General features: G+C 42.9%; 3 protein-coding genes and 1 long non-coding RNA gene across 15 annotated transcripts in view; 2 read left to right on the top strand and 2 right to left on the bottom strand.

The window, feature by feature from the left end:
- Positions 1-7,051, top strand: part of TSFM (Ts translation elongation factor, mitochondrial) — a 101,174-nt gene extending 94,123 nt beyond the window's left edge. For all 9 annotated transcript variants that reach the window (XM_085880102.1, XM_085880099.1, XM_085880098.1 and 6 more), the window contains 2 exons: positions 5,576-5,928; positions 6,060-7,051. In XM_085880102.1, coding sequence (XP_085736228.1) covers positions 5,576-5,928; positions 6,060-6,188 — 482 coding nt within the window. In that variant the 3' untranslated portion in view covers positions 6,189-7,051. The remainder of the gene's footprint in view (positions 1-5,575; positions 5,929-6,059) is intronic.
- Positions 7,052-25,516: 18,465 nt separating this feature from the next.
- LOC147029171 (uncharacterized) lies at positions 25,517-47,991 on the bottom strand. Of its 2 annotated transcripts, none has more exons than XM_085876409.1 (4): positions 47,837-47,991; positions 39,054-39,486; positions 30,714-30,848; positions 25,517-25,630 (listed from the first exon to the last, which is right to left on the bottom strand). In XM_085876409.1, exons 2-4 carry the CDS (start codon positions 39,472-39,474, stop codon positions 25,608-25,610), a joined length of 579 nt encoding a protein of 192 aa, XP_085732535.1. In that variant the 5' UTR covers positions 39,475-39,486; positions 47,837-47,991; the 3' UTR covers positions 25,517-25,607. The 2 variants fall into 2 exon arrangements, with proteins under 2 accessions (XP_085732535.1, XP_085732534.1); XM_085876408.1 differs by lacking the exon at positions 25,517-25,630 and adding an exon at positions 29,526-30,581.
- LOC147029170 (uncharacterized) lies at positions 47,898-78,996 on the top strand. Of its 2 annotated transcripts, XR_015056832.1 has the most exons (3): positions 47,898-48,089; positions 76,874-76,999; positions 78,705-78,996. It is a non-coding gene; the product is annotated as an uncharacterized LOC147029170 (long non-coding RNA). The 2 variants fall into 2 exon arrangements; XR_015056831.1 differs by having other exon boundaries at positions 76,874-78,996.
- Positions 69,804-85,922, bottom strand: LOC147029169 (uncharacterized). 2 transcript variants are annotated; one of them, XM_085876411.1, is made up of 3 exons: positions 85,067-85,922; positions 74,309-74,352; positions 69,804-70,502 (listed from the first exon to the last, which is right to left on the bottom strand). In XM_085876411.1, the coding sequence occupies exons 1-3, from the start codon at positions 85,467-85,469 to the stop codon at positions 70,248-70,250; spliced, it is 702 nt and encodes a 233-aa protein (XP_085732537.1). In that variant the 5' UTR covers positions 85,470-85,922; the 3' UTR covers positions 69,804-70,247. The 2 variants fall into 2 exon arrangements, 1 of the variants encoding a protein (XP_085732537.1); XR_015056829.1 differs by lacking the exons at positions 74,309-74,352; positions 85,067-85,922 and adding an exon at positions 71,907-72,106.
- Between the last annotated feature and the right edge of the window lie 46,204 nt (positions 85,923-132,126).

Genomic DNA, 132,126 nt, shown 5'->3' with positions numbered 1-132,126 from the left:
GGACCTTTATGTCGCTGGCTGGCTCCAACAACCAACAGCCCTGCACTGTACTCGAACCTCTCCCGGACTCCAAACTCCGCTGCGCTCCGACGAGAAACAGCCCTGCACCTGACTCGAACCTTTCCCGGACTCTGAACCAACTGGAACTGGCGCTCTCCACCCCGACTCCACTCGACTCCGAACCCAGACAGACTGCCGGCTTGGCGATCCATCGCGCCCTTTTATGGGGTACGGCGGTGCGTTTGGTCTTCCACCTCTGACCCTTCACCCCCCGCTGGCTCCGCCCCTTTTGTCATTTTGATCCGATCTTGCCGTCCTGACGCGAACAAAGCGGACGTGGTAGAGATCACCGGCCCTCGCCCCAACGAGGGAGTCCCTGCTTCTGTCGGCGGAGATGTTGCTCGTCCGTGGAATGCCGTTGCTGGCGAAAAGATGGCGGCGTCTATGGAGGTGAAGGTGAGGAGATGATGATGTTTGTTATGGCGAAGGTGGTAAGACGTTGGTGGTTGTGGCGGAGGTGGTGAGGAGATGATGTCGTTTGTTATGGCGAAGGTGGTGAGATGTTGGCGGTTGTGGCGGTGGTGGTGAGGTGATGATTGTTTGTTTGCCAAAATCGTCTTCTCCTTCTTTCGACTTCTCCCGTTAGGGGTCGCCACAGCAGATCATACGCATGATGCGCATCGTGATTTGGCACATGTTTTACGCCGGATGCCCTTCCTGACGCAACCCTGGTCACCTCTTACGACACAGGGATTTGGTACACCTATTTTAACCGGGGTATACACCGGCCCAGTACACTGGTACTCACTTCACCAACCTCGGAAGGATGACAGGCTGACTCAACCCCCTGGTGTATTAATTCAGTGGCCCAACGGGGCTTGAACTCAGGACCTTTTGGATCCCAAGCCGCTGCCCAAACCACTGCGCCAGCACCAGGATATTGTTTGTTTGCCAAAATATAGATAGCAAAAGAATAATCCTACCTCAAAGATCACAGCCCGGCTCACGAATAAATCCCGTTCGACATCGGTGGGGAAATATATCTGGACACAGACTTATCGACATAACTGATATTCGGGGAACCTGAATGGTGATCTGTGAATTTTCACAACCGTAACAATATATATGTATGTATACATACATATATATATATATATATATATATATATATATATGTATATATATATATATATATATATATATATATATATATATATATATATATATATACATATAAACATGTATACATCCATATATATATATATATATATATATATATATATATATATATATATGGTATCTTATGATGTGGTTTCCCTTTTCATCAACATCCCAGTCGATCTCGCGGTGAGCATCACACTCGACCTGTTGAAACATTCAAACGATTGGGAAATGGCTTGTCAAAACAGCAAACCAACACCTGATGATGTTGCTAGCTTGCTGGAGGTGTGTCTGAACAGCACAACCTTCATCTATGATGGTGCACACTACCGACAAATATTTGGCACAGCTGTGGGTTCACCAGTCTCTGCTGTTGTTGCTTATTTGGTGATGGAGGAACTCAAATGAAGGATATTTGAGTCTCATGAGAATTGGCTCCCACAGTATTGGAACAGATATGTCTGACACCTTCATTGTGCATGCAAACATTGTAGACCACCTTCTGGGACAACTTGACTGGCTATTCCCCAACATTAATTTTTCAATCAGAATTGAAAAAGAAAGCAAATTGGAATTTTTGGATGTGGGGGTTCACCGTAAGCTTGACGGCTCCCCAAAGACCGGTTTACAGGAAACCAACCCACACCAGCCGATTCCTGGATTTTAACTCCTGCAACCCAATCTCCCACAAACGCAGTGGAGCACGGACCTTCGCAGCTCGGGCATGGACGCTGTCATCTTCCAAAGCCAAGGCAATTGAAGAAATCAGATTAGTTAGAGGAGTCCTGCTCAAAAATGGGTACAACAAGGGGATACTCCCCACATTGGAAGAACCAAAAAGGACACAACGGAAGGAGCCAGACACATTTGAGCACTGTGTACTGCCATTCTACCCGGGCTATTGGCATAGCCTACAAGCCTCCACGCCACCATCCGTAATGTCATCTCAAAACTAAAAGACCCAACACCAACTGCTGATAAATCTGGAGTAGTTTACCTTTCATTATGCAAAGACTGTGATCAGGTCGACATTGGTGAAACTGGAAGGAATTTGAAACGACGACTAGATGAACATCATGGAGCAATTAGGCTTGGAAAAAATTACCCAGCCATCCATAGCACGTCATTGCCTGTAATCTGGCCATAAATTTGACTTTGATGGGACCCGTGTCCTTGACCCGACATCTAACAAACAACACAGGTTGATTTTGGCAAACAAATGACACAACAAACAAGCGTGGCACATGAAGAGCTGGGAGGGTGGTCTAACTGGAGAGACGGTGGACATACCCACACCATATACACCTCTGATGCAAATGACAAAAACTGGATGGTGCAAACGGCTTGATAAGGTGAGCAACAAACAACACTCCATCCCTAACACCACATCCACATGTACACAACACCCAATGAGAACCCCAACACTCGCGCAACCAACACCTCATCATGCCCGTCCCGGACACGAAACCAGCCGTGTTCATGCCCCGGAAACACAAACACAAAAACAACAAGCGCACACACGTGCTACCCCACACACAGACAACACCAGATCACGTGCAAGTAAAAACAAAAAGAGAGCAGAGCACCTCTTCAATGATGTGATTTGCCGTTTGCGTTAGCTTTTGCAAAATTAAAAATAAATATCACAAGCACTCCTCCAGTTCACCTCGAGCACCCTCACGTGACCGGAAATGAGCGGTCGTATCGAAATAATAACCCGACACGTGACGAGGCCCGGGATCTATTGTGCCTGATTAAGCCGGCTGCGAAGCCAGTGAAACGTTGCCTGAGACCGGGTCTGCTCTCGCTTTTTTTTGCTCAAATTAGCGGAGTCGATCGAGTTTATTTTATTTTTTAACTTTTGGTTGGAAGTGTTGCCTTCTTCTTTAAAATGTGTTATCGCAACCGCCCATATATTGTCGACATATATATATATATATATATATATATATATATATATATATATATATATATATATATATATATATATATATAATCATGTTACCATTGAAATAAACATATAAATACGGTGGAAATTAAACAAAAACACAAGTGTTTTACCTTTTATATTTATAACAAAGCAGTGATGGGTGAGGGTAATAACATTACGTACTCGTACTGTACTCTGCCATAAATGGAGAACACAAGATTAAGCTGGCATGGGATGATGATGATGATGATGATGATGATGATGATGATGATGATGATAATAGGGCAAAGGAGAGTGGGAAAGGCGGTTCAGCGAACGGAAAAGCTCCATTAGCTTTCCAACTAAGGCGCTTGCAGCATTGCCACAATGGAGAAGGGTGACACGATCCTTAACCACTTTACCTTTCACGACGATCTCCCCTGTTTGGAGAGTCAGGTACGGTATAGCATCAGTCTTCCAAAAAAATCCCGTCTCATTGGTGTTAAAAACCTGCTCCATCATAAATCCCTTCGCCTTGATTTGTTTCATGAGCTGTGGTTGAGAACGGGGGGTCGAGTCCGGGGTGTTGGAAATTAAGGGTTTTGGAGTGGCAGTTCGAGTACGGTTGTTGGAAAATGAACGTTTGGGAATGAGGCTCGAGTATGGATCTCAGAAAATAATGGTTTGGGAATGAGGCTTGAATACGGAATTGGAAAATGAAAGTTTGGGAATGAGAAAGAATATAATGGGGAAGGTTCAACCGACAATCATTCACCCCGTAATGGCGGCCCAGAAAGGCTGCATTTTCAACTCGAGCCAACCGATATAACGACTCGATTATTTTCGCCCAACGTCATAACCTTGTCTGCTTTTTTGGCGCAACTAATCTTGTCCATCGCTTTATGTTTAGGCTCATTAAAATCAGTGCATGAGAAAACCAGGCTCGTGTTGGGAGTTAATCGTTCATGCACCTGGCGCAAATGATGACTCGTCTCGGTTCAAAAACCGCGATTGGTCGAAATGAAATCGGAGCACAATCGGTTGCCCACGATTGGTTGGAACACGATACTCGAGGGTTTACTGTATGGCACAAAATCTCAAACAGTTGGGGACGGATTGTGACCGAACTTGGTGGATGAGTTGGTAAGGTGACGAGAACAAGCAGATTCGATTTTGGTTCAGGTTCAGATGCAGATCCGGCCTGTCGGCGAGATATAAAACTTGAACTATTCAGCCTGGATGAGATATGCACTCAGCTGCGTGCCGTTCCCGTTTATTATGCGATGGGGAAGATAAATCAATGGAGGGACACAGTTATTGTGCTGGAGGATGATTTAAAGGGAAAGAAGACACTCAGTTCTCTCATGCAGAACTGAAGACTATTTTTTTTTCTTCCAAATGCACGTGCTGGTCTGTCACGAAAAGGAGAAGTGTATCTGAGCGTCTGACGTGGATCCTGCTGTGTATAATAATAAAAAGGTACAATTGGAAAGCGAATTCTGTAATCACTCCTGTATAAGCCAAACTTTTTTTTTTCCCAGAAGTATCTGATTAATATTTTGGGATGCGTATTTATCCACGAGAACTCGATTGAAAGCTCCATTTCTCCAGATTTCTCACTCCGACGCAAGACGGACCTTCGTCAATGGGGGCTGCCATCTTCAAAATGCAGTGCATTGTGGGATATCTTGTTCAACATTGAACGTGTATTTTTTTTTTAATTCTGAATAACAATTATTTTGATCTGTGATAATACATTTGTTTGCTTTTAAAACCTTTCAATCAAAACTTTTGAAACTATGCACTGCTCTATGAGCGCAATGTGCTTGGGGATTAATATGCATTGCAACACGACTTTTGAGATATGCGTTATATGTGTGGAATGCTTCTGCATTCCCCCCATGTGCGTGTCTAAAACTGCTTTTCCCTGAAACCCTTTTTAATGTTCTTCCCTTTGTAATCTGTCTTTTATGTTCTTTTAAGTGGTTTAACGGGCCTCATGGCTGCGAGATGGGGGCCGAAGCTCTAAATTGGGGGCCAGATGCACGCAGCACTTTTGCAGTGCAGCCTGAATGCGGAATCCTGTGGTTTCTCCAAAGGAGAATTTGCCTGTCTCGAGCCTCCAGCTGTACCCACTATAGCAGGCCACACCCTCTTCACCCTGCCTCCCCCCTCCTCCTCCTCCTCCTCCCTTGTTCCTTGTCGTGTGTACCAAGATTAAGCAAAAAACACGACATTATAGGCTTGTCTCTAAAATTGCCTCTGCTTTGGTGGCCTTGTTCATGTTTAAATTGTTGCAGTCACTACCTGTTTGATTATTTTTTTATAAATATGACCCAACTGTTTAAGCAAGACAACATGGTGCCATTGTTTGTGCATCATAAAAATCTACAGCATCTGGTAATGAGGTTAACAACTAGTTATCTCGTTATGACTTGTGATGTTTTGTGTTTTTTTTTCTTTACTTGACAGACCGCGTGTAAACTCTTGCTTGTGTTTGTGCAGGCAAGCTGGGGGAGCGAATGGCCGTACGTCGTGCGTGTTTGCTCTCCGTGCCCTCGTGCTGCTACGTGGGAAGTTACGTGCATGGGACCCCGTCGGCAGCTTCTGCCACCCCCACAGACGATTCGCTGTTCGGTAAGTACGCTGCAATGGTGGTATTGCAGCCTTCTGCCGCACCAGGCAGGAATCCAGTTATTCAGGCCGACGTAGGTCGCAAGCTTGCGCAGCACGTGGTCGGTATGGCTCCACTATCGGTCGGAGAGATGGAGGAAGAAGCGGAACTAGAAAGGGTGGAAACGTCACCAAATTTGGACGATTGTGACAAGAGTACAACTCCATTGGAGATTGTCGAAGAGGTGGGCACATGATACAAGTTGCCATTCTTTATTTATTATCCCCATTTTGTGTACTTTGTTTATCGTTGACCTATCAGTGTTTGAGGATCCTATCGGTTTATTTTTTATTTTTTATTTTTTTATTTCCGTAGGAAACAAGAATGTTGCAGCAGCCATTCTTGCTGGACCCAACCGTGCGAGTGGATCAGCTTTTGCGTGCCTCGCACCTCTCGCTGCTCGACTTTGTGCGTTTTGAATGTGGGGAAAAATTGGATGCATGAACGATGGAGATGTGTTTTCAGCAAGCGATCCATATCGTGTGTTCTAAATGTTAAATAATCTGTTGAATCAAAGGAGTGAGCAGTGTAAAAAGGGTGTTTCGAGCAAAAAAACAAACAAAATAACTAATGAAACTTTTGTTTTGAATTGCATTCAAATTTGTCGTCATTCATTGTGCAGTTTCCAGTTGCTGAAGGTTCTCATGATGTATCGGTGTCTGAAATTGGCCTTAAAGGGCACTGACATCCTTTATTTTTATTTTATTTTTTTTTCTGGTGGAATCCATATTTTACAATGTCATTTTTTTTCGACAAGGACGGGGGACCCATGGAGTGGTCGGACACCGTAACCAAACCTGACAGTGCATTTAGACTCGTCAGGATGCATTAGCTAACCTGTTATAGGTGTGCAATCTGGAATGTACGGCACGTTCCAATTGGGCACAGAACTTCACACCCCTCTTCCCGAATTGAAAAATAAGATTAACTGTGAATATCATTCAAAAGTTCCTCCGGGGTAATGTCAAGCGCCATAACACTTAGGTTGTGGGTGCTTAACACCTTTGCCGTCGAGTGCTAGGCAGTCATGTGAACGGTGTAAATTGATATAGCTTCACATGAGGCATATCGGCATATTTTCAATGCACATGTAATTCTGACGGGATAATTTTGTGCCTCCATAACTATAGTGAATTATCCTCACCACTCCCCTCTCCCCCCAACCCCCAAACCAACCAAATAAACGGCGTGTTTCCCAAAACAAGCAAAACTTGACGACTCCGAAGATGCCCACTGCTCATGTGTGAATGACTTTAAATGTGAAATTTTTTTGGCTTCCATTAAAATATTTTCTTGTGTTGAAAAAAGATTTGGTGAGTTATTTGTTTATTTATTATTAACCCCCCCACCCCCTCCCCTTTTCCTTGGCACCTGATGGAGTACTGCTCTCCCCTCTGGGCTGGTGCTCCTGCCTCCCACCTTTCTCGGCTTCACGCTGTCAAAACCAGGGCATTTCGGATCATCGGCATCTCCCGCAATGAAGCTGAGTCTTTGGGCCTCTCACTCAATCACCGCAGGTTGGTCGGTGGTCTGTCTGTCTTCTACCGTCTCCTCTCCAGCCTTGCCCCCCCTGCTCTCTCTCTCTGCGATTTGTCCCCACCACATTTCCACAGGGCGCTCAAGGTCTGCCAACAATCCCCTTCTGGTAAAACTACCAAAATCACTGCTCATCTTCACTCATTCATTCCTCTTTTTTCCCGCCTTTGGAATAAACTACCTCACTCGATTCTTTCGCATTCTTCCCTCCAGGCTTTCAAAACAGCTGTTCACCACCACCTCTTATCACCCCCCATCCAAATCCTCGATCTTTTCTACCCCCGATAATCCACCCAAGCCCACTTCCTTCAATTCCCCTGCTTTCCTTCCTGAAAGTCCCTGCAATGTCCATCTTCTCTTCCCCACGTTCCCCATCCCATCCCTCTCCCTTTTACAGATCTCCTAATGTGTCTGTTCCCCACTGTTTTGTCCCTTCCACTCCTGCCCTCTTGTCTCATGCCCCCTTGATGTGTGTTGTGTGTTAGCTCTCATACGAGCCTCGACAAGGTATACAAAAAATACACACCTGCAGGGTGACCCGTATCTTGCCAAAAGGTGACCATGTGTGACTTCTTTAAGGTCACACTGAGGTGAACAGAGCTGCGATCCACCAGGAGCGACTCCTTGAGGAATTTCTGCCTACGAGAGATTCCGATGAGAATCGTTCTACAGAGTAACCATGAAAAATATGCGTTTGCCTCATAACGTCACCAAATGACGTCATAATGTGATCATAATGTGATCGTCGTCATAATCCCCTCCTCCTTGCCCCTCTCCCATGTTGTTGTGCTCCTCCACCACCAACACCACCACCACCACCACCACCACCAACCACAAAATGAACAAGAACGCAAGTGAGCACAATATACGTCTGAAAAAGTCTCTGTGACGCACGTGCGCATCAAACGCGTCAATTTCTGAAGAACAAGAAGGTATATACAGAATTGTGCTACTACATGGAAAACAGCATCCTGGTTGCCATTGGCAACCACTTTAGATGACGAACGTATGTCGCGACACCGTCTCCACAGTCTGTACCTATGTACCAAATATGAAACGTGAAAGTTTAAAACTTTGCGAGTTAGAGTACGGACAGACGGACGGACGGACGACCGGTATTACATAATACGCCCCGATATATATATATATATATATATATATATATATATATATATATATATATATATATATATATATATATATATATATATATAGGGGTGGGAACGAATAAAAGTAATCAAGCTTATACCACTTTGGAAGGATTTTCTTTTCTCTTCCCCCCCACACAGAATCCAACCAAAGCGGTTTTCTGTGACGTCAAACTTACCACTCAGCACGCATTGCACGTTGTGGTGCAATATGGGCAAAATGGCCGAGCCCCAGCCCCACGGTGCCACCGGGCCTGCAGAGTACAACTTTGTTGGAAGTGTGTGATGGGCTTGGGGCTACGAGGCGAAGAGGCAGAACAAGCGAAAATCCCTCGCATGGCAAGCATGGCAAGTCAATGTGGTGGGGTGTTGCTGTGCACTCGTTTGGGTGCCTTGTGCATGTCTGGGAATTTGTTCGGTGACTTCATTTCAACTTCAGATTTGCATTCAAGTGCTTTATGATTATGGAACAATCCTTTCCTTCTTCAAGAAGAAAGAACATGTGAGTGAAAATGGAGAGAATGTGATTTGCTGAGTGGCTTCGTAAACTCAACAGTGCCCAATACCATCGAACCACCACAGATCTCTGTGTGCAACAGCATGCTTGGCAGAACCTGGTGGAAAACAATTTAACAGCACACATGATCCACCACTCCCAAAATTCAGAATCACTGCTCACCTCCACTCATTCAGTCCTCTTCCCCCCTCCCCCCACCCCCTGTGGAACCGTCTTCCACATTCTCTTCAATCTCTTTCCCCTCTCGGTCTGTTCACCACCATCTCAAATCATCACCAACCCAAGACCATGATCGTTTTTAACCTTGTTAGCCCCCTGTCACCCTGATCCCACTCCCTTCCAAATTTCCAGTTTTTTTTCTTTCCTGAGGTTTCCTTCTGTATCAATATTGTTCACCCCATGTGTCCTTTTCTGTCCATTGTTTGTTTGTTTTTTCCCCACGAATAAGCACTGACAACAACAATCAGTGCCCACTTGTAGCATGAAATCCAAGTGCAAATGAAAAAAAAAATTAATAACCAGCAATATAAGTACATTAGGGTTTAAGATATTTGTGTGCTCGGATAGGAGAAAGTCATTGTCCTGGATGCTGTTGGGAGATTTGACACTTGACAGTGGCATATGTTCGGCTGGTCGACACCGGTATTATCGAAGGCATATAAGAACTATCATACTGACCAAGTGACCAGTGACCACTCTCTGTCTTTGCAGGAAGACCTTGCACAGCAAAGCTTCCAAAGGAAGAACTTGTTCTGTTGGACCTTATTTGAGTCCATGATGGAGGTAGCATCGACTTCAGATGTGCTGGAGCTTCCTCTGTGTGTAGTCTGTACATTAGACCCAGACCTGCTACAGTTCTCTTGCGTCGTCGGGGATCAATATTCAGTTCCTGTGGAGGGGCCTTGATACATGCAGTATAACGTTGCACATCATCTAACTTGTTAAAATGCATGGTACTTGCAAACATCCATGTGAGAGGAGCATACTCCGTTGTGCTCCGGACATGGGCTATATACACTGGGCTCGGCTAGGTGGATCCAAATATGGAGCAATACGATGAAGGACACATTCTTTGTCTCTAACAGCAATGGAGTTCACTTGAGAGTGGAAGCCCAAGCTCCAGGAGAACCTGACTCCAAGTATGTCCAGCTCATATACTCGCTGCTGATGCTTGCCACCCATAAAGAGTACCAGAGGCTGCTCACTAGGTCGTCATCTACTGAAGGACATGACCTTCCATTTCTCGTTAGCAAATAGGACATTCCATTACGGCCCCAATTCGTAGATCTGTAAATCCTCCCTCGGAGAAATGATGGCGTTCTCTTCATTCAACAGGCAGTCGATGGTACTATCATCGGGATAGAGGCAGGTAGGGTTATGCAGGTTATCAGACATCGTTTATGTGACCTAAAAACAAGGTCCTTGAGGTTCTGATGCATTTATTGGAGTTAAATTTCATATTTGACCATTGACCATGACCTGGATATGTCTGCCCATCAAGCAGCTGGATAACCAATGCAGCAGCTGCCCTCCATCCATTCTTGACTCAGGTATGGGAGTGACAGATGAGGGTGGAAGCCAAATTGATTGTTGATGATGAGGTCACGACCAATGAGGTGTTTCCTCAGTCCAGTGTTGATAACTCTCAATAACCTTGCTAATGCCGCTTAGAAGACGGATGTGCCTGAAGTTATCCGGGACAGAGTGTGAGTTGTTCTTTTGCATTGGCTATCTTCCAGGAGGAAAGGAAGTGGCCATGTCGAAAACAGAAACGGAACAGTGTGGCAAAGACTGATGGACACTCTTTGAGAACTCATTTTCCAATATAAGTATATTAGGGTTTAAGTTTAAAAAAAAATCAGATTTTTCAACTACATTGGTGGAAAAATATTCTGTCTGTCTGTTTGTGCGTTTATCGCCTGAAGGTCACAACTTTAAACCGATCTTCACGAAACTTCACCACGTGGTGGAGTTCGTCATAAGCAAGAAACCTATTGTTTTTGAGGTGAAAAATTCAAAATACGCCGAAGGTCAACATATTTATATAATTTCTAAAATCCTTACTTTTCATCTGATTGAGAAATTTGAACAGAATTTGTATTTCAAGTGACCGAATTCAGCCACCAAATATTTTTGAGGTCAACATCGGCCAGATTCCTAAAATTGTCAATTTTCATCCAATTGATTTGAAATTGGAAGAGGATTTACATTTGAGTTCACTGAATTAAACTAGCAAATTATTTTTGAGGCCAACATAGGTCAACGATTTGACCAATGTTTTGACCGAACTTGACCAAAGGCTTTGACCAGAGAGGAGAATGTAGAAGACAGAAAGACCACCGACCTGTCTGCGGTGAGAGAGTGAGAGGCCCAAAGACTCAGCGTCATCACGTGAGATACCAATGATCCGAAATGCCTTGGTTTCCACAGCGGACAAAACCTTTGTGTGTGGTCAGGAGCTCAGGTGGGCCGAGGAAGGACTTTGCACGACGGAGGATTCCCGGTTGGCAACTGGCTTTGGAGGCGAGGTTGGAAATGTGGCTTTCCCAGGAAAGATCATGGCCGCCCCAGAAGCTTGAATGAAAGGACTTCTTCCAGAGGATTGTTGAGAAAGTAGATTGGGGGGGGGGGGGCTCTAAACGGTCCTTTCAGAGAGACATAGTGAGAGTGTGAGATTTGTCTGGATTGAAAGACATGTTCCACGTGTTGGACCAGTTCGTGATTTTATCCAGATCTGCAGAGCAAAGAAGCTGCTGCTTGCCGGTCTGAGGGATGACAGGTGGTACGGTAGAGGATGGAGTCGTCAGCAAAGAGATAAAGAGGATTTTCCAGAGAGTCGGAGAGATCTTTGATGAAAACCAGAAAAAGAACGGGGCCCAGAACGCTACCTTGAGGAACTCCAGCCTGGACAGGAAGATGGCTGAGAGAACTCTATTTCCGACCACATGTTGGCTGCGACAGGAGAGGAAGTCTGCGAGCCACGAGTGGAAATGGCCTTGGAAACCATAGGAAGAGAGTTTAGTGAGCAGGGAAGGGTGCTCGACAGTCAAAAGCACGTGATATGGCTCTCATTTTATATCTGGCATTGAGGACCTCCATCCATTGTTGGGAGAGCAGAAGAAGCATATCCAGGGTAGAGTGACCTGATCTGAATCCAGATTGATGATTGGAAATCAAGCCATTGGAGAAGAGGAAGGATTTAATGTCTGAAGCGATGATGGATTCCATAACCTTGCTGATGATTAGGAGAAGACTGATTGATCTGTAGTTGCAGGGATCTGTTTTTGCACCTTTTTTTTATGCAGAACGGTGATGTTTGCTGATTTCCGAGCAGATAGCCGATGACCTTGAGCAAATGAGAGGGCAAACAGACCCGAGAGGGTGTGAGCAAGAGCAGAGGAGCAAGTCTTTAAGACACGTGGGCTGATGCCGTCTGGACCGGTTGCAGAATCTGAGTCGAGGTATGACAGCAAGCTCTCTGCTTTGTCAGAAGAAAACGACACAGCCCCTCCACCCCCCCCCCCGCTTTGTCTGCGATATGTCCCCACCATGCTCACCTTCACTGTTTCATTTCTCTTTTTTTCGCCTTTGGAACAAACTCCGACACTCTCTTCAATCCCATTCTTCCCTCCAGGCCTTCAAAACAGCTGTTCACCACCAGCTCTTATCTTCTCCCATCCAAAACCTTGATCTTTTCTACCCCCGTTAATCCACCTCCTTCAAATTCCCTGCTTTCCTTCCTGAAAGTCCCTGTAGTATCCATCTTATATTCCCCCTGTTCCCCACCCCATCCCTCTCCTTTCCACATATCTCCTAATGTCTCTGTTCCCCACTGTTTTGTTCTTCCCACTGCCACCCCTCTTGTCTCCTGCCCCCTTTCTGTTCGTTGTGTGTTCGCTCTCCTACGAACCTCGACAATGTACACAAAAAAACCTTCGATTTCTAAAATCCTCAATTTTCATCTGATTGACTTAAAATTTGAAGATAATTTATATTTCAGGTCATTTAATTCAACCGGGTAATTATTTTTTATTGCACAATAAACCTTTTTTCATGCAAAAACGGTAGAATTTTCCTGAGAAATGGCCCAATGACTTGAACAGTATACTGAGTATCACATACCTTGGTAATTGCAATAGTTTTGAAGAATTGTTCTACAAATAATGAAAGTTGGTCCTGAGATTCAATATTAAGCTGGAAGGGCACTCGGAAGATCGCATACCTCCGCCACGTAATACCTGATCCACGAGAACATATCGGGTCCAATACATTTTTGAAATATCATGCGATCCAGTACTATCTCGTTTTTGGACCAATCTCTCAATGTTGAAGAATCACTTTCGAAATTAAATAATTCTCGTATCCAGATCCGGATAGGGAAATTCACCAAAATTAAATCAATTCGTCGTTGCTGCCCACCCAACACGTCCACCAAGTTTCATCCAAATCCGTGCACAACTTTTTGAGATATCATGCTTTATATCGTTTTTGGCCTGATCTCTCAATGGTGAAGAATCACTTTTAAAATTCTAGTAGTCAGATTTGGATCTTCATCAAAATCTACAAAAAAACAATCAAAATCTTCATCAAAACCTCAACTCCACCAGCTCCAAGTCCTCAACTCCACCAGCCCCAAGTCCTCAACTCCACCAGCCCCAAGTCCTCAACTCCACCAGCCCCAAGTCCTCAACTCCACCAGCCCCAAGTCCTCAACTCCACCAGCCCCAAGTCCTCAACTCCACCAGCCCCAAGTCCTCAACTCCACCAGCCCCAAGTCCTCAACTCCACCAGCCCCAAGTCCTCAACTCCCCTGTCTGGTTTGGCCAAGATGGATCATGGCTGATCGTTCGACCCAGGAGTTTGAGTGAGTGAACTTTGTCAAGAGAATTATTAAGAAAATGGATGGGAGGGTTTGCCAGACGTTCCATTTGAAGAGAGATTGTGAGATTGAGATTTATCAAGATTGAAATACATCTATCTTTAATTCCGTGTGTGTGTGTGTGTGTGTGTGTGTGTGTGTGTGTGTGTGTGTGTGTGTGTGACACAAAACACCGCTGTTTCTCGACAACCACTGGTCCAATCTAATTGAAACTTGCCAGGTATATTGCTGGGGACCTGAGGATGTGCCTTTTCAAGGTTTGATATTAATCGGACAAGTGCTTCCCAAGTTATGGCCATTTATTTACCAAACCAATGGCAAGACACGTTGTTGCGTGGGCGTGGCCGATGGGGAAGAGAACCTCAGCCGCGTTCCCCATTACGGGTTACAACGTACGGACTTCCGGAGAGTGACGACTTCGTGTATTCTAATAATTTTTCGATTTCTTATGCGCATTTATAGATAAACACAATGCCCCAAGTTATGATCGTTTTCATATTAGACGGTGTATAAATTTTGGTAACATCAGAGTGAGCTGGTATGTTCCGAAGCAGGAAGTAATTCTTTTTCTCTTCTCTTCTCTTTGTGTTTTTCCTTGCGATGACATTGCGAAAAGGCAAAATACGTTGGCGCTAATTGAATAATTGGCCATTAAAACTAAATTGCGAATAATCGTAACTGCGATATGCGAACTTCCGGGCCACGAACGTACGGGCACGTGAGAGCGTTGGAACGGCCTGTGTGGTTGTTGTTTCTCGTCGCGGTTTAATTTTTTATTTTATGGGCATGTACTGGTCTGTCTATAATTCCAGCAGTGTGTGTGTGTGTGTGTGTGTGTGTGTGTGTGTGTGTGTGTGTGTGTGTGTGTGTGTGTGTGTGTGTGTGTGTGTGTGTGTGTGTGTGTGTGTGTGTGTGTGTGTGTGTGACCGATGTTTCTCGACAACCACTGGTCCGATCTCATTGAAACTTGCCAGGTATATTGCTGGGGCCCTGAGGATGTGCCTTTTCAAGGTTTGATAATATGGAATAGGTAAAGCCAAGACGCGGACGTATAATTCTTCTTTCATTCGCTTCTTAATTATATATCAAATTAAACAGTCTTTTTGCAATGAAAAATAAATATTACCTCAACATTACCTTCACAACAACAACTACACCGCCTCGAACAGGATCTCATCTCAAAAAAAAATACTAGAAATGAACGTAGTTGCGAACGCAGTGAGCTTCATACTTAACGCGTGCACATGAGAGAATAGGAAACAACAACAACAACAACACAATACCCTGGCAATTTTGAATCCGTGTCGTTGGCTATGACCCTTTTGCTTCCGGTTGCTTTTAAACGCTGTGCGGTGTATCAACACGATTGGGTTTTATTTCTATCTTGTTAATATTACTTAACGCGTGAACATGAGCGAATAGGAAACAACAACAACACAATACCATGGCAATTTGGAATCTGTGTGGTTGGCTATGACCCTTTTGCTTCCGTTTTTTTTTTGCTTCTGGTTAATTTTTGTTTCCGGTTTTTGTCATGGGGAATGATGCATGCCGGGAGATAAAGGCATCGTCGGAGACATGAAAGACCCAAATAATATCAGACATGGTGTATATTTCCTCCACTGATTTTAATTAAGATATCTCCTGCATCATCAAAAAATAATTTTTAATCGTAATTTACGTTATTTGATTGTTGATCCCGAATCCAGGCCGAAGTAACCGGAAATTGCATATACAGTTGTGAACAAGTTAGAGGTAAAGTCAGAAGCGAATGTAAGAAAAATACTACGTTCGCTTCTAGTATTTATTTTTTTAGATGAGATCCTGTTCTAAGTGGTGTAGTTGTTGTTGTGAAGGTAATGTTGAGGAATTTTTTTTTTTATATGAGATCCTGTTCGAGGCGGTGTCGTTGTTGTTGTGAAGGTAATGTTGAGGGAAAATGTTGAGGTAATATTTGTTTTTTTAGATGGGATCCTGTTCTCGGCGGTGTAGTTGTTGTGAAGGTAATGTTAAGGTAATATTAATTTTTTTAGATGAGATCCTGTTCGAGGCGGTGTCGTTGTTGTTGTGAAGGTAATGTTGAGGGAAAATGTTGAGGTAATATTTGTTTTTTTAGATGGGATCCTGTTCTCGGCGGTGTAGTTGTTGTGAAGGTAATGTTAAGGTAATATTAATTTTTTTAGATGAGATCCTGTTCGAGGCGGTGTCGTTGTTGTTGTGAAGGTAATGTTGAGGGAAAATGTTGAGGTAATATTTGTTTTTTTAGATGGGATCCTGTTCTCGGCGGAGTAGTTGTTGTGAAGGTAATGTTAAGGTAATATTAATTTTTTTAGATGAGATCCTGTTCGAGGCGGTGTCGTTGTTGTTGTGAAGGTAATGTTGAGGGAAAATGTTGAGGTAATATTTGTTTTTTAGATATGCTCCTGTTCTCGGCGGTGTAGTTGTTGTGAAGGTAATGTTAAGGTAATATTAATTTTTTTAGATGAGATCCTGTTCGAGGCGGTGTCGTTGTTGTTGTGAAGGTAATGTTGAGGGAAAATGTTGAGGTAATATTTGTTTTTTTAGATGGGATCCTGTTCTCGGCGGTGTAGTTGTTGTGAAGGTAATGTTAAGGTAATATTAATTTTTTTAGATGAGATCCTGTTCGAGGCGGTGTCGTTGTTGTTGTGAAGGTAATGTTGAGGGAAAATGTTGAGGTAATATTTGTTTTTTTTAGATGGGATCCTGTTCTCGGCGGTGTAGTTGTCGTTGTGAAGGTAATGTTGAGGATTTTTTTTTTTTCAGATGAGATCCTGTTCTCGGCGGTGTAGTTGTTGTGAAGGTAATGTTAAGGTAATATTAATTTTTTCATAACAAAAACACTTTAATTTGATATATGAAAGAAGAATTCTACGTTCGTGTCTCTGCTTTGCCTATTCCATATTATTCTTCTTACATTCGCTTCTGACTTTACCTTCAACTTGTTCACAACTGTATACGCAATTTCCGGTTACTTCGGCCTGGATTCGGAATCAGCGATCAAGTAACGTAAATCACGATAAAAAAATTATTTTTTGATGATGGGGGAGATATCTTTATTAAAATCAGTGGAGGAAATATACACCATGTCTGATATTATTTGGGTATTTCATGTCTCCGACAATGCCTTTATCTCCCGGCATGCATCATTCCCCATGGCAAAAAACAGAAACAAAAATGGAAGGAAAAGGGTCATAGGCAACGACACGGATTCACAATTGGTAGGGTATTGTGTTGTTTTTGTTGTTTCCTATTCTCTCATGTGCATGCGTAAAGTAATCTTCACAAGATAGAAATAAAACCCAATCGTCTTTATACACCGCACAGCATTTAAAAACAACCGGAAGCAAAAGGTCATAGCTGACGACACGGATTCCAAATAGCTAGGGGTATTGTGTTGTTATTGTTTCCTATTCTCTCATGTGCACGCGTGAAGTATGAAGCTCACTGCGTTCGCTAATATGGAATAGGCAAAGCCGAGAAGCGAAAGTAGAATTCTTCTTACATTCGCTTCTGACTTTACCTCTAACTTGTTCACAACTGTATACTTGCAAACTATACCGTGGTACATGTAAGCGCCGCACAGCTGATGATTTTGACGCAATTTCCGGTTACTGTACTTCGGCCTGGATTCGGGATCAGCGATCAAATAATGTAAATCACGATTAAAAAATATTTTTTGATGATGATTTTTTATACATATATACAGTATTATATATCAATCAGTATTCTCACCATTCAATGAGCACCAAGTGAGCCGCCGACATAAAACGACAATGCCCCTGGGACAATCCCCCCGACCGAGCCGAGCCTCAGCTTTATCTCTTCTGTGCTCGAGCCGGGCAGCATGTGATCACACGTCACGACCTTCCATTCACCACATTCTCCCCATCTTTAAAATGTAACTAGAGGCCCAGCTAACGCACCATGATTACTTCAGCGCTATAGGAGTATACATTTCAAGCAATGCGAACTATCTAAACTACAGAAGCATACATGCCAAGCAGTGAGGATTATTTTGAGTTGTAGGAGCATGGTAATGAGCATCGATATATTATGTAACGAGCATATAGGAGCATGAGCATCGAGGATGCCGATAATCCCCTTTACAGATTGAGTCGCCGAGGGGGTATTATTCGCCGGCCTCTCCGGGAGTAGATGGCGGTTTCACTTGAGGGAGGCTTCCGATCCTCTTGGTGAGCCTCGACTCGTGCCGGAGACGACTCCCCGATCGCTCTCGGGTGGAACGCGGTAGCTCCGTCGTCACCCTTCTCGGGTGGAGTCCCTGGGGGGGGAACACCTGGGGGGGGGATGTCAGAGGGAGGTGTGCCAGATGGTGGTGTACCTGAGGGAGGAGTACCTGAGGGAGCCAAATGGCGAACCGACACAGTGGTCTCCCTGCCATCCGGGAGCCTGACATGAGCGTATTCTGGATTAGTATTGATGAGTTCGACCTCTTCCACCATGGGTTCATACTTGCTTTGTCGTACCGGGCGTTTCATGAACACTGTTCTGGGATGGGTTAGCCAGTTGGGCACCGATTGGCCGTCAACATAACGTCGCTGGTGAGTAAACATTCGTTCGTGAGGAGTTGCATTGGTGGACGTGCAGAGCAAAGAGCGTATGGAATTCAGAGCGTCGGGAAGGGTAACCTCCCACCGCTCGGGGCCCAGTCCTCTTGATTTCAACGCCAGAGTTACGGCTTTCCAAATAACCCCGTTATACCGCTCCACCTGCCCATTACCCTGTGGGTTGTAACCCGTCGTTCGACTAGTTGCGATGCCGTGCTCTAATAGGAATTGTTTTAGCCCGGCCGACATGAAACACGGCCCTCTGTCTGAATGTATGTATGAAGGTTTCCCAAACATAGCGAAGAGGTCAGACAGACATTTCACGACAGTGCCCGAGGTCATATCCGAGCACGGAAACGCGAAAGGGAACCTTGAATACTCATCAACAACAGTGAATATGTATCTGTTGTCTGTCTCGGTCGGCAGGGGCCCTTTGAAGTCAATGTTTAGTCTCTCGAAGGAAGAAGTGGCCTTGATCAGTCTGCCAGAAGCCGAACCATAGAATCTGGGTTTTAGTTCAGCACAAACAGGGCATGAAGCATTCATTTGTTTAATATCTTCAATAGAATAGGGCAGGTTCTGTCTGCGCACGAAATGTGCCATTCTGGTTACCCCTGGGTGGCACAGAGACACATGTAGGTCTTGCAAAGCCCGACTGATTGTCGCCGAGCAGTAGATCCGAGAGAAGGTGTCTGCAGCAGGGTTTTCCCTCCCGGGCCGGTAGACTATGTCGTAGCTATAGCAAGCTAGGTCTATCCGCCATCTCATAATTTTTTCATTCTTAATTTTCCCGTTATTTTTCCCATCAAACATGAATGCCACGGATCGTTGGTCTGTAACGAGCGTGAAGTGGTTTCCCAGTAAATAATGTCTCCATTTACGCAGCGCTTCGACGATGGCGTACGCCTCCTTCTCTATTGCCGAGTGTCTCTGCTCGCTTCCAGGAAGAGTTCTCGAGAAGAACGCGACCGGCCGCCCAGACTGATTAAGCGTAGCAGCTATCGCGTGATCTGAAGCATCTGTTTCCACCACGAAGGGCACCGAGCTATCGATCGATAATACCACGGAATTACTGATATCGTCTTTGAGGTTGTGGAAAGCTGTTACAACAGCGGCATCTGGTGGAAAGTTTTTGCAATGCACTAGGGGATGTATTTTCTCGGAGTATTGCGAAATCCATCTTGCGTAGTAAGCGAACATGCCGATCACCCGGCGCATTGTCTGCAGGTCCTGAGGTGGTGGAAGCTCACGGAGCGGGCGCAATCGCTCAGGATCAGGCTTAATTGTGCCGTCGGCTATCGTGTAGCCGAGAAGGTCAATTGACCTTGCCGAGAATACGCATTTCTCGTAGTTGAGAGTCAGATTATATTTTCTAGCAACGCTCAAGAATCTGTCCAGATTCCTATCATGTTCCCCCTGATCCCTACCGCACACTGTGACATTGTCCACGTAAACAAAAGTGTCTTTGAGGTTTTCATCTGAGATGATGTCGTCCATAACCCGTTGGAAGCAAGCCACTCCATTCGTGACACCGAATGGAATCCTCCTGAATTGGAAGAGGGGCCTACCTGCCTGGAATGCGGTGTAAGGTTTGTCTTCCTCTCGGATGGGAATTTGATGATAGGCGCTTCGCAAATCGATGGTGCTGAATATCTTATAATTGGCCACGCGTTCGACCATCTCGTCTATGCGCGGCAGGGGGTAGGCGTCGAGTTGGGTGAAGCGATTGACCGTTTGGGAATAATCGACAACCATTCGTTTCTTATGGTTCTGACTGCTGGTTACTAACACCTGTGCGCGCCATGGCGAATCGCTCGGTTCTATAATTCCCTCTTCCAGTAATCGCTTGGTTTCTGAAGTGATGAAATTCATGTCAGCAGTGGTATATCGCCGCGATTTGATCGCTATCGGTTTGCAGGCCGGCGACAAGTTAGCGAACAGCTGGGGGGACGTTACCTCGGCGGTGGTCAAAGCATTTAAAATCAGACGAGGTTTGCTTCCTCCAAAGGGTATTTCGACGCTCGTGTGCTGCTTGAGGACATTATGACCCAGAATTACGTCTGCGCATAAATCACGAAGCACCAGTACCCTTACATCCCGATGCGTGTACCCTTTTACGTCCAATTCAACATTGCAGTACCCTCGTACGTGGGATTGTAGTGATGTGGCGGCCATGCATACCGTATTGTCTGTCGGGTGGATCTTCCATTTCCTGCCCTTCACTAGCGAGCTGTTGACGAAACTTTCAGAGCTACCGGTATCAATCAGTGCCTCAGCCTTATGCCCGTTAATTCGTACGTTGATGATAGCCTTGGATAGATTCCCCGGGGAGGCTGCAGTTAGTTTCTTTTGCGAGTAGAGAGCGGCAGAAGTGGGTTTATTTCTCCTTAGAGTAGATTTACATACCCTGGCATAATGCCCTTTCTTGTCACAATTCATGCATGTGGCATCTCTGGCGGGGCATTTGTGGCGGAGGTGCCTTTTGTACCCACAAAAGAAGCATTTACCAACCGGAGCAGTTGCTGAGGAGTTTGACGAGGTCTGGGTATCCGGCTCCTCGGGTGTTTCTCCATCCCCTGTGGTCTGGCTGTGTCTGTGTCAGTGGGGTTCCTTGAGTTTCCACCGTAGCAGCGTTCATTAGCAGCATCGGTGTCCCAAATGACTCAGATTGCTGCTGAGCCGTATCCATCGCTCGAGCCTGATCGACTACCTTTTCAAGAGTGGGTTGCGCTTTCTCTAGTAAGCGTTGCCGTATGTGGGCTGATCTAAGTCCTTGGATAAATGCCTCCCGGGTCGCTTCATTTCGGTGTTCCTTGGCGTTTACGGCCCGGAAGCTGCAGTCTTTTCCCAGCTGTTTCAGAGCTTGCAGGAACTGATCGATTGTCTCCCCGGCTGCTTGCCTGCGTGTGTTGAGAAGATGTCGTATGTATACCTCGTTCTTGCGCTTCACGTAGAGCGCCTGCAGCACGTCGATCGCTGCTTCGTAGGTGTCGCACTCCGAGAAGAGCCTGTATACGCCGGGCGAGACATGATTCACGAGGGCGGCCAATTTGTCAGCTCCCTCTTCGATGATGGTCAGATAGTGTGAGAAGGAACGGAACCAATGCGACCATTTCATTTCTGAGTCAGTCGCGTTTGGGTCTGCGTCGAACCTCTCGGGTTTGTAGATCTTGTCCATCGTTGGTTGAGAGAGCCGAGAAAACCAAATGGAATAAATTGAAATGAGGACGAGAGAAGAACCTTCAGAGTATAGGCTTTATTCCATTTGATTGAAGCCGCTTCTACGGGCACACCAGGAAATACAGACGCAGCATGGAGTACATAAGCAGTAAGGTATACACGCGCAACTAATCACCGCAAAATAAATCAGTATTATATATCAATCAGTATTCTCACCATTCAATGAGCACCAAGTGAGCCGCCGACATAAAACGACAATGCCCCTGGGACAATCCCCGCGGCCGAGCCGAACCTCAGCTTTATCTCTTCTGTGCTCGAGCCGGGCAACATGTGATCACACGTCACGACCTTCAATTCACCACAGTATTGTTATTGTTGTTGTTGTTTACCTATTCTCTTACGTGCACGCGTTAAATATGAAGCTCATTGCGTTCGCTATTATTCGGACAAGTGCTTCCCAAGTTTTGATCATTTATTTACCAACCAATGAAAGGACAGGTTGCTGCGTCGGCCGGTGCGGAGCCGGCCGACGATGACGTCACGTCCGTGCCGGTTACGATGGGGATCGATCGGTGCCTCAGTTGCCGTGGCGGAGTGGCGGCAATGGTCAATGGCAGCGAATGTCATGGCAAGCAAAGACAGGGAGGTAAAGTTGATTTTAATTTTGATTTTAATGAACTCTGTGTGTGTCAGTATCACGCGATAGTTTGTGGAATGCATGTGAACATTCCGTATGGGCACGCACTACTTCCGGAGAGGGAGGATGAACTGTATTCTAATAATTTCTCGATTTCTTATGCGCATTTATCGATAAACACAATGCCCCAATCCAGTCGTCGTTTAGAGAGCGAAGGAACGGCCTGTGTGGTTGTTGTTTCTGGCTCGTGGTTTGAAAGTTTTTTATTTTTTTTTTTTTGCATGTACGGCCACACACGTCGGGGCACGCACGTACGGGCATGCACTAGTATTCCAAATGTTTGACCAGCTTGGGGTTTTTTTGAAGGTCCGAAGAGAGGGAAAAGGTTGCAGCCTGCCTTTCTGAAGGATGGGGGATGTCATGGAACAGGTTGGAGTCATCAGGAAATGAGAAGTTCAGCATGGATGCCACAGATTCCAGGGGCATTACCCCATTTCAACTGGTTCACCGCAGCCTGTGTTTCCACAAACGAAGGTGGATCACAGTTGATTGGAGGGTCAGCAATAGGGATTGTAATACCGCTGACATCCAACTCATCAGCCTGGTACAACCGCTTAAATTAACCGGCCCAGCGGGCCTTCACTTCGGACTCGTCTGTCAAGAGCCTACCACCCTCTGCTCGAACTACGGTACACCGAGGGATGGGCTTGGAGGAACGCAATGTGCGAATTCCCCTGTAAGCAGGACGACAATCATTTATCCACAGGTGATGCTCTTCCCCCTCACAGATTCCTTGCACATGGGCCTCTTTGTCCACCCTTAGCACACTTTCAGTTTTACGCACAGCTCCCTGAACAGCTCAGCTCTGCCATTCAGCCTGACGCTGTGACTGGTCAATGGTATCCAGTGTACCTTGATAGACAAAATTCCTCTTCCCCCTACGATAAGTTCCAAGACATCCACCGGCAACATCAAGTACGGTTGGCTTGAAGGCACTCCACATCTCTTCAGGATTCCCCAAAGCACCCAACCCCTCAAACCCCACTCAACCTGTTCGCAAACTCCTCAGCTACCCTCTCATCCTTGAGCTTGTCAACATCCAGCCTTGGCTGGGATGGTACCATTCTCCAAGATTTTAGCTGAAACTTAAGAGTTGCTGTAACAAACCTGTGGTAGTATCGAGGAACTGTGCACTCCAGTGGACCCTACAGTTCTGGATCATCCTCCAGCAATCATCAACAAGCACATGGTCAATCTCCTTTGTCACACCACCAGCGTTGGAATACCAAGTCCAGTGATTAGCCTGTGGGCACTGTAACTATGATCCAGACACCTGAAGTTCATGACTTCTTGCAAAGTCAAGGAACTTTGTGCCATCCTGGTTCACAGTTCCAGATCCATGGGGACCAACACATGTGTCATAAACATCTCTATCAGTTGCAGTCGATGCATTGAAATCCCCCAAGACTGGAAGAGTATCTCGCCTGGGGCACTGATCAACCACAGACTCGATTGCACCATAGAATGCATCCTTCACGGTGAGATCACTCGCCTCAGTCGGAGCATAAACAGAGACCAGGGAAACAACACCTAACGAGTGACGAATCCTTAGTCTCATTATAAACTCGTTGACCGGTGTTCCCTCAATCGTCACTGGAGTCAGCTTATTGAACACAGCGACAGCAACTCCTTGGGCATGGTAACCATCAGAGTGACCAGACCAATAGTTGGTGTAACTACCCTCCATTATCTCTCTACAATCCGGTCTCTGAACCTCAGAGAGTGCTGCGATTACCGATCTCCAAACGCTTGAGTTCAGATGATAACAGAGACAGGTGATCATCCTCTCATAGGGATAGGACATTCCAGGCACCCACCCAGAGGGACCACCTCAGGTTAACCCAGAAGATCACCGTCTGGTGGACGACACCTCAGCACCACCCCGAGACTTCTGATCAATCTGATCTGGGAAGGTTACCCCATGATTTTCCTCCTTGCATCAAATATTGGGGGTCCTGAAGGCTTTGCCCCAATCCTGTCACCTGTTGAGCTGCCCTGCGGAGGGCAGTTGCTCAGGAAGTGCTCCCACAGAGTGGGTTTACAGATTTTTTTTTGTGCTTTTCATATGTTTTGCTGAATGGTTTTACGCTGGCCGGAGTGCAAATGCTGCCACCCACCTCCTAATAAAAAGTAACCAAGCTGCAGGAGGACGTCCGCAGAGACAGTTGAGCACGAGATACGGATGGCTGGTGGCTCACATGGAGCTCCTTCGCTCTTTGACGACATCATCGTCTCCAACGGCGTCATCTCAAATCATCAATTTTGATTCAGACCAGGTCACTCCACCTTTGGCATGCTGCTTTTACTCTACAAACAATGGTTGGAGTACTTCAATATTAGACATGATATCAGGGCTGTCTCGCTGAGCATATCTCGAGCTTTTGATGTTTGTCTGGCATTCTGCATTGCTCTCCAAACTGTCTTTCTATTGAATCCAAGGCCAACTCCACTCTGAGATTACTGACTTCCTCCACTCTATGCCAATATGTGGCTCTCAACAAAACCCTTTTGTCTCCTTACCCTGTCAAGGCTGGAGTACCCTCAACACAGTGTACTCAGCCCCATCACATTCCCAATCTTCATCAATGATCTCACTGGCTCTCTGGAAAATTCTCATTATCTATTTGCTGATGATTCCACTCTCTGCAGTGACATCCCTCATCTTTCTGACAGACAGCAGTCTCTTCCCTCTCTTCAGACCTTGAGAAAAATCACAAACTGGTCAAACATCGATCTCTATGCAAGGTCTATCTTGAAGTAAGGTCTGAATTGTCTGAAGGACTTTCTGAATTCAAAGATTGACAAAAGCTTGACCATTGGTTCAGAGCATTGTTTTCCATAACAAATCTTTCACCCAGTCCAGTTCTCCCCAATGTAGAGGTGAAGCTCTCACGTTACTTGAACACCGTAGCCTCAACAAAAGTCATCCTAAAAGTTCTATTGATAATCCATCTCGACGTCACGAGGCCACATACGCACTCAGTCGTCTGCACCATCGCCTTTTCTCCAAATACGTATCCCATTTATCTAATTCACTGCAACTCGAGTTGCCTTTCTCACAGTTACTATTACAATCATGTAATGCAAGTCATCTTTGACACAAAACTTAACATTTCCAATTATATCTGATTTACTAATACATAACATCTCAACACAGAAAAGCAGAGCGTGCGACCTAAAGAAGAACTCTCTGATCCTCAACATAAGATAAACAACAACAAATCAGCTTTAAGGATCCCAAAAAAATAAAAATAAATCGAACAATGCAGCTTAATCCCCGTAGGACTTTCCCACAGTCTTCAAGAACAATTCCAGAGTTACTCTGCTCTCAACAAAGCATCTGCAATGACATTGTCATTACCTTTGATGTATCTCATCTCCAAGTTAAACTCTTGCAAAATTAAACTCCATTGCATTAGTCGCTAGTACTTATTCCTCATCTGGTGAAAAAAAAGTTAACGGATTGTGATCTGTGAACACAACTATCGGAAAAGTAGTTACCCCCAGGTATACCTCAAACTGTTGCAAAGCTAACAGAAGAGCAAGGGTCTCTTTTTTTCTATTGTCGAGTACTTTTTCGGAGGGTTTGCTTAACTTTTCGAGTGATAGCACACCAGATGATCAACACCTAGACTGTCCTGCATTAGCACTGCTCCTGCCCCAACACCACTAACATCCACGGACAATTTGAAAATTTTCTGGAAATTTGGTGCGGCAAGAACCGGAGAACTCAGAGTACAGCTCTGATTGTCTCAAATGTAGTCTGACACTTGTTATCCCATACAAACTTTACCCTTTTGCTGAACAGATTAGTCAAAAGAATCATTGTCAGAGAAATTTTTGCAAAATCTGCGGTGCCATCCTGCTATACCCAGAAATCTCCTGAGTTCCTTCCGACTCTTCGGTGCGGCGAAGCAATCAATAATTATTGCTTCCACCTTTGCTTTGACTGGCTGAACCTGACTCTGACACACAACGTGACCTAAAAACACCATCTGTGCTTTTGCAAACTCAGATTTAGCCAAATTCACAGTCAATTTAGCTTCTGTCAATTTCACAAAGAAAGCATGAATTCTACTCAAATGCTCTTCTCACGTCATCGAATGAATAATGACGTCATCAATGTACACGTCAAACCTCTCAAGATCTGCAATGAGATCATTGATAAAGCGTTCAAATGTGGCTGGGCCATTCTTAAGGTCAAAAGGAAGAAGTTTATATTGGTGAATAAATCTTCAGTGTCACTAGGCAGACAAGTAAAACAATCACTTTAAACTTTTCAGTCAATTGACAACCGGCGCACAACAAAAAAAAAACACCAGAAGGAAATTTAAATACAATTTATTAAAATCCACTGTTAATATGCGCTGGTATCATTCAAGCAGATTCAATTGCAATTAAATCGCAATAATCCATCACAACAAATCATCAACAATCCTCAGTAACTGTAAAATTCCGCACGGGAAATACAAGTCACGCTCAATGCTTCTTAAAACTTCATCAAAGTTACACGCATATGTTTCAATGCAGTTTCAAATATTTCAACAACTCTTTCGAAAGGCAATTTCCACTCTGTGAGAAAGAAACTTTACACACACGTTTTAATACACCCCCTTTTATCGGATTGGTGCGGTGAATCAAAGATAAAATCTTGCAGTGTCCGAACGTGCAATGTCTGTTGTTTTCTTGTTTGTGTACAAATCTCATCCGATCGTCTGTTGAGCTCTTCACATACAGTGCTGGTCCGACACACGATGTTCTGTGCACTTGATTCAACTCGATCAGACCACCTCCTCCCTCTCCTCGGTAAGTACAACCTCGGTATGCATTGGTTTTTGCAGAATATCTTGTGAATAGTGAGAAGTTTCCTTGTTTTGGTGTCTGGATTGTTGATCTCCAATTGTGGCCAGTTTATAATTGCACAGCTATATTGGAAAAGCAGCACTGCAAGTTGGTTTATATATTTGATTTTGTTTGTTGGGGAGAGGGATGACTTCAGAGTTAGTCTTATTCTGCGTAAGTATTCTTTATTGATTATTTCACGCATTGTTTTGTGTTCTACCTGGGGGCCTTCTTCTCTTCCTAAGAATTTATAGGATGCTTCATTTTCTCGTTCCTGTGTTGGTGTGCTTTCATCGGTTGAGATGTCATCTGTTCTTTTTGTTTTTCCTTTGTAAAATGTGCATTTGACACATTTGTCAAGACCAAACTCCATTCGGATGTCCTCCGAGTACAGCTTTACTAGTTTTAGTTGATCTGCAAATTTCATATCATTCAGGGCAAAGAGTTTTAGATCGTCCTTGTACAGTAGGTGTGTCACCTTTCTTGTTTCTTTAATCGATTTTCTGTTGCATATCAGATTGTATCAGTGTCCTTGTTCATTGATGAGTTTCAGGTTCATTGATGAGGTCCAGAACTAGACAAAACAGGAGGGAGGAAAGACTGTCACCTTGTAAGATACCACATCGTATCTTTACTGCCGTGATTTAAATTTTTCCTTCCAGGTAAGGTAGTACCACAGTTGTGTTCCAGAGCTTCGTTGCTTTCTCACTTAATGTGACTATTTGGAGGTCAAGTTTGTACACCTGCATGTATTTTATAATCCATGAATGTGGGACACTGTCGAAGGCTTTTTGGAATCTACCCAGGCTGTCGATAAGTTGGTTTGTCGGAGCTTGCAGTTTTCGAGGATGCTTTTATTTAATAATAAATGGTCTATTGTTCCATTACATCCTTTCTGCTCTGCTTCCAAAGCTCCTTGTTGAGTGAGGTGGTCGTGAACTGCATCGGTGATTATACCTGTTAAGAGTTTGCATGTTGTTGGTCCATATTTGTTAGATGGGTTTCTTTGGATTTGGGAATCAGAAGTGCTACCTTCTCTGAGCCATTCATGCGTTGACTGTTTCCCTTGGATAAGTTCATTAAATGCTTGAACGTAGTGAGGGTGGAGAGCATGTAATTATTGCTTTCGCCAGAAGTTCGGAATCCCATCCGGGCCTGGGCATTTGAAGTTCGGTGCTTTTGCGAGATGTTTTCTAATTTGTTCCTCGTCAATTATCAGTGGGTGCATTTCCTGGAGATGTTGCTTTTTCTTTTCCAAGTGTCGTATCCACTCTGCTTCCTTGTTGTGTTCTTTTTCGTCTTCAAATATACCCTTCCAAAATTTTTTTAGATCCTCTGTTTTTTAAGGGGAAGTCGTCACATTTTGTTTCCCTTTCCCTGGATCTCGGTAGAAATTTTTCGGGTTGCTTTCAAACTGTTGATTTTGATTTCTTCTATTGATGCCCTCATCGTGGTTTTATATTTTCTTTGCTATCTGTTGTATTTGGAGCTTATTATGGGCAGCTAATAGGTCAAGTCCATTGTTTTCTTTGTTGTATTTCTTTTACATCTGGCTGATGCTTTTCATGATCTTTGAACTTCTGTTTCCCCTCTTAAATTGTTCTATTTGTCCCGTTTCCACCATCAGTCGGTCTCACTGCTTCTCAAGTCTCTGTTTCCATGGTGGTGTTTTGTTTCTGGTCAGGTTGTCAGATCTATCTTTTTTGTCATTGTTTGCCTGTTATTTTCTCTTGGACATATGGTGCTGTTGCCAAACTCACATCGTTTTCTTAAATTAGATGATTTGGGGAGCATTTTAATCACTGCTTGATTTATTCTCCTCACTTGTATTTTAAACTGTTTATTGTTGTTTATTCGGTGGAAATGTGATCTTTGCTTGGGTGATATTTATTTGATTTCCTCTATTTTATGAGCCAGTTCACCTTTGAACCTATGCTGTTCATTGTCCATCTCCTCTTCCTTTTCTTCATTCTGTTGTTCATTATTCTCCTCCTAATTGTGATCAATTGTTTGTTCCGTTTGTATAGGTGGTATTTGATCTAAGTTAGTAACTTCAGGTAGACCTGTTTGTAGGAGTGCTGCCGCAGCATTTCCTCCTGTCATTCTCTGGTCCTGTTGTGAGGTTTTCAGTCCTGTTTCTTGATTCAATTGCATAATCCGTTGCCAAATTTCTGTTTCTGTAATTGCGACGAAATCCGAAATTCCATCCGTTTTTGTTTTCCTCTCCCGTTCTGCCCTCTGTGCAGCCTAAGTAAGTTCTGTTGGTCATTCCATTGTAGCATTGGTGGTCGGTTGTTCACCATTTATCGGTGACCAGTTATTTCTCATTGCTTCTTCAGTTTGTTCATCTCATATTATTAATTCCTCTTCTGTGAATATTTTCTGTTTGAGGATTATGTTTTTTTTTTTGTGTTGAGAGCTGCCCTATTAAAATTACCGTTATCAGGGCAAAGTCTTCGGATTATTTGTTCCCAGGTGTTTGCACTTTCTTTCATAACGCCTTTTCGTCTCTCCTGTGTGGATCCTCATATGCTTATTCAAAATGCCCTTTTGAGAGAAAGCCTTATCACATGTGGAGCATTTGTAAGGTCGCTCTCCTGTATGGATCCTCATATGTGTATTCAAAATGCATTTTCGAGAGAAACCTTTATCACACGTGGAACATTTGTAACGTCGCTCTCCTGTATGGATCCTCATATGCATATTCAAAATTCCTTTTCGAGAGAAAACTTTATCACATAAGGAACAATTGTAAGGTCGCTCTCCTGTATGGATCCTCATATGTCCTGTCAAACCATGTTTCAGAGAGAAACCTTTATCACAGACAGAGCATTTGTAAGGTCGCTCTCCTGTATGGATCCTCATATGTATCTTCAAAATGCCTTTTTGTGAGAAAGCTTTATCACATATGGGACAATTGTAAGGACGCTCTCCTGTGTGGATCCTCATATGCTTATTCAAATTTCCTGTTTGAGAGAAACTCTTATCACATGTGGAACATTTGTAAGGTCGCTCCCCTGTATGGATCCTCGAATGTTTATTCAAAATGCCTTTTTGAGAGAAACATTTATCACAGATGGAACATTTGTAAGGTTGCTCTCCTGTATGGATCCTCGTATGCTCTTTCAAACCGTGTTTTTGAGAGAAACCTTTATCACAGACAGAGCATTTATGAGGGCGTTCTCTGTGGGTCCTCATGTGTATTTTGATGTCTCTCGGTAAAGTAAAATGTACACTGCAGATATTACACTTATAACGCATTTTCCTTTTGATAACCTTTTTGGGTTTGTTTAATTTAATATTTATCTTTGTGCTGTTTTCACCAGATGTGCACTTGTATTTTGAAGATCGTGAGTCTTGTTCTTGGGATTGTTTATTCAAAATGGATATCTTCTTCACTGTGACACTGCACCTGGACATTATCTGCCCTATTGGACTTCTTGATTGTTCTACACAAACAAACAAGAAGTTATTTTTGTTTTTTTTGTCAAATTCAAAATGCAAAATATTTCATGATTTCAAAAATATTATAAACCCTGACTTCAAAAGATTGAACATTCATTTGGAAGGTTTCTGCTCACCTGTTGCAGGACAGACAGTTCTGCCATTTGTCAAATGAATATCTGAATCTTCCTTTTCAGAAGCATGTCTTGAAGTTTCTGAGACAGATGAACCGTTGTGTCGTGTGGATTCCACATTTGCAGGAAAGACATCACCTGAAAATAATGAAGGACATGAAGTTTAAAACACTGCCAAATATAAATCCTGTAAATACATAGTATACAAGAGAAGTCACTTTTGCTGTTAGAACGAGGCTCCATAATGCTGCCGTCATTATAGGAGATGAATCAAGGTGTTTTCAATGAGAAACAGAAATATATATATATATATATATATATATATATATATAAACATACATATATACAGTCATGTGCCACTTAACGACGGGGTTACGTTTTGAGAAATGCGTCGTTAAGCGACGTCGTCGTTGTGCGAACATCATTTTTTTTTTTCGTTTTCGAACATCGTACTTACACAAAACTACACACCAAGGCTATATGGTATAGCCTATTGCTCCTCGGATACAAACCTGTACAGCATGTTACTGTACTGAATATTGTCAGCAATTGTAACACTCATCCAAGAGAGACTGAAGACACGTTAGTTTTACCTTTGTGCTGTTCATGACGGCCATCGGTGTTGTTAGCAGCAGCTTACAATCTTCTCTCGCATCGATCATAGAAAGATGAATAAATTGCATTTGGATTTTAATAAATACGAAATCATTGCATCGATGTTATAATTTATAAATGAAGAAACGAGCTCCTGTCAATTGTGATATATATTTTTGGAACAGTGTGATTGCTTTAACAACATGAAAAGCTTCACCAAAAATAAATTCGTGTTTTAATTTCGACTGTAATAACGATTTATTCGTGGAATTTTTCAATTCAAAGGTAATTTACTTGCTGGAAGGTAAACGTGCAAACATTGGTTCAGTTTGAAAGCCGATTTTCTTGAATCCCGATTTAGCAGGACCCTGCTTTTTTCGCGATGATATTTTATGGACCTCAACGATCGCATTGTAACAGGGCCACACTGTCGTTTATTATCATTATGAAGTATTATGTACTGTACAGCGTACATAATTGTACGTGCTATTTTTATACGACTGGCAGCGCTACGTCGGCTACATCACTCGGCGATAGGAATTTTTCAGCTGCATTTTTTTTCTTTTTTTTTTTCAGAGCTGGCAGATCCGTCGTATATGCGATCTGTCGTTGCCCGGAACGTCTTTAAGTGGTGCATGACTGTGTATGTGTGTGTGTGTATATATGTATATATATATATATATATATATATATATATATATATATATATATATATATACATACACATATATATATATATATACATATATATATATATATATATATATATATATATATATATATATACACATATATATATATATATACACACACATATATATACACACATATATATACACATATATATATATATATATATATATATATATATATATATATATATATACACACATATATATATATATATATATATATATACATATATATATACATATATATATATATATACATATCCATCAGTGTTAAGAAGCACAAAGGTTTAAGAAGAAACAAGCATGTCTATAAACCCTCAGGCTTTTTATGGGCTCATAGAGTCAAGAGTTTTGTGGTATGGCCTGCGAGATGTTAACTTTTGAGAAGAGAGTACCGAGTTGTTCAGAAGCTTCACGAAGTCTTTCGTTGTGCAGAGGTACACCTGTTTGTCGCAGGTACATTTACAAGTATTTCCGGCTCCTTTAAAAACTTTGTGAGTCGTTTCATGGTACAATCCTTATTTGGCAGGCATGATATACATCCAGGCCAACCGATGTATTGTCACAAGGGATTTCTGCCGATGCATGACTAATAATCTAAGGCGGATTATGTCATTTCAAAAATCGTGTGTTGTCTGTGTTGATTCATACCGTCTTGTGCTGTATTTATCGAATTAGTTTTTTTGTGTTGATCATGGCCAACATTCGCGGGCTACTGTAAAATTCTGTGTCCCTTTTGTCTCCGTATTCCTCGTTTAGCTTCTTTCTTTCAAAATATTTTACTTTATCCTCAAAATTAATCCATTTCTTCTGCTCACTTAAAAATCTTGTATATTATTTCTGAGTTTGTGGTTTCGTGTCGCGCTATCTTCGACTTTGTTCTGCGCTCGAGTAACGTGATATTCGGCTTACATTATCTCAAAGACCATATGAGGTGCATGGCACAAAAAAAGTAAATAAAATGGTTCTGAAACAGTGAAATCGTATTCCACTTACTGCATTAAAGTAAAATTACTTCTGATACTCTGCATCAGTTCCTTTCTCAAACACACCCACCCCAACATGTCGCGCAGAGCGCGGGTTATGCTCGTAAAAATATAAATTCCACTCCATAGACATCTCATTACATTTCAATTTCCTTCTGCCTGTACTGTTTGTTCTCTATTCTTTTCCTCACCTTTTCTCAATCACTTCAAACTCTTCAATGAATCAAAATACTTTCAATGCTTCCCCCCACACCCACCACCACAAATGCTTCACCTGCACCTAACCAACTCAAACCTTGACCATTACCCCACCACCTCAAAGCCTTGCTCAAGCCAGTGCCCCCCCACCCCACCTGCACCACCTCTGCTGTCCCCAACTTTGTGTACCTCAAACATCCAAGGTCTCTGCTCTAACATGATAGATCTCTCAATCCAGGCCACTGCCAATGAACCAGACATCATCTATTCAACAGAATCCTTCCTCCCACTGGATGTCCCTGACTCTTTTGTGTCTTCCTGGCTATTGTTTCCTCCAGTTTGGTAGGACTGAACCAAACATCTGTGGTGGAGTTGCACTTTACATAAACCACTCAACCTCACTGATTTTGCACTGATTGCTCGGGGTATTCGACAGTACTCGATTTGGCCCTGCAACGGCAACTTGTGAAGGTCTGACTACCTCAAATTAGGCTTTGGTGTTTTACAGATTTCCATTTCCGACTCGTGAACGGTCAGGGTGAATGACTAAAAATACCATAATATATTGTTATGAAAATTTTTCACCTTTTGCCTGCACTGAATGATCAATTAATTTACACATCTCAAGAAGAAGCCGCCCCTTTCACAAACCCCAGATGCGAGTAATAATCCTGTCTGAGGCATCCTGGACATATTCACACTGTTCTCGTTTTCCATTTTCTCTCCCTCAGATTGTGTAGTATGATATCTTATCGATGTATTTTTTTGTAAGGTGAGTTAGCCCATCACAAGGCCTCAAGGCCACTCAAAGGTGGAGTCTACAAAAAATAAATTGTGGGGAAATCACTGGGAAAAGTGATACTTATTCAGGTCTCCCTTAAACTGGGAAAGGTTTATGTTGCGAGGAAACAGGATTCAGGTTGGGAATTACAGAGTTTCTCAGTGTGTGGGGAAAAAACTAGAGAAATTTCACACTGTGTTGACCCTAGAAACAGACAGTGTTGGAGTGTGCAGAGGCTGCCAAACAGATAGAGTGTGTGAAAGGATGCAAAGGTGACCCAAGTAGTGAAAGGCCCTCTGAAAATGTTCCATTATAGTACCTGCAGAAAGACAGAGTCCACAGAGCGTCAAACCAAGAGAGGTTGCAGAGACGATTGATGTTGAGACATGTTCACGAAGAGAGGTTGATGCCAGTTCATGGCCTATGAGGGCAACAGCTCCTTGTTGAATTCTGTCAAGAAGGAACAGAAGATGAGTCGAAGCATCTTTCCAGACCTGACTACAGTTTTCCATGACTGAACGTGTGGTGGTCTTGTGGAGGTGTGGAGCGACGCCTCGGGAGGGAAATATCAGACGGCTCGATACAAGCAGCAAAGTCGCGAGGATGCTCTTTTGACATTTGCAGAAATGTACTTATCCCAAACAAAGTAAGAAGTGATATCCAGACCAAGAAGACAGGTGCCATCGAGTTATTAGTCCCCCACCAGTTTCACTGGAGGGGACTAAAGGCTTTCTGCCCGTCCATCCGTCACACCTGTGGTTTTTCAGCCTTTTCTTTTCATATCCTTCATCATATTCAACTGAAACGAAGTGCATGGCTTTCTTATGATAAGTTTCATAACAAGTTTGAGTGTCAGGGCATTTCATCAATTTTTCACAAAGTTATGCCCTTTTTGGACGAAGAAAATATCATATCAGTAGGGGACATGTATTTCAAAGCAATTCTTGCTATTAGTGTAATAATGTTTGGTATTATAACTGGGTTGTGAAAAGAGGGGTATCTTGACCTGGATATGGATTTAGGTGGGGCTTCTTTTGATTGATCTTGATGAACCAGTCTTTTCCCTGGTTACTGACGTTCTCAAGGTAACCAATTTAGATTGACGCTGGCTTGAAGGTGGAGTGAAGTAGGCAGGCAGTGAGGATAAGTTCTGTATCGGGTCGAGTCATCAGCATTAATGTCGAGCCGAGACAAAATGTTCTCGAGCAAATCATTTAGGTCAAGCAGAAACAAAGATGGCCCGAACACAGACCTGGGCATCACCTGCATTAATCATATGCGCTGCAGAAGATTGACCATCATGCCACAAAAATTTGGTGATGTGTGAGAATTCTGAGATTATTGCATGCAGATGCCCAGGAATACCATGTGACTGTAGCTTGTGAATGAGACCCTGATACCAAACTATCAAGAGCCTTGGAGATGTCAAGGGCTACCAGTCTGGCCTCACCACACTGGTCTAGGGCCTGGTTAAGTGTTCAGTGATGAGGGAAAGAACATCACCAGTAGATAGGAAATGATGCAATCCATCCTGAGCATCAGTTAGGACATTGTGGTCTTACAGAAAAGTGATAACCTGCTCAGTGATGAGGCATTCAAATACTTTGCTCTTTATGGGAAGAAGGCTGATCGGCTAACATTTGGATGGATCACATTTCTCCCCAGAGCCTTTGAAGCCCCTGTCACACCTTGACGATTTAGCCAGCGTATGGCAACGTATCAAAATTGATTTAACATGCTGGCGTACGCTGAACTCTTGATGTTTTTTTTTTCAGTTTTGGGCATATATTAACGAGATGGAGGTATGCATAACGTATTAGTAATGTACACAGAACGTTTCGATAACTTATAGCTAACTTGTACCAACGAATGCTTTGCGAGTTGTCGGCGTTCACAACTTATTCCCAACGATAGTCTAACTTATGCAGAACGTGGCAGAGTATCGCCGACCATCACGTGGCGTAGCCTATTAAAAGGCTGCCGCTTGACGATTCAAATCATAACCATACTAGACATCGAAGTGTCAACATCACCGTCATTCTGAAGAAAAAAATAAACAACAAAAAAAAAAAACCATGGGGTCTGGAACACTGACGGGTTCCTCCTGTGAACCCCATTTTTATATATGAATTCCCCTAAAAGCTGCCAATACGCCAATATACGGTAGCTGTAAGTTAGAAACACGTTCAGTAAGTTCTGTGGTCGTCCGGAAGACGTCAAATACGACTACATACGTCAATATGCGTTGGAGATACGTTACACATAGGTTCAAAGCACGTTACTCATAGGTTAGAAATAAGTTTCGGGTAAGCTCGACATTACCTTGACGTGTTTCGACGTATGAGTAACTTACAAGTAACGTGTGTCGACGTGCGTCAACGATCGCATAATGTGCCTACAACTTATGGCCAGCGTATGCGGAACGTGTGAGTCATACGCTGGCATACGTCGGAAAATTTTGAGCATGCACAAAATTTGTCGACGAGCTTGGCGTACTACGACGTATGCCAGCGTGCTTCAGTGTGCTCTTAACGTACACAAAACTTACCCATAACGTATTCGACGTGTGCCAGCGTATTCGCCAAATTTTTCATACGTCGGCATACGCTGGCTAAAACGTCAAGGTGTGACAGCCCCTTAAAGGCAGGTGCAACTGCATCGACCTTCCAGAAAGATGGGAACACCGACTTTGATAGGTATCGGTTGTACAGGTTTGAGAGAATAGGGGACAATTCTGGCAAGCACATCTTCCGGACAATTGTGGGGATACGATCTGGTCCAATAGGTTTTGAAATGTCCAGCCCTTGGATGATTTTTCCAATATTCTGAGAAGTGATAACAATAATGGATAAATAATGTTCACACGGGTGGGACAAGTCATAAACAATTGATTTTTGTCATCAAGTGTGGAGTTTGCAGCAAAACTCTGCACCACTGGGGATTGCATTGGCCAGTTAAGTACGATGCAAAACCACCTCTCGGTTTTCCCTAATTTTCCTTTCGTGTAATCATTGTGGAATTGTTTTTGGATCACCAGACATGTTCAAGAAAGGCTGTGGAAAGGTACATGTTCACGAAAGGATTATTCATCTTTCGCATATGTTCAAGAAAGGCTAATGTTCACTTGTGTTGAAGAGAATGTTAAAGATTTGTATTTATATATTTACCTCCACTACCGAATGTGGACAGAAGTTAGGTTTTTAAACATGTCTGTCTGTCTGTCTGTCAGCAGAATATCTGCAAAAATTATAAACTGATTCAGATGAAACTTATTTGACAGGTTGGATGTATGACAAGGACAAATCGATTGGATTTTGGTGAAGCTAAAGATCTGGATGCAAGCATTTCCAAAGTGATTTTTCAGCATTGAGAGATGGGGCCAAAAATGATCCATAGCACAATATTTCAAAGGGTTGTGGACGAGTTGGCTCGGTGACGAGAACAAGCCGATTAGATTTTGGTTCAGGTCCGGATAAAGATCCATTCTATCAGTGGGATAGAAAATGTAAACTTTTCAACCTGGAAGAGGTATGCACTCGACCGAGTGCCGTATACCCTGAGTGGTGTGGATGATACGCTGTTGAATGATCATGTCGAAACATGCATTAACAAGCTGTGGGAAAAGGGAAAACATGAAATATGAGAGATTTAATGAAAATAATGAAGGATTACAATCACTGTGTGCATGTTTTCAGCGACACACTACTTAATGAAAAGTTGACAGGATGTTCAAATAAATGAAGAGTTGGGAAGGTGATGGCAAACCACTCAGTATCAGCCTTTCCAAGCAGCCAAGGACCTGCCTTCAGGCAGAGTACACAATCAATCAACTCGAGATCTTTGTCTATTTTATTTTCACTCACAATTGTTATCTTCTTGAATTCTCGACTCCTTTGATGGTGTGCAATTATGGCGTGGATGGCGTGACTCCATTTCTATTTTTCACTTTTCAAATTTCTCCATTCAGTCTGTCAATACCGGTGTTTTTATTCTCCTTACACAGTCTGTCTACCTCGAATTAGGCAATCAGTGTGAACCTTTACTCGGGCATTACACTTCATTTTGCTTCGGTTTTCTGTGATAAGTTTAAAGGTTAAATCAATTCTGTCTGATTGGATATGCTTATTCTGACATGTTGGAAGAACAACAAAAAAAAAGCAACAAGTAATTTCATCTTCGTTTTGCGTGCAGAGGAAGACAGCTTGATGACAAAACAAACACATTCCGCTTCATGCGCAATTGACACAGGTTCGGTGTGCCGTGCTCGATGGATACAAAATGGCTTCCAATTGAAAGTTGTCGCTACTCCTTGTGTATAGGAACTCTATTGGAAACCACCCCCGTCCCCCCAACCTCGAACACTTCGTTATGTTTGCATGAATATCATCACTACTCTCTCCACCCCCACAACACTCAGAAAATGTTTTTCCCATTGAAGAAAATGCTTCTTCCTTTTGAAAACGTATTGAAACGCTTCTCTTCACTAACTTCTCTGGCATCAGCACCCTTCATATACTTCTTCATCATGATCACTCCAACCCTAAACCAAACCTGCCCCCTTTCATCTACCCATTCATCCTGCCCCTCTCAGGTTACCAATCATCTCACCCCACCCATCCCATCCTCTCCCATCCGCATCTTCTCAGCCTTCCCTCCCCTCTCCCCTTCACTCACCCTCCAAGCCTCCCACCCTCCCAACACCTTCTCACCTGTCCCTCACTGTGTGTCCCTCAAACATATGAGGCCTGACAGATCTCTCAATCCAGGCTACAGCTTCCAGTGCAGCCATTGTATATTTTACAGAATCCTTTCGCCTATTGGACGTCCCTCACACTGTCCATGCCAATATGAGGGGTAAGCAAACTGCTTCCTACATGCGGATAACTTAAATGTTCTGATAAACATGGAACACTTTGGAATATAATGCGATTTCGAAGAAAAATCATTGACTGTCTATCAAGAATCTAAACGTCTTCGCCAACACAAAAATATTCCAAAAGAGATTCCATAAGTCACAAGAAAAAAAAAAACATGAATGGGTCAATATCGAGGTGTTTCTTGGCATGTTGGGGTGTATAAAATAGTGACGTACCATACTTGGGTGTTAATCCATCGTCCTGATACTGGAGGTTGCAGACACCACTGAAACCGATTCCCTGGAAACCAGGAACGTTTTCCAGCTGCACATTTTGGAATCCAACAAACTTTTCACAGAAACTGGAAAGTTCTCGAATAACATTCTCTAAGTTGATGAACAGACTTCCCAACAGAGAAGACCCTGCAAGCTGAACAACCTGCGGCTTCAAGAAAGATTTCACAAACTTACAGAAGTCGGCGTACATTGCAAATTTAAATTTCTCTTTGGTGAGAGAGAGGAGCTCGGCTCGCAATGAATCAGAGTCTGTACAAGCTCGAAGAACCTTCCGAGTCTCAATTCCAAGCACATTGATCACTGCTTGGGCTGTTTCTGCTCTCAGACCTTGTGTTTGGAGCCATTCCAAGAAGTTGCCCATTCCACCGATGACCTGCCAGGGACAAGGAAAGTTGTACATGTTATTTTCTTTACTATCTAGTTTATCCAATCAATGTGGGGTTTTACAGCCAGTTTGTTCAACCCATGTGGGCTGGCAGGATGGCCTTGAGGAAGGCACACTTGCCCCTGAGTACTCTGGCTTGGGTTTGAATCCCAACACGGCTATAAACTGTCCCCGTGGTGTTTTATAGATGGGGAAGGGGATCCACGTGGGTGTGTGCCGTCCCTCAGATGAACGTTCAAACGGATCATCCCCTCTCACAGCATTAGTTGGTGGACAACAAAGATCCCATGGCAGCTTTCCTGAAAAGAAGGTGAGCTATCACTGGCACTCTGAACAAATTCTAAATTTCTTCTCATTTACAGGGGGCACTTCATCAGTGGCACAGCCACACTCGCAGCAACGATGCAATCAGCAGCCACTGCAAACAAAATAAAGGAACCAAAAATGAAAGTGCCCCCCCCACCTCTCTCATAATTGTTTTGGCATACAATCAATATCCATCTGGAAAAAGTCAATGCATGAACAGTAACACCAAGGTTGCACAAAACAAGGACAAAACAAGCAGAAAAGCCATGGTTGGGAAGAACCTCTTCTTCCATTTCTTCTTCCTCATTTCCCTTTCATGGACACCGAGCAGGATTAAATACAAAACCTGTCAAAGGGCAGAGAAGCTCCTTGTGAGCCAACGGCCATCCATATCTGGTGCCAACTGTGTTTGCAGACGTCCTCCTGCAGCCAGTTACCTTCCCTGGGAGGTTGGTCGCAGGATTTGCACTGCGACCACCACAAAACACTTCACTCCTCAATACACACTGCAGTTTGTGTTGGGGTGGTGCTGAGGTGTCATCCACCAGATGAGTCTCCTCAGGTTAACCTGAGGCGGTCCCTTTTGGAGGGTGCCTGGAATGTCTGATCTCTAATAGATTGGGATGGGCCAGGCATCTGCCTGGGGGATGACCAGACGGAGGTCCCTGGAGTACCGGTAGAAACTGGACGCGATGCGCTGTGGCATGTGCTTCCAATGAATGAATTCATGAATTTCCCTTTTTACAGTGTGAGGCCTAATGCTACCAATCTGTCACTGCCACACTCAGGGCCGGCCCGAGATGAAATGACGTTCCATGCAAGAGTCGGCTTCAGAGCCCCCTCTCCGTTTGTTCAATACTTGAATTCTTTATAAGGGGGTAGCGAGTGCAGGCAGTAGTGATCGGTGGAGCGAATGAGGGAGTGGTGAGTAGTGATGGCAGGCAGTGGTGAGGGGGATATCAAGGGCAAGCAATGATGGGGGGGATAGCAAGGGCAGGCAGTGATGAGGGTGGGAGCGAGGGCAGGCAGTGGTGATGGAGTATTGAGGGCAGGCAGTGGTGAGGGTGCAGTGAGGGCTGGCAGCGGTGAGGGTGTAGTGAGGATAGGCAGTGGTGAGGGGGTAGTGAAGGCAGGTCGTGGTAAGGGGATCGCGACGACAGGTGGCGGTGAGAGGATAGCAAGGTGAGAGGATATTATTGTGCCTGGCACAATGACATTTATAAACAATTTTTGAGGATGAACAAATTGGCCATTTTGTGATCTCCCCAATGTGGTATTTTTACGATATATTCTGGCATATTGTTCATCCGTGTTAGTTATGAAAAAGCTCGAGAATAAAAGGTCTGGCTTTTAAATGCTTGTAACTTCACTCTCGTGGTTTTCAAGCGTATGGGTTTAACAGTTTCCATTTTTGAATGGGCAGCCATTTTTTTTCCCCTTGCCATCCTACATGGAGTACTCCATGATGCACACACATTATACACATACTGATATGTCATTATACATCTTGTATACACACATATTGATTTGTGATTATGCACACACAATATACGTGATTATACATATTATACACACATTATACATGATTATATATATTATAATTATTATATCCACACATATTATACATTGATTACACACATATTGTACATGATTTTAGAAATTATATACACACATCTGATACACATTATATACATACATATTGTACATGATTACACATTATATACACACATATTATACATATTGTACATGATTACACATTTTATATACACACACATTATACATGATTATACATATTATATACACACATTATACATGATTACACATATTATACACACATATTGTACATGATTATACATATTATACACACACATATTGTACATATTATACACATATTGTACATGATTACACATTATATACACACATATTATACACACACATATTGTACATATTATACACATATTGTACATGATTACACATTATATACACACATATTATACATATTGTACATGATTACACATTTTATATACACACATTATACATGATTATACATATTATATACACACATTATACATGATTACACATATTATACACACATATTGTACATGATTATACATATTATACACACACATATTGTACATATTATACACATATTGTACATGATTATACATATTATACACACATATTGTACATGATTATAGAAATTATATACACACATATGATACATATTATATACATACATATTGTACATGATTACACATATTATATACACAGATATTGTACATGATTATACAAATTATATACACACATATTATACATATTGTACATGATTACACATATTATACACAGATATTATATACACACACATTATACATGATTATATATTATATACACACATTATACATGATTATACACATATTATACACACACATATTGTACATATTATACATACATATTATCCATATTGTACATGATTATATATATATATTATATACACACATATTGTACATGATTATACATGACAAAACATAATATTGTTGCGGATCCGGGGTGGCGGGATTCTCGCCCGACTCTTGGCGCCATCCTCACCACCGCCGTCTCCGGGGTTTATAACGCCAGCCGGCTCGGCACAGGCCTCGGGTCACGGGTCTTCAATCGCGATACCAACATAATCCTTGTACCTTACCGGTTGGAGAAATAGAACCCAGGTTACAGACGGGTTGTGTCAGATGCTGAGCGTTTTCTGCCAGTCTGTAACCATTTTTGGTTTTATATGCCAATCGAACGGATCACTCCTCGACGAGACACAAATTAATCCAAAGCGGCAACTTCATACGAACCAACGAGACTTATTGGGGAATATAGGGGAACACGACACAAGCAAACCATTCACGACAATGTTTTTATTAACAATATTTAACCCATTCTTAACGAGGGAACTACGGACTACAGGTTTCGAGGGGGTCCCTACCGAGATATGCCTTATACAACACGTGCAGACAAAGACAGACAGCATGCATGCAAGACAAGACAGAGTACTTGGTGATGTTTCATGGACGAGAGGACAGTGTCAAAAGCACAAATGTTGCTCGCAACAGGCGGATGTCCACGGATTCGAGCCCAAGCTCGAACGCGCTGCGTGGCAAAAATGGAGGCGTCGTACTCTTGCCCCCTTCGCACCGCACGCGGTCTCCGTGCGCTCTGACCCCGCGTAAAGTCAACGATGGGCCTCAGCTGTGCAACAGACAAGGCCCAAATCGAGGTGCCGGGCTCCGACAAGCGGATCGGCAAACGTGTCGAGCCGTTGGTGTGAGCAGGGACCGTCGGAGGCTCCGTCGTTTCCTCTCCTGCCTTCCCGCCTCGTAGCCCGACTTCCCAACTCCGTCCTCTCAGTTTCTTTCTCTGTCGAATCACCTTTTCTTTCCTTTTCCACGCTCGGCTCTCAAAGCCGGCTGCCGTCTCTCTCACGGCAGAATCGCCTCCTCACAAGTCGATCGCCGATTCGACGTGCAGGCCGCCTCTCCCACTGCCCCAAAAAGGCAGACTCGACGTGCAGGCAGTTTCAGCGTCTCTCCCGGCAGATCCAACACTGTGCCTCCTTCGTTCGCTCGCTTAGAAAACCCGAGCACGCCTTGAAAACCCGACTTTTCCACAAACTCAACCTTTTTACGAAGCCTTCGTTTCTCTCTCGTTCGCTCCTTCGACACACGAGCACCCTCTCTCTGCGAAGCCGACAAACTCCTCCCCTTAGCTTCACTTCCTCCTTTTGGCCACACCCTCTCAGCCGACTGGGCAGGGCCTCTTCCGGGATGGGGGAGGAAGAAGAGGGAGCCCTTGGCACACCACCACAAGCTTGATCACCCATCTTGCCACCAACTTAAGCAACTGATGCATCGCCATTTCTTTGCCCTTGACATGGATAAGTCCATCAACTATGTAACTACCCGTTGCCACCACTGTGCTTCTCTGTGAAAAATCACTCCGAGTGCCATTCCTCAATCGTCCGATGATCCTCCCAATACAATCGGTGTGACTTTCACAGCAGATACCCGAAAGCGTGAGTGTGAACTGATCTTGGTCTTGCATGAGTGCATTACTTCCTACACCCCTTTCTTTCTCATTCATGATGAATGCCATGACACCCTGTGTGACGGTCTGCTGACACTCATCATTCAACTTCATCCGATGAAGGGGCCACCGGCTGTTATCCGGACTGATGAAGCCTCCGCATTCAAGTTTCTCACCAATGACAAGGTCCTACAAAAGATCACCCCATCTCCCTCGAGCTTGGTTGCGCCAAAAACCCCAACAAAAACCCTGTTGCCAAGAAAGCCATTCAGGAATTAAAATCTGAATTACTATACCAAAACCCATAAGGAGGTCCAGTTTCTCCTCGTCAGATTTCCTCGGCGACTGCCCGATTAAACTCGCACATGAGATCTTGCGGTATGTCTGCATGGGAAATGTAGACACAACGTGACCAGTTCACTAACTACCAGATTCCAATCTCGTATCAGAACCTTATTCCAAGAGCAGCATGCTCAACGCTCCAGGAACCGTACTTATGGCGAGAAGTCCAAGTCCCCATCAACAAAATGTTCTGCTACTTCGACTTCATGTTGGAGACCTAGTGTACTTACACTCGGATGGATCCAAGTCTTGAGCACGGGATCGTTACCTGGTTGTATCTGTGGACGGGAACTGGTGCGACATCTGCAAGTTTGCTGGCTCTCAACTCCGACACTCATCGTATCGTGTACGATAATCTGAATGTTGCATTGTATCCACGCGGACGGCACCTACCATCCCGCATCTGCACAGAGGTTCCTGTGATGATTCCCTCTGCAATGAAGGTGACTTGGAGGAGCCACCTATGACTCCCCCCCCCCTGATCCACCTCACATACCACCCATTCTCTCAACTCCAGCTGAACCTGTTCTGCCTCAAGTCCTCCTCCTGCAGTTCTACCCTCTATGCTTGATCATCCCTGTGATTCCCAGGTTCAACGCCATGGTGTTGACAGCATGGCAACCGTGTCACCTCCCCAGGACATCTGACGTAGGTCAGGACATCTACGTTCATGCCCCAAACACTTGAATGACTACGTTCTTGATGGATGAGTGGTTGCATGTGTGTCAACAGGGCAGAATAATCCCGAGGCACTTGAGGACAGTCTATCCAGTGGTAGCACCTTTCCTCTTCACCTGGAATCGTCAGTCAACTACCTTCAAGCACGTGTGCAAATACTGTTCTGGTTTTCAGTTTTTTGTGATGTCCCAGCAATGCGGTATTATTCAATGGCTTGATCCAATTTTGCTGGTGTTTATTCCCAATAATTTACGTTTCTTCAACATCTTAATATATTGTTACGAATCTGGAACCCATTGCACAAAACAGCTATAGTCCTTATAGATCAGTTACATCGGTAAGTATGTTTCTAGTTAGGGTCCCATCCCTTGTTTAATGGGTAATTAAGTGTACGTGCGCTGCGAAGTTGTTTTATAGTCAGGTCTTTCAATCCTTAGATTTGACAAACCAACCACCCTGCCACTGAACTCGCACTTTATGGCGCGTTCCCATTCACAGCTCCTCCACTGAACTCGCACTTTACAGCGCGTTCCCATTCACGGCTCCTCCACTGAACTAACGCTTTGCAGCACGTTCCCATTCACGGCTCCTCCACTGAACTGGTGTGTTGCCAGGCTCCCCTTCCTGTCAAGTCAGGAGCGAACAGCGCGTCAACACACCTGATCCCTGTCCAACCAAGCGTGCACAGAACGTCTGACACCGAGGCTCCGTCCCACTCAGGGAGCGGATAAAAAGACCAGGTTCCTTTTGGAGTGTGTTCGGGTTCGTGTTCATGTTCGTGCTGGCGTCGGAGCCTTGTTGTGTGTCGGAGCCTGAGGAGAATCACTTTCTTCGCCTGCCTCGCCGCCTCCTCGCTTGTTTTGCCATCTGGATCGTGCTGGCATCTGCCGCTCCGTTCCCGGTGCCTTCGTACTTGACGCCACGTGAAAGCTGTGTGGTTGAGTCCCATAACTGAGCCAGATCGTCGAAGACCGCATGAGGTGGACAGGTCTAAGCACAGGCTCTGGTCTCCAGCTCACCTTTCCTTGAGCTGGAACCCTTCAATAAAGACCCAACGGGATCCATTTCTTTGGGTGTGTGTCTGTGTGTGGGCCCGTCTCTTAAGTAGAGCTGTCAAGTGCTGCTGCTCACTGTATATTGCCTACCTGATATTTGGATAACTCTGCCCTTACGTGCTTCTCGCCCCGATTATAATGTATCTATAATTCCAGCTGTGTGTGTGTGTGTGTGTGTGTGTGTGTGTGTGTGTGTGTGTGTGTGTGTGTGTGTGACCGCTGCTTCTCGACAACCACTGGTTGGATCTGATTGAAACTTACCATGTATATTGCTGGGGACCTGAGTATGTGCCTTTTCAAGGTTTGATATTAATCGGACAAGTGCTTCCCAAGTTATGGCCATTTATTTACCAACCAATGACAAGACACGTTGCTGTGGCCGATGGGGAAGAGAACCTCAGCCACATTCCCCATTACGGGTTACAACGTACGGATTTCCGGATAGTGATGACTGACTGTATTCTAATAATTTCTCGATTTCTTAAGCGCATTTCTAGATAAACACAATGCCCCAATCCAGTCGTCGTTTACGTGAGCGAAGGAACGGCCTGTGTGGTTGTTTGAAATTTTTTTTTCTCTTTTCTTCTCTTTGTGTTTTTCCTTGCGATGACATTGCGAAAAGGCAAAATACATTGGCGCACACGAGAGCGAAGGAACGGCCTTTGTGGTTGTTTCTGGCAAGCGGTTTGAAATTTTAATTTTTTTTTCACGTACGGGCACGTGAGAGCGAAGGAATGGCTTGTGTGGTTGTTTCTGGCAAGCGGTTTGGAAGTTTTTTTTTGTTTTTTTTTGGGGGGGGGGGGGTTGCACGTACGGGCACATGAGAGCGAAGGAATGGCCTGTGTGGTTGTCGTTTTAGCTTCGCGGTTTGAAAGTATTTTTTTTGTACGTATGGCCACTCACGTACGGGTACGTACTAGTTGTAATAAATTTCCCTATTGTTGAATGTCCCAGCTCGTTCCCTGTCATCTCTTTCATTGGCTTAGCACGGTGCGTGTTGAGAAATAGCCAGGCAGTAAATTGTTCATTTGGACCGACGGGCCTCAGTAACCGTCTGCTCGGGTTACACACGGTTCGGGCATGGTAACGGCTCGTCCCGCTCGAGGTCTGTCGAGGGTCTGAATTCTCCGGTCGCTTTGCCGCGTGGATAATTAGGTATATTGAAGTTTGCAATTAACCCTACCCCACGCGGTCGAGTTATTGGCGATTCTTGGTCCTGTAAGGGATCCGTGCCTTTCGGACTTATCCGAGGGTCACGACCTAAATTCCGGTGTGTTCGGTGGAGCCGACTCTACTGCTCCCTCTAGCGGTCGTGCTCTCCACCGACACCCTGACCCACAACATCACATGTGCATGTTGACTTGGACGAAGTAACAAGAAATGTTAGTTCACAAAGTTTTTTTTTTGTCCCCAAGGTAAGAAAGTGGCCACGCCGGTATCGGTTGTTGTTTTATTTCTGAGGATGTGACGTCATTTGACGCAGTCCATGGCATGCTCTGTTGTGCTTTGGTTGCATATACTGTATATGATGTTCTTCTTCTTCTTCGCTCGTTGACTGCCCTGAGGTTTTAATGAAGCACTTGATCTGTTCACAGACACGACGTGCTTTGTGTCATCCGTTGGATTGAGAACACGAGAAAGTCGATCTTAACTAATTGGCGATCGTTGTACGAAGTTTCGTGATGATGTGATTATTAAACAATGTGGTGAATAAAACAAAACAAGTGAAAAACACCTCATTAAATCAACAACCAAACACCTCAACAAACATTGAATAAAAACTCCTTTAACTTTCCTTCATTTCCGTCATCGAGGAACAGAAAATTATTATTTTATATTTAAATTAACGTTTTTACATCTCTCTCGGTATTAAATAAGAATTCCGAAAATACCTCTCGCGATGAGTTCCGCCCAAAGCACGAGCTTCCGGGTTACCGTGATTAGCGGACGTGACGTCACCTGTACCGCTGAACTGAAAATGTGGAGGATGCTCACAGCCCGTAAAAAGTGTCGCCACCGTGAGCTCTGAGGTCACGTGGTGGGCGCCATCTTGGTTTGCGCTGCTTGGCTGAATGACGTCACGGGTCGAGTTCATTGTGAACGGCAACAAACTTCTCCAGGGGGTTGTGGAAGGACGTTTTACAGGTATTTATATTTATATGTTTGTCGGTCGCAAATTGGTTTATAACAGTTTTAACTCACTTGGATTTTTAGACTTTAGTCAGGTGAGCTGATGTGATGGAGCAGTGTCCTTGGGTGAGGACAGAAGCAATACCTTAAATGGGAAATTTGGAATGGGTGGGTTAATGTGGGTAGAAAAGATCATGGTTTATGAGTGGGAATGATCTGAGATGGTGGGGAACAGATGTCTTGGAGACTTGGAGGGAAGAATGAGGTTGAAGTTTATTAAACAGGCAGGAAAAAAATGAGTGGAGGTGAGTAGTGATCCTGGGTTTTTGGAGTTTTACCAGAAGGGGGTGGATGGGGGACAGGGTGGGGGTTGAGGTGGAGTGTGGTGGTCGATGGTGGACCATGTGCATCATTTTATTGTGATTATTTATTTATTCATTTTTCACCCATTTTGAATTGCCTTTGTTTGTTAGATGCTTTCATAATGTTCTTTGGAAATAAAACAAAAGAAAGAAATGATCACACCAGTGTGGTGGTGACCTCCGGTGGATCACACCAGTGTGTGCTGGCACCCTCCGGAGGATCACACCAGTGTGTGGTGGTGACCTCCGGAGGATCACACCAGTGTGTGGTGGTGACCAGCGGAGGATCACACCAGTGTGTGGTGGTGACCTCCGGAGGATCACACCAGTGTGTGGTGGTGACCTCCGGAGGATCACACCAGTGTGTGGTGGTGACCTCCGGAGGATCACACCAGTGTGTGGTGGTGACCTCCGGAGGATCACACCAGTGTGTGGTGGTGACCTCCGGAGGATCACACCAGTGTGTGGTGGTGACCTCCGGAGGATCACACCAGTGTGTGGTGGTGACCTCCGGAGGATCACACCAGTGTGTGGTGGTGACCTCCGGAGGATCACACCAGTGTGTGGTGGTGACCTCCGGAGGATCACACCAGTGTGTGGTGGTGACCTCCGGAGGATCACACCAGTGTGTGGTGGTGACCTCCGGTGGATCACACCAGTGTGTGCTGGCACCCTCCGGAGGATCACACCAGTGTGTGGTGGCGACCTCCGGAGGATCACACCAGTGTGTGGTGGCACCCTCCGGAGGATCACACCAGTGTGTGGTGGCGACCTCCGGAGGATCACACCAGTGTGTGGTGGTGACCTCCGGAGGATCACACCAGTGTGTGGTGGTGACCTCCGGAGGATCACACCAGTGTGTGGTGGTGACCTCCGGTGGATCACACCAGTGTGTGGTGGTGACCTCCGGAGGATCACACCAGTGTGTGGTGGTGACCTCCGGTGGATCACACCAGTGTGTGGTGGTGACCTCCGGTGGATCACACCAGTGTGTGGTGGTGACCTCCGGTGGATCACACCAGTGTGTGGTGGTGACCTCCGGTGGATCACACCAGTGTGTGGTGGTGACCTCCGGTGGATCACACCAGTGTGTGGTGGTGACCTCCGGTGGATCACACCAGTGTGTGGTGGTGACCTCCGGTGGATCACACCAGTATGTGGTGGTGACCTCCGGTGGATCACACCAGTGTGTGGTGGTGACCTCTGGAGGATCACACCAGTGTGTGGTGGCGCCCTATGGTGGATCACGCCAGTCCTTTCCTGTCCATATCTTGATCACTGCCACCACTCTTCATTGAACTGGTTTATCAACCGCTGAATAAACACGTTTCCCATGTTAATATCTCCTGTTTGTCCCTGGTTCATCGATCCAGAGTTCCCTTGACTATATCCGTGGTGTATCTATTTATCTGTGCTGTTATTGTTGAATATTTGTGGAAACACCATGAGCAAGCCAAATGTTCTATACACCTCCTCCCCCCTCCCCCCTCCCCACACTATACACAGCACACTTTGTCTCTCGTATCATCCACCGATAATCTTATTTATTACATGCTCCTGATTTATAAGCCTATTACTTTATCAAAGTAAATGTGAAAAATGCGAGCAGATACCATTATATCAAGAAAAATATAACTGTTCAATTGGCAGAGTTGTTGGGTGGTGTATAAGGGGAATACTTGTTCCTAGTATTAATATGTGCGTTACAGTGCTGTTGGAGTTGTTGACAACACAGCAAAATCAAGTATTATTATTATATAATATTTGGCAAACACAACCACGAATAAGAAACCAATGACAGCGACAAACAAGAAGGGCACTCGGAGCACATCCCTCCACCACGTATTATGCCTGATCCACGAGAACATATCGGGCCCAATACATTTTTGAAATATCAAGCTATACAGGACTATATCGTTTTTTGGCCCGATCTCTCACCGGTGAAGAATTACTTTCAAAATTAAATAAATGATGCAGATCCAGATCTGGATCTTCAACAAAATCGAACCGGTTCGTCTGTCACACACCCAACCTGCCCACCAAATTTCATCCAGATCCGTCCACAACTTAAGATATCCTGCACACAAACAAACAAATGAAATTGCTCGTTGAGCAAGGAATTGCCAGAATAACTTTGTCATATCTCCATGATCTCTGAAAAACAAAAACCTGGAAATAAATTTAGTTCTTCTAAGTCAATAGTGGTACTGTTTAATGAGTTACAGCACTTAGTTTGGTTATGATCATAACTTGGAAGTCAATCGGACTTGAAATGGCGTTTTTATCGCAATTTGAAATTTTTGACCCGACCCCCCTGACATTCGACATGCGACCGCTCAGAAGGGTGTTGGTGTGACACTCCAATGAGACGTATGGTTGGATGCAGAATTGGAAGATGCACATTTTGGATTTGGTTTGAAGTCGATACGACCATTTTAGCAGACATTATTGCGAAAATAAGAATTTCGGTTTTTCAGTGACCTTGACCTTTGAGCTAGATTCACCAAAAACGACAAGTGTCTAAGTTGGACCATGGCCGACGTCTGTACCCAGGTTGGTCATGATCGCTGAAAGTGTGGTTGCTACAGGGTAAACAAACACACCAACAGACAGACAAGCCGGTAGGTGGCGATGGGTCGCCGAGCATGGAAATTATAAGATATAGAGCAAAATGGATGTCATATAGCGGATAGAGAATCAACTTAAAATTATGCAGATCAAATCTCATCCAGTTCCATCTACTGAGAACAACTCTGTATCCTTTTGAATGAAAAGTACCGAAAATGTGGTTTGAAATCGGAAATCCCCAAAGTTTGGAGGGGTGCTGTGGGTGAACAAAGATCTAAATCGAAAATCTGGCTCGATCGTTTGTGCACAATGTACTCCAGATGATTCGTGTGAATTTTCATGACCATCCGACCATAACCCGAGGAGGAGTAGCATTTGGCGCGAAGGCACCTCCAGCTATCGCATATTATCGATTTTTGCACTAATTGACCTTTGACCCCTGACTGAAGCGAAATCGGTCAATCTGTCCTGAGGCAAAGTTGTAGTACTCATTGAGTACCATGAACCTGCAAAGTTTCATTCGTATCGATGCACTCCCCTGGTCACTCGGGGACCTTCAATTTTCTCCAATTTTCGTGCATACCCTAATTACAGGGGTTAGTGTGTGCTGTTTGATCACCACCACGTTTTTTTTTTCTTCGGTATGACTGTGATGTTGACACTTCGATTTCTAGTGCGGTTATGATTTAAATCGTTGAGCGGAAGCCTATTAATTATATTATATTATAACCGTACTAGAAATAGAAGTGTCAACATCACTGTCACACTGAAGAAGAAGAAAAAAAAAAAACAGGGAGTGTGGAACACTGACGCTAACCATTACCTCAACGTGTTTCGACCTATGAGTAATTTACAAGTAACGTGTGTCGACGTGTGTCAACGAGCGTGTAACGTGCCTACAACACATTACTCATAGGTTAGAAATAAGTTTCGGGTACGCTAAACATTACCTCGACATGTTTCAACTTACTTATGAGTAACTTAAAAGAAATGTGTGTCAACGATCGCGTAAAGTGCCTACAACTTATGGCCAGCGTTATGCGGAACGTGTGAGTCATACGCTGGCATACGTCAAAAATTTTCAAGCATAGAAAATTTGTCTAACAGCTCAGCATACGACGATGTATGCCAGCGTACTACGACTTATGCCAGCGTGCTCTATACGTTTACAAAACTTACCCATACATATTCAACGTGTTGCCAGCGTTTTAGACAAATTTTTCATACGTTGGCATATGCTAGCAAAATCGTCAAAGTGACAGGGCCTTTAGCTATGATGAACAGGCAATCGATAAAATGACTGAGGAAAGTGGAAAAAAAACAACAGCTTTGTTGTTAAAAATCATTGGGTGTGTTCCAAGTCAACCAAGTCAAAGCATGGTTGAGCAGGCCAAAATCATGGCTGCTTCAGACCACAGAGAGTGAGGTGGCTGAGGATCGCCTGAGGAAGGATATAATTAAGTGAGGCCGTTAATTATCTTCAAAGAGGGTGTTTTATGAACCCAAACACCCATTTTTCACCTTGCTCTTCCTTTGTGTTTTGTGAGTATGCATGCAAAGTCCAATGCATGTAAAAAAAAAAAAAGTCCTCAAGAAGATGAAGAATAACAACGTGAGTAAGACCTAGAGATCCTCCATGAGGATCTAAAAATGAAAGAGTGAATGAACACAGTTGTTTCTTCCTTGGTTGTTGCGTTCTTCCCTGATAAATTGACGTTGCAGGATTAGCTGCTGTGGTTGCGGTTGCAGGCATTGAGGATGACATCTTGCAGTCTGCAGACTTGTGCTTTAGCATTGGTCTGCAGCTTGTCGTTTGGATTTTTCAAGGAAGGTCTTCGCATTTGCAACTGCCTGTTGTTACAGAGGCAAATCATCGTTTTGCTGCAGCCTTGTTGTTTGCTCTTGTGATAGCCTTCAGGTACACAGAGAAAATTGGTTTTTGATCACCACGTGACCAAAATTGATCATCACATGCCAATATATATTCCCAATACCACAGACAGAGTACTTCTGCTGTTGGGACTTTTCTTTATTCTGAAACCTTTGACAAATTCAAGTTTCATAAACAGTTTTATTTTTTCAACAATTTGAAAATAAGCACGTTCTCCCAATATATCATACGAGCAAGTACCCACATAATGTAAAACGTGTGACTTCACAATACTATGCAAAGAACAGTGAAATGTATACAACACTAGCTGAAGTTAATAGTGTGCAGCTATGTGCTCCCAAAAGAATCAGCTAAAATCATCCCCCAACATGCCCCAAGTCCTCAACTCTCCCAACCCCAACCCAAAGTCCTCAACTCCCTCAGCTCCAACCCAAAGTCCTCCATTTCCCCCACCCCAAACCCAAAGTCTTCCACTCTCCCAGCCCCAATCCAAGTCTTCCACTTCTCCAGCCCCAACCTAAAGTCCTCCACTCCTCCCAACCCAAAGTCCTTGTGCTGGAAATTTACACAGAAGAGAAAACACTTTTTAGTCGAATAGATCATTTATTGTATAACATGTGGAGAAAAAGGCTCGTCTCAAGTGTACAAGCAGATCTCTAATTCCGAGCCATAATGCATGGTCTTTTATACGATTGGAAATCGGGAGGGGTCAAAGTATCAAAGCGTAGTGGTTAAATGATAGACTACAAGAAAGCTTTGTGAAACAATAGGTCCTTCAAAGCAAAGAGAGAAACAATTATGTACATCATAAAACATGTGAGTAACATGATAATGCAGTGAAGGAATGCATGCCTTGCTTCAAGGCATGCGTGCACAGAGAAACTTTCATTTACATTGGCAAATATAAGCAATCAGCACAGCAGGCCAGTGGAGCATCTGTTTTTACACATATAAGGTAAAGCTTTGCAACACAATGAGAAGTCCATAGCCTCAGCAGTTCAATGAGACTCCTGTTTTACAATCTATACAAGATATAACTTTGAAATACAATGACCAGGCCTAAAAACCTGCTCTGCTGCTCTTGCACTTCTCTGTCCTTTTCACCCTGTTATTTACCATAGGTAAATCTTCCATCTGCTTCAAAATCAGCCAAAATCACATTTTAAAAGGTGCAAAAATAGATCCCCTTAACGACAAAACCAATCAGCTTACTTTCAATCATCAGGACGGTCATGTAATCCTTCATCGCAGTTGACAAAGAATCATACCTTTTCTCCAACAGGTTAATCTCAAATCATCAATTTGGATTCAGACTGTCACTCTACCTTGGACATGATGCTTTCACTCTCCCAACAAAGGTTGGAGGCCTTCAATAATTGAAATGATATCAAGGCCATCTCTCTAGGCATATCGAGCTTTCAATATGGTCTGGCATCCCGCATTGCTCTCCAAATTGTATGTCCATAAAATGAAAGGCCAACTCCACTCTTAGATTACTGACTTCCTCCACTCTCATTGCCAACATGTGGCTTTCAACAGAACCCTTTCTTCTCCTTTATCTGTCAAAGCTGGAGTACCCCAAACACAGTGTTCTCAGCCCCATCTTAATCAATGACTTCACTGACTGGAAAATCCTCATTACCTCCACCACCAAAAGTGAAAGAGGTTATGTTTTTGCCCCTCTCTGTCTGTGTGCAGGATATCTCAAAAAGTTGTGTACGGATCCGGATGAAATTTTGTGGGCAGGTTGGCATAAATTATTTTCCAAAACGAATTCATCATTTATATGGGGTGGAGGGATTGCAACACTGCTTCTGTTTCCACAGTTTTTGATTGAATCTTATGAGTAAATTTTCAAACGGCTAATATTTTCTTGTCATTTACTTCATTTTAGTTATTTTTAGGCTCCCGTTGGTTATCTCCATTTGAGTTTCAGAAGGTGGGAGGAAGTTCTCCCAGAATTCAAAATCTCCACCTCCTTTGTGGCAAAGGATCATGATTCATCAAGGAAACTGTGAAGCATCGTTCTCATAGCCTCATTCCAAGGACTCTTTTCAAAATCTTCATTGAACCTCTGACAGCCTCCACTTGAAACTCGTTTGAAGTGATATTCCCAGAATGATTTTTAAGTCCTGATTTAGGGTTATATTTATCATTCCTGTAGTGCTGACCATCACTGGTACAATTTGAGCTTTTTTCAATTTCAAGTGTTCTTGATGTTGTTTTTCAGATCATGGTATTTGGTCATTGTCCTGATTTTTGTCGCATTTGGTCCAAAGTCATTGGGAACTGAAACCATAATGAACAATGCCAACTGTTCATTTTCGTGGTTGAGCACAATGTTCAGACGTAATGCATTGTCTGTGATGTCAACACTTGATGGGATCATCTTGTCATGCGTGAGATTTACATGTTCATTTTCAAGGATCGGACTTTGTTTCCATGATTGTTCTGGGACCGTGATGTTGAAATATGTCTTTCTGTGTGCAGCTGTTCTGACATGAGGTTTTTACATCCCGGAAGGAGGTGACTGGTACTTTATATTTCTACCCTACAAAACCTGCATTTGTCTCAATCCTGACATTTTCTTCAAGGCATTTGTGTTGTGTTCTGAGTCTTGGGTATTTGTGATGACTGGTTTTCCATCCCAATTAATTTGACCTCTTGTTAGCCATTGCAATGAGCCTTCCTTGTCAATCCCTCTCCAATCAAGCTCATTTTAAAATCTTCCTGCTCTTTTGCCAGAGGATCTGCTGAGATTTCTTTTTCTTTTCTTTGCAATCATTGGGGCTGTGTTTGTTTCTCTTTCCTTTTCCAGTGTAGTATCCATCATTTGCACCTGTTTTTGGAAGTTTGTTGTGAAATTGATTTGGGATCCCTTTTCTGGTTTGTTGTTTTCTTGCTCATGCAAATATCTCATCCAATAGTCAGTGGAGCTCTTCACATTCTCTGCTAATCATACACACATTGTTCTGTTCACTTGGTTAAGCTCCATCAGACCATCATCTCCCTCTTGTCTCGGTAAGTACAACCTCAGTATGCATTGGTCTTTGTAGGACATCTTGTGGATAGTTAGAAGTTTTGGTGTCTAAATTTTTCATCTCCACTTGTGGCCAGTTTATAATTACACAGCTATATTGGAATAGCATCACTGCATGTTGGTTTAAAGCTTTGGTTTTGTTCATTGGAGAGAGGTATGACTTCAGAATTAGTGTTATTCTGCAAGGGTAATCTTTTCTAATTATTTTATGCATTTTTTATGTTGTACCTGGGGGCTTTCATTTATTCTGAGGTATTTGTAGGATGTTTCATTTTTCTCGCTCTTGTGTTGCATCTTCTTTTTGTCTGGATTTTTGCTATGCTCTCCTGTATGGATCCTCATATGCTCTTTCAAATTTCCTCTTTGAGAGAAACCATTATCACAGACAGAGCATTTGAAAGGATGCTCTGCTGCATGGATTCTCATATGCTCTTTCAAATTGTCTTTTTGAGAGAACCCCTTCTCAAACAGAACATTTGAAACGACGCTCTCCTGTGTGGATCCTCATATGCTTTTTCAAATGGCTTGCTTGAGAGAAACGTTTATCACAGACATAGCATTTGTAAGGACACTCTTGAGTGTGGAACCTTATATGCACATTCAATTTGGTTTGATAAAGGAAACCGTTATCACAGACAGAGCTTTTATGAGGGTGCTTTCCTGTATGGATCCTCATATGAATTTTCAAATTGTGTTGAACAGAGAAACCTTTATCAAAGACAGAGCATTTATGAGAGTGTTCTCTGTGGGTCCTCATGTGAATTTTGTTGTTTCTTAATGAAGTAAAATCTACACTGTATATACATTACATTTATAACACACTTGTCTTTTGATAACTTTTCAGGCTTTGAATTTAATATTGATCTTTGTGCTGTTTTCACCAGATGTGCACTTGTATTTTGAAGGTCATGAGTCTTGTTCTTTGGATTGTTTATTCAAAATGGGCATCTTCTTCATTGTCACACTGCACCTGGACCTTATTTGCCCAATTGAATTTCTTGATTGTTTTGCACAAACAAACAGTTATATTCTGTTTGTTTTGTGAATCTCAAAATGCTAAATATTTCATGATTTTGAAAATTTTATAAACCTTGAATTCAAAATATTGAATGTTCATTTTGTAGGTTTCTGCTAACCTGTTGCAGAACAGATAGTTCTGCCATTTGTCAAATAGACATCTGAATCTTCCTTTACAGAAGCTTGTCTTGAAGTTTGAGACAGATGAACTGTTGTCATGTGGATTCCACATTAACAGGACAAACATCACCTGAAAACAATGAAGGACATGAAGTTTAAAACACTGCCAAATATAAATCCTGTAAATACATAGTATGCAAGAGAAGTCACTTTCGCTGTGAGATTGATCGAGGCTCTAAAATGCTGCCGCCATTCTGGGAGATGAGTCGAGGTGTTTATAGTGATATATATATATATATATATATATATATATATATATATATATATATATATATATATATATATATATATAATGTGTTGCAACCATTTCAGAGGAAAGTATTTCCCTATGCTCGATTTGTTATAGCCATAAATTGGTGAATACAAGCTACAACATAATTTTGCGAACTCTTATATGGACTTCCGGTTCGGGGAGTTCTCATCGGTTGAGCTCGTCACTGTCAGATGCTGCAACTCACTCATTGAAGCCAAGTTTTCCAAACCGGAATGTTAGTGTTTTGTCCATGTGGTTTTTTTTTGTATACCTTGTGGAGGCTGGTGCGACAGTGAACACAATGCACAGCAAGTGGGAGCATGACAAAACAGTGGGGAACAGACGTGAGAGTGATGTCGATAGAGATGTAGTGAGAGTGATGTCGATAGATGTAGTGAGAGTGATGTCGATAGAGATGTAGTGAGAGTGATGTCGATAGAGATGTAGTGAGAGTGATGTCGATAGAGATAGAGAGTGAGTCTGTTTTTCTGTCCTTTTATTACAAAAGTATAAAATAAATTTCACAAAATATTTGTGAAACAAAAACAAAATTACACAAGACCAGTTTCAGTCCACGAAGGGTCATTTCAATATCACACAACTCGGTCTTGAAATGAGGCACATTATTCCGACAAATTTTTTTTTTTTTTTTAAACCAAAAGACGAACGACCAATTATTAAAAAAACATTTCAAGTTGATTCATACATTTTAAATCATAAAGGAAACTCAAGTGATTCATTCACAACAGAGCAAAAAACATTTTTTTACACCATTTGTCAACAAAATCCTGCATTCAACAATACTTGCAACAGAAAAAGAAATCAAGCTGAATGCAAGAAACAACTGAAGGTTAATAAAACACAAGAACAAGCATCCGCAGATTCCACCTTCTTTTCCCATGTCTTATAAATTGACATTTTTTCCTCAGCAACCAAAAACCTGGCCAAACCAGTCTCAGATTTGAAATGAGGAAAAAGGGAAACCATAAATAAATTTCATAAAGGAAAAAGAAAGACCCATCTTTAAAATAATATCATTCAAAAACTGAAAAAGAGGCACAAGTCTTATGCAATCTACATATGCATGACAAAACGTTTCATTGTTTTCACACAATGGGCACAATTCTGAGATCTTATTGGATGACTTGTGCAATAAGATATTATAAGGAAGGATGCAATACACTAACCTCCATTGCAGCTCATCCAAACATTAAGAAATTGTAGAAGTCTATAAACCTCTCCATGCAGGAACAAGAGGGGTACAAGTTGACAAATGTTCTTTCCATTGAAACCCGAAAGGACTTTTAACTGAATCGGCAAAAATATATTGAATACAAAAGGAGTGCAGGTTCCCCTTCTCAATGGAATTTAAAGGCACAGATTTGCCATCCCAGTCCAAAAGCAAAACAGGGAAGGCATATTGATTGAGCAAATCTACAATATCAAAGACTCCTGAAACCCATTCCATAACTCATTAATGCCTTTAAGATAGCAGAAAAAGCTGACCAATTATCCAAATTGATTTCAACCCAGTCATGGTGGAGATTTCATGACCAGACTTCCATCTTTCTTTAAAAAATCCAGTATATTGTGCACAAAAAGTATATTGGACCCCACAAAATGTTGCACAAAAGCCCTAGAGGATTGAATTCCTGTCAAACATGGATTGTCGAAAACTGGTTCATTTAAGAACAGAGGCCATCAAGGAAGTGACCTCACGTTGCAGTGATAAAACTTGCCAAGCATTGATCACACTCTGCATATACAGAGGAAGTGTTAACACGTCGATCTCCAGGAGGTTGAGCAAAAAAAAGCTCACGGCCATATCCTAGACGGCCCACTTGCTTTCGCAAAGAAAGGGTCAAATTCTCGCAAGGCATGTGTTTTTCAAGCAACTTTTTCACAAAAAAGAATGTGGAAAGTCATGATCCTGCTGGTGATATCAACAAGCCCTTGACCCGCCTCATTACGAGAAAGGCTGAGCACACCTGCTCAAAGCCAGTGCTTACCACCCCAGAAAATATACCATCAGAGATGGGGAATCCCCCACCATTGAATGAAAAAGGTCATACATATTCCAGATAATGAGGGAGGTGAATTGGAAACAAGACACCATTTGGTCATCATCTCAAAAAAGTTCCCCAGGGTGAAGAACGTAGAAACCAAAAAGAATTGAAATCAGATAAGCGATCTTCCATTTATTACAAAAACATTTTTTCAAGATGGCCGCCTTGGATCCGGCCACCCCCAAAATCAATAGGGTTCTTCCTTTTCAGGTGGTACATGTGTGACCCAAATTTCAAATTGATGCGGCAAAATTTTTTTCAAGATGGCTATCCCAGTCGGCCATACCCAAAATCAATCGGGTTCTTCCTTTTCAGGTGGTACCATGTGTGACTCAAATTTCAAATCGATATGGCGAAAAAATTTTTCTCAAGATGGCTGCCCCAGTCAGCCATCTTGGATCCGGCCATGCTCAAAATCAATAGGGTTCTTCCCTTTCAGGTGCTCCATGTGTGACCCAAATTTCAAATCGATATGGCGAACAGTTCGAGTTATCGCACTTGCAGCTATAAATGTTGACGGACGGACAACCTGGGTGACAACAATATCCCCCTTCCACCACACGACGGGGGATAAAAAAAAAAAAAAACGATCAGATGCTTGTGAATATTTTTAATTAGCCACGCAGGTGGCTGCAAGACAATAAACCTCTGCCACAAGATGAAAGAGACCAAATTGTTAACAACTAAAACTCTTCCATGATATAACTTGCACAGAAGGCCCCTCCATCTCTGAAGTCTGGAGTTGACTGTCTGTTAGTCCATCCCAGTTTTTCTGAACACTGAGCATAACCAAGGTGTACACCCAAATGGTAAACACTATTATTTTTCCAGGATAAATTATTTGGTAGTGTTGGGAAGGAAAAATGCATTGCTAGTCCAAAAAGGTGGCATAACTTTGTCCAGTTTACTCTGGCTGAGCAAGCAAGGGTAAAATTGTTCATAGTTTTAAGTAGCTCACATACATCTTCTTGACATTGAATTGTAGTGTAGATATCATCTGCACAAGCAACAACTTTTATAGCAGGTTTGGCCAGAGCGACAGAATCCCACAAGTTTCTCACGCAATTTAACTAAAAGGGGTTCAATGGAAAGAACATAAAGGAGTCCGGATAAGGAACACCCTTGCCTTATTCCTTTGGTAACAATAAAGGGGAAAAAAAATCAACTCATTTATTTTGAATAAACTATAAATATTGTGATACAACAACTAAATATTTGAGACAAAAATACAACCAAAACCAAAACCCTTTAGGATAGCAAATAGATAACTATGATCTATACTATCAAAGGCATGCTCTTGATCAATAAAGATTAAGCCAGTACTTTTATGTAGAATATCACACATCAACAATGTGACGAACAGCGCCAAGATTGTCATATATTTATCGTCCAGGAACACAACAGGTTTGATCAGAATGCACCAAAGAGCGAACTCCCAATTTTAAGCAAGAGGTAAGGACCTTTGAAAAAAATATTGTAGTCGGTGGTCAGTAAGGAGACGGGACGCCAATTTACGAGTTACTGGGTGTCTCCCTTCTTTGATAAGGAAACAACAGCTCCCCAGAAACTTTGGGGAGCTCCCCAACTTGAAAACTTTCCTTGAGTCCTTCCAAAAGTTTGGGTCCGATCATGTCCCAAAAGGTTTTGTGGAATTCAGAGGGTATACCATCCAGACCAGGAGCTTTGCCGGACACCATACTGGAAAGGGCAAGACCCAACTCCTCCAGCGTGATGGAACTCTCAAAAGAGGCTCGCTGCGACTCAGACAACTTAGGTAAAGGTTCAATGAAAGCTCTTGCAACATTCAAACCAATCTTTTTCGCACAGAATAAAGAATAAAAATAATCGACCACAATTCTTTTAAACATCTTAGGTTCGCTTACTATCCCTCCTTCAGGTGATTGTACAGATAATTGTTGTTGGGCTTTAGTTTTCCTCTCTAAAGAGAAGAAAAAAAACTTTGATGGAGTGTCAAAAAGACTCAAATTTTTTATCTTAAGCTGCACTAAAGCCGTTTTAGCCCTTTCATTGACAAGGCTGTGAAGAAGCTCTTTTTTTTTAGTTATAAATTCTTTACGTAATCCTTGATTTCTGTTCAACTCAAGAGGATTCTTTGCAATTCTAAAACATCTTTTTCTTGAATCGTTATCATAGAAAGACTATCCTGAGAGTGATGAAGTTTATACTGTTGACAAAAGATTTTGATGTGGATTTTTACAATATCCCACCATTGTAGCTTGCTATGAAAAGTGTTTTTCTTTCCATAAAGAGAAGTCCAAAAGATTCTAAAAGCATTGCAAAAAACAATGTCTTCCAAAAGACTAACATTTAGAGCCCAATAGGCACTCCTACGTTGAAGATGGGGAAAAGTTAATTTTAAAGAAACTAGGTGGTTATCCGAAAAGCCAGAGGGAGAAATTGCCGTAGACAAAATGAAGTTCTGAAAATCGTTATTAACATAAAATCTATCTTAGCGAGCAAACGATGCCGTTATTGGAAGCTCGACACCACGAATATTGTTTAACTTTGGGGTGCTGCAATCTCCAACCATCAACCAAATTATACTTTGCTAAAATGGTCGCAAACCCTTTTGCACTCTCAGGGTGGGGTTCCAAGCCATTACAGTCCAGAGCTGGCTCCAAGGTACAATTAAATCACCAGCTCAGCATACGAGACCACAAAAATCAATGTGAGATAAACAATTGTCAAGAGTGGAAAAATATTCATTTCTTTTTGCAGGATTACTTGGAACACCAGCATTTAATAATGTGATTTTATAGCCTCCATAAGAAAAAGCCACAAAATCCAAATGACCTTGCATGAATTCGTGAAAAACAATTTGGTCTGATGAAAAACTTGATCGAAACCAGAAAGCAACTCCTGCTCTGCAGCAATCAAAGGAACTGAAAAACCAAGAACCCCTTATTGTGGTTTGCCACTCTGCAGAACAAGTAGGTCCACAACGCACATCCTGAAGAAGAGGTACATCAACATGCTTTTGATCAAGTTACAGTCGAATGTGTGTTTTACGTATGGGGGCGCGGCCCCCATTTATGTTTTAACAAGCAAGAGACAGAACCATTTTAGTTTTTTTAGGTGGGTACGAGTTAACAAAAGTTCTTTCCTTGCCAGAGTTACATATTTCCTCAATCTGTATACCTGGGATTCATTGACGCCATAGGCTGTCGGATTTTTAGTAATAAGGGATGCGGTAAACATAAATTTATCGAGTTCCAGAAAGAAATCGGTTGGTTTAATTTTTTTTTCCAAAAAGTGTTGTTGAGTAAATCACCTTCGCAGGAGCAGGGGCATTTAAGTCCTTGTGGTCTTGTGAATCTCCAACTGCACCATCCAACTCAGAAGAATCTGATATTGAACAAGTATCAACGGAATCACACGACTCGTGTTCAATTTCAGCTTCCTTTTTCTTTACAGATATAGCAGACATTGGAAATGGTTTCACGAAAAAGGAATCTTTTGGAAGCAGATTTCCTTCGAAGTAACTGAGGTAATGGGTGTGGCTATAGATGTGACAGGCAGTTCTATGTTACTCGGTGCAACTACAGTTTGTTCAGATTGCTCTGTGGTGTTCGGCACAACTATAGTTTGGACAGATGGCTCTGAGTTATTAGGCTCTCCTGTAGTCTGAACTGCTGGTTCCGAGGTATTAGGCACAACCATAGTTTCAACAGATAGTTCCGACGTATTTGGCGTGACTGGTTTGAACAGTTGGTTCTTGGGTGTTAGAAACAACTTCAGCATGAACGTCCTGCTTCAGTGTATGACTTCCTACTGTATGTCCAGTACAAGTTTCGTCTCCACCTGGGACATCTACTGATGGTGTGTTTTGAAGCTCCATAGTCTCCTAGTCATCACATGTGAGAGAACAGGCATAAACATCTAAAGGATTTTGGTTATTCTCATTCCTATTCAGTGAAACCTTCTTCACAGCGACTGCTTCGGCATATGAATAACTTTCGACTAAAACGACATTTTGATGCGTTCGTTTTCCTCGTATCACCCAACCACTCATTTTTTCCATTTGTTTGATTTTCAGAATTTTCCCCTGCCTCAGAAGGCACCACAGTGACCTCAAGTTTATTTGATTCTTTTTCAACGCACCTTGGGCATTCATTTTTCATGTCACCATACTGTCCACATTTGTAACACACTAAAGTCTGATATGGCAAAGATTCGGTAAGTAAACTTTTCATGTTCAATTTTTAACATCACGTCGAGCTCACGAATAATAAATAATCGATGTCGAAAGTAAAGAATATGTTTTGTAATGTGGTCGTTAAAGCGAACAGGAAGGAAAGTTATTTTTGAAACAACAATGCCATACTCTTTTTAAAGCAGCTTTCACCTGCTCGTTTTTGATGAAGGGAGGAATATTTGACAGGAGTACCTTCATCGATAGAACATCGAGGGGTGATATGAAGAGGAATATATCCGGCTCCACAGTTAGTCCTGACTCCACAAGCTGTGCCACGATTTCCTCTTTAGCAACAAAGATAACAACACGCTGATTCATTCTCGATGCAGTTATAACACAATGCATGCCGATTAATTTTCCAACACAAAACAACTTTTTCAATTGAGATTTCGGGTGGTGGCGTACACAAAAACCCATTTTTCCGACTTGAAGACTAACAGCTCAACAATCGCCATGATTTTGGCGCAATAACACTCAATGCCTCGGGGTAAAAAAAACCCCGTGAAACCGAGTACACTCTCACTCTCAAACTCCAGGAAAGAAAAACAAGAGAGAGTAGAATATACAGGGTATACCAAAAAAAATACAACTTTTAAAATGCTTCCTTTGATCCTAAAAAAGCAGTAATTTTGTCACTAATGCTTCATTTCTTGTTGCAGAGACCCTGAAGTTTATTTTGATACCAAGCAAGTGCCAGAAAAATGCCAAGACTGACCGTACAACAACGGACGAAAATTGTTGAACTTTGGCACCAGACGAAAAGTGTCATACAGGTGCAACGTCTTTACTCGAGACATTTCGGTATCCACTTGCGCCATGCACCAAGCTTTCGGACAATAAAGTGCACCATCACAAAGTTTACCGATGTGGGAACCATCTGTGACCTTCACAAGAGTCACAGTGGTTGGAAGAGGACAGGTCGTTCTGAAGAAAATGTGGAAATGGTGAGACAGGCGGTCGTTCAGAGTCTTAAAAAAAAAATAAAAAAATAAAAAAATAAAAAGAAATCGATTCAACGACTTTCTGCCGAGACAAACAGTCATAAGAGCACCGTTCAGAGGATCCTTCGCCAAGACATTCATGCCTTTCCATACAAAATTCGAACGGAAACGATGCTTACTGATCAACAGAAGCACAAACGATGAGACTTTGCAAATTGGTTCTCAGGAAAGTTGGAGGAAGATGCAGACTTCCTCAAAAAAAACTTCACACGACAGACGAATGCCATGCTCACTTATCTGGGGAGGTAAACAAGCAAAACTTTCGGAACTGGGGAACTAAAAATCCTGGTAATGCATCAACTGAACTGGTGCCTCCATCCGTTCTCAAAGTCACCATGTGGGTGGTGGTTGGTTGGTATGGGATAATTGGTCCATACTTCTTTGAAGATGACCAGGAACACACCTGCACGGTAAACCAGAGGAACTATCGCGAAATGATTCAGGAATTATATTTGCCTGAGCTACGTACTCAGGCCCGTGGGAGAAACAACCTGATCCAGATGAGAACCCAGTGGTTCCAGCTGGGTGGGGCACCGCCCCATACAGCCAGGAAACAAGGCGTTTTCTCAACCAACATTTTGAGGGGCGCTTTATCTCCCTCTACGAAGACGTTGAGTGGCCACCGTATTCCCCTGACCGAAATCCTCCAGACTTCTTCTTGTGGGGGGTATCTCAAGGACAGGATCGATGGAAACCCGAGGCCTCAGACTCTTGATCAGCTGAAGGAAAACGTCCACTGAGAAATCCAGAACATTCCTCAGGAAACATTTCCCAAAGTGATGGAGAACACGACAACGCGTTTGCAGGCAATAATCGGACAACGTGGAGCCTACGTCGAACATGTGGTCTGAAAGAAAATGACGATTCTATTATATACCAAAATTTAAATTTTGGTGGCAATTTTTACATTGGTACAATAAACTTCAACCTTTCTATCCAGCCATACATCTTTTAAAAATATATATTTTATGACCATCATCTTTGCAAATGAAAAGTTGGATATGTTTTTGGGACACCCTATATATATATATATATATATATATATATATATATATATATATATATATATATATATATATATATATATATATATATATATATATATATATATATATATATATATATATATATATATATATAGTTACGAATTCTGATCCAGCTGGCGTGTGAGCGATTGCGTAACTCCAAACGCAACCGCGTCGCCCACCGGACGGACAATTCAGTCGTGACCCCCCTGGAACTACCGCCAGGAGCCAGTCACGGATGGGGGTTTAACCTCACCACGATCGTGCTAATTGCCCACCCGCGCAGGATAGGGTTGCTTGCCAAATTTGACCTACCTAAGTACCTGCGCGAGTTGTCGACTGGGCGATCGTACCTCGCCACGGGTCGGCCTCGGACACAAACCGCTTAAGCGGTCCGTTCCGTGCTTCAGTGATAACCGAGCGATGTTATCGCAGACCTGGACGGATCAGATTCTCTTCTTTACCCTGGGTGTTCAAAACCCACGACTAATTGATTCCGCGATTCAAGATAGCACTTTCAAAAGGGAAAAAGACGGCGAACGGGATACATTTCACACAATGACATTATAGCACACACATTTTCAAAAGCAACGCAGTCATGCAATGTACAAGAAACAAAGAGAAAGCATTACCACCGAATATGAGCAATGTACAGTCACTTACACAGGTCTACTTATGGGGATACGGTGCCACAGCAGTCATACAAAAGCAAAGGAAAACCCTCCCCATAAGCAGGGAGGTCGACGGGGTTCGTAAACCTTTATGGCACAGGACCTGGAGGACCGAACGGGTCCCGTGAGACCGAAGGGTCTTACCCGCGCCCTCATGGCGCGATGGTGGGCAGGTCGCGACGTCGACTCCCCACGGCCTTGCGTAGCCGTGCCTGACCTCGGGCTCCTGGCATGGTCAGCGAGCTCTCTCCGGCATTGCTACTGGTGCTTCCACAACCCACGACCAACAATGAAGGACAGAAGGGGCCTCAGGACCAGAGATAGAGATAGAAATAGAGATAGAAATAGAGATAGAAATAGAGATAGAAATAGAGAGCCCGACCCTGGCCACCAAGAGAGAAGCACTCGACCCTGACAGAGAGCTAATGGACCAGAGAGAGAATGACGTCAACCCTGGCCACCAAGAGGGAAGAAGCGAGCTCGACCCTGGCAGAGAGAGAGAGGAAGCGAGCTCAACCCTGACAGAGAGAGAGAGGACTTGACTTCGACCACACAGAGAGAGTGAGCCCCGCGTGCGGTCCACCTTATATCGCGCAGGGCTCCGCCCTTCGCTCCTCCCCGTTTTCGGCTCCACCTCCCTTCGAGAAGGTTCCCGAAAAGGGGCTTTCCCTCAACCCGACCGCCTCACACCGTTCATTCACCAATCGGCGGCGAGCTGCCCTCCCCCTTTCCTTTACACCAAGCGCGGGGAAAAATAGGCAGGAAAAAAATCCGCACACCCAAAAGGGAACTCCTTTGGTTCCCTTTTTCGTTCGACGGTTTTCAACGCGGCTTGTTGCTTACCTGAAGGTTTGTTCAAAATAACAATAGAAAAAGAAAAACGGCTATCTCAAAGAGTCGCAGCCCGGTGAACACGAAGAATACCCTTTAAACAACGGTGGGGAACTATATGCACATAAACTTAGCGTCATAACTAATCAAAGGACCCTTTATGGTGTATTGCAAATTTCCACAGCCATAACAATATAAATAAAATAGAACAGGGAGCAATGATAGCAAGAAAAGAAATAAAAAGGAATACTGGATAAAGAGGAACACACAGGGGTAGGGTGGGATGGAAGAGATAAAGAAGGGAGGTAGGAAGGACAAAGAACATCAACAATAGAGGAAAAAAAATACAAAAACCAAGAAACAGGAAAAAGGGGTAGAAAGGAACTCACAAGAACAGGGTGAAAAGGGTAAAGGGAAAGAAGGGAGGGAAAACAACAATTGAAAAGACGAGTGGAAAAAAAAAAAAACAAACCAAAAATAAAAAACATAAGCAAAGGTGTGGAAAGAAATACACAAGGATAAGATGTAAAGGGAAAGTAAAAAAAAAAACACCAACAATGGAGGAAAAACCGATGAAAAAACAGTACACAGTCAGAGCTCTCACCAACACAAGGCCGCCATGACAAAGAAAGAGAAAGAGAAAAAGAGAGAAAGAGGTTTTTTTTGGAATCTATATATGTGCACCAGTCGGTGAAATATACTACTTAGTGGTAGTACTTTAATACTTACAACAATTCAATGTAAACAATAAATACTTAAAACTCAATAATACAATAAATAAATAAATAAAAACTACAGGGGTATTTATAAAGTATTCTCATGAACTTTGCAAATCCCATCATGACACCAAGACTTCTTAAAGTCATCAACACTCTCTTTCACTTTTAGAAAAACAAAATTCAAGTTCCAATCTTGCTGTTATTAAGGCATTAAAAAAACCACAACATTCCACATCACAATCGACTTTCCTTTCAATTTCTCCTTCCTTGATAAATAAATTACCATCTTTGCTGTGGCTACTAAGAACAAAAATAATGAGTTTACTTGTTCTTTCCACCCAAAAATAAACAATCTTAGTGAGAAGGTAATTTGCATCTTTTCTGCCATGAGGTTCAGCCATTCAAATAATGGCACAAGCCTTGTACAGTCAACATATGCATGGAACAAATCCTCTGTACAAATGCAGAAAGGGCAGCACCCGGATATGGGAGAACAATATCTTAAACACTTATTCGAAGGAATAACCCAATGTGCTCGTCACTACTGTAAATCTCCAGTCCTTTGAGCAACCAGCTTACTATAGAATGAGTTCCATATAGGCTGAGATGGGAGTCCTTCCGGCATTTGTCTTTTCCATCTGGCCACTCCATTCAATCGAGAGTCCTCGAGTAGACTGTTTATATTGGTCTTTACTGTTATGTTCCTGAAAATTTTTTTTTCCTGAGCTAATGGGGGGGTAAATCTCTGACTCGGTTGTACAATTAACCCAGGAAACCCTAGGTCATTTGTTGTCAACAACCTTTCTTGAGTCTATTTTAGTTCAAGTTGAGAACTTTTTTTTTTTCACAATTTCTCTTAGGATTTTGCCGATCGTCCTATTTGACCATATTCTTGTCATATGTACTATCTCTGGCACTGTTTTCCACCCCAACCCAGAATCATGGCAGAGGTGTAGTATTTTGATTATGCCTGCTGCAATAAAGTGTTGATAAAGGTCACGGCTTCTCGGAATTGCAGGAAACAATGGGTTGTATAATAGGGGTTCTTCCACAAACATATTTGTAGCATAAGTTTCCTGCTGGCGACGAACCGAAAGGCTCTGCCAAGCGTTCAAAAGACTCTGATAAAATGTTGAAATATGAGATATATCAACATGCTGGAGTTTGGTCAAGAAAAGTTCAAGGCTGTAACCGAGCCCACTCGCTTGTTGCAAGATGTGACAGGCCAGAAGTCGGCAAAGCAGCTGTTTCTCGTGCATCATCATCTGAGTAGAGCACAGCCGAAAGGCCGTTATGCGGCTTTTTATGTCGACAAGTCCTTGGCCACAATCAACCAACGGACGGCATATAACATTTGGCTGTAACCAGTGAAAACCAATGCAGAAGAAGAAAAAAAAAAATCAACCAGTAGCCTTTGAACAGCCTTCAGTAACACTTCCGGTGGTTGGAGGCAGATAAACTTATGCCACAGAGATGAGGCAACCAAATTATTTACAACTCGAACCTTAGCTCTGTAGGAAAGATGGGGTAGGGCTCTTCCATCGTTCTAATCTTTTTTTTTTTAACATGTTCAACAATCCCATCCCAATTTTTGAGGACAGAGAATGCAGATCCCAGGAGCACGCAGAGATATTTGACTCCCTCTTCCACCCATTTTAACTTTGAAGGCAAATGCACCGGTGGTACTATCCGTGTCCCCAGCGGATCGTTTTTAAGACTGGGAACCCATAAGGCTTTACTCTTGTTCCAATTACAGTTCAACAAAGATGCCAATCAAAAGAGATCTAAACACTTAACAAATGCAGAGATATCATTGTCATTCTTAATGACTGCAGAAGCTGATACAACTATTGAAGGAATCCCTGTGGATACAGTTACTCCCGAAAGATTTTTTCTGAATAGAATTAGAAGTGGTTCTATAACCAAGGAGAATAATACACCAGAAATGGGGCACTCTTGCCTCACCCCTCTCTGTACTTGTATAGGAGAGACGAGTTCATTATTAATTTTAAAAATACGAAATATATTGCTGTGCAGTAAGGATACATAGGCCCTAAAATTGGTACCAAGACCACATGCTTCCAACACATGATGCAAAAATACATGATCAACACTATCAAATGCCTTTTCTAAGTCAAGGAATATTATCCCAAATTCTTTTTCATGGAATCGAACTCCAGTAAATCTCTGATCAAAAAAATATTATCATAAATTGATCTGTTCGGGATACAGTAGTTTTGATCAGAGTTGGCGAGATCACCAATTACAGTCTTCGATCGACTGGCCAACATTTTTGACAATATTTTGTCATCCGTACATAATACTGAGACCGGTCACCATTTCTTTATCTGCCGTAAGTCTCCAGTCTTTGGTAGAAGAGACACCACTGCTCTTCTAAAACTTAGAGGCAGTTCTCCATTTATCAAAGATGATTCCAGGACATTCAGTAACTCAAGGCCCAAAAGGTCCCAAAACACCAAGAAAAACTCTGCTGGTAAGCCGTCAATTCCAGGTGCTTTCCCAGAGTTCAATCCAGCAAGGGCCTGCGTTAGCTCAGGCAATGTGATTGGTGAGTCCAAGCTCAGACGCTGGGGATCAGTGATGGAAGGAAAGTAAGGAGTTAAAAGTTCCATAGTTTGCTCACAAACAGTACGTTTTGCATAAATTTTTGAAAAAAAAAAAAAAAAAACTCCAATGCACAAACATACATCACTGGAGTTAACAATGTTTCCTCTTGAGTCGAGCAGAGAAAAAATGGCGTTTTGTGATTTATTGACAAAATCCATTTGGAAAAAGGATTTGCTGGGAGTATCTAAAACCTTGATGTTGTTTATCCTTAATCTGATTAACATCCCTGCTGCTTTTTCTCATGTAGGTTCTCTCAATTGGGTCCTTTTTTCAACTAATATCTTTTGGTTCCTCCTGTTTCCATATCTGGCCACTTTACTCTCTTACTGTATATCAGCTTCTGACAGCCATTGTTGTATTTTTAACATTGGTAACATTTGAAGCAAACTGCTGACAAAACACTGTGATCTGTGCTTTTGCGTTGTCCCACCATAACTCTAATGAAGAAAGAGGCTTTTTTTGAGAGTTGGATAGCCCAAAAGGTATAGAAGCCTTTTTTTAAAAAGTATCTTCAAAAAGATTGGTGTTGAATTTCCAGTACATACTTTTATGTGAGGGTTGAGGGAAAAAGAGGCCCATGGTAACTAAATGATGATCGGAAAATAAGGATGGAAAGCGAACCGGAGAGAAAACAGCATTCCTATGTTGCGCAGTGGTCAAGTTGCGTAAAACAGTGGAGGCCTTCCGTACTGAAGGGTATCGAGTGTGGCAGGGCAGTGAGGTACGAGATTGGGATCAAGAGACGCCGAGCCTTGAGAGGGTGGGGAAGCGCGGAAGTATTATCGCCAGGTCATTAGTACTGGTTAGGCGAGGAAGGGAGCGTGGAAGGCTGGTAGAAAAGCAGAAGATGCCAAAGGGTTTAATCGCAGTAAGAAGGACACTGATAAGTGGTAAGAATGAGATAGAGGAAGGAAAAAGCGCTAGCAGGTGCTAAGAACGACTGGAGAATAAAAATGCTGACTAGTGTTTTAAAAAGCGATTTAAAGAATAACGCTGACGTGCAGTTATGGGGAATCAATAACAAAATATAGTAGACAGGATGTGTCCGCTTTGGGGTCAAAGGCAGACTACACGAACAAAACCTATGGGTTGCGTTTGTCAAAGGATTTGAAAATATGGGCGGAGTGGACAAAGAAACATAGATTGAATTTTCTGGAAGAGGGAATGGTTCAGAGATAGAATTGAGAAGTTGAGAAGGGAATTAATCGAGAAAGAAAAGAACACTACTCAAAAACCAGTAGACTGGAAAATCTTTGGGAGATGGGCTGAGGAGAGCTTGAAAAGAGAGGATCAAGCAAAGAGTGCAAGTATAAGAAGTTTGAAGAACGCACAAGCCACTCTCAGAGAAGTGCAAAAAATATTACCGGTGATGGCTCCGTGCTCCCCGCAAGGTGCGTGGGGAGGAAATATTCGAATGACGCCGATAGTGAAACAGGTGGTACAAGATTTAATACGACATTTCAGACTGCCACGAGCCCGTACAAGTCAGTAATTACAGAGATGGAAAAAATATTTCCAGATGACAAGCCAGCTGAGATAAAACTTGAAAAAGCATGATCGAGCAGAGAATGTTGAACCCAGCGACGAATCAGCACCAGAATTATATATCATTCACCATCCATGGAACCAAAGTTATTTACAAGCCATGAAAATGCAAATGAAAGATTATGATGATAATCCAGAAGGGATTGTGGAACAAATATTGTATTATATAAATTCAAATAAAGCTAACCTCGAAGATGTGATTGGATTAATGACAACAGTACTTCCGGTTAAGATATGGCGAAAAACTAAAGCATTAGCCACGTGGCCGGATGTGGCACCAGCAGGAGAAAATGAAAGCTTATATAATGCTCGATTACGAGATTTACTTATTCATTTAAGAACTGCAATAAGCCCACCTGATATTAATTGGGGGAAGGTACAAGGATGCAAACAAAAAAAAAACAGATGAAGAACCGGAATAGTTTATGGTTCGATTACGACAAATGATTGTGCAACATTCGGAGTTGGGTGTGGCCACGATACCGGACGAGCTGTTGACTAACTTTTTCGTGGAGGGACTGTTACCATTGCTGTCAAAGCAAATAAAACTTGTTAAAATTGGATGAGAAGGTGAACCACTGGCTCAGATGCTCATAGCAGCCAAACATTGTTACAGAAGCGCACAAAAATAAAGAAACTATTAAGCTGGAGAATTTGCTAATGTTGATGATGGAAGACTATAAAAGAAAATTGCGGAAAGAAACGAGAAGAGGAAGATTCAGACGAATGCTGAAGTCACCAAAGAAAGGCGGAAATGACGATAACACCACGTGCGAGTTGGGCGGAAGACTCCGACGATGACGCAAGACCTCCTCCCATGGATCCGAAGTGGAAGTGTGCGAAAAATAGTACGAGAGCGCCCTCTCGCGGGTCATCTCCAAACGCAAACGTTTGTTACAATTGCAGGAAAACTGGATATTGAAAAAAAGAGACTGCCCAATGCGCAGCCGAAAACAGAGAAGGGATTCTCAAGTACGCCAAAGAGAGCAGTTGAGGAGACAGCAAGAAAAGCGATGTTGACAATGCGAGAGCGGGTTAACCTCCACACTCCGCTGTTAACAACCCCTTCAGATGAACCTACTTTAAATTTGATAGTAAATTGGAAAAATGTTTCATTTTTAGTATATACGGGAGCGACCTGCTCGACAATTAAAAAGGACGTTATGCCCACCGTACCTTTGTCACACAAGTGACATTCCAAGCGTGATTGGAATAACTGGTGTCGTTGAAAAGATTCCTATAACACAAAGCCTGACAGTTGAATATGGACCTTTGGAAGCACATCATGCCTTCTTGCTCGCAGCAAATTCACCTGTAAATTTATCGGGACTTGATTTGCTTTGCCACTTGAGATGCACGGTAAAATGCCTGGAAAATGGAGTGTACTTAAATATCCCAGAAAATAAAGAAACTGAAACCTTAGAAATGCTATCATGATCGATCGGACCTGCCGTGTACCGGTGGGCGAATACATGGAGGACATGTCCGAGAGATAACAGAGCAGAATTTAGCAGATTTAAAAACGATTCCCGATATAAAATACAATGAAAATATAGCAGAATGGATCGAACCTCTGTACTGCACAGCACACTATGACGCTTTGGGAGAGGATGTAGATTATGCAAATGAAGTACAGAATGTGCTCTGTATAGAATTCAATATCACAACTGATCTTTGGATTGGATTAGAGGTACAATTTACTCAACAACAATGTGATTTGATGTACCAATCTATGAATCAAAGGGCATGTTGCATTAATGGTTGTAGAACACAAAGCGAAGGAGATTGGAACAATGATTACACGATTAAAGGATTTATCGAAACAGTATGTCAGGTACAGGGCAGAAATCTATCACATGGAAGGAAACACAGGGTACGTATGGGAACAGCCTCGTACGGACTCTATGGCCGTTTTTGAGCAGATAAATAAGTTACCGTGTGGAGAAATGTTGTCAATGGGGGGGGGGGGGAAAGAAAAAAAAAGAGGATTTGTTGTCACAAGTACCCAATGAATTATGGACGACACACCCAAATGAGGTGGAAAGAATAAAAATTGCAGAGCCAGTGCATATTTTGGTGGATACAACCAAGCCTCTACCCAGTATCAAACAGTACCCTCTACGTGAAGAGGCCAAAAGAGAAATTGCTCCAATGATTGCAGCACTACTCGAGCAGGGGGTGATTACAGAGACCGTCAGCGAGTGCAATACACCAATCTTACCTGTAAAGAAGCCAGGGAAGCAGACGTGGCGATTTGTGCAAAATCTGAGGGCGATTAACAAATGCACAGTGTCAATAAACCCTGTGGTACCAAACCCAGTGACCATATTATCATCAATTCCGTCCAATACAGCACGTTACGCCACAATTGAGCCAAGTAGTGCATTTTTTTGGATAACCATTCATGAGGATTCACAGAATGTTTGTTTTTACCTATGAAGGGGAACAATACACCTGGGGTAGTGCTGCCACAAGGCTTTGCTGATAACCCAACATAATTCTCACGAGCACTCCACAAAGATTTGAATGACGTACTACTTACTGAAGGCTCTCCCTCGGTACAGTATGCGGATGATTTGTTCAACATCAGAGGATAATTGCAAAAAGGACACCTCAACCTTTTTAGGAACACGAGCTGCAAAAGGCCAAATTACAATTGTGCGAGACTGAGGTAACATACCTCGAACATGCATTGAGTGGAACCTTGAGAAGATTGTCAAATGACAGGATGCACACTATTCTAAATGTCCCAAAACCAAGAAACAAATGAGACGATTCTTGGGAATGGCTGGATATTGCAGACAATGGGTACCTGATTATGCAGTACTGGTTAGACCACTGTTACACATGATGCTGGACAAAGCACCACAACTAATAGAGTGGGTACAGCAGGCAGAAGAAAACTTTGGCAAAGTCAAAATAGCACTGACAACACCAGCTTTGGGTTTGCAGGATTATGACAAGACATTTTACTTACATACCCATGAAAGGGAAGGATTTGTACAAGCAGTACTAACACAGCAGCACGGTGACAAAATGCGTCCATTTTCATAATACAGCACGAAACTAGACCCTGTGGTGCAAGGGTTTCCACCATGTTTGCGGGCAGTAGCTGCTGCCTCATATGCCGCACAGACTACAACTCAGATTGTGATGACATCACCTCGAGTGCAGTGAGTACCACACTGTGTAAGTTCTGCATTGCTAAAAGCAAAAACGCAACACCTATCAGCAGTAAGAGCAAATGACATATGACCCCGTGTTAAGTCAAGCAAAAAAATGTGGTTATCGAAAAATGTCCGACACTGAACATAGCATCCTTGATGCCAATTTCTGATGGAGAGAAACATAACAGCGATTAAGTGATGACAAAAACTGCTACTTCCCAGACAGACTTGAAGGACATTCCGTTGCAAAACCCCGAAATGATAGTCTTTGTGGATGGCTCATCAACAAAAGCAGCAGACGGGTCATTAGACAGGATATGCAGTGTGCTCTGAAAGTGATGTTTTGGAAAGTGGTAAACTACCTCAACATTAATCTGTACAACAGGCAGAATGATGTGCGCCAATTGCAGCATGCAATCTAACCAAGAATAGAAGCATTACAATATATACAGATTCCCAATATGCATATGGGGTGGCACACGATATAGGGGCACTGTGGAAAATAAGAGGGTGCATAACATCACAAGGCACGCCAGTCAAAAAATGGTAAATTGATAGCAGAACTGTGAGAAGCTATTCACTTGCCGATACAAATAGCGATAGTAAAATGCCGAGCACATACAAAGCAAAGAGATGTCGTCTCAAAAGGAAATGCTTTCGCCGATTCAGTTGCAAAACAACCAGCAAAATCACAAATATGCTCATCAAAGAGAAAAATTAAGAAAAGGTGCCAAATATTGATGACATTGCAGCACTACAGGAGGCAGCTGAGGCAAGTGAAAAACCCAAGTGGGAGAAAATAGGTTGCTGTTATAATGCAGAAACAAAACTTTGGGTCTCAAAGGAAGGCAAGGTGGTTGCCCCAAAGGAGCCTTTACCATCGCTTGCTCGTTTGGCTCACGGAAGTGGCCACACAAACAAACGGGGAATGCAAAGGGAGGTGCGACGAACATGGCACGCTCCAGGACTTGCAGCTGTGGCATAAAAGTTTTGTAGAAGCTGTGCATATTGTCAACATCATATTTCTGGTAGAGTGTTTAAACAACCAGAAAGAACTCATCCACTACCCTGGGGGCATTTCATCCATATTCAAATGGACTTCGTAACCATGCCAAAATGCTGTAATTACAGCTACATTTTGGTTGTGGTCAATATGTTCACCAAATGGATTGAGGCATATCCATGCAGAACATGTGATGCAAGGACAGTAGCAAAGCTTTTGCTCAAAGAGTACATTTGCAGGTCTGGGATACCTTACCTATTACCAATGAACTCTGCAGAGCTTTGCAAATCAGACAACGTTTCCACTGTCCGTATCATCCTGAATCAGCAAGGCAAGTGGAATGCCAGAATGGCATACTTAAAAACAAACTTGCTGAAATATGTGATGAAACGGGTTTGAAATGGCCAGAGGCTATTCCTCTGGCACTGCTGTCAATGAGGTCAACGGTAAACAGGTGCAGCGGATTGTCCCCACATGAAATACTAATGGGGAGTCCGATGCGATACCGGTAACCGCCTCATTTACCCTGAAACAGATAGACATACACATGATGGATGAAACCTTGATTAACTTTTGTGTTGCCTTAACAAAGGTTGTCAAAGAATTCCATTTGCAGGTCAAACAAGCGCTACCAGAACCAGCTGTGAAGGAACATCACGGCATCCAGCCAGGTGACCGGGTGTACATCAAGGTGTTCAAGCGGACAAACGCACTGAAGGCACGTTGGACCGGACCCCACCAGGTATTATTGGTCACCTATACAGATCTCACGTGCAAAGGTAAACAATCATGGATGCGTGCATCTCACTGCAAAAGAACATCCAGCAAGCCATAAAAAGAAGAAAGGAAATCTGCAAGTGGGAAGAACGTTACCAGGGGTTCATGACAAATATAGCAATGCTTTTGATGAGCACGTGCATAATTGTGACATTATGGATGATAACAGGCAGTGACGGCATTATGGGAATGCCATGGAGAGCAAAATGCTTGGTTGGTCAAGAGCAGGGAAAACAAAGGAATGGTAGTGATTGGGCATGCAGGGCAAAAGAAGGAAAACATTGGGGCCAATTGCACGAGAAAGGCGTGTACGGAACAAACACTTGTTTGACCCTTCCATATAATTATGCACCCTGTGTCACACGGGATGAAGGGGACGTAGACACTGTACGCCTGAAACGAGGCATGATGTTACATGAAGGAATAACTGGACATCGATTAAACACCTCTTTCGCAATATCTTTACAACATGCTAAAAGTATGAACAAAACCAAGTGTTGGGTTCGCTCACACCTACCCCACTCATCCAAGCATGGACTATACCTTTTGGCAGTCCCATTTTTAGGGGAAGATATATGCAGGTACCTAGTTCGTAGACAGGCTGACCCAGCCCAAACTAGAACAGAAGAGTTGGGGAAGAAGGGCAAAAGTACGAGAAATTACAAGTAACTGGGAAAAGTGGGGGATACAACTGTACTGACTATTGGCACCGGTACGATCCTAAGTATTGGGTGAAACGCAACTTCCCATATATGAAACAGGGAAAAGATGACCACACTCCAAGATATAGGACAGAATATGCCTCACTAACAAAGGGGGAAGGATTGGAGAAATACCCACCACATTTTAAGGTGACAAGTAGAGAGGAAGGAATAGTTTGCCAAGTAAGTAGAAAAGGAAATGGACCTTACTTGGGTATGTCGGCATGCCAATACTATGCTGAAGATGGGGAAGAAAAAGTAACCATTAAGGAACTAAATAATGGGACAAGAATAGACATAAGGATACAAATGAATAATCTCTTGAAACCCCAGGCACCATTAAACGACACATTTCGTATGTGGGCATCGGGCATATTCATGGTTACCAACCGGGTTGACGGGATCTTGCTATTTAGGATATGTAATACCTCAAATTCCTATTTCTGACCAATCACCTTTCATGTTGCAGAAGAAACGAAAAAGATCAATTTCAGAAACTGACCGATTTTTCATGCTCGCCTTTCCATTTTATGGCATTGGGAAAGCCGCGAGAGAAATCATTAACTTGGCAGCCTCTCTCGAGAAGCTTGTGAATGAAACTGCTGAAGGTTTTTACCAAAATAAATGCTGAAACGGTTACCAAACTATGCAAAATCGTGTCACCCTTGATGTCTTATTAGCTGCACAGGGAGGCACATGTGCAGTCATAGGGACAGAATGTTGTACCTATATCCCCGATAATTCAGATGAAATTGATAATCTGGCTGGGAATATTAAAGCAGAAGGTACCAAATATCATGATTATCATAAGGGATGGAACTTCGGGTCATGATTGGAAAAGATGTTTGGTGGATGGAGAGCATGGATACTCCACATATTGTTCATTGAACTGACTTATGATGTTCATTGCTATTATTGTCATCATAGCATGCATAAAAGCAATAATCGGCGTGTGTGTGTGTGTGTGAGAAAATTTGCCACAGTAACAACGATGGTGGCGTGTGAAGTCTCCCTGGACCAACCATCAATGAGCAACTATGAAGATCCAGAATATCCAGAAAACCCAGAAAATGAAGAACTTAGTATAAAATTAAGTCAAGACATTAGGTTGATGGTGGTATCTTTTGGAAAATATGAAAGTACAGATACTTGTGCCTTTGGGAATGACAAATACCCAGTTGAAAGAATTCAACAATTATAATATTGCTAAAGAATCAGAAGCAGATGGATGATTGTAATAAAGAGACAAGTCTGAAGACGACGAGGGTTCACGAGCAGTATTTGATGATGTAGATGGTTTCAGAAGTCAAGGATGAGATAATGTGATAATGTTTGACCAAGTTATAAAAATGATCAACATGATGTGGTATAATTGACAGGTTATGAGCTGCAAAATGTCGAAAACCCGGTTTCGTTCAACAACTTTCAAAATTTGACCTTTGTAAAACCTTTAAAGGTCACAAAACAATGTTGTGAACATTAAAATAAGGAAACAGGATTCGTACTATAGCTCAATGGAGTTAGTTCGTCGAAGGTCGAAAACCCGGTTCGATTCCCACAACTTTGAAAATTTGACCTTTGTGAACTTTAAAGGTCAAAGGTCAAGGATTATGACCTTTGGTGCAAAACTTCCTCTGGAACATTCCAGGAACAATATAACGTCATATAGGCTATATGGCATTTCGCACTCCTGATTATCCATACTTTGATGAAATCAGCGTAAAAACAAACTTGAAGGGGGCGCCACGGGCAAGGTGTTCGAGATAGAGCAAAATGGTTTTAAGACTTTAGGTGGGGAATGACTTCAAGATTATACATAAAAAATATTGTCATCCTAGCTCTCAAAGTTTGGGCGGTCTTATGATTTTTATGTCAAAATTGGAAATTTTCTAAGTTTGTGACCTTGTGATGAAAATGGAAAAAAAAAAAAAAACGAGCTCCTTGGGGCTATGCAGGTGCCATTGGGCTAACCAAATACCGAAAACCCCTGCCAGATTCGACAAACCCCCTCGGAGAAGATGCAAATTGAAATCGGCTTCCCCCGAAAAACACAATTTGCAATTTTCTAAGTTCATGACCTTGTGGCCTTGACATTGGGACAAAAATGAAAAATCGAGCTCTGTGGGGCTATGTCGGTGCCATTGGGATAACCAAATACCGAAACCCCTGCCAGATTCGACAAACCCCTCGGAGAAGAATTTTTTGTCAAATTTCGCAATTTTCTAAGTTCCTGACCTTGTGACGAAAATGGAAGAAAAAAAAATAAAAAATAAAAAAAAATAAAATAAAAAAGCTTCGCGGAGCTATGCAGGTGCCATTGGGCTAACCAAATTCCGAAACTCGTCAGATTCGACAAACCCCCGAGGAGAAGATGCAAATTGAAATCGGCTACCCCCAAAAAAAACACGTTTTTTGGGCGTGGCTCCACCCATAATGGGCGCACCATGCCCATTTTCAGGAAAACACAACCAGATCATGATATAAACCTCCCACCAAAATTTTATCAGGATCGGATCAAAATCCACGGAGCTATGCTCGGGACAGACAGACAGACATCCACACAACAATAACGAATATAGTGGTCACTTATTTTTTTTGTGAACCAATATGGAATGATAGAAATGCCTTTAAAACTTCAGGAGAAAAAGAATTTGAACGGCTGGCCCAAATTCAATCTGTTTAATAAAACTGGAAAAGCCGATTGCCGATTGGATGTATATATGTTCAATATGCACTGGGTTCTTTGCTTCCAAAATCACTAAGGCAACCCAACTCTGTGGAGGGGAGGTGGTGGCACCACATCTGAGTTGCATCCACTTGCCAGAGTGTTAACCCAGCACAGAGCGCAAGTCTAGGTGACGCGGTGGAAACGAGCCTGCCGCGAGCCAAACAACAAATTTTGATTTTTAGCCGATTTGTCCTGACAGAACAAACCCTTAGGTTGTTCTGTATGAACAAAACAGGGAAACTGTTGGAGCTGTATTATTAAATTGATTTTATAATCACGTAAAAGCAAAATTTACTTAGTTTTCTTCTTTCTTAAAATAATTTAATAAACTTAGTTTAGAAATGACAAACCTGGTGTTGGCACAGTGGTTAGGGCAGCAGCTTGGGACCCAAAAAGTCCTGATTCAAGCCCTGTCAGGCCACTGAATATACAAACACATATCTATATATATATATATATATATATATATATATATATATATATATATATATATATATATATATATATATATATATATATATATATATATATATACACACCAAGTCATATAACACCAGGGGGTTGACTGAGCCTGTCATCCTTCCAAGGTCGGCGAAATGAGTACTAGTGTATACCCTGGTTAAAATAGGTGTACCAGATCCCTGTGTCGTAAGAGGCGACCAGGGTTGCATCAGGAAGGGCATCCAGTGTAAAACATGTGCCAAATCACTATGCAGATCATATGGATGATCTGATGTGGTTAAAGAAAGAAGAGGAAGAAGAATAGAAATGATTTACTAGTAGAGCTAATAGACATGCATGCTGATAAAGCAAAAATATGCATACTGATAGAGTATGAAAATATGCACATGCATACATTGGTACACATGCTGAGTGAGCTTGTAAGAAAAACACTCCAATTAACCTATTGTTTAGACATATCTGTTAAATGAAATTTTTCCCTGTGATCAAGTAGTCAGAATGAAAAATTCCAACCATTGCACTCTCTCTTACTCCCCCCCCCCCACACCACTCTCTTATCAGAAAGCAAATTCCAACCATTGTACGAGGTATCTGAACAAACCAAAACCATTGTATACAACATATCTGCATATCTGGAGTCCACAAAGTTCCATCTGATAGCTTGGTGAAAAACTGGATATAAACCCTCAGAAAAGCTCTGTACTCTTAAGCCTTCATACTCCCAGTAGCATTGAGGTCTTCCTTCTGTGCACAGAAGTGTCTTTGTACGAGATTGAATAAACGGCTGGTATATGGACTTACTTGCTTTCTTTCCTTGAGGTAGTCGGACTCAGCCTCCACATTGCCTGCTGTAAAATTACGTGTCCCTTTTGTCTCCGTATTCCTCATTTTACTTATTCCTTTCCAGATATTTTACTTTGACCTCAAAATTATCCTTTCTTCTGCTCACTTCAAAAGGGAAAAAAAAAATAAATCCACTCCATAGACATCTCATGACATTTACATTTCCTTCTGCCTGTACTTTTTGTTCTCCATTCTTTTTCCCCCTTTTCTCAACCACTTCAAACTCTTCACTGAATAAAAATACTTATTCCTTTAAAAGTATTTAAAAATGCTTCACTTTCCTTATTTTTCCACAAGTACCTCACCTTCACCATCATATATTCCTCTTCATCTTCTTCGCAAGAATATCTTCGTTTGTCTAATTTGGGAATATGGAATCAGCATCACTCCACTTCATGTCCCCCCTTTCTGCAACCCTTCTCACACTCCCCTCTCAATGCTTCCCCCCCAAACCCACCACCTCAATGCTTCCCCTGCACCTAACTTCCTCAAACCTTGCCCCTGCAATGCCCCCCCCCCCAGCCCTGCACCCTCTCAATGCCGTCTCCCCTATCCCTAACTTTGTGGACCTCAAATATCCAAGGTCGCTGGTCTAACATGACAGATCTCTCAATCCAGGCTGCTGCCAATGAACCAAACCTTCCTCCCACAGGATGTCCCCGATTCCTTCGTGTCTCTCCCAGGCTAGTTTCCTCGAATTTGACAGGCCTGAACCCCACCCCTGCGGTGGAGTTGCACTTTAAATAAATAACTCAATCTCTCACTGATTGCTCAGGGTATTCAACAGTACTCGATTTGGCCCTGCATTGGCAAGGTGTGAAGGTCTGTTGACCTCCAATTAGGCTTTGGTGTTTTACAGATTTCCATATCCGACTGGTGAACGGTCAGGGTGAATGACTAAAAACGCCACAATATATTATTATTAATTTTTTTTCACCTTCTCCCTGCACTGAATGATCAATAAATTTATGCATCTCCAGAAGAAGCCGCCTGGGTCTCAGCACCAATTCACAAACCCCAGATGCAAGTAACAGTCCTGTCCAAGGCATCCTGGACCTATTCACACTGTTCTTGGTTTCCATTTTCTCTCCTTCGGATTGTGGAGAATGACATCCACTTAATCACTTGGACACCCGACTGTGAAATTCCTCACAACCCTGTTTATCCGAGCAAATAAATCCTGTCACTTGTTGACCTAATCTTGGTCGGATGGAAGTTTGAATGCAGCTTCACGGCATAGCAGGTCTGCACAGCTGCATTTATCCATGTGTTTTTTTAATGGAGAGTTCAGCCATGGCCATCACAAGGCATTGAGGCCATTCAATGGTGGGGTCTACAAAAAATAAATTGTGGGGGGGGGGGGAACACTGAGAAAAGTGATACCTATTCACACCTCCAAAACGGGAAAGGTTTATGTTGCTGGGAAACAGGATGCATGTTCGGAGATACAGAGTTTGGCAGTGTGTAGGAAAAAACACTGGAGGAATTTTGTCCTGTTGACCTTGGAAACAGAGTACGAGAGTGTGCAGAGGCTGCCAAACGGATAGAGCTTGTGAAAGAATGCAAAGGTGATACAAGTAGTGGAAGGCCCACTGAGTATCTTCCATTATAGTACCTGCAGAAAAGACATCCACGGAGCTTCAAACCAAGAGAGGTTGCAGAGATGACGCAAGTTCATGGCCTACCAGGTTAACAACTCATCGTTGAATTCTATCCAGAAGACGAGTCACAGCATCTTCCCAGGAGTGACTACATTATTCCATGACTGAACGTGTGGTGGTCTTGTACAAGTGGAGCGAGGCATCGGGAGGGAAACATCAGACAGCTCGATCCAAGCAGCCAAGTCGCTCAGAGGCTCTTTTTGCATTGCTAGAAATGTAGTTATCCCAACCAAAGTAAGAAGTGATGTCCAGACCAAGAAGACAGATGTCAGAGTTATCAGTCCCTTTCTGGTTTAACTGGAAGGGACTACAGGATTGTTGTCTGTCCATCCATCACACCTGTGGTTTTTCAGACTTTTTCCAAACCCTTTGACATGTTCAACTGAAACTTGGCACATTGGCTCAAGTATGATAAGTTACATAATTTTGATTTTCAGGGCATTTAATCATTTTTTTTTTTTCTACAGACGAACGCCCTTTTGGACTCAGAAGATATCACATCGGAAGGGGGAATCTGTTGCAGAGCAATTCATATGCCCTTGGTGTAATGGTGTTTGGTCCATAACTGAGTTGTCAAAAGAGGGGTATCTTGACCTGGGCATGGATTTTAGGTGGGTCTTCTTTTGATTGATGTTGATTTACCAGTCTTTTCCCTGGTTACTTACATTCTCAAGATCCAAATTTAGATCGACGCTGGCTTGAAGGCAGAGTGAACCAGGCAGGTAGCAAGGATAAGTTCTGTATCGGGTTGAGTCATCAGAATAAATGTCCAGCCGAGACGAAATGTTCTCGACCACATCATTTAGCTCAAGCAGAAACAAAGATGGCCCGAACACAGACCTGCACAGCACCGACATTAATGATATGGGCTGCAGAAGATTGACCATCATGCCACACAAAAATTTGGTGATCTGTGAGAATTCTGAAATTATTGCATGCAGATGCCCAGGAATACCATGTAACTGCAGCTTGTGAATGAGATCCTGATACCAAACTATCAAAATCCTTCGAGATGTCAAGGGCTGCAAGTCTGGCCTCACCACACTGGTCCAGGGCCTGGTTAAGTGTTCAGTTATCAGGGAAAGAACATCACTCGTAGATCGGAAATGATGGAATCCATCCTGAGCATCACTTTGGAGATTGTGGTCTTCCAGAAAAGTGATAACCTGCTCATTGATAAGGCATTCAAATACTTTGCTCCTTATGGGAAGAAGGCTGATCGGCTTACATTTGGATGGATCAGATTTCTCCCAGTTCTCACTTGTCCCTCACTGTGTGTCCCTCAAACATCTGAGGCCTCCGTTCCATCCTGGCTGCAGCTTCCAGTCCAGACATTGTGTTTTACAGAATCCTTTCACCCAAAGGACATCCCTCACACTGTCCATGCCAATACGAGTGGTAATCAAACTACTTCCTGCATGCGGATAACATAAATGCTCTGATAAACATGGAACACTTTGGAATTTAATGCGATTCAGAAAAAAAAAAAAAATCATTGACTTTGTATTTCAGGAATCTCAACGTCTTCACCAACACAAAATTGTTCTAAAAGATTTCATAAGTTACAAGGAAAAACATTCATGGTTCAACATCGAGGTGTTTCTTGACATGTTGGGGTGTATAAAATAGTGACGTACCGTACTTGGGTGTTAATCCATCGTCCTGATAGTGCAGGTTGCAGACACCACTGAAACCGATTCCCTGGAAACCAGGAACGTTTTCCAGCTGCTCATGTTGGAATCCAACGAACTTTTCACAGAAACTGGAAAGTTCTCGAATAACATTCTCCAAGTTGACGAACAGACTTCCCAACAGAGAAGACCCTGCAAGCTGAACAACCTGCGGCTTCAAGAAAGATTTCACAAATTTACAGAAGTCGGCGTACATTGCAAATTGAAATTTCTCTTTGGTGAGAGAGAGGAGCTCGGCTCGCAATGAATCGGAGTCTGTACAAGCTCGAAGAACCTTCTGAGTCTCAATTCCAAGCACATTGATCACTGCTTGGGCTGTTTCTGCTCTCAGACCTTGTGTCAGAGGCATTCCAAGAAGTTACCCATTTTATTTTCTTTACTATCTAGTTTATCCAATCAATGTGGGGTTTTACAGCCAGTTTGTTCAACCCATGTGGGCTGGCAGGATGGCCGTGAGGAAAGCACACTTGCCCCTGAGTCGTCTGGCTTGGGTTTGAATCCCGACACGGCAATTTATAACCTGTCACCGTCGTGTTTTACAGATAGGGAATGGGATCAATGTGTGTGTGTGTGTGTGTGCCATCCCTCAGATGAACATTCAACTGGACATCCCCCTCACAGCATTAGTTGGTGGACAACAAAGATCCCATGGCAGCTATCGTGAAGAGAAGGCGAGCTGCCACTGGCACTGTGAACAAATTCTAAATTTCTCCTCATTTACAAGGGGCACTTCATCAGTGGCACAGCCACACTTGCAGCAACGATGCAACCAGCAGCCACTGCAAACAAAATGAAATAATGAAAAAATGAAAATAAAAGTGCCCCCCACCCCTCACCTCCGCTCCTCCCTCCCCCACCTCACCTCCACTCCTCCCCCCCCCCCAATTGCTCTCATTGTTTTGGCATACAAAATCAATGTCCATAGGGAAAAGTCAATGCATGACCAGTAACACCATGGTTGCACAAAACAAGCAGAAAAGCCATGTTTGGGAGGAACCTCTTTTTCCATTTCTTCTTCCTCATTTCCCTTTCATGGACACCGAGCAGGATTAAAGACAAAACCTAGCAAAGGGCAGAGAAGCTCCTTGTGAGCCAACGGCCATCCATATCTGGTGCCAACTGTGTCTGCAGACGTCCTCCTGCAGCCAGTTACCTTCCCTCAGAGGTTGGTGGCAGGATTTGCACTCCGGCCACACACAAAACACTTCACTCCTCAATACACACTGTGGTGCGTGTTGGGGTGGGGCAGAGGTGTCGTCCACCGGACGAGTCTCCTCGGGTTAACATGCGGCAGTCCCTTTTGGAGGGTGCCTGGAATGTCCTATCCCGAAGAGATGGGGATGGCCAGACGGAGGCCCCTGGAGTACCGGCAGAAACTGGACGCGATGCGCTGTCGTACATGCTTCCAATGCATGAAGAAATTAATTAGTCGGGTCAATTTATGACAAACAACCACCAAACCCACAACAAATCGCAACAAAAGGTTTCTCAGTGGTTTTCATTCCTACTGGATATACTGATCAATAGAAAAAAAAAAGTCTACCAAAATCTGACATCCGGAAATGGGTTAAAACAGTCATTTTCAAGAAAGCCGCCACCGGGCTTTGGAATAACTAAAACAGCTCTAACTTATTCAATAATCGAGATAAAAACACAATTGTTGATTCTGGTCCATGGTTTTAATGGATCAGCAATCCACTAGTGTCAATAAAACTTCGATCTGATCAGTATTTAACATGAAATCAAAGATGGCAGCAAAATTCTAGAGTGCAAAAATCAAGAAATTTTCCATCTGAACCAAAATCACTGAACACCTGGTGCCACTGAAACATTTATTTGTGAACATTACATCATGGCAGTTTCGGTTACAATTTCAGTCCTCATCACTGTCCTCTCGATCCACTTTGAACTTCCTGTCCAACATGGCCATCAGACACCATGTCCGTCCTGTGATCACGTTTGATCAACCGCTGTAGTGGAAAGCTGCCGAGATAATCAGTGCTGCACCAGAGAATAGCCATTTGAAGGGGATCGTGCTTAGGCTGGGTACATTTCACACGTTCATGAATCTGCTTGGAGCAATATGGAAGGTTGATGGTGAGAACAGGACTCAAAAACATCCTGGAACTGGTGTACGGTGAAAATGCTGTAGTTCATATGATGTCCGGAAAATCTGTGCAGAGGGCATTCCGAGGCCATCGACTGGTGAGCAAGTCTCTCCATCGAATTATTGTAGCATCTGTTGTGGATGAAAATCCTGAGTTCATGCTCCAAGTAGAAGAGATTGAGAAAATGTATTCGTCCTTGCTGACGGGTGACATCTCTCTTGAAAGACTTGAAGAATCAGCTGCAATTGTGAAGATCACTGATGAACTTGAAAAAAAGAAATCTGAACTTGCTGCACAATCCAAAACGAGTCAGCTGTGGCTGGGTTATCAGAAAATGCTCCATACTGCTCAGGCAATGATCAAGGCAGATCGCACTGGGTCTTGGAAGGATCACTTGCAAGCTGTTGCTGATGCCTTGCCAATATTTGCAGCAGCTGGACACTACAACTACCAGAAGTCCCCTTATCTCTACGTACAAGAAATGAGTGAACTGCAGAGCAAACAACCGGATGTGTACGAGAAGCTTCAAAATGACTTCCATGTGATCCGGCGAACAAACCAGTTTTGGGCAGGCCTCAGCTGTGATCTAGTCATCGAACAAACACTCATGAGATCACTAAAGAGCACCGGTGGCTTGACTCATGGCAGCAAGATGACAGAGTAACACCTGGCATTGTGGACAATGTCAGCCCCCATAACATCTGAGGTCAACGTCGCCATGCAGGACTTCAATGATCTCACATACGCAACAAGCGAACAGCATAAAGAAGCAACTGGTGCCAGAATTGAAAGACATGCATTCGACCTCTCGAAGATAAGCACAAAGCTGAATGCATTTTCACCTTTCTCCTCTGATCCTACATTGAGAAATATCATAAATGGTATTGTGGCAAGCGAAGACATCAACGTGCATGAATATGAAGCTGTTGGGAACAAAATCATTGAGAGAATGATTGGACAACCTGTGTTTTCCTTCTCCAACAAGAGGATGGAGAAAGCAAAGACCCTGCGAAATTCTAATGCTCTCCAGGTTGCTCCTCACAGAGCCATCGACTCCAGTGTGCTATTCCAGCGATTCCTGGTGGTATCCCCAAATAGGTGATTTGTCACTTGAGGAGAGTTTTGTTTTGAGTTTTGAGCTCAGTCCATACCCTCCATCCCTCTTGGAGGACAACAAGATGTTGAGGAAGGTCGACAAACCTCAACTGCCTCAAGCTGTCAATGATCACTGTACCAAGGCACTGGCAAGTGAAGGAGTATCTGACACTACACCTGCAGCACACCTTAGGACTGAAAGGCATGTTCTTGATGGTGGATCCTTGCTGCACAAGCTCAAGTGGAAGGGAGATACATATGGCAAAATAGCCAGAGCAAATGCGGACTTCACAACAAAACACTATGGCACAGCAACTGTTGTCTTTGATGGCTATGGTGCAGGCCCTTCGATAAAGGATAACACTCAGCAGAGACGGGGACAAGCCAACAGCTGTCCGACTGTGAACTTCACCGGAGAAACTGAATTTAACGGAAAGAGAGATGAATTCCTATCTGTCGGCAGTAACAAGCAACAGCTGATCACCTTAATAGGTGATCAGCTGAAGAAAGTGGGCTACACAGTTATTCAGGCAGAAGGGGACGCTGATGTGGACATTGCCAAGACAGCCTTAAACAGCACAATTCTGCATTCCACCACACTAAGAGAGGACACAGATTTGTTGATGCTTTTGCTCCATTACTGTATACCAGATGGAAAACCACTATATTTCAGATCAGACAACCATTCAAGATGCAATCTGAAAGTATACGACATCAATCGGATGAAGCATCTTCTTGGGAATAAGTTGTGCACTCAACTATTATTTCTGCACGCCTTCACAGGATGAGATTCAACATCTCGTGTGTATGGCATTGGGAAAAAAAAAAATCAGTCTTTCAGAAACTCGTGGAAGATGATCAAGGCCTCCAGTTGTGTGCAGATACATTCACTTCGAGAGGCGTCAGCCACGCTGAAATAAAGAAATTTGGCAGCCAAGCGATGGCCGTTATATTTGGTGGGGAGAGCACAAGTTCTCTGGCAGCCATGCATTACAAGATATTCACAAAGAAGGTCGCTGCTGCTAAGTCTTTCATTCCACCTGAATGTCTTCCCCCAACGGAATCTGCCACCAAGTTTCATTGTCTCAGAGTGTACTACCAGGTCATGGTTTGGATGGGGATGGAGGGTGACCTCAATCCTCTGGACTGGGGCTGGGGACTTGAAGACAATCGATTTGTACCTATCATGACTGCCATGAATGCTGCACCAGACACTCTTCTGAAGATGATACACTGCAACTGCACCACAGCTTGTGACACACCCCGTTGCAGCTGCAGAAAGAATGGGCTTCCGTGTACGTTTGCATGTGGATCATGCCAAGTGACGTTTTGTGACAATCCACTAAATCAAGCCTCTGAGGAACGAGAGGACAGTGATGACTGAAATTATAACCAAAAGTGCCATTATGTAATGTTCAAAAATAAATGTTTCAGTGGCACCAAGTGTTCAGTGATTTTGGTTCAGATGGAAAATTTAATGATTTTTGCACTCTTCAATTTTTGCCGCCATCTTGGATTTCATGTTAAATACTGATCAGATCTAAATTTTATTGACACCAGTGGATTGCTGATCCATTAAAACCATGGACCAGAACCAACAATTACGTTTTTATCACAATTATTGAATAAGTTATAGCTGTTTTAGTTATTTCAAAACCCGGTGGCGGCCATCTTGAAAATGACCGTTTTAACCCATTTCCGGATGTCAGATTTTGGTAGACTTTTTTTTTTTCTGTTGATCGGTATATCCAGTAGGAATGAAAACCACTGAAAAACCTTTTGTTGCAAATTGTTGTGGGTTAGGTGGTATTTTGACCCGACTAAATTTCCCTTTATTCAGTGCAAGGCCAAATGCCACAAATCTGCTCCTGCCACACCCAGGGCCGGCATAAGATGAAATGATGTTCAACGGAGTAGTCTTCAGAGCTACCTTTCTGCTTGTTCAACATTTCACTGCCTTCCGAGGGGCTAGCGAGGGCAAGCAAGCAGTGGTGAGGGGCTAGCGAGGGCAGGCAGGCAGTAGTGAGGGGCTTGCGAGGGCAGGCAGGCAGTGGTGAGGGGCTTGCGAGGGCAGGCAGGCAGTGGTGAGGGGCTTGTGAGGGCAGGTAGGCAGGCAGTGGTGAGGGGTAGCGAGGGCAGGTAGGCAGGCAGTGGTGAGAGGTAGCGAGGGCAGGTAGGCAGGCAGTGGTGAGGGGTAGCGAGGGCAGGTAGGCAGGCAGTGGTGAGGGGTAGCGAGGGCAGGTAGGCAGGCAGTGGTGAGGGGTAGCGAGGGCAGGCAGGCAGTGGTGAGGGATAGCGAGGGCAGGCAGGCAGTGGTGAGGGATAGCGAGGGCAGGCAGGCAGTGGTGAGGGGTAGCGAGGGCAGGTAGGCAGGCAGTGGTGAGGGGTAGCGAGGGCAGGCAGGCAGTGGTGAGGGATAGCGAGGGCAGGCAGGCAGTGGTGAGGGATAGCGAGGGCAGGCAGGCAGTGGTGAGGGATAGCGAGGGCAGGCAGGCAGTGGTGAGGGATAGCGAGGGCAGGCAGGCAGTGGTGAGGGATAGCGAGGGCAGGCAGGCAGTGGTGAGGGATAGCGAGGGCAGGCAGGCAGTGGTGAGGGATAGCGAGGGCAGGCAGGCAGTGGTGAGGGATAGCGAGGGCAGGCAGGCAGTGGTGAGGGATAGCGAGGGCAGGCAGGCAGTGGTGAGGGATAGCGAGGGCAGGCAGGCAGTGGTGAGGGATAGCGAGGGCAGGCAGGCAGTGGTGAGGGATAGCGAGGGCAGGCAGGCAGTGGTGAGGGATAGCGAGGGCAGGCAGGCAGTGGTGAGGGATAGCGAGGGCAGGCAGGCAGTGGTGAGGGATAGCGAGGGCAGGCAGGCAGTGGTGAGGGATAGCGAGGGCAGGCAGGCAGTGGTGAGGGATAGCGAGGGCAGGCAGGCAGTGGTGAGGGATAGCGAGGGCAGGCAGGCAGTGGTGAGGGATAGCGAGGGCAGGCAGGCAGTGGTGAGGGATAGCGAGGGCAGGCAGGCAGTGGTGAGGGATAGCGAGGGCAGGCAGGCAGTGGTGAGGGATAGCGAGGGCAGGCAGGCAGTGGTGAGAGGTAGGGAGGGCAGGCAGGCAGTGGTGAGGGGTAGCGAGGGCAGGCAGGCAGGCAGTGGTGAGGGGTAGCGAGGGCAGGCAGGCAGTGGTGAGGGATAGCGAGGACAGGCAGGCAGTGGTGAGGGGTAGCGAGGGCAGGCAGGCAGGCAGTGGTGAGGGGTAGTGAGGGCAGGCAGGCAGGCAGTGGTGAGGAGTAGCGAGGGCAGGCAGGCAGGCAGTGGTGAGTGCTGGCGAGGGCAGGCAGGCAGTGGTGAGGGGAAGCGAGGACAAGCAGGCATTGGTGAGGGGGTAGCGAGGGCAAGCAGGTTGTGGTGAGGGGAAGGGAGGGCAGGCAGGTAGTGGTGAGGAGGTAGCGAAGGGGGGGGGAGGCCGCGCGACGGCAAAGGGGGTGGAGGAGGATTGGAGGATGTGCTCCCTCCCCCGTGTGTTCTGTAAACCCCTAATCATGTCCTTATGGAGCCCTAATTAATGTTATATTTTGTCCCCACACGATGTCTAGTTTTACCTTCTGGGATTATAAATCAGGTTTTTTTTAATCTCCACTCACGTTATGAACGTTAAACATGCCACGAAACAGGTAGAGTAGGTAATCGTACCTGAGATAAGAAAATGAGGAAACTCCGAACAAACCTCTTCCTGAGGAGATCCGACCCGACCACGATGAACATGCATGAACACAAACACAGACGAGCACGGAGGGCACGTATTTACAGTCATGAAAAATGCACATATAGCAATTAAACCAAAACAAACGATGCAGAGCTACAACCGAATAGCGTACACACGACAACACTTAAAACAGTTCGACTTGAGCCAGACTGGCGCCACCCACGGACATTCACACAAAAACCCCAAAGAAAAGAAAGAAAGAAGTCGCGACTTCCCTTGTGTGGCTGGTGAGTCCCTCTCCCGCGACCGTCAGCGTGGTCGCGCCTGGCCCCGACCTCTCTCGCGGCCGGCGAACCCTCTCCGGCACTCCCCGTCCGGACGCACAGGTCCACCTCGCAACGGGCGCTGCCGCGTGTGACGTGACGTGACGTGACGTGACGTGACGTGACGTGACGTGACGTGACGTGACGTGACGTGACGTGACGTGACGTGACGTGACGTGACGTGACGTGACGTGACGTGACGTGACGTGACGTGACGTGACGTGACGTGACGTGACGACCAACCAAACCACCAGTCAAGACGAAGAGGAAGAAGAAGCGCCAACACGCCTGCCCGTGTCTGTCTTTTATAGCGCGGGGCTCCGCCCTTCGCCCTGCCCCGTTCTCGGCTCCACCTTCCTTCGAGAGGGTTCCCGAAAAGGGCGTTCCCACACGCTTTCCCTCCACACCGCTCCGTGCGGAGGCCGGGGGAGTCAGTTTTTGGCTCGGGGCCAGAGAGTTATTCCCCCAAAAAGAGGCCCCTCCTTTACATGACCTCTGACCTTTGACCTGCATCGCCCCTCCTCCACTTCAAAGCGCGGGGAAGTCAAACGGAAGGAACAGGCGGGGAAACCTGCGCATCCTCGCAGTTCCCCCCTTTGCGCCTTTGTTTGCCGTTCGGAAGCGGACATAGTGGCGAAGATGTAGTAGCGTAGATGGTGGAAGTGGCGTGGTTGCAGTATGGTTGGCGCTGTGATGGGGATGGCATGTGTGGTATAGCCTGCGGGCATGCAGGGCGGGGCATGATGAGGGGAGGAGTGGTCGTGGTGGTCATCGTGTCTGCCAGGGATATAAGGTGTGCGCGCCGCCTGAGGCGTTGTAGTAATGCTGGAGTCACCCGGCTCGTGAGTGTGCTGAATACGCAATAAAGGAGAGCCGCGGGCAAAGTACGCCCGCGCTCGCGCTTGTGCACCACAGCCTGGCTCGACTGTTCCCCCGCTCGTGTCTGCCTGCTAAGCATCTTCTATTCAGTACACCACAGTTGGCTGACGAGGATCTTCGGATCGGCGTGTACACGGCGGCAAATAACCCGTGCGGTTCCAGGCTACGGAGCCAAGGGTCTCGCCAGCACGAGCATGGCAGAGGGTCGGTGCACGGCAAACGAACGCGTGCCTGCCTTCGTCGGAATCGACTTCGGCCACGTCGAGTGGGCAACGGCCGCGCTCAGTGTTCGTTTTATTGAGGCACGTCAGATCGGGGGAATGATTTCTGCAGAGCCACGGCTAAAGAACGGGGACACGCGGTTCGGCTCGAACGCGGCATGGGACGTCGCGCGAGCTCTAAAGAATGTCCGGGGTCTCGATGGTCGGGGCACAGCAGATGGTCCGGGGGTCAGCGCGATGTGCCAGGCACGCACGGCCACGCGCACGGTCTGCGGCGCGGGTCGTGGGCGAGCGTTGCAATGCAGTCACTCGGACGGCGGTCTGAGCACTCGAGGACGTCTACGGGGTGTGCGCCGAGAGTCATCGCCCATCATTACAGTCATAGATGGCGGTGTGCGAAGCGGTCCTTCCGTCCCGGGTCAAGACCTACTGCCGGCATGGTGTTCGGTGCATGGCGTGCACGGTGACGCCCCGGGTCGACTTTTGCAGCCGGGGCACAGAAATTCCAGCGACCCGGAGCGGGAGATGCTGCCGGAGTTAGACCTGCTTCCAATTGATCCGGAGATGACAAGATCAGTGGCAGGGGAGGTTGAAGTGATCGGGGCACTGATCGGGTGTCGAATTGAGTCCACTCGTGCTGCCCGCGCATCGCGCGCGTACACCGGCGAAGCGGTTGCGCCGCTTGCAGCGCCCAACGTCTTGGTGCTTTACCGGGGGCGAAGCGCCCTACTCTCGGTGTTCGTGGTGCGAGGGGAGGGGCCCGTCCTTGTGGGTCGGGACTGGCTGGCGCACCTCGTGCTGGATCTCCAGTTCGTACCTTCAGGTGTGCCGGTGCTCTCTTCGATGCCTTCGTCGAGTACCGAGGGCGAGGTTCTGGCGGCGGGAGCCGCGTCGATGCAACGGGAGCGGCCGTTCGTTGCTGCCTGCGGCGGTGATGTACGGTTCGGGAGCGGCGAGAGCCGTATCAGCTCTCGCGATGAGTTCCCGTGCTTCGGCAGCGTTCGTGAGGCAATGCGCGCCGGTGTTGTTCGGGCAGCTTCAACAGGTTGCGGTGAGCCCGTGGCGTTAAAGGAAGTCGCGAGTCACAACATCGAGTCGACAACCAAGAGACGGACTCGTGATGTGGGTTGTGGGTTGCTGTTCATTGCATATTTGTTTTTCCTTGCTCTAGTGATGCAGTTTAACGTTGTTGAAATAAATGCCAGCAGTTCCTGTGTGAGAGTGGGTTTGGTGGACATCAATCGATGGGATTTGTATTATGATCAATGTGATGTGGGGGCTTTGAGAGAGGTGGGGGCGAATAAAGAGGGTTTATTGGCCTCCAGTTGCCCCAGGCCACGGGTGGTGGTTTTGTCAGGTGCTGGGATTTTATCAAGAGAACGCACTGTACGGAAAAATGAGTTTGCAATGGTTCAAATGTTATTCCTATTGATTTATGACGAGCTTATGGTTGAAGTGTGGTTTAAATGGAATTGCTACCGTCTAACTGCCGTGTGGGTCTCGGAGATCGACTCGGAGCCGGGACTCGTGCGCTGGTCGGCATTACCCCCACCTCTGCTTTCAGCGAGGTCAGACGTGCCTGGCGCCTGGGGCGTGGCTCTCTGGGTGCGCTCAAGGCCGTTTGGCCATGCGGTGGAATCTCAACTGATTATGGTGCGTGGGGGTTGGGGAGTGTTTGTTGCTTCCAGCCAAGGGTGCTGTTCAGCGCCCCCACCAAGGTCGGTCAGGTCTGGCGGTGGCGCCGCGGGTTCCAGACAGCGGGGGTCCGGCCTCGAAAGGTTTATCTGTTTCAGGTCTGCCTGGGGAGAGGTGCTGCCTTATGGGCCGGAGGCGTTTGATGGTGCCGGGGGAGGTCGGGAGGTCGCCGCTACCTCGCCAAGGGCCATGTAAGCATGAGCCGCCTGGGAGCGTTTTCGCTGTGTAGTGCTGCTGTGCTTCTCCAGTCGCTCGCTTCCACGCATTATATGATGTGATGTGCTATTATACTTCGGTTTTCTTTTTTTTGTGCCTTGTCTACTATTATACCGTAGTCCTTCGTGCTGTTTATGCTTATTATGATGGTGATCATTTAATAATCATACTTTTAGGAGGGAGGAGTGTGGTATAGCCTGCGGGCATGCAGGGCGGGGCATGATGAGGGGAGGAGTGGTCGTGGTGGTCATCGTGTCTGCCAGGGATATAAGGTGTGCGCGCCGCCTGAGGCATTGTAGTAATGCTGGAGTCGCCCGGCTCGTGAGTGTGCTGAATACGCAATAAAGGAGAGCCGCGGGCAAAGTACGCCCGCGCTTGTGCAACACAGCCCGGCTCGACTGTTCCCCCACTCGTGTCTGCCTGCTAAGCATCTTCTATTCAGTACACCACAGCATGGTTGTTGAAATGTTGTGTGTTTGAAATAAAAGATAGAAAAAGAAAAACGACTGACTCAAAGCGTCGTCGCCCGGATGGATCACATAAATTCCCTCTATACAACGGGTTTGGGCTAACTACACATGTACCTATGAAGATATCTCACCTGAGGGCCCTTTGTGGTGTCATGCGAATTTCTACAGCCGGAACAATACCATTTGAATGGATGTGCAAATACAAAACACAAAGATGCTTCGGCATATATAAATATTTTGTCATCCAAGTCCTCATTTTCCTCGTCATTGCTTGTATTGGCACTTGATTGTGCAGTTGACAATACGACCAAAACAAACAAATCAAGGATAAATGTGTCCACGAGCAGCGTCCTCATGGTTTTGTCGGCGAAAAAAAAGAGAATTTTTTTTTATTATTAAAAAAAAAAAACAACAACAACAACTTCCGATATTTCGTCACGTGCCTTGATTAAGCCAATAGCGAAACGCCTCATAATGTATTTTCGTATTTACGAAATATCGTGTATTTACGAAATAAATAATGTATTTACGAAATTACAAAACGCAAAAATGGAATAATCTTTTAATAATAACGTGAACTTTTCGAAACTTTAAAGCAAATGTCCGAATATATTTCAAAGTTCATGATAGATGCTCTCAAAAGGCACCGTCTATGTGAGGATGTGTACATGTGCAAAGTATTTAAGGAGATCCGGATCTTGTATATACAAGAGCCGAGTCCTAGAGATTAAAGTTTTGTCTTCAGAAGAACGACAACGCCGAGGTCTCTATGAGTAGCGTTCGCTACGTGAGACGTTGCTTAAAGACATAAAGCCATGTCAGTCGAATGATGCTGAGGATTGCAGTGTTGCAGCTGACAGTGGGTGGTTCAGTGGGACAGTGGGTGCTTTTGTTTTTTTGTTATTTTTTGTTAGAATTAACCTCTACCACCAAAGGTGAAGAGGTTATGTTTTCACCCCTCATTGTTTGTTTGTAACTTTCAAAATCGAAGATTTTTCAAGTATATTGATGAGTCAATTTTGTTATTCTGTCTGTTTGTTTATCACCGACAGGTCACAATTCTAAACTGATCATCTATTTCTGAGGTCAAAGGTCAACTTCAGGTAAAACTTCTAAAATAATCAATTTTCATCTGAAAAATAATCAATTTTCATCCGATTGACTTGATATATTAAGCAGCAATTGCATCGTGCATTACTCAATTGGGAAAGCAACTATTTTTTAGGTCAAAGGTCAACTCAAGGGAAAACTTCTAAAATCATCAATTTCAATCTGAAAAATAATCAATTTTCATCCGATTGACCTGAGCTTTGATTAAGATTGTGAATTTTAATCTTAACTAGACGACCGGTGAACCCGTTGAGTTCCTGTTGTGACAGCGGTTGATAAAAAAATCATTTCAAGAAAAAAAAACAACAACAAAAGAAAACAAAAGACAGCTCCAGCAAACTATACCACTGAGGTTGTTTGCATTGATGAAATAATCCCAAAGAGGACTTAACTGAATCGGGAATTGATTTTATAATAATTTTTTCATTGCCCGATTTGAACGAAACTTAATACTGCACACCACAGGAGAATGGTGAGTAGGGTGGCCCTAAAAATTTTGCGCTATCATGTACCGTTTTGGCTGTATTTTGGGAACATACATCCATACATAATGAGAGTTTTAGTAATATATAGAAGATAGACAGATGAAATGGACATTTTGATGTATTCCTGGCAAAGTTTGGAGAGGTGGGAGTGGATTCTGCAAGTATCGTGCCCTGCACGTCTTTTTCTTGTCTGTTTGTCTGTCTGTTTATCGCCTACAGGTCACAATTTTAAACCGATTTTCACGAAACTTCATCACATGGTAGAGTTTCTCATAAGGAAGAAGTTTATTGTTTTTGAGGTCATAAGGTCAACATTGGCCAAAGGTCAACAACTGAGGTGAGATTTCTAAAATCCTCAATTTACATCCGAGTGACTTGAAATTTGAAGAGAATTTATATTTCAGGTCACTGAATTCAACCAGTGAATTATTTCTGAGGTCAACATGGACCAAAAGATCAAAATCGGCCCAATGTCAACAACTGAGGTGAGATGTCTAAAATTCTCAATTTTCATCCGTTTGACTTGAAATTTTAAGAGGATTTATATTTCAGCTCAATTAGTTCAACCAGCCAATTATTTTTGAGGTCCACATCGGCAAAAAGGTCAACATGGGCCGAATTTCTAAAAATGTCAATTTTCATCCGATTGACTTGAAAATTGAAGAGGAGTTGCATATTTGGTCATTGAATTCAACCACCAATTATTTTTGAGGTCAAATTTGTTTTATGGATTTTGCAAGTGTCATGCACTGCATGATGTTGTCTTGTTGCTACTTGGCGTCTTTTTTTGTTTTTTGCCTATTACGTTGGTCTTTAGCATTTTTCTGTTTATCACATGATTTTTAGCCTCAGTTTTCAAGCAATTGTTTTGAATTTTTTTTGTGTGTCGGTTACCGGCAAAGGATGGCAACACAAAATTTTGGTGAACATATGAATCCTGATCTGGATCTGAGAATTTTTAAAGTGATTCTTCACCATTGAAATATAGGGCTAAAATGATATATGGCACAATATCTCAAAAGATTATCAATAGATGCACACAAAACTTGGTGGACAGGTTGGGAGTGGCACTAGGAAGAATTGATTAAATTTTGGTGAACATCCGAATCTAGATCTGATAATCCGAATCTAGATAATTATTTAATTTTTTAACCGATTCTTCACCATTGAGAGATTTGGAGAAAAACGAAATTGCATGGTATCTCAAAAATTTGAGAACGGATTGGGATAAAACTTTGTGGCCAGGTTGGGTGTGTGACAAGGAAGAATGGATTCAATTTTGGTGAAGATCCAAGTCCAGATCCGGAAATTATTATTTTTTTAAGTGATTCTTCACCATTGAGAGATCGGGCCAAAAACATTATATTAGTGTATAGCATGATATTTCAAAAATGTATTGGGCCTGATATGTTCTCGTGGATCAGGCATTATGTGGCGGAGGTATGCACTCTCACGAGTGCCCTTCCAGTTCCTCTTACTTTTATGAGGAACAGAAACTCCATAATCAAATGAGTCTACTAAATCAATACATACTCTATCACCCTCATTTTCTGTATTCAACGGTTCATCAAAATAATTTGAACCTTGAAGACCATCTTTTGTGAGAAGAAACATTAATCTGGGAGTTAGTTTAACATTTGGTCGAGCAGAACTCAAGAACATCAATTCATCATTAAATATCAATATCTTTGCATTAACTGGACAGAACTGTGCCGATTCTTGTGTTTGTAGAAACCATCTATTGTTTTTGAATCTGTTGAATATTCATTGTTCTGAATAGCCTTCACAACATAATAAGGAGGTCCATTTACCTTTCTCAGCTCTTGGAATAATCCTTCATGATCATGTTATAATTCTCCCTTATCTTCTTGTTCTTGCTCTGTCATTTGTCCAAAATCTTTTAGCACTTGATGCTTTTTAGGAATACATTATATTGTTATAGAAAGAGGGGCTTCTATCTTTTTTGAGGAGTTTTTAAAAGCGGTTTAAAAATTTCTTTTTTTTTTTTTTGCTCATACTCTTCTTCACTCGCTCGTTTTAAGTCTCCATTTTTTAAAGTTTTTTTTTTAGTCTTAATAAGTTAGTTTAACAAGTTTTTCCACATCCACATAAACCAAATTATTCAACACAAATTAATTAATTTGGTATATTTTTGTGGTTGTTCAATTTTATCTTACTTTCCCAGACAGTTTAAAAAAAAATCATTAATTTGTATATTTGGAAAATAAATCATCCAACTTTTTGCAAGTTTAACTTGGAACTCTATAATTTATCTGATGTTCAGGTTTGATTTCGAAATGATCCATTATTTTATCTATAAAATATATTGTGCTGATGTTTTCTCTAAAATGACAATTGTGAATAATATATATCATCAATCTGTGGAACATGAACCTAATTTTATCAATCTCTTCCATTGCTCGGAAGGGTGTGTTATCACCCTCATACTTCATATTCATTTCTCTGAGCAATCTTGTAAGATAATTCATTTTTGGTGTAATTTTGAAATAATTGTCACCAGTAGTGTCAAAAGGGAGGATTTGCCGCAGCAATCTGTCCCATTCTCAAAGTCGCAATATTTGCTCGATTACGCTCACTCATATTTCTCTTTTTCAAATGGAACACATTACTTCGTCAAACACCTCCCTTTTGACACTACTACCCTGCGGAGCTGGGCTTCGCCTTCCTTTCATATGATCATTTCTTTCACCAAACTGAGATCTCATAAATATTTGTTTTATTTTAAGGAATTACTTAATTGTCTTATAACACTCATCACCATCGAGTATACTTCAACTTGATTTTTGGTTTAAGTATTGTTGTTGAGCAGAGATGAAATGACAAACCTCTCTTAATGCACTTGTCTGAGCATATCATTTTGAGATTGTGGTGGATTAATTTTCCATTGATTAAATTATCGATTAATAAATATAAAGAGGTTGTGTTATTATTTTATTCAGTAAACATTTCTTTTAAAAATCAGTTTATGGATAATGTAAATAATTAATTGTACCAACCTGCATGAGGATGTATCATCTGAGAAATGCAGTCCAGAGATTGGCTTGCTTTCATTGAGAATGTCTTCTGAAGAGCCTTTTCCACAACAAGATGATTTTCACTCATTTTCACAAGAGGAGAGTGAGTTATGTTTTAATTTATATTAATTATGTAATACACAGAACAAAATAACTGCATGACAAACAATTATTGTTTGACAGTTTCCTCTTAATTACAGAGTTGGTGGTTGAGGTTAAACATCAAGCGAATGAATATCACAATGTGAGAATATGAATGAAACCCTTATAAAACCTGCAATCAGTTTGAAGGAAATTACATAATGAGATGATGAAGTGTTTCGAAGACCTATCTCATCCTTTAAGTTTCCCCTGAGCTGGGAAGACAACAGAACAAAGGATTGACTTGAACACCTTGTATGAGAAGTTATGTGAGAGGTAAGACATATACTTATTCATGAACTTTTATAAGCAGAGGCAACTTGGTGTTAATTTTACCGTTTATTTTTTTATTTCCAGCATTAAAAACGAACCAAAAAATAAGATGCTTGGTCATGAAACCAATGAATTTCACGACCTTGAATGGGACTATTTTGAAGTTCCACGGAGTGCTGACTCATTCCTAACCTGTTCTCGTTTAAACCTCCATCTTGATGAACTTGACACAAAACTAAATTTTTTTGGATGTAAATGTTTTATTTTATTAATCTATAAATATTATTATATTATCATCTTCATATACTCCAATGGTTCTTCCTTTGTTTTAAACCTTTTCATGTCTTCGCAAACACTTATGACCTTCCCCTTTTCAAAAACCAGATTTTTTACTTTCTCAAAAACTCGTAAACTATTCTCTCTTTCCTTACTTTTCTATTAATGCAGTTCTTTTATTTAAGTCTTGGCTTCGATGAGGACTATTTAGTCCGTAACTGAAGCTTTCAACATTGAAAATTAAAAAAACTTTAAAAAACAGAATATGGCATCCGAGTTTCAAGATGGCAAGGCATTCGAAGCAGATTGCTGGGAAAGAATGTTCATTTTGACAATTGAATATTTACCCCCACTGAAAGAAAAATGTTTCATGTTTTCGATGTTGTTTAATTATAGCTGTTTTGCTTACAATTATTTAATTCTTAATTATAAAAAAGGATAAAGGAGGGACAAAAGGGAAGGTGCGCTCCCCACAACGACCCATGCAATCCCATCCCTCCCTGGAGGTGCAATCCCATTCCTCCCCTACCCGTGTGTGTTGGGGGGGGGGAAGGGTGGAGGTGGGATGAGGGGGATTGTGGGTCAAGGGTGGGGGTGCACAAGGGGAGTGGGATGATGGGGAATATGGGTGTGATTTGTGTGGAGGCGTGATATGTGTGGGGGCGTAGTTTGTGTGGTGGAGGTGCAGTGGTGGTAGAGGTGCAGTGGGGGCAGGCAGTGGTGGTGGATGTGCAGCGGGGGCAGGCAATGGTGGTGGATGTGCAGCGGGGGCAGGCAGTTGTTGTGGAGGTGCAGCGAGAGCAGGCAGTGGTGGTGGAGGTGCAGTGGGGGCAGGCAGGGGTGGGGGAGGTGCAGCGGGGGCAGGCAGTGATGGTGGAGGTGCAGCGGGGGCAGGCAGTGGTGGTGGATGTGCAGCAGGGGCAGGCAGTGGTGGTGGATGTGCAGCATGGCAGGCAGTGGTGGTGGAGGTGCAGTGGGTGGATGTGCAGCAGGGGCAGGCAGTTGTGGTTGATGTGCAGCAGGGGCAGTGGTGGTGGAGGTGCAGTGGGGTGGAGGTGCAGCAGGGGCAGGCAGTTGTGATTGATGTGCAGCAGGGGCAGGCAGTGGTGGTGGAGGTGCAGTGGTGTCAGGCAGTGGTGGTGGAGGTACAGCGGTGGCAGGCAGTGGTGGTGGAGGTGCAGCGGGGGCAGGCAGTGGTGGTGGCTGTGCAGCAGGCAGTGGTGATCAATCTGCAGCGAGGACAGGCAGTTGTGGTGGATGTGCAGCGGGGGCAGGCAGTGGTGGTGGATTTGCAGCGGGGGCAGGCAGTGGTGGTGGATGTGCAGCGGGGGCAGGCAGTGATGGTGGACATGTAGCGGGTGCAGGCAGTGGTGGATGTGCAGTGGGTGCAGGCAGTGGTGGAGGTGCAGTGGGTGCAGGCAGTGGTGGAGGTGCAGTGTGTGCAGGCAGTGGTGGAATTGCAGCAGGTGCAGGGAGTGCTGAAGGTGCAGCAATATAAATTGGTTGAAATGAGGCATGGGAGACAGTTTTGTGGGTGATGAGACGATTAAATATGTAGATTCTTCATTCTGCAGGAAGGATTGTAAACATATAATTCTGTGTGGTTTTGAAGGAGCTGGAGTAAGGGACATTGAAGGAAAGGTAAACGATATTGTATCGGGTCATGGAAAGAAGAAGTTGGTTGTGGTACACCTTGGAGCGAATGATGTCGGGAAATTTTACTCAGAGGTTTTGAATCATAGATACAGGATATTGGGTAAGTGGCTGAAAGCAAAGGATTGTGAGGTCATGTTTTCTGGGATTCTCCCAAGATTATGAAACAACACAGAAATTATGAGCAGAGTGATAGATGTCACCTGATGGCTGGAAGAATGGTGTCGGGAGGAAGGTTTTACATTGAAGAAGCAGTGGGAATCATTTCAGGGACAAAGGGAGTATTTCCAGAATGATGGCCAAATGTTAAAGAGAAAGGGGACATCAAGGTTTGTAGTCGGAATTGAGGAAGGCATTCAGGCTTTTTTTTCGGTCAGCGGAGGGTAGAGAATCTAATAAGAAAGGAACTGATAATGTAATTGGGATGAGTCAGGCCAGGCAAGAAAATAGAATTTCAGGAAGGAAAAAGTTAAACATATTCCACACCAATGGCAGGACCTTAAATAAGATGGAAGAGCTTGAAGTCAAAGTGGATAGTGAGGAGTATGATATAGTTGCAGTAATCAAGACATGGTTTAAGGAGGAGAGAAACTGGAGGACAGGATTAGAAGGCTACAAGGTGTATCAGTGTGATAGGAAGGAGCGAATAGGAGGAGGAGTAGCAATCTGGGTAAAAGAGAGCATAAAATCAAGAGAACGGGGTGAGATAAAGGAGGGAATTAATGTGGAGGATTATACATGGGTAGAGATTAGAGATTGTAAAGACAGTAAGATACTGGAAGGATGCTTTTCGGGCTCCAGGTGTGAACTCAGAGGAGGAATACATGAATAATTCAGAAGGGCATGTGGTAAGGGAAGGGTGTTGATTATGGGGGATTTTAACTTGCCATGGATAGATTGGGTCCAGAAACAGGGAAAGGCACAGCAGATGAGGATTTCTTGTTTTGGTCCAAGATTGCTTTTTAACCCAGTTTGTAGATAAGCCCATGAGTGGATTGCAGTGTTGGACTTCCTTTTAAGTAACAATTCCAATATGGTGGAGGAGGTGGAGGTAGGGGAGCATTTAGGAGCAAGTGACCAGAACATTGTGTGTGCAAAGATTCTGTTAAGGGTGAGAGTTCAGGATAGAAGGTTAAGGCTGTTAGATTTCAGGAAGGCAAACCTTGAGGGTATGAGGAGAGAGTGGGGTGATGTCAATTGGGAGAAGCTAACAAGACAATCAGCATCAGAGAAATGGGAAACCTTCAAAGAGCAAAGTGGAGAGTGCAGAGTAAGTGCATTCAAATGAGGTGTAAAATTTGAAGCAGAAAGAGGCCAGGTTGTTTGAGTGGTGAGATAAGAAATTATATTAAGGAGAAGCAAAAGGCATTTATTCGGTTTAAAATAACAGGACTGGAGTGAGATTTATATCACTATCGGAGTAAACAGAGGCTTGTTAAGAAAATAACCCGACAAGCCAAAAGAGAGTATGAGAAGGACATGGCGAAGAATAATAAACATAATAGCAAGTCTTTCTTTAAGTATATCAGGGGAAAAGAACAGGTGAGGACCAGTGTGGGCCCATTGAAGAATAGCACCAGGAGAGTGGTAAGTGATGAAAGTGAGTTGGCAGGCTTATTAAACAGGTATTTTGCTTCAACTTTTACACAAGAATAGTCAGGAGAATTGCCAATAGCTGAGAGTATTTATCAAGGAGGTGAGGAAAGGCTTTAACAGAAGATCCAGTGGAGTGGAGGAAGTCAAGGACCAGCTCAGAAATCTAAGAGTAGATAAGGCTCCCGGTCCAGATAATATGCACCTGAGAGTATTGATGGAGGTGGCTGAGCAGGTAAGCGAGAGATTAATGGATATTTTCAATAGTTCACTGGAGTCAGGACAGCTGCCGGAGAAATGGAGAATAGCAAATGTAACACCATTATTTAAGAAAGGATCCAGAGAATAATTGGGAAACCATAGACCTGTTAGTTTGACTTCAGCTGTGGGAAGGTGTTGGACACATTAATTCCAGACCAAATGAGGAACCATTTAAATAAATACAAACTAATTAAAGGTAGTCAACATGGGTTTACCAAAGGTAGTTCCTGTTTAACAAATATTTTGGAGTTCTATGAAGCAGTGTCTGATTGGGTGGATGAGGAAAAGGCAGTGGACATCGTATATGTAGACTTTAAGAAGGCATTTGATAAGGTGCTACATTTGAGATTGTTAGCCAAAGTGAGGGCTTGTGGAGTGGCTGGTCAGGTAACTAATTGGATTGCAAACTGGCTTGGTGATAGGAAGCAAAGAGTGGCTGTGAGCTGGAGAATGTCTTGCTGGGAGGATGTAAGTAGTGGGGGTATCTCAAGGAACAGTACTCGGACGATTACTATTCATTATTTACATCAATGATTTGGATAATGGGGTGAAGAGTAGGCCTTCCAAATTTGCAGGTAACACAAAGCTTGGAGGCAAGGTGAATAGCAGAGGGGGTGGTGAACAGATTCAGGAAAGTATTGATACTTGCATAGATTGGGCAAAAGATTGGCAAATGGAATTTAACCCGAGCAAGTGTAAGGTGTTGGGGATGGGAAAGAACAACTAAAATAGATATTACATGATGCAAGGGCTAATTTTAGAGCGTGCCGCACAGGAGAAGGATCTGGGGGTGGTAATAGATATGGTAGGTAGGCAGGCAGCTATAGGTAAAGCAAATATGGTGTGGAAGAAAAATAATTACATTCACTTGTGGAATTGTTGCTGGTACTTTATAAATTAAATTTTTGTACGATAGTCAAATTGGCTGTCAGTCATGTTTCCCTTTTCTGAAGAGTCTTTTGACCTACATATTGATAAAAGGAATACCTTACTATGAAAAAAGGTCTTGCTCGCTGCACAGAAACAGGGTGACCTGGATGATAACACTGCAAACTTTTGCCTGGATTGTGTCATTCTCTCCCTCCCAACCAAAGTGGACACATATTGCAGTTTGAGTTATTTTGCTTAATGCTCATCAGCTCATCTCATAGTTGAGTTGCCAAATGTCTCACCCTCCCATTCTTTGGAATATCAAATTGGTATGAGGGATTACTTTGGGGGGTTAGATAGACAACTTGATCAAAAAAGACCACATCATGAAATGATGAAAAAACTGAACGGTATATCTGTTCAGTGAAGTCTATTCAAAAGTATCAGTGAATCATTGAATGTTCCTCCTCCATATATACGAAATTAAAGATTCTCCATTTGTATGCTGATCCAACTGGTGGAAATTGAGTTCTTTTCCACCACAATTGTTGGTGCCCGAACTGGGACCACAAACCCCAACAGGGCTGGAAACAGCATCGTCTGGCATAACAGCAACAAGTGGCCACAAACTAAGATGTTTGCTCTTACTTCAGATTGGATGCTGCATCTCTTAGCCAAATCAGTAACGTGGTACTCCATTGATAAGAGAGGTATACAAAGGAGAACCTTGAGTGATAGGCCTAAGAAAATTAAGTAGTTTGAGGCCGTTTAAGATTACAGGATTTATCCTGGGCATTCAAATGTTTTTTTTATAGGGGTTGCAAACATCTAAGAGAGAGAGTTGAAGACTCTGCCATGCTAACAGGGGTTGGAGGCCTCTGAAAGGGGGGGGGAGAGGTCACCCCCCCCAGGAGAGGGTTGGAGGCCCTGTTCCCAAGAGGGGGTTGGAGGCCCTGCTCACTAAAAAGTTAAAGTCCCCAAGGGGCAGAACGAATAAGTGTTACTATTTCGAGTAGGTCGAGTTACTTCTTTGGATTTCTGTTTGTCCATTGTACTCACTGGAAGTTTGCTTGCTGTGAAACTGTTGTATTGTTATTGTGTGGGGGTGTTATGGATTCGTAAACCCTATAGCTTTGTATTAAGGAGCTCCCTCTTTGGACAGATTTGTGAATCCTATGTGATTGGAAATGTTAAGTTTTGTGTTTAGGACATAAATTGGGTGTTCCAACCTGGAACTCTTGTATGTTTGTATTTATATCTGACTTGTATGTGCACTGATTTGTATTTATCTGCATGTAGTACTAAGTGAGTGTTGAAATGAAGCGTGCGAAAGTCCAGTAGATTTCACTGGAATAAAACGTGCTCTGTTGTGTGTTGTGAACTGTGAAGCTTGTGGGAATGGATAAGTATGGAAAGTGAAGATAAGGATTGGTTGTCACCATACAGTGTGAAGACTTGGGATGAGGTGAAGTGCACACGCCAATTCCAGAGGAAAACCGGCGATGACAGACTCCTCATACGTTGTTGCATCTTTGGCATGGACACAAACAACTGGGTATATGTCAGCTTGTATTGAAAGGCAGAGCCCTGGCATTGTGGTGCGGTGTCTTTGGAGTGCAGGGCAGATGGTGTTGAGAGTGCTTTAATACCAGATAGACAGGTGGTGTGTGTGAATTTGATCTTGGTGAACATCTGAATTAGAAGCAAGTGTGAGCTCGAAAAGTAACTGAAGATTACTGTACAATGTCATTCATGAATGTCTCCTTATAAATTATATTGCAACAACTAAAGGATGAATCAATTGAATGTAAAACTTCAGGCAGAGAGTTAAAGCAGCCTGTGTTTGAACTTTTATGTTCGTGGTTTAGTGGCTGGCTGATGACTTGAAGCAGAGGGATGTTTGTTATGTGCGTTGTTGATCCCTTCTGTCTGCTGTTTAAGCATGAATACATATCATGTTCATTACTTAAAATGATCTCTCAAATATACGCACATGCGTTTCGGTGCAGTTTTGAATATTCCCTCAACTGGGTAGGCATTTTAAGGGTCTTGAGTTATCAATAACATGCTGCCTTGAGAATGGCTGGATGATACACGAATGTAATATTGTGTATGTTCCATGTGAGAATTCCCTCCCTCGTGCTGTGGTTAAACCGTGAGAGTCAAATTGGATTAGAGCTTGGGCTTTCTCACGGTTTGATAGCATTGTGTGTTATTTTGGAATTGAACACTGTACATTGCACACATAATAAATGGATGGCCTCTGAAGAGTACCATTTGAAAACCTGTTATGGAAGAATAATAATATAATGCAACATGTTAAATCAAGAGACCACTTTGGCTTGTAGCCACTTTGACTTGGCCACTTTGATAAAGCCAAGGCCGCACTGGCCAACACGAAACTGGAACATCTGTGCTTTGCCGGCAGGAAAGGACATAGATATGTGTGCCGTGTCTCGGATAGATGCTGAAAAAAGTGTCGAAGCTTTATTTAGGAGCCATAGGGATCTTGGAAACACCAGAGGGCCTTGGTTTGTAAATAGAAATGCTGATAAATTGTGAATGTAAAATAATTCCGAACGGGGGTCCATTCGGAGTCCATTTCATTGACTGGCTATCGCTGGCATTATGAGACAAAATTAATCAAATAGTGCTTTGTTCAGGATCTTAAAATGATGAAAAGTGGGAATTTACCTCCAATTGCTCAGTCCAGCAAGCTTAGGTCTTACAAGCAGCGGTTACTGGGTCATTCTCACATAATTGACAGATTGATGTCACATGTCTTTAAGTGGCCTCATTTCATGAAATTTCAGGCATTTTCAGCAAAGTTATTAACCATATATCTTTTCCCGGGGTAACGTTCAAATAATCCCGTCGTTTGATATCATAAAATTACGATAAATAGGAAAAAATGAGTTTGTTCTCTCAGTCTGATGCAATTTTTGCAGTCACAATACCCACAGTACCATGTTCATGTCCCAAAAAAGCGTCAATAAATTCTCCGAATTTTACGAGAATTCATGTAGGGTTCCTTCTATATTCAATATATTCTGTATTAGAGTCTAAATACCGCCGAAAACTGCACAAGTTTTGCAATACAGTGGATTTTGTGTCCGTCACTCAATTTCATCATTACCGCAACGAAAACGCCCTACTGGTGAATGTTAGAACTGTGAGCCAATTCAGCGATCATGTCACTTGATCGTGTCATGGCGTTCGGTTCTTGTACCGCCATTTTAGAATTATTTTTCAAGTTTGGTCGTGCAGTTTGGGTGCCAAAACTCTCAAAAGTTGGCAAGGTGAGTCCGTATGCTTATTCAACATCATTACCGTACATGCACGATTGACCATACATATGAATTTCAACAGATATTATGTATAGTAACGTAGAGAATGCTTTTAAATGCTAAAGTTTTTGACAATTCACGGTGTGTCTGCTTCCCGGTCTGGCCACTACGAGGCGTTGTATGTTGATTTCGTCATTACCGTAACACCATTACCATAACGTTTTAGTTTCGTTACGGTAATGGTGATTTGTGTTACGATAATGGTTTTTGCACTTTATGTCCACCATTTCTCATCAAACATGGTGATATTGATTTCTTATTGATGACAACTTTTTCTTATGTTTCTCAATAAACATGATGGAGATAGAATATCCTTGGCATCTTTGATGTCCCTTGAAAACATCATTATCGGATATACAAGCCCTTTCATTTCCGTTACGGTAATGACTCGACAGCCATAAAGCACTGAAATCGCAGTGAAAAATCGGCTAAATGAGAGGTAATTCAGCGCTGCTTTCATCAAATACACCTGAAACTACATCCCATTTGCCACATTCAGACCTGAAAATTTTAATCTTGTTCAAATAATTTTCGAATGTCACCACCTCCTGATTCTGTCAGTTATGTGAGAATGACCCTACTACTGCAAGAAGAGATTTATGGGTACTGAAACCCCCCATTCAATTCATTGCGGATTCAAAGGGGGTTTGAGGGGCAACTGTGTCGAAATGCGCATGCTGTGCTCGGTGACGTGAGGTCTTAATTTGTAGAAATGTTTCTAAAATTTTGATTTGATTCGTAACCATTGTACTTAAAATGTGATCGAAATGTAGAAATGTGATTTGGAATGATTTTAACGTGATTTATAAAGCCGTTGTGTATGATTGTGGTACCTTGTAATGAACAAGGATTTATACCACACAGATGATTCTCAGATAAATGTGAAGTTTAAAGTCACAACCATCTCCCAAACTCCCGAATTGGTATTTCGCACATAGGGCAATTCACAAATGATGCATGATCCCTCAGATTGACGTTAAACTCGGCATGCTGTCTTCATTCATCTTTAAATGACGATGGAAAACCACCCAGTGTAACCCTTTGATCGACTCAGGCAGGCAAAATTCCTTGCATATATGAATTAAATAATGTTACCCCTTTTCATGATTGATCTGTGAACCAAGTACATCAAATGGTGAAGAAAATTGGCTGACAATACAAAGCTAGTGATCCTGAGACTGGCTCTTCATCTGAGTCCTCCTTAGACAAGTGTCAGATAAAAGTATGACAAAGATAATCGACTATTTTCAACAAAAAACAAGAGTTATTGGAAAATTTAAAGATGAGTTGGGGGGGGGGGCAAATAATGAGTGAATTTGTAGGATTAAGAGCAAAGTCTTATACTGACAAGTTTTATGGTCCTAAAAGTGATAAAAAGTTGAAAGGGATAAAGAAAAATGAAATCAAAGACATTATAAATTTCAAGCATTATTATGATTGTTTAGTTTTAAAGAAAGAAGAGGATTGGAAGATGAATAGTATTACAAGTTGGAAGTATCAGATTTATTCAGAACAAGTAAATAAGAAAGCATTGGGAGCATATGATGAGAAGTGATATGTATTGGAAAATGGAATTAATACTTTACCAAAAGGATACAAGTGATAATACAAGTTTTTTCTGGAATAAATGAGCCACTACACATCTGAAGATGTTGATGAATTTGCTGGTGAGGAACTTGGTCCAGAAGATAGGTATGATACTGACAGGTTTTGTTGAAATGTTAGTGCTGAAAGTAGTTTTATAGAGATGACGATGCTGATAATAGTGAATACCCTGATGATATAAATAATGCTGATGAAGATGGTGAAGCATACAAATAAGCCGATTTGAAAATGATTCATGAGAGGATGAAATTATTTAAAAAGAAAGCTTCTTCTTCTTCTTCTCCTTTCGGCTGCTCCCATTAGGGGTTGCCACAGCAGATCATGTGTATGATCCGCATAGTGATTTGGCACATGTTTTACGCCGGATGCCCTTCCTGACGCAACCCTGGTCGCCTCTAACGACACAGGGATATGGTACACCTATTTTAACCGGGGTATACACCGGCCCAGTACACTGGTACTCACTTCGCCGACCTCGGAAGGATGACAGGCTGAGTCAACCCCCTGGTGTATTAATTCAGTGGCCCATCGGGGCTTGAACTCAGGACCTTTTGGATCCCAAGCCACTGCCCTAACCACTGTACCAACACCAGGCTCTATTTAAAAAGAAAGCATACTGTATAAATTAGCAATGTGCTAAATCCAAGTGATATACAAGATCCCAAAACATTATGTTTTGAGGAACTCGAAGGAGACTCTGCTGAGTCAAATCAATTTGTGACTTGTCCAATGCAGTGTGACCACTCCTCATTTTCATAAGTGCCAAGGTGAGCCAATGAAAAAAGCCAATAATTCACAAGGTTTCGGAAAAGCGATGATAATAGAAAACCTATACGCCAAGAAAACCTGTAGAAAACCAAGATGCCAAGGTGAACAACGAATAGCCAATATCTTGTGAAAAAAGCCAAGGAGTGGTCACACTGGTCCAAATGTGCTCAAAGATGGTATTAAACACAGAGTTAGAAGCTTATCAACAGCATATATTCTGTGATTATATTCTCATTACTCAACTCAAAAATATATAAAGGATCATAATTATTTCAAAATGACACAAATGAATTACTTTACAAGATTGATAAGAGAAATGAATACAAAGTATGAGGGTAATAATACACCTTTCCTAGCAATGGAAGGGAATGATAAAATTAGGTTGATGTTCCACAAATAAATGATATATATTATTCACGATTGTCATTTTAGAGAAAACATCAACACACTATCTTACGTAAATACAATAATGGATTATTTAGAAATCAAACCAGAAACTTCAGATAAACTATAGGGTTTCAAATAAAACTTGTAAAAATTTCGATGACTTATTTTCCAAGTATATAAATGAATGATTTTTTTACCTGTCTGGGAAAGTAAGATAAAATTTAAACACCAACAAATATACCAAATTCATGAAGATGCATAATAGTTGGTTCATGCGGATGTGGGAAAAATTGTTTACTCTTCAAGATGCTTCTTTCTCCAACCTTATTTGGAATATGAGAATTGAATAATTTCCACAACGTCAAGTTTTCAACCTGAGTATCAATTCCTCTCACAAGGTTTTAATGCGGGTCTTCAAAAAAGAAGACATAATCAGTTTATTTAAACTTCAAAACAAACTAAATGATTATATATTGAAGATATAATACCATTTTGTTATACTCAAAATATAAAAAGAAAACTACTCCTTCAGTATTTTATAATCTTTGTGATAATAAGGATGATGTACCTTCACCCCAAGATTTGGATAAATTAAAAAAAAACCTTATGACATGGGATGATTGTGTAAATGAGAGAAACCAAACAGTTATGGATAGCTACAACACCAGAGGGAGACATTGCTCTTGTAATTGTGTTTATCTTAGCCAATCATACTTTCAACTCCCTCGTCGCTCGATAAGATATAATGCTGATTAATACTATTATTTCATGCAAGCTCAATTCAATAGATACAAATAATTTTTGGAAAGACAATTATTCAACATCATGAAGTAAAAGGGAATTTTAGGATTATATAAAACACACAACTGGAAAGTACAAATATATTGTGGTCAAACAAGATGAGATACTGAAGGATATTTTTCAATAAATAAATACAGAAAATGCAAGCAAATGAAAGCTTGAAGGTTTAAGGAACATCAGAAGTTAGTTTCAAAAGTTGTAAAGCAACAGGAAGACATAAAGAGGAAACAGAGACAAAAACTAATGGGTGAAGAAGCGTTTGAACGATAAGAACATTTTTAAAAATGTTTTTAAAAACTCCTCAACAAAAAAAGAAGTCTCTGTTTATACAACGAGAAAATATCCTCCAAAAAAAAAAAAAACTTCAAATACTAAAAGATTTTCGTCAAATGACAGAGTAAGAACGAGAAGATATAGAAGAATTTGAATATGATGATGAAGTATTATTCCAAGAGCTGAGAAAGGTAAATTGACTTCCTGATTATGTTCTGAAGGCTATTTAGAAGAGTGGATATTCAACAGATCCAAAAACAATAGCTGGCTTCATACCAACAGAAGAATCAGCACAGTTAATGTTAATGCAAAGTTATTGATATCTATCTAGTTAATGCAAAGGTATTGATGTTTAATGATGAGTTGATGTTCTTGAGTTTTGCTCGACCAAACGTAAAACAAACTACAAGATTAATGTTTCTTCGAACAAAAGATGGTCTCCAAGGTTCAAGTTATTTTGATGAACTTATGAACACAGAAAATGATGATGAGAGAATGTATATTGATTTTCTAGACTCACATGATTAGGGAGTTTCTGTTGCTCGTAAAAGTAAGAAGAATGAGCAAGAGAAACATATAATATATGCTTTACGTAAGCTTGGTTCAAGTATATCTTTGCAACATGTTAGCTTTCTTCCAAATGACCCATCACAATTGGTAAATAGACTATTATTGCTGTGAGGAAGTAAGAATGCTAGAAACAACAATTGCTTTTATGAAGCATCATCTATTTTAGAACAGTTAATGAGGATGAAAATAATTAATAAATGTTAATAACAAATTAACAAAAAATAGCATAGACATTTTAACACATTAAAAATAAGATAAGAAGCACAATCCTTAGTATTAATTTTATGATGAGTGATCACACAGTTTCATTCCTAGACCCACAACGGCACCCCATAAAATAATATGAAGCATCTTTATTGCGTACAAAACTTAAAATACCCGGTTTAATATCACAGAGAAAAATGATAAGTTTAGTTTTAGTCCAGGAAGTGGAAACCAAACTATAACAGTTTCACCAAGAGCATATGAGATTTCCCAAATATCTTCCGAAATTGCTCGCCTTATGAAAGAACAAGGTGACAAACCAAAAAATACTGTGATAAATATTCAAAAACACACTTCAAAATCATCTATTAGATGAAAAAATGATGACAAAGTGGACTTCACAATTGAAAATTCATTTAGAGAGTTATTGGGTTTCTCCTTAAAAAAGATTGTAACAAATGTAACGTTTTACAGTGATAAGGTCATTCAAATATCCTCAGGTATAAATTCAGTATTAATTCACTGTGATTTGATTGATGGTGCTTATAATGATGGAACAAGAACAAATACAATATTTTCATTCAGTGCATACTCCACTCCAATTGGTTATAGATTCAATATGGGGAAAAAGTCTTGTATATCTACCTGTCAGGAAAAACCATAAAGAGAGTAAATTTTAGGATAACTGATCAAGATAATCGTATGAATTCCTTCAATAGAGAAATTACCTCCATCAGAATTCACCTCCGTGAAGTTTTCCAATAAATAAATGCAATGATTAGTCAGGAAACACGAGAAGGGAAAATATAAAATAACTAATAAAGAGGGGGATGGGATGTATCTTTCACCATACTATAAGGGTGAAGGTATGTATCTTGGTAGAGGATACTATAAATCTAAGAGGCAACGAGGCATAGGACATCAATTTCGAAATAAAGGAGATGGGTAATTGATACATTCATGGGAATAGGTACAACTATTCTTAAACTTAAAGAACTAACAGGTTCAACTGCCTCTGCCATGGAAAAATTGTGGTGCTTTTAAAAGTACAAAAGATGCTCAAAAGGAATCCCATAAATAACAAGCAATCAAACAAATTAAAAAAATGCAAAACTCAATTGTCTCCCCAAGAAAGAAAGAAAATAATCCAAATATTAGGGGCAGTGTTTCAAAAGTTTTAATTTTTTTTATGAAATAAATACAAGAACGGAAGCAATTGATAGTATTGATGATTTAGATGATACCATTATCATCTCAAACTCCACTAAAAAGGAAGACTACTTCAAGGGAAATGCTATAACAGGAACAGACTGGAATACAAATGGAACCAACAGTTTTGAAATAAATATAATCAACAGACTTACTTGAATAATGCTGAAAGTTTCTTGTAATGTAAATTTACATTCACTATGGCTGGGAATAACACAAATGCCATCCTCGTAAATGATTTCTTGTGGAAAATGTTTGACAGCGTTCGTTTGTACATTGGAACTCAAGAAGTTGAAGCGGTTGATTATGTCTGCTACATCTGAAATGTTTAAATTTACACTATATACATTTAGCGATATAATGGGGAAGGGATCTGCTGAAGGTTTTATTCCTGATTTGGCAACTGGAGCAAACACAGACCCTGGCTATTGTCAAAGAAAGGCAATGTATAACAATGATACAAAAGCAAAAATAGTTTTACTGTGGCAATCTACCTTCAAGGTATATTTGGATTTTGTGATCGCAATAAAGTTCTGTATGGAACTGAAAATTAGATTTCAACTGCAAAGGAATGATAATGAAAATAGATTGCTTTTTGTGTTGCTAATGCTGTTGGTGCTCAGAATCAATTTATTATTGATGAAATTAGTTGGTATATTAGCGAATACTAGCCAAAACCCCGTCACAGACGGATTCCGTTCCATGAGCGCAATATGACAACCAGTGGCAGCTCTTGTAAGAGCCGGATCCCAGTCGATGTACTCCATGGCCTTACCTAATGAGGCCTACAAAATGGCCTTGTACACGACTTTTTTGTGTACACTACTCCTTGTGAATAAGTCCCGATTTGTGCACGTGTCTACTTTGACGTACAAACACCGTGTCAAAACTTCTCAGGTCACAGTACCGAGAAAAAACGTGACGCGACCGCTAGGAGCACAAAATTGGTCCTTCAGTTTTAATATACAGATAGATAGAAGATACAATGTTTCTTGTTACATTTTTTGTGTCAAATTCATATTCTGAGGTCGTCAGCATGTGCAGAAGAGGGTTTTACATTGCAGACGCTATTTTCGAGGATTGGAATTGCACCTCTCAGCGGTAACGGTCTGTCGACGACAGACGTAATAACGTCAGCGAATGATCGATGATGTCATGACGTCCTGACGCCTCTCAGCAGTGACTTCACACATCGCCATGTGAACGAATGTAAAACGAAAAGTGTTTATTCTGCTTCAGAGTTGAAGCTTGACTATTGCTACTATGTGCGATGCACTCTTACAGGTATGAAGTTTCTTTCAGTCCAGGTCACAGTACCGAGAAAAACGTGACGCGACCGCTCGGAGGAGCACAAAATTGGTCCTTCAGTATTAATGTATAGATACTCCTAATCTTAAAACAGAAGAGATGTTGAATAGAACACTGAACTCAAAGAAACCACTCAATGTATCATACCTGAAAAAAATGTCTGTTTAAAGACCTCAAAAGATGTTTTTATTCTGTTGAAAACTCTCTCAAACATTAATAATAACAAAAACGATCTCTTATAATGCTTCATCTTCCTCTTTCACACGTGTGGTACTCTTTACTGTATCAGAATGCACGACTCTTCTGCTATTTTAAAAGACTGCTCTCAATTCGAACTTTCCTTCATACCTTGCCTAAAAAATCCAACTGTTACAGCGTTTCTTCTCTCCATTCTCTGAATTCGCCTTTATTGCATCCCTCAAGAAATGTGTTTAATCGCATAACTGACCTAAAACTTAAAAAAACCCCAGTTTGCTATGAATGTTTGCTTTCCATCAACCATTCTTTTTTTCCAACTTCAGTGCCAACTCACACCTCTCACACCTCACTCTCAAAGCAACCATCCCACTCTTCTCTCTCCAAGCCTCCCTCTCACCTCTCTCAAAAACTCCCCCCTCACCTTTCTCCCACCAGTCATCCCCCTCACAAATCCTTCCCAAAGTTGCCCCCTCCCATCCACAAAGCTGCCTCCTTCCACCCGCTCTCACCTCCATCTCTTCACTCCACCTCCTCAAATCCTCAAATGCCTTCTTCCCCCTCTCTTGTTCCCCCTCTCCCCCAGCACCACAGAGCCTTTTCTCCTCCTCATTTGGCCCCCTCCCCGAGCTATTCTGCAATCCCCCACACTCTTTCAACAACACTCCTTAACTCCACCCCTCGTCCCTTGTCCTGCCCTCCCCCTCCCCCACCCCCTGCACCCAAAGCCTCCTCCCCTACCCCTTCATTAAGAGTATAGACCTCAAATATCCGGGGCCTTCGCGAAAACCTTTCAGATCTTTCTATACAGGTTGCCACTGACAAACCAGACATAATCTGCCTAACAGAAACTTTCCTCCCCCAAGACGTGTCTGACTCCCAAGTATCTCTCCCTGGTTACTCCCTCCTCCGGTTTGACAGACCTGAGCCTCGTACTGGTGGAGGAGTTGCTCTCTTCATCAAAGACTCCATTCCTCACTCTCCATGCACTGCTCTCACTCCCCCACACCCCCAGGAATATCTCTGGATACGGCTTCCCCTCAACTCCCACCTCATGTTTATATGTGTACTCTACCGTCCACCTAACAGTGATGACTCCATCTACACCTTACTATCTGAAAACATGGACCAACTTCTATCTTCTCATCCAAACTCTCTCTTCCTCATATGTGGCGACTTCAATTGTCGTCAGGCCAGTTGGCAAGGTGTGGGTACCTCTCTCACCTGTCATGGCACCTCAGCAAAAGCTTTCTGCGACTCATTGGGACTGACTCAATCGGTCAACTTCCCCACCCGGATCTCAACCAATGGTACTCCATCTCTTCTGGATCTGATTTTGACAAATTTACCTGACAATATCTGCTGCTCTTCCTCCGCTCCCATCGGTTCTTCTGATCACATCCTTGTCAAAGTGGACATCTCTCTGGCTATTATCAGAGAACCACCTGACCGCCGTCGAGTCTGGCATTTCACTCAAGCCGACTGACAGGGTCTCCAAGCAGCCATCAAACTTATAGACTGGTCTCCTATCACTACTTTCTCCAACATCAACTCATCCTGGGAATTCTTTCAAAGAAACTTGCTCTCCCTCATGCACAGATTTATCCCCTCTCGTCTTCAGTTGTCCTACCCTTCCGCCCGCCCTTGGTTCACTGAAGCTTGTGGTGAGGCAGTTGTCCTGAAACAACTTGCCTTTGCCTCATGGAAAGCAAACCCAACTGAGCGCAATCCCAGTTCCTTCCATAAAGCTCGGAACAAGTGTGTATATACCCTCAGGAGAGCCAGAAAACAACATCTCTCTCATCTTAAGTCTGAACTCTCAAACCTGTCTCCCTCCTCAAAATCCTGGTGGCATCTAATCAAATCTGTTTCTGGTGTATGTTCCCCCTCCATCCCCTCCCTCACCTCAAATGGCAGCACCGCTGATACCGCATGTAAAAAAGCTGAATGCCTAAACTCGGTGTTTGCAGCTAAATCGTGTGTCCAAAACCCATCACTTTCTCTACCCACCTTACCCAGTCGCACCCAACTGTCCCTGGACTCTGTGTCCTTTTCTCCTGACAAGGTGGAGAGCTTGTTGTCAAACCTCGACTCATATTCTACAACCGGTCCAGACGGCATCAGCCCAAGTGTCTTCAAAGCCTGCTCTTCTGCTCTTGCTCATCCTCTCTCTGTTCTATTCACCCTCTCATTTGCTCAAGGCCATCTGCCATCTGCTTGGAAATCAGCAAACATCACTGCCCTGCATAAAAAAGGTGCAAAAATAGATCCCTGCAACTACAGACCAATCAGCCTTCTCCCAATCATCAGCAAGGTTATGGAATCCATCATCGCTTCAGATATCAAATCCTTCCTCTTCTCCAATGGCTTGATTTCTGATCATCAATTTGGTTTCAGACCAGGTCACTCTACCCTGGATATGCTGCTTCTGCTCTCCCAACAATGGATGGAAGCCCTCAATGCCAGACAGGAAATCCAAACCGTATCCCTGGATATATCACGTGCTTTTGACACAGTCTGGCACCCTACACGACTCACCAAACTCTCTTCCCATGGTATTCAAGGCCATCTCCACTGATGGCTCGCAGACTTCCTCTCCTGTCGCAGTCAACGTGTGGCCCTCAATGGAGTTCTTTCATTCCCCCTTCCTGTCCAGGCTGGAGTTCCTCAAGGTAGTGTTCTGGGCCCCGTTCTTTTTCTGGTTTTCATCAATGATCTCTCCGACTCTCTGGAAAATCCTCTATATCTCTTTGCTGATGACTCCACCCTCTGCCGTACCATCTGTCATCCCTCAGACCGGCAAGCAACAGCTTCTTCATTCACTGCTGATCTGGATAAAATCAAAAACTGGTCCAACACGTGGAACATGTCTTTCAATCCGGACAAATCTCACACTCTCACTATGTCTCTTCGAAAGGACCGTTTGGAAACTCCCCCTCCCCCATCCACTTTCTCAATAATCCTCTGGAAGAAGTCCTTTCTTTCAAGCTTCTGGGTCTCACTATCTGCCATGACCTTTCTTGGGAAAGCCACATTTCAAACCTCGCCTCCAAAGCCAGTCGCCGACTGGGAATCCTCCGTCATGCAAGGTCCTTCCTCGGCCCACCGAGCTCCTGACCACTTTCAAAGCTTTTGTCCACAGCCTGATGGAGTACTGCTCTCCCCTCTGGGCTGGTGCTCCTGCCTCCCACCTTTCTCGACTTCACGCTGTAGAAACCAAGGCATTTCGGATCATTGGCATCTCCCGCAATGAGGCTGAGTCTTTGGGCCTCTCACTCAATCACCGCAGGTTGGTCGATGGTCTTTCTGTCTTCTACCGTCTCCTCTCCAGCCTCGCCCCCCCTGCTCTCTCTGCGATTTGTCCCCACCACATTTCCGCAGGGCGCTCAAGGTCCGCCAACAACCCCCTTCTGGTAGAACTACCAAAATCACGAATCACTGCTCACCTTCACTCTTTCATTCCTCTTTTTCCCCACGTTTGGAAATAAACTACCTCACTCTATTCATTCCCATTCTTCCCTCCAGGCCTTCAAAACAGCTGTTCACTACCACCTCTTATCATCCCCCATCCAAATCCTCAATCTTTTCTACCCCCAATAATCCACCCAAGCCCACCTCCTTCAAATTCCCTGCTTTCCTTCCTGAAAGTCCCTGTAATGTCCATCTTCTATTCCTCATGTTCCTCGTCCCATCCCTCTCCCTTCCACATATCTCCAAATGTCTCTGTTCCCCACTGTTTTGTCCTTCCCACTCCCTCCCCTCCTGTCTCATGCCCCCCCTTGATGTGCGTTGTGTGTTAGCTCTCACACGAGACTCCACAAGGTATACAAAAAACAATAAAAAAGGAATATCAAGAAATCCAGATGAATATATGTATGATATTCTACGGAGTGAAAGTGGTTCAAGGATCGTAAGGGATGAGGAAGGAGTTGAAGAAACTGAGGCAAGAGAGAAGGAGGCAAGAGAGAAGGAGGAGAGGGAGAAGGAGGCAAATGAGAAAAGAGAGAGGGAAGAAAGAGAGGGAGGAAAGAGAGAGAATGAATGAATAAAAAAATATGGAAACCAGTGAGATTAGAAAAAGATTGGAGGTATTACAGAAATTAAAAAAAATCAATCAACGCACTGAGGAGGAAAACAAAGAATTGACAAGTCTTGTAAAAATATATGCATCAAGAGTATTAACATCGATTTCAGGGAGAAGATTTAAACGAGAAAGTGGAGACAAAGAAGAGAAAGAAGGAAAATATTATATTATTGACGATGTTGGTGTAATTGACTGATTAAAGTTTTACATTTTTTTTTTCTTCTTCAATAAATGGAGGAGAGAGTGAAGACATTTCTAAGGATTCTTTATGTTTTAAAAATCAAGATTCAAATGTGCATGTTTGAAACTAAAAATGTTTTCGCCCTCTGAAGGAATATTTCTCATAAATAAATGAGTTATTGTCTCAAATGTAAAAAAAAAAACCCAACACAAAAATATCTCGCATGTTAAAAGTAAAAATAATATGATTATACAAAAAGGGATGTGTTCGGTGTGTGGCTCTAAAAATAGTAAATTCATCTCGAAACACAAATGTGGGGGAGATATACAAAAGTTGCAGTCTGCAGACTTGTGCTTTAGCATTGTTCTGCAGCTTGTTGCTTGTCATTTGAATTTTTCAAGGAAGGTCTTCGCATTTGCAACTGGTTGGTTTTACAGAGCCAAATCATAGTTTTCTGCAGCCTTGGTGTTTGCTCTTGTCATAGCCTTCACGTACAAAGAGAAATTCGTTTTTGATCACTATGTAACCAAAATTGATCATCACGTGCCAATATATATTCCCAATACCACAGACGGAGTACTTCTGCTATTAGGACTTTTCTTTATTCTGAAACCTTTGCCAAATTCAAGTTTCATAATAAACAGTTTTCTTTTTTCAACAATTTGAAAATAAGCACGTTCTCCTAAAACACCATATGATCAGCCACCCACAGAACTTCCACATAATGTAAATCATGTGACTTCACCATACGATGCATAGAACAGTCAAATTTATGCAATACTATCTGAAGTTAATATTGTGCAGCTACGTGCTCCCAAAATAATCTGCTTAAATCATCCCCCACCATGCCCCAAGTCCTCAACTCCCCCAGCTGCAAGTCCGCAACTCCTCCAGCCGCAAGGCGCAACTCCCCCAGCCGCATTTCCGCAACTCCCCCAGCCGCATGTCCGCCACTCCCCCAACCGCAAGTTCGCAACTCCCCCAGCTGCAAGTCCGCAACTCACCCAGCTGCAAGTCCGCAACTCCCCCAGCCGCAAGTCCGCAACTCCCCCCAGCCGCAAGTCCGCAACTCCCCCAGCCCCAAGTCCTCAACTCTCCCAGCCCCAAGTCCTCAACTTCCCAACCCCAAGTCCTCAACTCCCCAACCCCAAGTCCTCAACTCCCCAGCCCCAAGTCCTCAACATCTCCCTCCGCATGTCCTCAACTCCCCCAGCCGCAAGTCCTCAAATCCCCCCTTCACAAGTCCTCAACTCACCAAGCCGCAAGTCCGCAACTCCCCAACGCCAAGTCCTCAACTCCCTAACCCCAAGTCCTCAACTCCCCAGCCCCAAGTACTCAACTCCCCCCTCCGCATGTCCTCAACTCCCCCAGCCGCAAGTCCGCAACTCCTCAACTCCCCAGCCCCCAATCCTCAACTCCCTCAGCCCCAAGTCCTCAACTCCCTCGGCCCCAAGTCCTCAACTCCCTCAGCCCCAAGTCCCCAACTCCCCCAGCCCCAAGCCCTCCAATATCCCAGCCCCAAGTCCTCAACTCCCCAGCCCCAAGTCCTCAACTCCCCAGCCCCAAGTCCTCAACTCCCCAGCCCCAAGTCCTCAACTCCCCCTCCACATGTCCTCAACTCCCCAGCCGCAATTCCTCAACTCCCCCTTCACAAGTCCTCAACTCACTGAGCCGCAAGTCCGCAACCCCCAGCCGAAAGTCTGCCACTCCCCCAGCCAAAAGTCTGCAACTCCCCAGCCGCAAGTCTGCAACTCCCCCAGCCACAAGTCTGCAACTCCCCCAGCCCCATGTCCTCAACTCCCTCAGTCCCAAGTCCTCAACTCCCTCAGCCCCAAGTCCTCAACTCCCCCAGCCCCAAGTCCTCAATTCCCCTCGCCCAAAGTCCTCAACTCTCCCAGCCCCAAGTCCTCCACTCTCCCAGCGCCAAGTCCTCCACTCTCCCAGCCCCAAGTCCTCCACTCTCCCAGCCCCAAGTCCTCCACTCTCCCAGCCCCAAGTCCTCCACTCTCCCAGCCCCAAGTCCTCAACTCCCCAGCCGCAAGTCCTCAACTCCTCCCTTCGCAAGTCCTCAACTAACCCAGCTGCAAGTCCTCAACTCCCCCAGCCACAAGTCCTCAACTAATCCAGCCGCAAGCCCTCAACTAACCCAGCTGCAAGTCCTCAACTAACCCAGCCGCAAGTCCTCAACTGACCCAGCCGCAAGTCCTCAACTGACCCAGCCACAAGTCCTCAACTAACCCAGCCACAAGTCCTCAACTAACCCAGCCGCAACTCCTCAACTCCCCCATGTGTTTGCCCAAGAAGGATCATGGCTGATAGTGAGACCCAGGAGTTTGAGTGTGAACTCCATCAATAGAATTATTAAGAAAGTAGATGGGAGGGTTTGCCAGATGGTCCATTTGGAGAAATACAGTGGGTGTGTGAGATTTGTCAGGATTGAAAGACATATTACAAGTATGTGATCAGCTTGTGATTATTTTTTTCAGGGTCTGAAGAGAAATGGAAGAGGTTGCAGTCTGCCTGTCTGAAGGATGTCACGGCACAGGGCAGAGTGATCAGGAAATAGACAAAGGGGATTTTCCAGAGAGTCAGAGATATAATTGATAAAGATCAGGAAGAGGACTAGGAACAGAACACTGCCTTGGGGCACTCCAGCATTGACAGGGAGAGATGAAAAGGTTCCGGTGAGCGCCATACCTTGGCTATGTGAGTGGAGGAAGTCAGTTAGGCATGTGTGGAGTTGGCCTTGAATGTCTTAGGCAGAGAGGTTTGAGAGCAAAGCAGGATTCCACCAGTGCATCAAAAGCACTAGCTGTGTCAAGAGAGATGGCTGTGATCTCATGTCTGACATTAAAAGCCTCCATCCATTGTTGCGTAAGTAGAAGCAGCATGTCCAAGGCAAAGTAACCAGTTCTAAATCCAAATTGTTGATCAGAAATGAGGTTGTTGGAGAATAGGTGTTATTTTATGTCAACTGCGATGATGGATTCCATGACCTTGCTGATGATTGGAAGTAGGCTGGAGTTAAGGGGATCATCTTTTGCTCCTTTTTATGTAATGCAGTGATGTTAGCTGATTTCTGAGCAGATAGAAGATGACCTTGGGCAAATGATAGGGTAACAAGAAGCGAATACTTCGACATCGCGCAGCTGGGGTCAGTAAAAGTCTAGGTTAAGAATGATGAAACAATTTTGCAGTTATAAAATTTAATTGTAGACACGGTGAATTAGCATGCATGATGGGAAGAGTTGTGACATTGGACAAATTTCTATTTATAGTCCACAGATCAAAGGGACGTACGCGGCCATAAGTGTGACAGAAGACGTGACAGAAGACACAGGACAGAATAGCCAAGTATATAACAGCGCGATGTCGCCGTGCTGTAAAAAGGGTAGAAATGATGTGCAATTAAGAAAGTGTCCAGGAGCTGAGACCACTTTATTTGTCTTTGAGTGCAAAAGTTTGATTTGGTGTTTTAGGGGGAATAATGATTGGGGAATCCAATTATGCTTTTCTTAAAAGCGGCAACCCGGGCGATCGAGGTGAAAATTGCACATTTCTATGTGACCATTGCCCTCCCTCCCTTTTTCAACAAAATTATGGGGTAGGGCAAACCTAAATAGGCGTAACTCGATTTATTTATCATAGGATTACAAATTACCCCTATAATTGATTGTATCGAAACCCTCTTTCAGACGGTATGAACATTATCTCAATTAGGTCACTAATTCGGTCATCCATGGTCAAAACGTCACAAAATTCGGACTGCTGCAAATTGGTACAAAAAACGGAAAAATTCAACATAAAATCGATTCTTGATATGTATATATATATATATATATATATATATATATATATATATATATATATATATATATATATATATATATATATATATATATATATATATATATATATATGTATATATATATATATATATATATATATATATGTATATATATATATATATATATATATATATATATATATATATATATGTATATATATATATATGTATATATATATATATATGTATATATATATATATATATGTATATGTATATATATATATATGTATATATATATATATATATATGTATATGTATATATATATATATATATGTATATATATGTATATGTATATGTATATATATATATATATGTATATATATATATATATATATATATATGTATATATATATATATATATATATATATTTTGTATACCTTGTCGAGGCTCGAATGAGAGCTAACACACAACGCACAACAAGGGGGGCATGAGACAGGAGGGGAGGGAGTGGGAAGGACAAAATAGTGGGGAACAGAGACATTTGGAGATCTAAAATTTGTTAGATTTTCACACTCTAACAGTTTTATTTTTCAGAGGAAAGATGAAGAAACATTTTCAAATGTATTCGATAAATTCTAAAGTGTAAATCGCTTTATGCACCAAAAATTCTAAAGTCACAGTTGTAATGTAATTGTGGGCTACAGTACTGACAGTTTCCAGAAATGGGTATGGCAATCATCATCATAAAAACTTATAATGGTATGCCTATTCATCATGAGACCATAAATTAGCCCCTCAAAATGACTGAATTTGTACTTTGTTTTTACCTCTGCCACCGAAAGTGGAAGGAGGTTACGTTTTCACCCCCTGTCTTTCTGGTTGGTACTTGGCGAAAAAATTTTCACGAAGTATTTTGATCGCTTCCGTTTGTCTATCCGCTCACCTTTAATCACCTATAGGTCACAACTTTCTCAAATTTCTAACATCCTCAATTTTCATCCAATCGACTTGAAGTTTGAAAAGGATTTGCATATCAGGTGACTGAATTCAACCACCAATTATTTTTGAGGTCATCATACACTAAAAAGATCAAAATAGGCAAAATTTCTAAAATTGTCAATTTTCATCTGATTGACTTGAAATTTGAAAAGGATTTACACATCGTGTCAGTGGATTCAACCACCTATTATTTTTTAGGAAAGCATAGGCCAAAAGGTCAATATCTTAAGTGCAGTTTCTAAAATCCTCAATTTTCATCCAATCGACTTGAAATTTGAAGAGGGTTTGCATATCAGGTCACTGAATTCAAGCAGAAAATAATTTTGAGGCTAACATTGGCCAAAATGTCAACGTAGGCCAAATTTTATATATTTATATTTTTACTTAATCATTTGATTTTTTTTTTCTCAACAGAAAATTGTATTGGAGATACAAAATAAACGGTTCTGTTTCACCAAGTGTCTCTCGACGAGTGATTTCAAGTTTGCTGGCATGTTACTTGAGAAAATCAAAGATTTTTCAAGTATATATTGGTTGGTCGAGTGCGTTATTCTGTCTGTTTGTCTATCTGCATGTCAATCGCTTACAGGTCACAATTTCAAACGGATCTTCACGAAACTTTAGCACCTGCTAGAATTCGTCATAAGCAAGAATCATATTGTTTGAGGTCAAAAGGTCAACATTGGCCAAAGGTCAACCACTGTAAATTTTCTAAAATCCTCACTTTTCATCTGATTGACTTGAAAATTTAAGAGGATTTGTCGATCAGGTCACTGGATTCAACCACCAATTATTTTTATGGTCCAAATTTGTTTTTGGGATTTTGAAAAGTATTGTGCATGACGGGTTTCATGTTTGTTACTTGGCTTTTTTTGTCAAGTATGTTGATCGCCCCTGTTTGTTTGTGTGTTTGTCTTTGCGCTCGCCTCCAGCCCAAACCGCTCAACCAATCGTTCTGAAATGTTCAGAGATTAATGTCACCGACCCTGCAACGGTCCCGCATTGAAGTTTCGTAAAATTTGGTCGACACAAATTGTCTGCCTGTGGCCAATTGGCCAATTTGAGCAAAATTTTCTAAAATCCTCAAATTTCATCTGACTTGAAATTTGAACAGAATTTGCACATCAGGTCATTGAATTTAACCACCTATTACTTTTGAGGTTATCATGGATCAAAAGGTAAACATAGGCCTTTAAATCAACCCAAAACAGGCCAATCCAAAATAAAGGTCAACCCAAAATAGGCCAAATTTTAAAATCGTTTCTGAAATTGTCAATTTTGATCTGATGGACTAGAAATTTGAAGAACATTTGCATATCAGGTCACTGACTTCAATCACCTATTAATTTTGAGATGAATATAGGCCAAAAGGCCAATTTGGGCTGAATTTTCTAAAAGACTTGAAATTTGAAGAACATTTGCATATCAGGTCACCAAATTCAACTACCTATTAATTTGGAGGTCAACAAAGGCCAAAACGTAGACATAGATCAAAAGGTCAACAGGCCAAATTTGTAATTTTATTTTTAGACATATTTCTAATCTAAACATAGACCTCAATTTTAATCCAATTAACTTGAAATGTGAAGAGCATTTGCATATCAGGTCACTGAGAATTCAATCACCTACTAATTTTGCAGTAAACATAGGCCAAAAGGTCGACATCGAACAATAGGCCGATTTGGGCAAAATTTTCTAAAATCCTCAATTTTCATCTGATTGACTTGAAATTTGAACAGGATTTACATATCAGGTGAATGAATTCAACCAACTATTATTTTTATGGTAAACATAGGCAAAAAGGTCAAAAGACCAAAAGGTCAGCACAGGCCAAATTTCTAAAATCATCAATATTAATCCAATTAACTTGAAATTAGAAGAGCATTTGTGCGTCAGGTCACTGAATTCAACCACCTATTTATTTTGTGTTAAATATAGGCCAAAAGGTCAACATAGGCCAAAAGGCCAATAGGCCAAATTTTCCAAAAGCTTCAATTTTCATCTGATTGATTTGAAATTTGAAGAGCATTTTAATGTCAGGTCGCTGAATTCAACTACCAATTAATTTTAATGTCAAAATGTCAACACAGGCCTGATTTCTAAAATTGATAGATGGGGCCAAAAAACTAAATATATCACGATATCTCAAAAACTTTTGGATAAGTTATGACAAAACAAGGTGGATGAGTTGGACATGTGACAAGAACAAGCGGATTGGAAATTGCTTTGGATCCACTCCATCAGTGGGATACAAAATATGAACTGTTCCACCTGGCAGAGGTATGCGCTCTACCGAGTGCCATTCTACTTTGTGCTGTTTTGCCAAGTTGTCACTCTGAATGATTTTTCATTGTCTGTGTGTTTGTTTGTGTGCAGGATATCTCACTGAGAGATATCCAAAATCAATATGAGGCCCCACGAGGAGGAGTGATATAAGCGACATTTTTTTTAATGATATGATGATGATAGGCTCGGATGATAGGGTAAGGGTTAAAATAGTGCTATATGGCATTAACTCCAAAATGGCCGATGTATCCCTTACATCACTCCTCCTCGCGGTGCCTCATATGTAACACGATATCTCAAAAAGTTGTGTATGGATTCAGATGAAACTTAGTGAACAGGTTGGGTGTGTGACAAGGCCAAATTGATTTGATTGTGGTGAAGCTCTGAATCCAGATCCGGGTGTGAATTTTTTTTAATTCTGAAAGTGATTGTTCACCATTGAGAGATGTGGCTAAAAACGAGATATACAGTAGCATGATATTTCAAAAAATTATTGGCCACCACATGTTCTACTGGATCAGACATTGCGGGGCAGAGGTATGCGCTCTTCAGAGTGCTCTTCCAGTTAATTATATAACACACCAGTACACAAACCTACACAAAAGTCCTGGTGAGGGTCTGCAATCTCTGATTGCACTTTTTCTTGTTTCTATTTGCCATACTCCATTACCAAAAGAAATTATGCAGTCTACAAATAACATTAAAATCACTTGAGAATTTATGGTGTGTAAAGCTATTTACATGGGTCCAAGGCAAATGAAAATGTTTCTTGGTCTTTCCTCTAACGAATAAAGCTGTTAGAATCGTGAAAATATCAATAATCCATTTTATGTTGAATTCTTCCCATGTATTATACCAATTTTCAGTAGTGTCCGAATTTCGTGACTTCATTAACCTTGAGTGACCAAATGAGCAAATACAACCTGACGCTTTACTGATGGGAGTATGAAGGGGGGAAGGGAGGAAGGGGGGAGGGAGGAAGGAAGGAGAGAAAGGGGGGACGGAGGGATGGAGAGAAGAGGGAGAGGAGGGAGGAAAAAAAAGAGGAAGGGAGGGGCAGAGGGGAGGGAGAGAGGGATGGGGGAGCTAGGAGGGGTGAGGAAAGGGGGAGCTAGGAATGGGGGAAGAGCAAGGGAAGGGGGGTTGGGGATAGTGATGCCTTTCGAAACATCGCTATACACTCCTGGAGGGGGTTGGGTGTGAGGAAGATGGGGAGAGAGGAGGGGGAGGAAGTGGGGTGGGGGTTTGGGAGGAGGTAAATGTGAGAAGAGTGGGTCACGACTTGTATTTGTTAGTGGGACTTGTGGAAGAAAGGGGGGGAGGGGTACTATAGGATTGAACGAAATGGGGTATAAAAAAACATTAATTTTCATTCATGCACTACCTTGAAGTTCCCTGAGCATGGATGTAAAGTTTGGGGTCGCAAGGTTTCAGAGTTTTGGAGTTATGGAGATGATGGATGGACAGACTGTCAGCCGGGCACACACTGACATTTATTTGGGTAGATTTACATTGTGATTATATTGTCTGAAAGAGGGTTTAGATACGATCAATTAGAAGGGTAAGTTGTAATACTGTGACAAAAATCAATTGAGTCATGCCAATTTATGGTTGCCCTACTCCATAATTTTGTTGAAAAAGCAGGGGCCATGCTCACATCGAAATCTACAATTTTCACCAAGATCACCTGGGTTGCGGCTTGTAAGACAAGCATATTTGAATTCCCCAGACATTATTCCCCAGAATTCCCCAGACAAAACACCTAACCAAACCTTTTCACTCAAAAACTCAGCTTCTGGACTACAAGAGGAGCAGAGCAGGTTTTCAGGACAGGTGAGAGTGAGAGTCTGAACCGATTCCAAAGGTTATGGAATCCATTGTGTTTGCTTCAAAATCTTGCATCCCCAACCCCTCTCTCTCCCTGCACCCACCTTACCCAGTCGAAACCAACTGCTCCTGGATTCTGTGTCTTTTGCACCTGAGAAGTTGTAAAACTTTCTCACAACCCTTGATTCTGACCACGCAAATGCACCAGATGGCATCAGCTCATGTATCCTAAAAACCTGCTCTGCTACTCTTGCACTTCTTCTCTCTGTCCTTTTCACCATATCTTTTACCATAGGTAATCTTCCATCTGCTTGGAAATCAGCCAACATCACATAAAAGAAAGCTGTGAAAATGGATCCCCTTAATGACAAACCATTCAGGGTACTCCCAATTATCAGCAAGGTCATGGAATCCGTCATCGCAGTTGACATAAAATTATACTTTTTCTCCAACAGCCTCATCTCAAATCATCAATTTGGATTCAGACAATGTCACTCGACCTTGGACATGATGCGTTTACTCTCCGAACAACGGTTGGAGGCCTTCATATTATAAATGATATCAGGGCCATCTCTCTGAGCATATTTTGAGATTTCAATATGGTCTGGCATCCCGCATTGCTCTCCAAATTGTCTGCCCATAAAATGAAAGGCCAACTCCACTCTTGGATTACTGACTTACCTCCACTCTCATAGCCAACATGTGGCTTTCAATTGAACCCTTTCTTCTCCTTTCTCTGTCAAAGCTGGAGTACCCCTAACGTAGTGTTCTCAGCCCAATCTTATGCCTAATCTTCATCAATGATTTCACTGATTGAAAAATCCTCATTACCTCCACCACCAAAAGTGAAAGAGGTTATGTTTTCGCCCCTCTCTGTCTGTCTGTGTACAGGATATCTCAAAAAGTTGTGTACGGATCCGGATGAAATTTGGTGGGCAGGTTGGGTGTGTGGCAAGGACAAACCGATTCGATTTCGGTGAAGACATAGATCCGGATCCAACTACGAGAATTTTTTAAGCGTTTATTCACCATTGAGAGATTGGGCCAAAAACGATATATAGCATGATATTTCAAAAATGTAATGGGCACGATATGTTCTCGTGAATCAGGCATTACATGGTGGAGGTATGCGATTGAGCGATTGCCCTTATAGTTATGCCTTTGCTGATGACTCCAGTCTCTGCCATGACATCCCTCATCTTTCTGACAGACAGCAGCCTCCTCCCTCTCTTCAGACCTTGATAAAAAATCACAAACTGGTCAAACATCGATCTCTGCCCTTCCCTCCATCCCAGGACAGCAACACAAACCATGTGATTTCTCAACAACCCTCTTGAAGACATTCAGTCACTCAAACTCTTTGGTCTCACTCTCAGCCATGATGTTTCTTGGGCAAGTCACATTTCAAAGTTGGCCTCCAAAATCAGACTGGATATCCTCCATCAAGCAAAGTGCTTCCTTGGCACACCTGAGCTCCTATCCACCTACAAGGCTTTCATCCACAGCTTAATGGAGTACTTCTCTCCCATCTGGGCTGGCTCCCCGGCTCACATCTTGCTCAGCTTGATGCCATGGAAACCAAGGCTTCCAGGATCATTGGAATCTCACAAGATAAAGTTGAGTATACAGGTCTATCACTTCGCCACCGCCAACAGGTCGATGGTCTCTATCTTCTTCAGACTCATTTCTGGCATTGCACCCTCCGCCCTCTCCGTGCTTCCTCTCTTCCAGGTATGTGCAGGATGCACGCAGTCTACTAGCAACCCCATCAGAGTGAAACTATCAAAATCCAGAACCACTGCTAACCTCCACTCGTGTATTCCTCCTTTTCCCACCTGTGGAACCACATTCCACACTTCAATCTGATTCTTCCCTCCAGGTCTTCAAGACCTCTCTTCACCACCATCTCAAGTCATCACCTATCCAAAAACATGATCTTTTCTACACCCATTATACAATCCCCTACAACTTCCAAAATTTTGCTTACGTATCCATATTTGTATCCCCCCACTTTGTCCCCTACTTCTCATCATTACCTGCATCCCTTATTTGGTAGTCTCCGTATATTTTTTTCCCCTCTGCCCTGCTGTTGGTGTTTCCCATTTCTACTGCTATTCCCTTTATGTTGTGCCCTGATCTGTTCGGTGTCCAAGCTCTTTCACGAGCCTAGACCATGCATATATATATATATATATATATATATATATATATATATATATATATATATATATATATATATATATATATATATATACAGATCTTCAATGTGGATGAAACAGGACTTTTTTGGAAGAAAATGCCCGAAAGGTCCTACATACACAAATAAACTAAAATAAGGCCCGGTTTCAAGGCTTTTAAGGACAGGGTCACGTTGTTGCTAGAAGGTTATGTCGCAGGGTTCAAGTTAAAGCCTTTCCTCATCTATCGCTCCGAGAACCCACGTGCATTGAAGCAGGTTAGTAAACACACGCTGCCCGTTTACTATCGTGCAAATGACAAGGCATGGATGATGCAAGCTTTATTTGAGGATTGGTTCATCAACTGCTTCATACCCTCGGTCAAGCATTATTGTCTGGAAAAGGGCGTTCCCTTTAAAATTATCCTCCTGCTTCATAATGCCCCAGGCCACCCCCAGCATCTTGATGATCTACACCTGGATGTAAAGGTAGTGTGTCTGCCTAAAAACACGACTGCTATCCTACAGCCAATGGACCAGGGGGCTATAGCTACGTTCAAAGCGTACTATTTGCGCACAACTTTTTCCAAAGCTGTAGCAGCAACAGA

This window comes from Eptatretus burgeri, chromosome 4, assembly GCF_056783735.1.
Source record: "Eptatretus burgeri isolate ZD-2024b chromosome 4, Ebu_testis_v1, whole genome shotgun sequence".
NCBI classification, from domain to species: Eukaryota; Metazoa; Chordata; class Myxini; order Myxiniformes; family Myxinidae; genus Eptatretus; species Eptatretus burgeri.
The sequence above is the reverse complement of the archived record's forward strand: the minus strand, read 5'-3'. Positions and strand labels throughout refer to the sequence as shown.

Coding starts and splice junctions, on each gene's coding strand:
- LOC147029171 (XM_085876408.1), bottom strand. CDS start 39,474: ATGGGCAACTTCTTGGAATGGCTCCAAACACAAGGTCTGAGAGCAGAA. Junction 30,849..39,053: donor TGGATTAACACCCAAGTATG/GTACGTCACTAT, acceptor CATTATTTTCAG/GTGATGTCTTTCCTGCAAAT. Junction 30,582..30,713: donor AACTGTCTGTCCTGCAACAG/GTGAGCAGAAAC, acceptor TTGTTTGTGTAG/AACAATCAAGAAGTCCAATA.
- LOC147029169 (XM_085876411.1), bottom strand. CDS start 85,469: ATGCCTCTGACACAAGGTCTGAGAGCAGAAACAGCCCAAGCAGTGATC. Junction 74,353..85,066: donor TGGATTAACACCCAAGTACG/GTACGTCACTAT, acceptor AATCGCCCTCAG/ATTTTGCACAAATCGCCACG. Junction 70,503..74,308: donor CTTCCCTGGCTTCTTTACAG/GTAAGATTGGTG, acceptor ACTGATCCCCAG/CGTCTGAGCTTGGACTCACC.